This window comes from Gekko japonicus, unplaced genomic scaffold (genome assembly GCF_001447785.1).
Source record: "Gekko japonicus isolate JY-2015 unplaced genomic scaffold, Gekko_japonicus_V1.1 scaffold314, whole genome shotgun sequence".
NCBI lineage: Eukaryota > Metazoa > Chordata > Lepidosauria > Squamata > Gekkonidae > Gekko > Gekko japonicus.
This window is the reverse complement of record NW_015170284.1, coordinates 1090710-1234767: the sequence shown is the minus strand read 5'-3', so window position 1 is coordinate 1234767 and position 144058 is coordinate 1090710. Positions and strand designations below refer to the sequence as shown.

At 43.6% G+C, this 144058-nt stretch overlaps 4 protein-coding genes across 5 annotated transcripts in view; all 4 read right to left on the bottom strand.

Moving 5' to 3' along the window:
• Nucleotides 1-31964: 31964 nt before the first annotated feature.
• TUSC2 (tumor suppressor candidate 2) lies at nucleotides 31965-41650 on the bottom strand. The gene is made up of 3 exons (XM_015417858.1): nucleotides 41390-41650; nucleotides 38002-38122; nucleotides 31965-35190 (listed from the first exon to the last, which is right to left on the bottom strand). Exons 1-3 carry the CDS (start codon nucleotides 41533-41535, stop codon nucleotides 35125-35127), a joined length of 333 nt encoding a protein of 110 aa, XP_015273344.1. The 5' UTR covers nucleotides 41536-41650; the 3' UTR covers nucleotides 31965-35124.
• A 4382-nt stretch (nucleotides 41651-46032) lies between these two features.
• On the bottom strand, nucleotides 46033-84576 carry RASSF1 (Ras association (RalGDS/AF-6) domain family member 1). Of its 2 annotated transcripts, XM_015417856.1 has the most exons (6): nucleotides 84159-84576; nucleotides 72776-72900; nucleotides 50863-50967; nucleotides 50235-50532; nucleotides 48246-48361; nucleotides 46033-47817 (listed from the first exon to the last, which is right to left on the bottom strand). In XM_015417856.1, the coding sequence occupies exons 1-6, from the start codon at nucleotides 84487-84489 to the stop codon at nucleotides 47671-47673; spliced, it is 1122 nt and encodes a 373-aa protein (XP_015273342.1). In that variant the 5' UTR covers nucleotides 84490-84576; the 3' UTR covers nucleotides 46033-47670. The 2 variants fall into 2 exon arrangements, with proteins under 2 accessions (XP_015273342.1, XP_015273343.1); XM_015417857.1 differs by lacking the exons at nucleotides 72776-72900; nucleotides 84159-84576 and adding an exon at nucleotides 63170-63669.
• Nucleotides 84577-106085: 21509 nt separating this feature from the next.
• Nucleotides 106086-126587, bottom strand: ZMYND10 (zinc finger, MYND-type containing 10). The gene is made up of 12 exons (XM_015417859.1): nucleotides 126493-126587; nucleotides 122620-122728; nucleotides 121688-121804; nucleotides 120251-120304; nucleotides 119876-120028; nucleotides 118465-118553; nucleotides 117884-117984; nucleotides 117023-117195; nucleotides 114449-114574; nucleotides 109036-109157; nucleotides 108405-108530; nucleotides 106086-106251 (listed from the first exon to the last, which is right to left on the bottom strand). Exons 1-12 carry the CDS (start codon nucleotides 126585-126587, stop codon nucleotides 106140-106142), a joined length of 1377 nt encoding a protein of 458 aa, XP_015273345.1. The 3' UTR covers nucleotides 106086-106139.
• A 1580-nt stretch (nucleotides 126588-128167) lies between these two features.
• Nucleotides 128168-144058, bottom strand: part of NPRL2 (NPR2-like, GATOR1 complex subunit) — a 22538-nt gene continuing 6647 nt past the window's right edge. Inside the window, exons 3-12 of the mRNA XM_015417852.1 lie at nucleotides 143460-143551; nucleotides 142215-142383; nucleotides 141376-141484; nucleotides 140229-140365; nucleotides 138503-138600; nucleotides 136141-136177; nucleotides 133179-133272; nucleotides 131854-131971; nucleotides 130236-130378; nucleotides 128168-129413 (exon numbers count right to left, since the gene is read on the bottom strand). Coding sequence (XP_015273338.1) covers nucleotides 129346-129413; nucleotides 130236-130378; nucleotides 131854-131971; nucleotides 133179-133272; nucleotides 136141-136177; nucleotides 138503-138600; nucleotides 140229-140365; nucleotides 141376-141484; nucleotides 142215-142383; nucleotides 143460-143551 — 1065 coding nt within the window. The 3' untranslated portion in view covers nucleotides 128168-129345. The remainder of the gene's footprint in view (nucleotides 129414-130235; nucleotides 130379-131853; nucleotides 131972-133178; nucleotides 133273-136140; nucleotides 136178-138502; nucleotides 138601-140228; nucleotides 140366-141375; nucleotides 141485-142214; nucleotides 142384-143459; nucleotides 143552-144058) is intronic.

Here is a 144058-nt window from a genome sequence, read left to right as displayed (position 1 = left end):
AAGAGATGGAGGGAGGGAGGCTCTCCCACCCCCCCATCAAGCCTCCGCCACCCCCACCGCTTCAGCGCAGGCCCGGGGGACCCGGCTGCGGGGCTCTCCGGGCCTGCCCCCGGCCCCAGCACTCCAGTGTGGCCCCGGGAGACCTGACTGCAGGGCTCTCCAGGCTTCCCCCGACCCCACGCTTCAGCGCGGGGAGCTGGGGACAGGGCTTGCTGCGCGGCTCCTGGGCTGCCGGAGTGGTGCTCCAGCGCGCTCCGGCTCCAAAAGACCCCTGCTCCCTTCTCATTTGGTGGCCAAAGTATTTCAGCTTCAGTATCTGGCCTTCCAGGGAACAGTCAGGGTTGATTTCTTTTAGGATTGACTGATTTGATCTCCTTGCAGTCCAAGGTTCTTCTCCAGCACCATAATTCAAAAGAATCTATTCTTCTGCGCTCGGCCTTCCTTATAGTCCAACTCTCACAGTCTAAAGCCACTGAAATAAATGGGATTTAACTAGAATAACTCTGTTTAGGATTGCACTGTTAGAAACCGATCTCACTCATTGAGAAGGGTACAGTTCTCGTACTGATGTTGGTGGGAAGATCCTTTCTGATATTAGAAAAGTTAATAGAAAGGGGGGGGGCCTTGGATTAGAGGACCTTGACATTTCTTCTTAAAATCATGTCAAGGCTTGCAAATTTGGGGCTGGGAAATTCTAGGAGATTCCAGGAGTTAGGGGTGGACCCTGGGAAGGATGGGGTCTGAGGAGGGGATAGACATGGGGTATAATACGGAGGTGTCAAACTTAAGGCCCATGGGCCGGAAGCAGCCCGTCCATGGCTTTAATCAGGCCCACAGCTCTTTTCTTCCCCCCTCCTCCCCCTGTCCTCACCCTTTGAAGCTTGAGGCTGCCGAAGTTCCCAGCTCCCTCCATCTTGTCTTTGCCCCCTTGGCAGAAAGCTCTTCTGGGCTTGCAAAGTTACAAAGAAAATATGGAATGGTTTTTTCTATTAAGGTCTCTGCACCCAGACAGACTACTTTGAGATTGTTTCCAGTAATAGAAACAGTGCTCTGGGACTGGAATGACAGCCCCCAGAATAGAATGACAGACCCTAGCAATAGAATCTGTGTTCTGGGACTGGAATAACAGGGTGCAGAGTGGAATGACAGGCCCTGGGAGTAGCAGCAGCAGCATTCTGGGAATGGAATTCCACTCTGGGGGCCCTCAATCCAATCCTAGAACTCTTCTGCTACTCCCAGGGACTGTCGTGAAAGCCAGTGCTGGGAAGAGAAGGCGTTTGCCCTTCAGGGGTCCCCTCCGTTCTTTGATTTTGCCGCAAGGTAGGAGCACAGCCGTCCCCACTGGAATCGTTTCCTTCTTTGCAACTTTGTCTGTGCGGCAATGTATTTCAGTGGAGTGGAGCTGAAGAAGTTTCACTTTCCAGTGTTTGTATAGTTGAAGGTAGTGCTTGACTCATCTCCCTGCAAATACAGGGTTGATGTTTTGAGCCACCTTGTCTCTGCTGAATGGACCTGAGAACAGGTGCCTGAGTGAGTACGCTTAACATGGGAATCCATAGCCAAAGGCGGACATTACACTGGACAGCCACTGCCACTTTGAGTAGATCTGGGGGTGGGGGGAGAAGCTTGCAATGCCCAGCCATTTTATGTTCCTAGGCTCAGAGCATTTTATATTTTTGGTTTATGTTATAGTTTCTCCTGTGATCCTTGTGCTTTTTCTTGATGTTTTATTTCAAAAATTGCATTGTCAAACCCCAGTATTCCCCCACCTTTCCATTTTAGGCAAGCATCTTTTGGGGGTTCTTGGGAGGTGTCAGTTATCAAAGACTGTTAAGAAAACCAAATATTGCAAGAGTTTTAAGCATATTTGTATTTTAAGTTAAAAAATGTTTGACACCCCTGCTCTAGGAGGAGGTGGGCTGGAAGGGGAGGAAGAACTTTTGGGAGAGATTGCAGTATGATAGCAGAAATAAGGGGGGAAATGGCGGATGGGGAGCAGTGTGTCTCTGCTGGAGAAAGAGCATTTTAAAGTCAGGGGCATCTGCCCAATGCTTGGACCTTCTCAGTGCCAGAGCATCTGAATTATGAGATGGTTATGCGGGCCTGGAATGGTACTCAGGAAAGGAGGCAGTCAGTGAGTCACTCCTTCAGAAGGTCTAAGAAAGAACAGAAGGACCAGCTGTTCAAACTCAGATCACTGCCAACTCTGTGGGTAATGTAGAGAGAGAAAACTGGACAACATATACCAGGACCAGACACAAAGCCAAAGAGGAGGAAATTAGCAGTATCATAATAATACCAGCTTTGTTAGTTTTTAAACCAAACTTTTAATCAGGCCAGATTTAAAAAAAAAAATGAAGGAAATTTCTTCCCTAAGAGTACATGATGTTAATCCCTGACTTCAGCTTGTTCCATATTTAATATTACAATATTGTATTTATTTCCTGTCTTTCAATACAGATGTCCAAGGCCGCTCATTTTATATTGACAAGCAATGAGGGGGAGTTATTGCAGACTGACTGGACTAGAATGGTGCCATTGTGCAGAAGATCTCAGAGACACAGTGGAACACAAAATATAAAGGTAAAGGTAAAGGTCCCCTTGCTCAAAAGCCAGTTGAATCCGACTCTAGGGTTGCGGTGCTCATCTCCGTTTCAAAGCTGAAGAGCCAGCGCTGTTTGAAGATGTTTCCGTGGTCATGTGGCCGGCATGACTAAAAACCAAGGCGCACGGAACGCTGTTACCTTCCCACCGAAGTGGTACCTATTTATCTACTTGCAATTTCTTGCTTTCGAACTGCTAGGTTGGAAGGAGCTGGAACTAGAGATGGGAGCTCACTCTGTCATGCGGCACACTCGGGTCTCGAACTGCTGAACTACCAACCTTCCACAGCCTGCAGTTCAGCGTCTTAACCAATTGAGCCACCACAGCTCCTTACACAAAATATAGAACCCAGCAATCATCTACATTTGCCTTTAGCAGTAATTTGAATTCAGAGCTCCCAGCTATAAAGCAGAAATAAGGAAAACAGCAGAAGGAAAAATCCTTGTACTCTAAGCCCATGGCTGCAGGACTGCACTGTAACAGGATTGCACAGAGAGTCAGTTTGGTGTACTGGTTAGGAGTGTGGACTCTGATCTGGGAGAAACGGGTTTGATTCCCCACTCCTACACATGCGGCTGCTGATGTGACCCTGGGTCAGTCACAAGTTCTTTCAGAGCTGTTCTCTCGAGAGCAATCCGCGAAAGAGCTCTCTCAGCCTCACCTACCTCACAAGGTGTCTGTTGTGGGGAGGGGAAGGGAAAGGAGTTTGTAAGCCACTCTGAGACTCCTTTGGGCAGTGAAGGGCGGGGTATAAATCCAATCTCCTCCTTCCATCTCTTCTTACACTGAAGATGACAAATCATATATTTCCCACTACCAGCTTCAAAGTTAATATATTAGAACCTTCATGATAGTTCAAAAAAGCATGGAAGACAGGCCACGCAGTCCTTTCCATGGACTCTAAAGTCCTTCTTAATCAGGGTACCTGATTTGGAGGACACATGGTCAATACTGTATAAAACTCCAATGAATAAATTCAGATTTAAAGTCTCAATGAACGGGCCACACTTTCAATGTGTATTTTTGATACTTGGAAGTTAGAAAATCCAGAAATGACTGCTGGAAGCTGGAGAAAAATATATAAAGTTGCAAGACTGAATATTCGACATATAAACACCAGAACATGATGTGGTCTAGCTCCTGCAGAACAATTTAAGTTAATAATATTACAACGAACCATTATAGCAAGCTATACAATTGAATGAATTAACACAGTACAATAAGCATTAATAATTGTCACACAGAAAATATCTCTGCATGCAAATCTAGCACAGTGTCTTAGGGAGTTAGGGACTAAATTTGACTCTTGAAAAAAAATTGACACACTGCCCATCCATGCTCTCATCCAACAACAGATGCGTGAGACCACCAACTTATTTCCCTTTTTCCACCCTGTGATTGGTTGAAATGTTGTCATACTTCTTGCAACAGAGAACAAAATGCTTGGAACACACTGATGACATTCAGAGATTCAGATGTGGGAGTGGGCAAGCATCACATGAAGCATATCTGTCAGTGATGTTTCTTTTGTCCAAACGCAATGATTCCTCATACTGAGGTATGATAATTTTAGCTCTCTGCATGATGCAAAACAGTGCAGGTGCATGTTCTTATCATAATTTTAGGTATACATTCCAATGGTTCTTATCATTAGACGCTGAGCTCCAGAGGCTTCACACTTTTGATGATGTATCTGAATGCGTCATCGGAGCATTTGAACACAATTACAAGGTTCACTGTAGGTACAAGTCAGCTTGATAACACAGAAAACGTCCTTCCCTCTGGGAACCAAATAAACAGGTTTCCTTCTGCTTTAGCTTCCTATTCTCTGCCACTTTCCACTGATGAAAGGCAGAGGAAGTGACATAATCACCATCCTATTCCCAGAGGACAGGACAGCATGACACATAATGACAAGGAAACCTCTTCCAGCCCATCCCACAGGCCCCAACTCTTTCAAAATGGGTCAAAAGGAAATTTGCCATTGATGCTGCTTCCAAAAAGTCTCGCTGTTTTCAAACCAACCAACCAACCAAAGACAATGCTGAACTGCAAATAAAACAATAAAGAGTCTTATGGCACCTTTAATACTAACAAAGGTATTGTGGCATAACTGCTTGCAATACATTCGACTAGGGAGCCTTGAGTGACTCACAAAAGCTTATGCCACAATAAACTCATCATTAGTCTTTAAGGTACTACAAGGCTTTCTGTTATTTTGGCTGCAGAAGACTGGCTACTTCTTCTTGAATTTGACTTGCAAAAGGATTCTGTTTGAAAACAGTTATTCTTTCTACGATATGAAAATCCAAAAGATGTAGGTTTAGGCTGCTCCCGATCACATTCATCACAACCTGATACGTGCTGAAAATATACCCACGAAATCAGATCAGGTATTTTTAATAAGTGTATTTATTTTTTTCACAATTGTATGTTAAAAAGCATGCACATTAAGTATTGATGTGCGCATAAACAATCCCAGCCATTTTTGGTTTGTTTTAGTTGTGCTCTTCAAAAATCTTCTTGCACTGTTGCTCTTTTCTTTTATATTTACACTTGTTTTCTTCATCCTCTTATTTGTTTCCACTGGTTTGGGTGGAAAACTGCAACTTTCATCCCATTCATTTGGGATGAAATCATGAGATTATACTCCCTGTTATTAAAGAGGTCCTCCTTGCCACATTTAAGACAGAAAGGACAGCATGTCCCTGCTTTATAGATTAACACTCCCTTGCAGAGCTGGCACAGGGTGACATGATAATATTTAGTGGGAGAGTTTTTTCTTCCAGTCCCAGAGCTGGGCCAGGAGGAAAATGCTGAAATCCATCAACTGAGAAGAATGAGGTATGGCACAGCAGGGGGCCTGTACCACTTTTATTTAACAACAGACCCTTCCACCCTCTGACATTACCTTTCATTGAGTAGATGTGTTACAATATGCCTTTCTTGGAAAGGGGAGCATTTTTCTCCCTCCCACACTCCTTTGCCATAGGATACAAGCAAAACATTGGCCTCATCCCTCTGTAGGCCTTCACACAGGGTGAGGAGGGAGAATGTAGGTTGTATTTCTATCATCTCCTGAGACTGGAGAGCTTGCATTTCTAACAGGACAAGCAAAACATCTGTCTTGTCCACTATAGGTATACTGCTCGTTTTTTTGGGGGGGGGGAATGTAGCCTCTTGCCTTTATCCCTAGACTGCAGTGCCTGAATTTGGGGAATACAAGCCAAATATTTCCTACTGGGCTGCAGGCAGCCAGAGCAGTAGCTCAGAGAATGGAATAGGAAGCAAACAGAACTTACTTCTGCTTCTATGGAATCAAGAAAGCGCCTTAAATGCTCAACTCTGATTCCAGCATAAGCTTTCATGAGTCAGTTTATCAGATACAACACTTGTCAGCTTAGTGGTAATGTAGCCGTGGACATAGTGAAGGCATACGATACTTCCCTTCGATATTGCACTAAAACACACACACACATGAAAATTGATCAGGTAGGTAGCCGTGTTGGTCTGAAGCAACAGAACAACATTCAAGTCCAATGGGACCTTTAAGACCAACAAGGTTTAATTCTGGGTATAAGCTTTCATGTCCACACACATTTTTTCAGGTACAGTGAAATGGAAGTTACCAGTCCATACATATAGGTAGAGGGTGAGCAGCAAATTAGCATACGACATAATGAAGATGTTTAACAGCTACAAGGACCAAACAGGAGTAACAAGCTTAATTTATATGGTCACCATTTAATTCGGGGGGGGGGACATAGTGAAGCAAATAAATGCATCGAAATTGGAGATTGATGTGTAAATGTACTATTCTTAATTGTGAGATGCTGAGAGTAATTGACCGGGACCCTGTTGTTACACTCCATCTGTCTCCTCTCAAGCATGGAGGTAACTAACAGCATCTTTTTTATTTAAAGTGGGGTGACTGGTTGTGCAGTGTTATGTCTCCTCTGTTGCCAAACCAGAGGAATACATTCCAATCTACCATTCCAGATTACATTACATTCTGCTATCCATTACGTTACATTACAACCACTATTCCAATCTACTGTTCCAAATAAGAAATGCAATAACATAAAGAGGGTGTGCAGCCCTTCTTGGTGAGAATACAGATGTAAGAACTGAATGAGATTGGTATATGTAGTGAGATAAGAAACCAATATCCTGTTAAATCCTAGGGGGTTATTGTTCTGAGTGTTGTAATAACTTGTAATTCAGCAATCTCCCTTTCCATTCTGTTCCTGAAGTTCCTTTGCAATAAAACAGCTACTTTGAGGTCCCCCATTGAATGTCCTGGAAGGTTGAAGTGTTCTCCTGCAGGTTTCCCCCTTCACCTTGGAAGTGCCACACCCACTCTTACCCTCTCTCTCAGCTAGAGATGTAGTTAGGAACCTATCTTCCTCAGTCTTGCGATTCTTCATGTCAGATTTGTGTCCTTTTATCCTTTGGCATAGGGTTTGACCTGTTTGCCCCATGTAGAAAACGGAAGGGCATTGTTGGCATCTAACGGTATATACAATGTCAGAAGATGAGCAAGTGAATGAGCATGAGATGGTTTAGTTGATGTTGTTAGGTCCAGTGATCGTGTTGTCTGGGGGTGTGTGGCAGCAAAATTGGCATCTGGGTTTATTGCAAGCTCTGGTACCAGTTTCCATGTTTAAGTTAGATGTTGTGGGTGAGGAGTTGTTTTGTTGGAAAAGGCAATGTCTGGTGTACAAAGAGGAACAGAAGACCCTGCAGGTGGCAGCAAGAAGACAATTAGGATGGTGAGGTCATCACCTTCTCTCAGGTCGAGTTTCATTCCTTGTCTGTCTGCAGCTCAGCATCTTAACCTTTGAGCCACCGGGGCTCCTAAATTCAGTGAAAGCAAACTCCAAAGTGTGTATTGGATTATTTCTGAACTCTGCCAATAGTTTGTAGGATAAATAGATTATAGTGGGTTCTTAATTCTCAGTCCCTCTAGTATACTGTCCAGGTCTTTGCATTTTGTGAAAAAAAATGATGTAAAGGTTGTCAAAGAAAAGTAGACTTTCAAAGAGAAATCAAATGTACATTCTAGCCAAAGGTCATACATTCTCATTATATATCAATATAAGCTTCAAATATGACAAGAAATATTTTTAGTTTAATACATTTGTTAATGTAATCCAGGGAAAGTGTAATTTTCATCAAAGTAAAAAAAATTCTGTTTAAGTTGTACTTTACATTCAGTTATCAGAGCAATGACACTTGTATTTGGGCATCATCCTTTAAAAATAAAAATAAGTATTCGCCACCTATTCACAAACAACTGCGGGGCAGGAACTCTGCCTGCTGACATCATCTGAACATGTTTCTTTACATATTGTCTTTGCATGCCTGGCCCTTCCTCCCAGGCAATCAGAGCAGTACACAGCGTTTCCCCCGATTTTATTCTCACATCTACCCTGTCAGGTTGAGAGACAGAGGTGGGGTTAGGGAATGTTCCCTTCTTCTCATAAGGGAAACAGATTTTGCGTGTGCCAACAACTGCTGACGTAGGCATGATGCCATGGACATCCCGTCAGTGGACTTGGACAGTAAAAGACATTTTTTCCCCCATCCTTGGAGAGGAGATGGTGCGGGGGGGGGGGAGCTGGGGAAGGAAGGAAATGAGCAAGGGAGAGGTGAGGCAGGGGGATGAGGAACAAGCTAATCAAAGCGGATAGGGAACAGGAATGCTGCCAGGGGAATCCGGGAGGCCTGACTTCTATTGTTTAGAGTTCAAGATAGGTGGAATAATCCAGAACGGGGGGAAATAACATGATATGAAATGTTTGGAGATTGGTTCTGAAAACAGATCCCCACCCCAATCATGAAACACCCACTGCTCCCCCCCCACCCCCTTCCATTCCCCTGCTTTTACAGGGATCTGGGCTAGTTTCCCGGTGTTCGGCAGGGGCAGCACAGATCCACTATTTAGCGCAGATCTTAGTGATGGGGTTAGATGGAGCACTCCTAGTGATGTGTGTTTAGCCAGGCATGTTATACTTAATTTAGAAATGTATCTCCATTAGGCAACACAATTGACAATGCACAAGAACAGTCCTGCTTGCTGAACACATAACCCTCAGCAATGGCTTCCACAGTCTTAAAACACCCAGCATATAGTCCTCAAAGAACAAGCAAAGCTCACTTCTGCAAACTAATCTCTTGAGCCTCATCTGTACTTCTAAAGACACTTTCTGTTGTAACAATACAGTGTGATCAAGGAACAGACCCCAGACAAATACAGGGATGGGACTATGCAGTCAGGTAAATACTCTAGTTTTCAAATGGCCGTTACTGATTTATAAGGTACAAGAAGGGAACTCGCAATACTCGCGGGGGGGGGAGAAGCTCCACAGGAGAAGAAGGAAGCAGCCGCAGGTGAGCCTTCTCCCCTGACCCCCCATCCCCGGCACCCACAGAGAGGCCCGCACCCCTCCAAGCCTTCTCCCTCCCCCCCCAGCACCAGCGGGGAGGCCTGAGCTCGGCCCTCCAAACTTTCTCCCTCCCCCCCAGCGGCAGCGAGGGCTGAGCAGCTTATAGCCGCCGGCTGGTCAAGCCTTCTCCCGCCCCCGCCCCCTCTCCCTCCCTGGCGGTAACGGCGGTGAAGCCTGCGCAGGGAACGCTCTTTTACTTTTGGGGGGATTTAAATATGACCCGCATAGATTTTCAGATTTTTCTGCACATATGGGGATTGCCCCAAATGTGCAGGAAAACCTCCCTACGCCCAAGTGCCCCCGATGTGCTGATTTAGATATCCGCACGGAGGGGGCATGTTGGGAATTAGATATATAGATAAAAGTAGTCTGCAGTCTGGGACACAGTTGGGGATATGAAAGCTGCTCTTGTCCCAGACACGGAATCACTAGGGGCAGGAATCCAGTACAACTCCCACCTCAGCAACGTGCAAGGTTTTAGCTCCCAGAGCTCTGTCCCTAGTGAGGTTTCCCTTGTCTTGGCAGCAGCCTCGGTGGCCTTTTATGCTGCAATATATATTGGTGGGAGCTGCGGTGGCTCAAGTGGTTAAGACGCTGAACTGCAGGCTGTGGAAGGTCGGTAGTTCAGCAGTTCGAGACCCGAGTGTGCCGCATGATGGAGTGAACTCCCGTCTCTAGTTCCAGCTCCTGCCAACCTAGCAGTTCGAAAGCAAGAAATTCCCTGGCTTTCGAGCAAGGGAACCTTTACCTCCTGGGATTACCATTGATCAATTCACCTGCAGAAAATGGTGGCTTTGGAGGGTGGACTCTATGGCATTATGCCTCACTGAAGTCCCTGTCCCCCCAAACCCCACCCTCCCAGGCTTCACTCCCAAAATCTCTAGGTATTTCCCAACCCCGAGCTGCCAATCCCAGGTAGCAATGAAGCAATTTCCCCAGCCCATCCTTGAAAAAGCCAGGAGGAAAGCAAAGGGAAACAAGGGCTCAGGCCATCACAATGAGCAGGAATTCTCTAACTCCCACAAGAGCTTCTACTCTGAAAGATTGCAGGGAGAGTAAGGTATTCAGCTGTGGACACAGAAGCCAGAGATTTTGGACAGGTATCCAAGAAAAATGATCAGAAGTGCTCCGGGGCATGGAAGAGCTGACTGAAAAGGCAAGATGAAAAGAAGGGAACACACATAACATGTTTGAACAATAACTGCAGGGGTGGGGCTGGATAACTGGCTCCAAGCACCAGCTGAGTGTAAATACCACAAAGGCAGAGGAAGTGTTTTGGGGAGGGAACAAGAGCATTGAACTAGACCTAGTGTGGAGAGAAAAATAGATGTTCAATCTCAGGAAGACGTATTGGACAATAAGCTCAGAAAGCAGTGGCACCAACACCACCCCACAGGAAAGGGAGGGGGCACGCTCCCACATACAAGATGTAACCAACCATTGTATTGCAGTCCTTTCAAAACCCTCCACTAAGACCAAAGTCCCTGTATGCTGAATTTGCAGCAGACACAGAGGCTAATGGGGGAAACTGAAGCGCCAAGGCTGTTTCCCAGGTCAGCCCATTCAAGACCTCATTCAGTGCTCTAGACCAGTGGTGGCGAACCTATGGCATGGGTGCCAGAGGTGGCACTCAGAGCCCTCTCTGTGGGCACCCGTGCCATCACCCCAGCCAGGCCCAGACCATCATTAAAGTGTTGAATTCTCTGCCAAATAATTTTAAGTAAATGAAAGCATTTGGGATTGCTTTCCTTACTTTGTTTGGATCATCTTAAGTTAATGTATGAGTGGTTTTTTCTGAAGTAAAACCTCCGTATTCAGGTTAAATTGCCGTGTTGGCACTTTGCGATAAATAAGTGGGTTTTGGGTCGCAGTTTGGGCACTTGGTCTCTAAAAGGTTCGCCATCACTGCTCTAGACTATGCTCCAGGTTAAGGCTTCTCAGTATAAGGATGGAGACTGAAAACATAAAATAAATTACACTAGTACCTCTAGCATCCAGCTTATCCATACTCTAGCTTCATTTGTTTTCATGAATTTACAATTATGGGAACAGTTAAATTAAACACATAAAATAACTTAATTAAATAAATAAAAGTTTTGCAGATCTCTCCAAATTGTTTGGATGCATTAGGAACTGTAAAAGCAGAGTGGGGCAGGAGAAGAGAGAGTTGGTTCCGAGGCCCTGACAAGTTACTATGGTTTACAAACCAAGCAATGTATCTGATGACGGAAGCAATGTATCTGATGACCCCAAAATCTTGTTGGTCTCTAAGGTGCTACTGGACTTGAATCAAGCCAAGCAATAATTCATTTATTGGCATCTTTACTCTGTCTGCAGTACATCCCACTTCCTTCAGCCATTCTTGCTAGATGCCATGGTGGCATAATCTGCCCATTAGACACATGACTTTAAGAAACAGCCTTAAAGTGTGTGCATGGGAGTGGTGGTTAAAATGAAGAAGGAATGGAACGATGGCCCAAAACTTCTTCGCTCGTCACTTCTCCCCTTGTAGGACTTACTTCTGGTTTCAGAGTTTGGGTAGAGAAAAAGCAACTGGACGGCAGGGATTGGGGGGAAGAACAGGTGTGTGCTCCCCTTCCCCTCATAAAACCACTCTGTCTACCCTGCTTTATATTTGTTTGGTGGTGCTGAGTTATAAAATATGGTTTTGTCACTATAATGTTTACTAGACCCTTAGTGGTGCTTTGTCAATAGCCATTGCCTGTACCCAGAAGAGAACAGAATGACCCACTGTCATGATCTGGGCTGTGCCACCAGAGACCTACTAGGCCCAGGCTAGCAGTAGGTGAGGCTGGGCCTACAACTCCAAGAAGCCCCCGAGAGGTTTTGGAGCCAAAATTGACCAATAGGAAAAGAGGAGGGCTTGGAATAAAAGATCTGGAGCAGCAGGAAAAGCTGTTCTTTTTCCCAGGGGACAGAGCCAGGAAAGACTGAGGCGGCTGTAGGGAAGAGACCCTCATCCTGAGAGAAGGGTGAGTAGTCTAGTAGTGCCACTTAGAATAGTGAGCTAGGGACAGTATATATTTAGACGCATTAAGAGCATTTAATTTCTTTTCTTTTCACCCACTTACTGTTATTCTGCACCTTGTTTGTTTGACCTCTTATAAAATAAACTATTTTTATAGTTCACTTTGCCTGGTCCTCACACCTATTATTCGGCCAGGGTGCTCTGAGCCTTCTCAAAGGATCCTAAATCCAGAGTGGTGGCAGCATCAGGTGACACCCCACCTGAGCCATGACACCCACCATGAGACCCGTGACCAGGCTCTGAAATATGTTCACCCCCGTAAGATACAAACTGTCATTAACTCATACGACTCCACTTTTAATGGTCCTAGGTTACCACCTACCAAGTCTCTGAATTGCCTGACTACTAAAATCTAACCTAGCATCCATAGAAGCGGCTTGAATATGGAAAGAGCACAATACTCATGTGCTAGCAGTGCTGCGTCTACCAGGTTACTGCCCCAAACTGATACCAAGTCAGTGGCAAACCATTGCCATGCTGGGACAAAGAGCCTGGGCTGAAGCTGCATGTTCCTACAAACATGCCCAGTGCCATGATGGGGGGCAGAGCTGGGGATCCCCGGTGGTCATCAAGACCACATGATGCCCTCTGCCCTGATGATTGGTTTTGGACCAATTATTCATTAACACTACCTCCACCAGTGAAAATGCCTAGTCTGCTAATTGCAGTATGGTTGAGTGAACAGCTCACCAATATATAGCTAAAGGTAAAGGTTCCCTTGCTCAAAAGCCAGTCGAATCCGACTCTAGGGTTGCGGTGCTCATCTTCGTTTCCAAGCTGAAGAGCCAGCGCTGTCCGCAGACGTTTCCGTGGTCATGTGGCCAGCCTGACTAAACACCAAGGTGCACGGAACGCTGTTACCTTCCCACTGAAGTGGTACCTATTTATCTACTTGCAATTTCTTGCTTTCGAACTGCTAGGTTGGCAGGAGCTGGAACTAGAGACGGGAGCTCACTCCGTCATGCGGCACACTCGGGTCTCGAACTGCTGACCTACCGACCTTCCACAGCCTGCAGTTCAGCGTCTTAATCACTTAAGCCACCACAGCTCCCACCAATATATATTGCAGCATAGAAGGCCACCGAGGCTGCTGCCAAGACAAGGGAAACCTCACTAGGGACAGAGCTCTGGGAGCTAAAACCTTGCACTAGCAACCTTGTCAAATCAAGGGTACAGGGGCACCTGGCATCCTGCACTGCCAGGGCTTATTTGGAGCACCTCTCTAATATCCTCCCAAGTCTAAAATCAGATTGTTCTCTGCCAAACCCTTGGCCTTGGTTCTGAAAGTCAAGGCTGTCCAATGGGCCTGAATGGTTTTCACTGCAAAATAGTTCACCTGCGCATACACTAAACACTGTCTGATGTGATCCACTGGTAAATCCCTGCAGTGCCTTACACAAACCACTCGTGTGTTGGGTGCCAGCGATGCCATCACCACTCAAGTTACCGAGTGGCCACAGGACCTCCAGCATCAGCCACTAGTCCAGATCTGGTGTTAACTCTCAGAGTCTTTTCTCCTGAAACTGGGACAGGCTACCCCATTGTCTAAACCAGGCATATACCTGGCTTTAAACAAAATATTAAACTGAAGGCACTGAAGAACTAAATCGCTAACCGTACACATCATTCTGGCATTCCATGAAGACTGCCTTTTCACCACCGGTAGCTCTGCTACGTTGCCACACCATAATAAAACACTGAATTCCAAATGATTCCACCCAGATATGAATGACCACAACAGTAATGTAAGGTCCTTCAACAAACCCTCCTGTTCCCAACTATCAGGCCAATGCTGAACACACCAGTATCCCTGAAAATATACCCCCAAACCATGTCTACACCCAGCATCAGACTGCACCACCAACTGTTGCCTCCAAAGGATATGCCATTGAACTGTTCTAAAAATCACAGTCGCATCTGCCTGGATGTATCGGGTATCCCTGATTTGATGATGGGGCTCCTTAACTTTCTTTGAGGAATCACATGCCCACCTCAAAAATGTCCTGCCTGGGGCAAACACATGGCAGGCAAAATACAAATGGCCCGGCCATATCGGCACCTGCTTGAATGTGACCTTCGTGAAGGTACCTTGTTCAACAAGTCTCTTCACCTATCCAGTTTATCCTGAAGAAGGCAGGAAGCTTCTGCCAGGGTACCAGTCTCAATGTCCCTGGCCTAAAGGAAAGGTATTACATACGGCCTTCACTTTTCTGAGCTGACAGGGCACCCCCAGTGATGGAACCAGGTTGTCAGCTTTGATGGGCACCTTCCTACCATTTGCACCCAGGTTGGGAAATACCTGGAGATTTTGGGGGTGGAGCCTGAGGAGGGCGGGATTTGGGGAAGGGAGGGACTTCAGTGGGATATAATGCCATTGAGTCCACCTTCCAAAGCAGCCATTTTCTCCAGGTGAATTGATCTCTGTCACCTGGAGGCCAGTTGAAATAGCAGGAGATCTCCAGCCATAACCTGGAGGCTGGCAACTCTAAGTCAGCCCTAGCAACATTCTCCCAACAGTCAGGTGTGAGAGTGTTCTGTGTGAGTGTCAGAGAGTTAAGGTGAATTCACCAGCCATTAAGTGTGCAGACTCTAGTCTAGGAGAACCGGGTTTCATTCCCCACTCCTCCACTTGTAGCTGCTGGATGACCTTGGGCAAGCCCTAGATCTGACAAGAGCAGTCCTTGAATGGGCAGTTCTCTCAGAGCTCTCTCAGCCCCACCTACCTCACAGGGTGTCTGTTGTGGGGAGGGGAAGGGAAAGGAGTTTGTAAACCGCTCTGAGACTCTGAGTGAAGGGCGGGGTATAAATCCAATCTCCTCCTCCTCCTTGCTGAAGGCGTAACACCCTGGCCCATCACCCCTGCCTGCACAATAGCTGCTGCTGTCAGGAATGATACTTTAGAAAGAGGAACAGGATCCTTCATACTTGCCAGCTGTGACATTCAGGACTATACTTCCGGAGCAGGCTTTATCACCTTTGCTCCCCTTGATGTTGTTGCAACAGGAGGAGCTGCACCCTCCACTGAGAGGCCAACTGCCTTACCACCCTGGCTACCAAATTCCAAAACAAGGAAGCATTAGGCACAGGCCTGGCACAGCATTGTCAAATCAGAGAAATGCTGCTGCTGGGCATGGTGCTCTGGTGTACCAGTTCCAAAACATTAACCTCTTCCTCGTCATCGAAAGCTAACCAGATGGATTGCCATCTAGCCACACAACCCCATTTCTGCACTGCTTTTCTTTGTTCCATAATCCTGTCAGCAGAGACAAATGTGAAACATTAGCCCCCACAACACATGGAACTCCGCCTACCCACTGTGAATTTTTTACTAGAATAATGACTGGAGTTACTTGGCTGGAGTAAACTCTGGATCACTTTACTAGAATAAAAACCTGAGTATTGCCCAACTACTGACCATCGATTACGTATAGCAAAATGGATGAACTAGAACAAACTCTGGGCACTGATCAGTTAACTGGTGAGCGATACTCTAATTGATTAAATGGGAAAACTCTGAGAGTGATGAAAATCTAAAATTCGCTGCTGGAGGATATAGTGATGGCCAAAGGAATAAACAGCTTTAAAAGGGGATTTGATAGATTCGTGGAGGATAGGTCTATCAGTGGCTACTAGCCATGGTGACTGAGGGGAACCTCCACATTCAGAGGCACTAATCCTCTGAATCCCAGAGCCAGGAGGCAACATAAGGGGAAGGTCTCACCCTCTATGCCCTGTTGTCGGCCCTCCAGAGGAACTGGTTGGCCGCTGTGTGAGACAGGATGCTGGATTAGATGGACTATAGTCTATTGGTCTGATCCAGCAGGACTCTTATGTTCTTATGATTAACTATAGAGCTGATTGCAATAGGAAAAAAGACCCCTCTGATTTATAAAGTGGAAATTTCAAAATAAATAAATAAAACTCTGACTGAATGGGATAAAGCTAAACGATAACATATCTAATTGAATTTGAGAATAAATTCCCAAACTGGATCACTCTAATTAGCTAGAATACAATAGTCTGTCAATGGTATATAATTAAATTACAGCTAAACTGCTGCACACCAGGCTGTGCAAAAAACAAGCAAAAGAAAAACCAGTCCTGGCTCCGCTGCTCCTGAACAGGTGGGACTCAACAGATCTCTACAAGCCAAGGAGTGGGACTCAGAATGGCTAGTGCAGCACAGAAAAAGTGAAAGCAGGCATGGTGGCCCATAAGAAAAAAAGCCTGGTAAGGCAGTTGTTGTTGTTGTTGTTGTTCAGTCGCACAGTCGAGTTCGCGACCCCATGGACCAGCTCCCGCCAGGCCCTCCTGTCTTCCACCGTCCTCTGAAGTTGGCTCAAATTCATGTTCGTTGCAGAAATGCCCCCCTTTTAACATAGCGTCTAGCCAGCCATCCAGCCTAGACATGATGCAGCAAGCTGGCACCCATCTGCTTGGCTGGCCCTCCAGGCGCTTCCCTTCAAGAAGCAGGGGGAAACTAGGGATGCCAGCCTCCAGGTGGGACCTGGGGATCCCCCAGAATTACAGCTCATCTCCAGACCATGGAAATCAATTCCCCTGGAGAAAATGGATGCTTTGGAAGGTGGAATGTATAGCATTGTACCCCATCGAGGTCACTGTTCTCCCCAGGCTCCACCCCCTGTCAACAATCCCCAATCCGAGAGATTCTTGGTACAAATTAAAAAACCCTGGGGGGCGGGGTGTCCACACACTGTCAGCTATGCTGTTATATAGTTTATGGGCCCGGGTTCGCTTTCATGACCTGTGTGCCAGTTGCTGCTGCATTCCTTCCTTTTCGCTTCTCCCCCTCCTTATCACTGACCTTGTAGCCAGCCTGTGTATTGTCTTCGCATCAATTAACTGTGGGATTAGTTTAGTTTCCCAGCCTTGGTCTCTAACTGCCTTGGTCCTCTTTCCTGCCCGTGGGAGTCAGGCCGATTGGCCCATAGGGGCAAGCATCTAACTTTGGCCCATAGGTGGTGGGAGGGAAACGCTTTCGAATACCCTATATCTCTCTCAGCTTTCTATGATGAAGTTATTCCTAACAGTGACTGTGTCTATGCTACCATAGTGCTAACAATAAAGTAAAAGAAGAAGCGTGCGCTCTGTTGTTTGACCGTGGGTCCTGACACACACTCACTATTTCTGGTATCTGCCACCATTCCCTTGGACTAACCCAGGGGTCTTGTTGTAGAAAAAGAGCTGCCGGAGCTCATTAGCATAACTCATTAGCATAACTTATTTGCATATGCCACGCCCCCTGACATCACCGGAAGTGTGTCAGAAGGCCCGGCTACTTACCCTCCTGCTTCATCCTCATTCCCAAACGGAATGAGGATCGAAGCAGAGGGCGGGGTAAAGAAGGGGGCGGGGCTTCACCACGTGACCGCCCCGCCCCCTAGAGGTTCTCTTCCGGAGCTCCGTACCTGAGAGCTCCCCCCCGACTAGAGCCCTGGACTAACCATACAGTTAGAATCTAAGGGGCAAGCATCTAACTTTACTACAGGGCCGTAGCTAGCCAGGGGCTATTTGGGCAATGCCCCTCCTGATTTTGCCCTGCCCCTAAGGTGCTGGAAATAGGATTGAGGTATTTGAAGGACAGAACACCAAATATAATCAAAGGTGTTTATTAAAGTGTGCAAAAATATTTCAAAAGAACATTAGCAGTGAGAATTGAAACAACCCCCCTACAGTTAACATACTATCTAAACATTAGGTCATTAATCCATAGTCACCAGATGTCACCCTTCTGGGTTGAAGTCAGGCAGCAATCCATCTCTCTTTATCCAGACAGCAGCTTGCCATTAGAGCCTGGCCCATTCCAAGGTTAACTCATTGGCTACAATCAGATGTGCAGTTTGATCCATTGCCACTGCTGTTCCCTTACAGATTTAAAATGCACCACCAGGCAGCAACATCTGTCTGTCATGCCCCAGTTGTTTGCATCCTGTCCCCTGCCCCTTTACCATGTGTTTCTTTGATTCCTGTGAAAGTCTGGTCCTCTTGGGCAGAGCTGGTTTCAAAACAGATTTCTTTTTTTTTGTCATTAATATTTTTATCGAGTATATATTACATATTTCATACAGATACTTCATTCCTTATATATTATACTCCTTTTCAAACTAAAAAAAAAACCATTGAAGTTACATTCCATCTGTTTACAACTTAATCCCAATCTGATTTGTGTCCTGTTCTTTTTCTTATTTCCTTATACTACCCGCTTATAATCCCACCGTACAACTTCCTCTAAGTCATATTCTAACCTTTATACATCCTTAAATCATCAATACCATCTTGTTCTTTCTACTGACATTCCATTCTTATTCACTCAGTCTTTTCTATTCTTCTATCCTATCTTTTTCAGTACCTAGAAAAGACAGCTGGACGGGGTTGCCTCCGATACTGGGTGCTGGAGAGGAAACCCCTACAACAGGAGGAAACCCTCCTCCCTATTACCAGAGGTCTTGGGGGGGCACACCCTTCACCTCCTTGCCATGCCCTTAGCTATTATACTTCAACTCCTATATTATTTCCTACTTTATAATGATTACCACTTAAAATATCATCTAATTCTAACTACCCTGCTTATATACATTTATTTTAATTGCTCTCAACATAAATTATTCTCCTAATGCCAAAACCCACTGTCCCCTTTCAGACTCCTCCATCTGTTTCATAACTACATCCAGTAGCTTCTTGCCAGTGGTATCGTTATAAGCAGTGTAGGTTGTATTCTTTAAACTGACCACTAGATGATTTCTGATCACTCTGTTGTGCACCCAAGCCATCAGGCAGGTCTTACTTGTCTCTGGTTTTCCAGCCACCGATTTGTTAGTAGTTAGCGATGTGCTCATAACTGCATATTTGCACCTCTCTCTCTCTCCCCCCCCCCCACAGGGGCTTCTCAAAACTGTGTTTTCTTTATAAAAACTTTCAAAGAAAGATGCCTACGTATTTCAGCTTTTTCCTGTGCTTCGGGGAAGGGGTTAACTGAAAAGATTAGAGAAGGACAGCAGTGAACTACAGATCCCAGCAGGCTCATCGGTGCTTGTGCGCTTGCTCAAAGGACAAACAAACGACATGGCCGACAGCCTCACTCTCTGGCTGCTGCATCTGATCGCTCAAGGATGGGGTGAAAACACTTTGAAGAGTGCTAATGGGGTGAGTCTGATTAGAATTCTTCTGTTACAACCCCCCCTGGATCAATTAGAGGTGGGACCACAACAGATAAAACTGCACGTCTGACTGCAGCCATCATACCTCATGTTACCTGTGTCAAATACTACAAAGAACTGAAATACTGTTTTAAGACCTAAGATTTGAGTGGGCAGGTTGAAGTCCCTCCCCTCACCAAACCCTGCCCTCCTAAGGCTCCAATCCGAAAATCTCCAGGTATTTCCCAACCTGGAGCTGGCAAACCTACACCCCACTGAAAACAGGAGAGAAGGGAAGGTGAGGGAATACAAGCCCCACTAAGGAATACCCCTCAAATGTTCCCTTGAATCAGGCGTAACACAAATGTACACACACCCATACTACACTTATCAATGCACTTTCACAAACCAACACCCCACACAGAAACCGTATCACTCTATGGCAAAAAAACCCTCTGTGTGTGTGTGTATAAAGTGCTGTCAAGTCACAGCTGACTTATGGCGACCCATTAGGGTTTTCAAGGCAAGAGGCTTCAGAGATGGTTTACCTTTGTCTGCCTCTGCATAGCAACCCTGGACTTCGTTGGTGGTCTCTCATCCAGTACTAACCAGTGCCAATCCTGCTTACCTTCTGAGATCTGAATCGGCTGCATTGGAAGAGTACTGTTCACTTCAATAGCTTCCACAGCTATCTTCCAGTTGGCCGCTGGCCAATATGATGCCATGTGTCATTTTAAACTCAAGTGGCAGGGAAAACTTAAAAAAAAAAAACAGATTCTCCCCCTCTTATGCTCCAGGTGGTCTACTGACCCAACAAGGCACAATATCAGAAGGAACAGAAATCCATAACCGGGGGGGGGGGGGGGGTTAAATCAATTTATGCAGCTCCATTTATGCATCTCCACTCTGTTCATGTTGCATAGGATCTAGGCCCATACATTAAGCCCAGGGGGCATCTAGACACTGTGCTCTGGCTGTGCCTCTGCCCAAGCTAGCTGTAGTGATTTTATCTGTCCACATTTCTGCCTCTTACATTGTTTCCCTTGCCTATGTGCTCTTGTTCCTGGTGTTTGTTTTCGATCAGTAGTACTATCAGCCATGTAAAAAACATCTATGCTATCTGTAGCATTTGGTATCCTTTGACCAATGTGAATTCTTTCTGGCAAGGCCCAAAAAATCACATTCTGGCAAAAATTCAAGAGAGACGCTGCCTTGATTTACCTTTGCCAGGTCACATCCTGGGCTATTCCATCCTCTCTTGTGTGCTGTCAATATTGTTTCCATTGCAGATCCACATACATCAGACCCTCCTATCAACCTGGCAATACTGATAAAGCCCAGAAGTTAATAGAGGACACATCCCCTCCTGTCTTTAACAGCAAGAAGAACCTGCCCTAAACATGGCATTTTGCCAAGTAAAATCTATCACTACTTTTAGAGCTTATCTCTGAATAGCACATGTGTATCTGGCTTTAGTTAATTTTACAAGTGTCGGCAGGTAAAGGCAATCATTCAGAGGCTTTCTACATGTCTAGTTTCTTTACATATTGTACTATCCAAGCACTCAAAGTACAATTGTTTTGTAGCTAGGCAAATGTGATACTCCCTCCAGATAGCAAATTTGTTCATCTCGTTGTTGCCATGTAGAATGTGATTGCTAGAGCAATGCACTTAACATTTAGGAATGTTGATGCATTGATCAGTGTATCCCACTAGGATCTGAGAGATCCACATTCTTCACTCTTCAGTGAAACGTGACGGATGAGCTTTTAAAAAAGGTCCAGATTTGCTACTGCAAACTTTATAAGATTATGCACACAGATGAATGGGGTACAGGACAAAGAAATTCCACTCTTAACTGTGTAATCTGCCTCAGAAGCCAAATAAACTGAGACCACAAAATATTAATTAAGGGGTCTCCCAACAGTGCAACAATTCCGTGTAGTTTTCCTGTTGCCATTGCCAGTTCTGCACAGCAGCAACAGAAGTTCCAGATGATGGATCTCCCTGTATTTCCCCCGTCCTGTTCCTCCACGGCCACCATTCCTCCCCATGCTATCAGGGCCTTTTTAGTTTTTTTTAAAGTGGTAATAGCTAGACCCTTATAGCCTTATAACATTATAATGATCTATCTATTAGGTTCTCTGAATTCTCAGTTTTCATTTTTTTAATAGTTAGCCACTAGCCTCTTTCATTGTGAAGATCGAAGGGGAAAGGTGTATCCTGAAAGTGTAAAGTGTAATGTAATTAATCTTTTAAAATTAAAAGCTAGCAATTCAGGGGTCCTAACAGATAGATTATTATAATGTTATAATGCTATAGCAGCCCCTCTACTGATGATTAGAAGCCTCGTAGTGCCACAAGGGAAGAAATGGCAGCTGTAAAGGAATGCAACAGCAAACAAGACACTAAAGTGGGTGGCACCTTTAGAAGTGCAGCATATCTTCCACACAGAAGGCAAATATGCTTTGGCTGCATACCAGCAGGTAACCATCAGGTCAAAGGTGGTCTGAGAAAGCATGGAAAGGCAACAGATGTCAATGATGCTGTGCAGAAGCTTAGAAATAATCCACTGCAGTTGGGAGCACAGAAACCATGTGAAAGTCCCATACAACAAACCATATGAAGGTTTTTAAATGTTAAGAAAGATTCTTTTATTTCAGCCTGGCTCACTGGGGCCAGGAAGGTATTACAGCTCCCATCCTCACTGGGCATCATGAACTGCCACAACTATAGGCAAGATTAAAGGTAAAGGTAAAGGTTAAGGTTCCCTTGCTCGAAAGCCAGTCGAGTCCGACTCTAGGGTTGCGGTGCTCATCTCCGTTTCAAAACCAAAGAGCCAGCACTGTCCGAAGACGTTTCCGTGGTCATGTGGCCGGCATGACTAAACGCCAAGGCGCACGGAACGCTGTTACCTTCCCACCAAAGTGGTACCTATTTATCTACTTGCAATTTCTTGCTTTCAAACTGCTAGGTTGGCAGGAGCTGGAACTAGAGACGGGAGCTCACTCCATCATGCAGCACTCGGGTCTCGAACTGCTGAACTACCGACCTTCCACAGCCTGCAGTTCAGCGTCTTAACCACTTGAGCCACCGCAGCTCCTATAGGCAAGATTACTGCCCCCTAAATAGTTTCCCTTCGGAAGAGGCAGTGGCTGATACTGGTGTGTTTAGTTCAGGACTGCCCTATTTGGAGAGCCAAGAAAGAATTTTCCCCATGGACTGTATTGGAAACATTTGTGCTGGGCAATCACTTGCCCAAGAAATTTAGAGCTACTGTCCTAAGTTTGCACCATAACAAAGGGGGGGGGGGAGGACTGACACAAGACAGTCCTGCTTTACAGCGTATGATCAATTGAAAATGACCTTTTGATCCTTGTAAACTCTGTGCTTCTCGCTGGGCATTTTGAATTCAGAAAGCATCCAAACAATCTCCTTCTGATGCTGGTTCTCAAGTGATAGCTAGAACTACTGCATCATCTTCCAGCTGTAGCATGCCCATATTTAATACCCAAAGGCACAACCAGAGCTTTTTCCAGTAGCAGTTCCTGAAAAAAACAAAAAATAAATGAGAAGTAATATACTACTTGCAAGCCCATAAACAGGGAGAGATGAGTCTTGAATCAGATGACAGTGGGATCAGATAGGGGTCTCCAGCCTTTTTGATCCAGTGGGCACCTTTGGAATTCTGACACAGAGTGGTGGGCACAAGCACAAAATGGCTGCCGCAGAAGGCACTGCCAGCCATGAAGTGGCTGCCACAGGAGATGGAGCCAACCACAAAACTCTAGAGAGTGATGTTATACATAACTCTGACAGTAGCTCTTCAACAGTTCCAGCATAAGATCTGTTGAGCAGGGGAGAGGAATCCCAAGTGCAGGGGAGGTGGAGTAATTTTTTAAAAATACACTGAGTAAGTAAGAGGAGTAAGAGAAAACAAAACTAACACGGTGGTAGCAGCTGCCACTAAAACAACTTTTTAAAAACCTGCACAGCCAATCATGGCCAATCAGAAGCCCAGCTGGGCAAGAACCCCACCCACTCTCAAGAAGATGGCGACGACGAAGAAGAGGAGGAGGAGACTGGATTTATACCCTGCCCTTCACTCGGAGTCTCAGAGTGGCTTACAGTTTCCTTTCCCTTCCCCTCCCCACAACAGACACCCTGTGAGGTAGGTGGAGCTGAGAGAGCTCTCTTGAGAACTGCCCTTGAGAGAACAGCTCTGAAAGAACTTGTTACTGACCCAAGGTCACACCAGCAGCTGCATGTGGAGGAGTGGGAATCAAACCTGGTTCTCCCAGATTAGAGTCTGTGCACTTAACCACTATACCAAACCGGCTCAGAAAGCATTTAGCGAGCACCAGAACAGGTGTTCATGGGCATCATGGTGCCCACAGGTGCCAACCTGGGGACTCCTGGGATGAGGAATAATTTCACAGCAATTTTTTTTTCTCACCCCCAAATAATTAGCTTAGATTCCACAGAAAATCTCCACTGAGAGAAAGTTTATATTCTTTATTATTAATTTATTAACATAATCAATAGTCTGCCTTTCCCACTTGGACTCAAGGTGGATTACTCAGAGTGAGCCAATACGCTCGACAGGATGGGACGTTCCATAAACAACACAATAGGATTAGGGTTGTAGAACCAATCAGAAATCTGAAAACAGAATGGAAGCAAAACATGCTATATTAAGTGGGACAAAAATTACAAAGCAGGATCCTAGTTTCAGCACAGTAGTATAGCCCACAGCCCTTAATAATTTATCTAGGTAACTTTGGGAATCATTTACTCTACTGCCTGCATAGAAAAGCCCTGTTGAATAATTCAGTCTTGAATAGTTTGTGGAAAGCCAAGAGAGGAGAATGGAAGACCTTCCTGACCTCCTCAGGCAGGCCACTCCATACAGAAAAGGCACGTGTACAGGCAGTTGTCGGTTTTGCACATTTGCAGGTTGGCACCTGCAGAAGACCTTGCTCAGATGAGCGAAGCTGCTGTGGGGTTGCAAAGGGGGAGAGGTGGTCTCACAGATATCAGGGTCCAAGTCCATGAAGCACTTTGTATGCGGTAGCCAGTATCTTAAATTGGTCCTAGTAACTGATGGGCAGCCAGTGTAGTGACGAATAGAAGTAATACGTGCTCCATCTAGCTCCTGATAATAGCTGAGCCATGGCATTCTGTACCGACTAGAGTTTCCAAATGGATTTTCAGGGGAGTATATAGTGCATGACAGTAGTCTAGTCTGGTACTTCCTCGCCTCCCATCTCCAGGGCAGCTCAAAATGTCCCTTGAAATGCTGTTTCTGGAGGAACAGGGAAGCCCAAGATCAATATGTGGGGATAGTCAGAGGTCTGTAGCGAAGGGAGTGGACTGCAAAAATCCCTCCTCCTGTTAGAAGAAGATTTCTCCTGGATCCAGCCCACTGTTTCCAGTGTGCCTTCGGATAAGTTCTCACAAACAGCAGCAATCTGACCCAGTGCTGCTACAAAACAGGTCTGTGGCGCGGGGGGGGGGGGGGGGGAGATAAAGGCAACACCCCACCAAACATTTTCCATGCACCACCAATCAGCACTGTTCCTCTTCATACTGTCTTCTACTTTTCATAAGCATCCTGCACCCTATACACACTTACAAGGGAGCAAGTAGTCCTGAAGTCTCATATTTACTAAGAAGTATGCAAGTTTATTTCCCTGTACATTTGCTAGTATTTGAGGTGCCAACACTGCTTTGTTTGTTTCTACTTATGAGTGAAGGCTCAAGTCCTTACAACTATGTGATTTGTGTCAGAAGGACCAACTTTTAATTTACTGTGTGTGAACTTCTGAACAGTCATTGTAAACATACCTAACTGGGAAGCGAAGCCATGGGATTTATTTCTAAGTAGAGGTGCAATGCTTAATTGGCCTTGATTTTTATTAATTAGACTAACTAACTGAAAGCTTCTAGGTCAATTAAAGGATGCCCATGATTTATTTGGTAGCAGATTTTAAAAAGTGTGTGTGCGTGTGCACGCACAGGTGTACACACACTGATAAAAACACTGGTGGCAGGCACTATCGAAAAAGTATGTTCGTTTTTGCACGAGAGAGAGAATGCCTCTGACCCCAGGCAGCCTCTTCTCTGAAATGAACGTGAACCATGAGAAACTGTGAAAAGGTTAAGATTAGGTTTTGTGGTAGCAATAACTAGAAAAACGGGCCATTAAAGTACAAAAACCTGAAGGCTGAAAAATGACTTTGGCTCCTAGATCTGAAGAAAACTTGTCAAGGCCTGGCATGGGTAGTTTAAAATGAAACTATGCAAATTCATGGAGAACAGATCCATGAACAGCTATTAGCCATGATAGCCAAATGGAGCCTCCATCTTCAGGGGTAGTGTACCAGTGAGTCGCTGAAGGGAAGCAGTAGCAGAGAGGATTTGGCCTCTGCATTTGGGCTTTCCAAGGCAACTGAATGCCATAACAAACCAGAAGCTGGAGCAGATGGATCATTGGATCAAGCAGGTCTTCCATGTAATTAAAAAGATGTTTCAGGGTATGATAGAAAAGTCACAAGGCTGCAGTTTATAGTACTTTTAAAATGGAGACTAGCAGATGTTGCAGATATATGAAAAGACAGCCTGGTAGAAAAAAGATATTTTTCAAAAAGGGAACGGCATCTGATGCCTGCCCTGACCTTGTAAATTAAAAAAAACTGTGTTTGTTCAGTGTAGGGGGGGGGGAAGGAAAGATCTTTTGAATGTGCACAGATGTACTCTTTACTATTTTACTTTAATACTACAACAGGTTTGCCCTGCAAACTGGTTTGCAACTGTCCTAAACCAGACCTTCCACTATTCTCACACACACACACACACAGCCCGAAAAATTTTCTGGTTATGTGCCTCGTACTAAATCAGCTGATCTCAATTCCAGGGACAAACTTTCTAAAGCTCAAAAACACTTCCTTCCATTGCAGATGTAACATCCTCCGGAGCTCTCCTTTAGCAACTTCCTCTGGGTTTGCAACACAGCATGTGCCCTTTGGGAGTGAATAACCTTTTGTCATTCAGAAAGACCACAAGTGCATCACTACTGAAGCTGGGGAGGTCTTCAGTATTCATAGCAGGAAAATTGCCAAACCTTTTTCTTTCCAGTCTTTTTAAGCAAGGCGGGAGGGAGGGAGTGGGATTTTGAAATTTCTTTTAATGGTTCCTGGAAAGCCTTACCCTTTGACCTTGGTAAGCATTCTGCAGTCTTCCTTTCTCCATTTAACTGGTCTTGGGGGTAAAGACAGTTGCAAACTTCAAAATTTTAAAGCTAATAGATTTTTAGTTGTAAGCAAAAAATGGATTTGGGGATGAGAAGCAGGGCCAAGATTATCCCCCAAAGGGAGATGGCTACATCTCAGGATATTTGTGCTTGGCTAACCAGAGAAACACAGTAGATAAAAGCTGATTTTTGACAATTAAAGGAATAAAAGCATACAAATATCATGGATGTCACTAATAGTAGATGAACTGGTTTAATTATGAAAGAGATTTATTACAGAACAGCAGAGATCATTCCAAAGGAAAGACCCAAGTCAGCTTAATATTAGAATGGGTCTTATTTCTTTAAAACACACCAAAGCAGAAGGACCAGGACTGGTCCTGTATTACCAGTTTTTTGAACCAGGCATGATTCAAGCCTGGATGCGTACCAGGGTTCATTACCAGATGGAGACTTTTGAAATTAACACGGTTATCTCAAAATGAGGTAAGCTTTTAGAGAAAGTGGAATTGGAGGCAATAGGAAACAACAAGATACCTTGGTTTGAATATCTACAGGTATCACATCTGTTTAACTCTGTGAAGAACATTATTCCCTTTGATAGCCCATCCACCTTCTTTGAGAGAATTCTGTCATCCAAAATTTTTTTGAAGAAAGGTCTGACCTTCCTATTATATAAAACTATGCTAAAGGATACTCTCTCTGTGGAAGCTTACCAATTAGCATGCCATAAAGACCTCGGTAGATCACTTACAGAAAATCAATGGACCCAGATCTGGGGCTCGTCAACCTTAACTTCTAAATCAACGTTAATACAAATGCAATCTGTCAAGGTTCTTCTGCGGTGGTATCTTATACCAGTTAAGCTCTCTTACTCCTCTTCAGTACCCCCCACACATGTTGGAAAGGCTGTGGTCATTGGGGTACTTACTTCCATACTTGGTGGGAGTGTCCCGTTATTTCAGGTTTTTGGGATGCAATTTTAAGAGAGATTTAAAAACTCACGTGTATGCTTCCCAAAGACCCTGCCCTCATCCTTCTGAATCTGTGGCTCAAAACTCACATCCAAAAGTCGGTAAGAGAACGGATTTCGGTACTACTAACTGCAGCCAAGTGTATTATTGCAAGACTCTGGAAAACTCAAGCTGTTCCCACTATAGATCAATGGTACACTAAATTATGGGAATACCTAATCGACGATAAGATTTCTGATTGGATAGCCCAGTGTGGCTCAGCAGAAACTTCTACCAGTTCAATGGACAAGTGGAATATTTTATTAGACAAACAAAATAGGTTTATGATGCATAGGCCATGTAACCCATGGTTAAATGCCATGTCTTTATACATGTTTTATTAACCATCAGAATATGGGGCTAGAAACGAAGGTTACTGTTGTTATTGTTATAAATATAGTGTGAAAGTTGAGATAACTTTCTGATTGAGATAACTTAGGGTTTGTTATTGTTATTGTACTGTTTGTTAATGTGGTACTGCTCGAAAAGTTATGTGTTCCATTTAATTGTACTTCCCTCCAAGGTTAAACCTTGTATAACTTACTTCTTCTTGTAAATGTTTCATGATGTTTATTGTGTGTTTGTATACTAAATAAACTTATTTTAACAGAAAGAAAAAAAGAAGGATCAGTACCAACCTACTGAGGGGTATCCTGCTAACATGGGAGAGGGGGCACCCAGTGCAAGGATCACAGCTCTTCCTTCACCTCCCCCCCCAGCAGCTCTTCCCAACCCAGATAAAACTTTATTGCTAGGAGACAACACCAACCTCCCTGCCTCTTCCATCACCAGTGCTCCACTGACAGAGAAAGAAGGGAGTCATTTTTGCCCCTTTCCCGCTGTAGCTTCCAAACCCAGGTGGCTATTGCTCCACACACCTTCTGCAGATTTGGGAATAAACTTCCCCGGATTGGACAGGACTGCTGGGGGGAAATAGGGAAGATCTGCAACCATCAAATGAATATGCATATGACCATTTGATTGACAAAGGGGTATGGAACCCTCCTCAATAAGGTCATCTATTTAGTGTGCAGAACAAAAGCTTCTAATTGCAGTCACTCAGAAGAAGGCATTGTCTTTGTAAAATATGCCTCTGGCCATTATTGTGTTCTGCTCCTGAGACGTTAGCCCAGCAATTTGATTATAGAGCTTACTTGGCCACAGCAGCCAGAAACTGATGGCTTTGGTTAGCAGAAGCTGGTCATGTTTCACAATTCCAAGCAAACCTCTCAGCAGAGGGTGAAATACCACAGGACACAGCAAAGTTGGAACAAATCGCTCATTGTCTGGGGTGAATGGGCCAAACCACAACGCTTGCTCTTTACCATAATCCAGAAAGTAAACTGAAAATCAACTTGGGCTGTTTGACTAAGAAAGGTGCATGAGAAAAAGCTGGAGATTGCCCTCTTATGGACAGCAGTAGTAAAGACAACTGCACAGGGCACATTTCCTATCCCTCTTGCAACTCAGTCTCTATGTAAAGCCCTTAAGAGACATCATTCATAGTCTTGGAACTGGTTGACATCAATATGCTGGATGACACCCAGTTCTCTGTCTCTCTATCCAAATTTTCTGGCAATGTGGTGGTCCTGAGCCACTGCCTGACTGCTGTGGTCAAATGGCTGAGAAAACAAACTGAAACTGAATCCTGACAAGATGGAGATAATACTGGTTGGGAAAGGTGAGGTGTTGAAGGACAAACTATTTCCCACTTTTTATGGGGTTCAGTTGAGCCTTGCTGACTCAGTTAAGAGCCTAGAACTTATACCAGATCCAGCAATGCAGCTGCAAAAAATGCTTTCTTCTCACTGCGTCAAGCTGGGAAGACGGTTTCCTACCTTGACTCATTTCGTCCAGTCACCTGAATCAATGCCATGGACACTTGCACACTTCTCCCACACATCACCCTGCCCACCAGGCTTAAAGTATTAGCTGGGGTTCCTTCTCTCAAGATGAACCTATATGGAAATTACTTCCCTGCAGGGAAATTGATTAAATCATGCATTATTCAGCCTTTCAGAATTTAGTACTGCTAAATCTAAGTAAGGTAAAAGGTAAAGGTTCCCTTGCTCAAAAGCCAGTCGAGTCCGAATCTAGGGTTGCGGTGCTCATCTCAGTTTCAAAGCCGAAGAGCCAGCACTGTCCAAAGATGTTTCCGTGGTCATGTGGCTGGCATGACTAAACACCAAGGCGCACGGAACGCTGTTACCTTCCCACCGAAGTGGTACCTATTTATCTACTTGCAATTTCTTGCTTTCGAACTGCTAGGTTGGCAGGAGAAATCAAACTATGCAGTCCTAATTGATAGCATCAACTGGCTTGGTCAGGTTCATCTTATCCAGGTACAGGAACACAGAAATTAATTTCAAAGCAGGAGCTGTGTCAGTCTGCTACAGCAAAAACATACAGGACTGAAAGGCTAACTTTACTCCAAGATAAGCTATTGAGGACAGCATTTGAATATATAGTCCATGTAAGTTTATGGAGGAATAAAATTTTGTTCTCTAAAATGCCGCTAGTCTTTATTTTCACCACAGAGATTTTCCATAGTATTTCCAGCCAGAACAGTAGGATTGATCATAAGAGTTCACTATAAGAATTAAACAACACCCACCAGCAGTCTTCGTTACTGCAAAAGTGGAGTGAAAGGAGTCAGGAGTGTGTACTGCTGAAACTTATTTACAAAGAGCTAGGAAGCATAATTACATACATACAAGAATGCAGTATCTCCTGTCATTGATTTGCCCTACAGCTGAAGATAGGAAGGGATAGGAAGATTTCTGCAGATTTCTAACTTTCATTGCCTTAATATTATTTACTTCATTCAAACCCTGTGTGTGTCCCTCCTCCCCCTTGGGGACCCAAAGCATCTTACCTTGTTCTCATATCCTCCATTTTATTCTCACAACTGCCGTGTGAGATAAATGAGGCTGAATGTGTGTTACTGACTGAAAGTCACCAGCAAGCTTCCATACCTTACAATTCTGAGGTAACTCAACTACTTTCCTTTGTCTTCCCAGTTCATAAGCAACCTTTTCAAGTATAGAAGTGAGGCCCCTGCTTTGAGCCACAATGTCTTTGGATTGTCATCAATACTGATAAATCTCTATCAATTGCCAGCAGTTAATATATCATCACATATTTAATTACATCTCCAATGTTTAATGGAGAAGGTGAAGATTTCCTGTGTCTCAAAAATGACCAAACTAGCTGTTTAATTCTTATATAACAGTGAGTGATTAAAATGTGGAATTCACTGCCAGAGGATGTAATGATGGCCACATGAAAAAACAGCTTTAAAAGGGTATTAGATAGATTCATGAAGGATAAGTCTATCAATGGCTACTAGCCATGGTGACTGAAGGGAACCTCCAAATTCAGAGGCATTAATTGTCTGAATCCCAGAGCCAGGAGTCAACATCAAGGGAAGGCATCAGCCTCTATGCCCTGTTGTTGGCTGTCCAGAGGAACTGGTTGTTCACTGTGTGAGACAGGATGCTGGACTACATGGACGACTCGCCTGATTCAGCAGGGCTCTTCTTATGTTCTTATAACCTACATGCCTACTACTTCACTGTATAGACAAGTTTTGGTCAAGTGCCATATATCTATTTGGAAAGTATTTATAGAGTAAGAAGCTTCTTTAAAGTCAGTTCCTTTACAGAATACAAGAACTCAACGACAATGCAAATTTATCTCTGGCATTAAGACTCAAGGGAATTTGCTAAAATCTACTGAGAAAAGTTAAGACTGCATCAAATAACAAGCAATTAAACTTGAGAAGGGACTTCAACTTTAGTATGAGCAACTGTGCTACATCTAATCAATACATCAATAGAAAACAAACAAATGTTTTGAGATTGTTTTAAACTAACACTCCCTCCAATTCTATATGACACCAGAAATTAAGATTACCAAATTACGTCAGGAGGCATCTTGATATCTTTGGAAGACAAAAGAAAAAAGTGTACTTAGCTTTGCAGCTTTTCATACGCTGATGGCACAGATGGGTAGACTTTGATTAATAAGAGGATAAACTTAAATCTGCAGTAACACAGTAGGAAGTCTAAGATGGGAAAGCCACTCTATTTACAAATTATTTTGCAAGTGTAACTCAGTAGCTTGGACTTGACGTCTGTAACATTCAAACCAATGAATTTCCCCCATGAGAAATACTGTTTCAGATCCTCTGAAGTAGTCATATAGCTCTTACCCTAGATCCTACAATTCACAGAAGCTGGTTTTCAGAAAGAATAAGGTCGACCCTCTGGTGAGTTTACTTAGGTTCTTCCAGGCCGAGGTGGCTTGCTCGGCAGAATGGTACAAGGACAGCAGAGATTTAGTTCGGTTTCAACCCATCATTAGCCTACCAGTCTCTTATTTATCTGGCATGTAATAAAGCCCAGTACAGATCAGAGAGGCATCAATTAAACTTCTGGGACCTACAAATAAGTTTATTGAAATATAACAAAATTAGACAAATGCACTTCAAGGCAGAGGAAAAGGACCATAAATATTTTACACATTTGTCTCCAATCCATATGCTACAGGAGCAAAAAATGAAGTGCTAGTGGGTTCCGGTCTTCTACACAACCACACATTTGCACAGAAGTCATAAAAAAGGAAAACCTTTTGCTCGCTCCAACAATAGTGATAATATATATATTTACACCAAGTTTCACATTATAACTGTCCCTTACACAGTGGTCTCCGCAAGCCCTCTCCCTGCTCGACAGCTCCTACTCCCAAGAGGAGCAGGGCTGCTGGAAAGCACAATAAGGACAGCGTAGATGGGATTACAGAACCCAAGCAGTCTAATTGCACGGCTGCAGTCCCAATGGGCAAGCCAGCCTTTTAGAGAAATGGACTGAGAGCAGCCACCTGACGCTCCTAGGAATCTGCTGCCTCTTGGGCGGTTTCAAGCGATGCAGAAACTAAGCTTCTTTGGGGGTGGAGGCTCCATTTAGATTCCGGTGGGACTGGAGTGAAGTCCTCAGCAGGATGCATAATAAGCGCTAGAAGTGGGGAGGAAAACTGAAAACATTGTGCAACATTTTTCTGATCACAGGATAGTTGATTGCTCAAAAACAACGACCAACAGAAGGAAATGAATTAAGTACTTCAGGGGGGAAAATGATTATGGGGAGGGGTATTGCTACCAGGTTTTTCAGTCTCAAATTCTTTCAGGGCTCTTCATCCCCACCACAGTGGAGAGTAGAATACGCCAGTGGGGAGATGTGATGCACAGAGGGGAAGGTGCTTCTGCCAACTTTGCACAGAGCAAGTTTTAAACAGCAAGCTTCTTGGTGTGCAGTCTCCTGTAGTCTCAATAATTCTTCTTTAGAATAAGCAGTTCCCTCCAAGTTTCAGCCAGTGACACACTGTACACAATAATTCTGAGATGGAGTTCTACTGGCTAGAGAAGCATTGCCAACATCTCTATCCCAAGCACACTCATTTTCATGATTGTGGAAACTTCCTTCTACAATGAAGGGTAAGGATGACTTCAGAGCTTCCCAACCACATCTAGTTAGAAGGGAACAAAAAGATAAGCCACACTGGGGTGGGGGTGGATGGGGGGTAAGGGAGCGGGAAGAAAGTAAGAATATGTGGCACAGGCCCATTCGCGCATTATGCATTTTACATTTACTGTAAAGGTATCAGAACGGGTTCTGAATGGTGAAGCGGGTTCCAGTTGCAACTCAGGAAGCCATCAGGGAAAGCCCTTCATCCTGTGCTTTACAGATGAACTCCAGCATGCACACTAGGGTCAAACATGCAGCTGAGAGAGGCTGTGCAAGAGGCAAAAGGTGGCCACCAAACGAACAGCAATCTTTCTGTCAGCGCGACAACTGACACTCCACATCCTTACTAGTCTGGTTCATAATGCTTATAAAGATTTCCCTTGCAGCTGCAGACTTGGAGACAAATACAACACAGATGTACTGATGTCCCGGAGCAACTCTATACGAGTTGATTAAATTAAACCTTGAGGTAGAAAACTCCTGAAGAACTTAGGCAATGACATGTTCTGGGAAGGAAAATAAGGTGTGCAATGAGCCAACGGGTACAGCCAACCTATGTATGATCCAGTTTTAAAGCTTTATTAAAGTTCTGAGGGGTTGGTAGAAAAGGCAGGCAGACTCAGGTCTCCTAGCTGTACACTGCACATGGAACGCCCTTAAATGTTATAACTGCCTCCGACAGGATTATGCCTGTTCAGGTCTCAGCAGCTTTAAGTCTTGAAAGACAGACATCTGGGATTTGGAGGCAGGGGTCCCATTTCAGTGTCATGCTTGCCAGTGGAAGTAGCTTTCCTAATCAAACATTTCATTAGCACAATACCCTTCTGAAGGAGAAGATAACGCTTTCCTTTAAAGTGCACTGCATTTTCCCTCATTAGGTAAGTCTGGCTCAAATCCTATAAATCAAAGAAACTGGTAAAGGAAGATGACAGTACTTCATGATTACTTAGAGAAGGAACCAAAGGAACTAGGATTAAGTAGGTAACTACCTTAATCTGAGAAACAACCTTCCTTAGTGTTGACAGCATAATTTATGGGATCAAGTGACCTAGAATTATATTAGAAGGAAAAAAATAATAAGTATGCGGAACATGGCACATCCAACACTCCAACCGGATGCAAATTCAAAAGAATGCTCTGGAATGCCTGCTTAGACAAATTGCCTCCAAGGAGGTTTCCCCTTTGATAAACTTTAACAGAAAAGCTACGGGCATTTAGGAGATCAACACAATCGGATATTGCAGCTGCCAGCAGGCTCCATTAATGTGCTACAGCATAGGCACTAGTCCGTAGAATTTTCCAAGTGGCAATGTTGAAAAGACATTACCAGCAAAACAAGACAGTGTAGCGCACTAAGGAGCTACTACAGAAGGGCAAGGCCCGCACTGTCAGCCCATTACAATGAATGGGGACCTCAGAATTTAGTGCATCTCAGAAAGCTATCCTCCATGAACTGCAACATTTGATACTATCCCCCAAGGGTGCTGCATAGCCTTAGGTATTCAGCTGTTTTATGGAGGGAGGGGGGTGGCAGGGCAGGAAGAGACATAAGAATATGCTGCTCACCTGCTGACCTTTCCTCTCATACACTGCACATAAACTGAAATGCCATCATCAGCTTTTGTAGAAACTGACAGGGGTACTCAAAAAGCAGGACATCCGGACAGTAAGAGGTGCAGGTTGGTCCTCCACAGTTTCAAGACTCGGAATCTGTTGCCATCTAAACATCACTTAGTGGCTGATAAAAAGATTTCACTTTTGACTCAGCAGAGGGAAGTGTCGAGCAGGCTACTAAACAAGGCCACACATCTCATGTGACACAGGTCTGATTAACATGCTTGCCTAGCCAATCCTATTCCCGATAACTAGCCAGTTCTGAGACATCCCCGGTGCTGTTGCTGCCGCTGCCGCCTCCTCCAAGCAGAGGAGCTTAAAGGCAACCATGTGTCCATTCTCCAGATCCATCACTCTGCAGAGATGCGTGGCTGCCTAGTGTGGTTTACATGAGGTACAGTAAAACTGGGCAAATGAGGTGCAGTGACAGCACACAGAGACTGTTCACATTGCCCCGTGGCTCAGGCCTCACAGATGATAACAGGGAAGTCCACATGAATCCGAGGGTGCTCCAGTTTCACTATGCCCTGCAACGAGAAGGGGGTGACGAGGATGAGATAATGTCACATACAAAGCTTTCAAGAATTAGGCTACAAATGATCCATTTACTTCAAGGCATGCTGAATAGAGGCACATGATAGTTCCTCACTGTTGCGTGTCTAAAGGCCACTATGAATAACTGAACTATCAAAAGTAAGGTTACGAGAATGAACTCTAGATAGAAACTAGACATTGCTAAGGGTCAGAAGATGTTGGGTAGAGGACCTCTGCTACTAAGGCTGTCCATCTAACAGAATTTAAGTGTTTGTCTCCTGGGAAACATCAGTCAAGTGCCACTGAAGGTAAGGAGGCCACAGTTTTGGTACAAAAGATGAGTAAACTCTGACAAGTAAGTAAAGCAAGGCCAGTGAGTATATGAACTGAATCCCACCAAATGACAAGGCTCAGACAACATGTTATGAGGGTTCCAACAAGTAAACTTAAAGGCATAATCCCTGCAAGCGCTGCCCCAGAAAACTAACGTGCAACAGTAGCGCTACACAATCTTGGTTCAGCATTACAGTCTCATGGGATTTCAAGCAACTAACGATGAGCAAACAAAGCTGAAAACCAGAAAAATAGTATTTTGTGACTGCTTTTACCTGAAAAATGGCAGTATCACATCTCGCACTGCAAGGTTTGTAAGCTGGCAAGTCCAAAATATCAAAGCACTACAAAGATCAAGGGAATCTATTTTGCAATGCACATTTTGTGGCAACAATATCGAGGAAGCATTCATAGTTTCTGAGGAACAGCCACCACTTTGACAGGCATTTAACTACTATAAAGGTCACTGGATACAAGGCATCTTCTGATAATCCATGCCTTGCTAGCAACAGTATGCATTTATTTCCTGGTGTGCCAGCTGCAGAGAGGTATCAACCTTCAATATTTGCCTGCAACTACTGCAGAAAGTATTGTCGTCAGGGCAAAACCACCTCTGCAACATGATCAAGGAGAGCCCTAGGTTGCACACAGACATACTATGTTTAGGCAGATCTGAATCAACTGTAAGAAAGCAGCTTCTATTCTGAATATGTTAGTACTTATAAAAAGTTAGCAGAAAGCTCTGAGAGGAAGAAAGAGCCTTCTTCTCTATGTAAAGGCGCATATGAAAAATCATTCATAGTTTTGGAATTAGGTATCATCAATATGCTGATAACACCCAGCTCTCTCTCTATCCAAATGCCACAGGACACAGCGATCTAATGGACTCAAAACTAAAGTACTACCCAAGATTTTAAACACAGTATTTACAGGGGCTCTACCAAGTAAAGCATTTATATTTAGCAGAAGTGTTAAAGCATTTAAACATTTTTAGCCACAAAGATGTGAGTGTAATTTTTCCTTACAACAATTACTCTCAGGCTATGAGATACCCTCCCTGAAGTCTGGAGTTGATCTTCCTTGTCCTGATTTTGTAGGGGGTACATTCTCCTATTTTAGAAGGCATTTTTTAATTTATGTTATTTTACTACTAATAGGATGGTCTTAATAGGCTCCCCCTTCTCCTCAAGTTATTGTTTTTAATGTTTCTTCTCTACTGCCATGAGTTGAGGCAGAGTGGACACCAATTGGTTGGCCTCCCTGCACAGAAGTTGCCCTGACCAGGGGTCGTTTCATAGAAAAAGAGCTAGGGGAACTCATTAGCATAACACATTAGCATATGCCACACCCCCTGACATCAGGGGCCCGGCGGCAGGAGTGTGAGGAAGCCCCGCCAAGGCCCTCCCTGGCCCCAGGCAAGCAGGGCTGGGGAGAGGCAGGGAGGAAGAAACTTACCCTCCCTCTTCTCCTGCCTCCTCCTAGCTGAATGAGGGGCGGAAGCAGGGCGGCCGGAAGCAGGGGGCGGGGCTTCATCGTGTGCCCCGCCCCCTGCACCTCACCCAGGGGAACTGCGATCCCCCCCCCCGAATCGACCTCTGGCCCTGACTATTTGCCCTGTGTGGAGTCCTGGTATCATATGAGCTTGGTGTGACTCCAGTTACCATCAGTCCAACTTATAGGGGATCTGAACTGTTGTATTTAATTTGCCATCTTTTAACTGTCTAATGGTTTTAGCTGTTGAGGGCGGGGTAAAAATCTCGATAAATAAATAAATTATATTACCTGGTTTTAATTGTTCATGCACTTAGTTGTTACCTGCCCTGAGCCCATTTTGGAAAGGGCGGGATATAAATCTAACTAATAAAAATAAATAAATAAACATGAGAAAGGTAGGATAAAAATATTCTCTACTGTTCTTTTAATTCATTAGGTAAACCTTTAAAAACCAGCACAGACTGTTACGAAACCAAGATTGATTTTCATACTTGCCGCTAATTATCTACCTAAGTTCCAGAAATGAGGCATCTGAAGCTTCTGTGGCTATTTTGAGGGATAGGTTATTACTGAAACCATTAAACGGCCCTAATTCCTGTTTGGGTGTCATGATATAAACTGGAGGTTATCTTGAAACAAGCATTTTAGGACTTCAGTCACTGCCAAGAGTACCTTACAAGAAAGTTGATATAGATTCGCTCTTACATTTCAAGTGATTGCAATACAAACACACACACACACACATATGCACACACACACATACAGATGGCCACTGCAAGTGTACCCACTTCTGTATCAGATGGACCACATGTTCCCCCAAACAACAAAGTTCTCCAGCATACTCTATATACAGAGTATACAGTTTGCCAGGCATGAAACAATTTCTTTTTTAAAAAGATATAAATTCTTGCTTGCTCAAAATGTGAGTGTTGAAAACCATGCTATATTCTCCCCCATTTTCCTTCTGATTGTGTTACCTGAGGTATCAGGTTCTTGTGGATTCTTTTCAGCTTGGCACGCTTTCTCCCATTCTTGGTGACTATTGTCTCCTCATAAAACTCATGAGCAAGATCACCATCTTCATCATAATACATAGAACTACAAGGAATGAAGAATAACCATAAAAGTATCAAACATGAACATAAGAATATAAGTAAAGCCTGCTGGATCAGACCACTGGTCCACCTAATCCAACAGAGTTTCACACAGTGGTCAACAAGTTGCCCTGGAAGGCCAAATAAAGAGGACACAGAAGCTAAGGCCTTCCCCTGCCATTGCCTTTTGGCACTGGTACTCAGTCCCTACAACAAAGAATAAATGGACATAAGTCTGACATTAGAAGCCACAACATTCAAAAACCCATGGGGGAACATTTTAACCTTCCAGGACATTCAGTTGCTGCCCTGAGAGTAGCAGTTCTCTTACAAAGGAATTTCAAAGGGAAATTAGAAAAAGAGACTGCTGAACTGCAACTGATAATGAAGCTCAAGACAATGCATCCTCCTGGACTGAATCAAGACCCAGGTTTTTTGTCTCATTACCAATGCTGATTTCTTCACATCTACTACCCCTCTGCACATCACACCGAATCCAATCAGGCCTGCTATTGTCATTTACCTGCTATTGTCCTTTGCCTGCTAATGTCATTTGGCATCTGAAATCACTCCACTCTCCAAGAATCCAGATGGATTCACATTCTACCTGTACCTGAAGAAGTGAGCAGTGACTCATGAAAGCTGCCACAAATTTTATTAGTCTTTAAGGTGCTACTGGACTCCTGCTCTTTTCTACTGCTACAGACAGACTAACATGACTACCCATCTTTGAAGAACAATTACTGAATTATTAAACTTATTCCTGATCTAACTGCTAGCAAGAGAATTATGGCATCCACATGAGTACTATGAATATCTGCATGTTAGGAGACAACAAGACCAATAAGAATCTCATTTACCAGGTGATGAATTTGAGTGACTAGCAGTTTGTGTACAGCAGATGGATATTTTGACAAATTATATATGGTGAAAAAACCAGAACTCAGTACTATCAAAAGCCCTGACCTGGATAGCCCAGGCTAGCCTGATCTCATCAGATCTCAGAAGCTAAGCAGGGTCAGCCCAGGCAAGTATTTGGATGAGATACCTCCAAGGAATACCAGGGATATAAGGCGGAGGCAGGCAATGGCAAACCACCTCTGAACATCTCTTGCCTAGAAAACCCTACAGGGTTGCAAAAAGTCAGCTGTAACACTGGCACTTTCTACCACTATCAAAAGATGTTCAGTTCTGCGGAATCTACAATCTGTCACAGTACTATTCCAGGACGCCTCTGTGTAAAGAGATTCCAGTGTAATCTCCAAGCTCCATCTAATTTACAGCTGCAGCTTTTTATTTTTTTTTGGGGGGGGGAGAACTTGGCTAAATTAATACAAGGCAATTTAAATTTTTACATGCCTTCTGTTAATAACTGGAATGTACATAACAAATCTAATTTACAGAAGAATGTATGACTGTTAAAGTTGAATGAACATTAAAAACAGCTCTAATTATGTATTGTAATTCCTTGATACATCTTGAAGATGAAATCTTGGCAGAATTGGGTCATCACTTCTATGTAAAAAAAGTATGTTTAAAGTAGGTATGTTTTCCACTTTTATGCAGCTGCCACAGGACTACAGAAGAGATTTCTGCCAAGCAGATGAGTCATTCACCATTCATCTTAGTACAGAAACAACTGAAGACTTCAGCATTTCTGTTGTTTCCAATTCATGTCAAATCATAAACTTCTGCAGAAATGCTCGGTATACATGTTTCAAGACAGACTAAGAGATGTAATTTTGCACTTTGCTTCTATTATTCTTAATGCTGAACAAGCATGGGGGGGCAGTGAAGGTATTCATTATTTGACCTTCACTTATATCCATATGTAGGTGTAGAAACATTGTAGCCAGTCTGCCAACAATCCATTTGATTCAGCAATACCAGGCCATGTGCCTAACACAAAATGAGCTACAAATGCTAATCATTACTTTGGAAGAATCTAGTAAACAAGCCACAGCCAAGCACGTGTGATAGTTTTTATGTCATTTAAGAACTGGCAAAGAAACAGCAGTGCAGAAACAGACTTTATTGGTAGAGGGGGAAATTAGCTCCCAAGTGCATTTCAGAAAGTTAACAAGATGTCCAAGTTCTTCTGTTAGTATATTTTCCAATCTATATAACTAGTGCAGAAACTGACAGCATTCCTGACAAATCATAACAAACCTTATATTATGATTGTACGCTCTCAAAGGTCACACACTGTGGACTGTTGTAGCTAAACATTTTAGATACGGAGTTCACACTAGCATAAAACAAAAAAACTAGCATCAACAAGAATTGTGAAGAAGAGATGCTATAAACCAGGGCAGTCTAGTTTCATTCAATGAGGCATCAGTGACCACAACAGATAAACTGGTCCACTGACTGACCAAATATGGTCAGCTGACTGCATGTTATTTGACTATGGGACTATGAAGCCAAGAATGCCACAGTTCAAGCAAAAGCTAAAGAGAAAAACTGTCCAGTGAATCACTCACATTAATAGAAATTAATCCTTGTAAATATTCACTCATTACATTTTAAAAGCGTTAATTCTATTCTTAGCTATTTACTTTTGGGGATTTACAGTACATATTGCTGATACTACCTTCCACATTGAGAAAAAAGCGAGCTAGGCACTGCACAGAAAAGAAACAAGATAGGTCTTGGCTGCCGGATAAACCCTTCAAGCCATGACAGTCCGCTTAGCTGAAGACCAGCAGTGCCTGGACTGACATGAATTCGCTTCCAGGAGACTTTTTTTAAAAAAGAGAAAAGAAATGAACGCCACTAGAGGGAGCTACTCTTTCATTAAACTGTCAGGAAACTAAGAGCAACGCCGAAGAACGGGTAGGTGAACCACCGGCTACCAGCACCCAAGCCTACAAAAAGTGGTCACTTCGGAGAGGTGTGCAGCAGAATAACCACCTCGCTCGGTGCGGAACCAGCGGGGACGGTCCCCGCAGAAAACCAAGCCCACTGCCAACTTCTGCATCAACCCAAAGACAGCCCAGGCTACAACGCTAACGGAGCATCTCGGAGAGATGAGGAAAGCTTTGGGTCAAGGGCCCGATAAGAAGGAAGCAAGCAGCGGCGTCGCTCCTGAGGCACAACGGCGTCTTCGCCCCCACCCCACCCCGAGAGCGCAGGGAGTACACTGCGAGAGGGCCAAAATGCCTGGGGGGACACGACCAGGCCAACCTCTCGCTCCCAAAGAGGAGCCCCCAGGCCACCTTTGCGACCCTCCCCCGAGGCAGGAGGGCCCAGCCCTGAGCGCCGCTCTTACCCACGGCGGGTGAAGACGAAGGGGGTAGCCGAGCAGAGCCCTCGCGCCCGGGCCAGAGCCTGCTCCCCGCCCGGACACTCCGAGCCGCCCGGTCCGCCCGAGCTGAAAGGCCAGAGGCCCCGGGACTTGGAGCCGCTGGCGCCCATCGCTCAAAGCGACGGCATGACAGGGGAGAAAGGCAGGGGGGGGCAGGAGGGAGGGAGTGGCGAGGCGGAGGGAGGAGCCACCCGGTGCCTCCGGGGAACCCAACGACGGCGCCCGCTCCCCACCCAAGACGCGCCACCTCTTCCCGGTCACGCAATTTCCGGCTCCAAGACCTCCGGAGATCCGCTCTGCGAAGAGGAGACGCGGGCAGCTGATCTTGAATGGGGGGTAAACCGAATGCGTCTGCCACGACACTTCCGGTCCCCAGTTGTCTTTGAGGGCATTTTGCGTGGTGCGGACTAAGATCGGCGGAATGCCTAGGCGTGAATGTAACAAGAAGCCGTAAAGCAGGTGGCGCGACAGGCCCCGTTTGCCGGCTGGGTCTTGAACTAAAACTTACCAAGAAGGCACAACAGAGCCATGAGTTCTTTCCCCCGTGTGGTTTCTGCGCTTTTCAGTGAGACAGGCAGAAATTCGACCGGTCATGATGGCGATATAGGTTTCGCCTCTATTTAACATCCCCTCAGTATCCGTCTTTATCCTTCACTTTCTCTAAGAGATCAGGATGGTGTATTGGTTCCCTCCCCACCAATGCTCCCTCTAAGCTGTGGAGTCTTGTGAGCAGAAATTCTACTTTGTGTGCTCCTGGCATTAAAGTTGTGAGCGAGCGATTTGGCTACTGCATAAATTAGCTTGCTCTTGAAGCCCTCCTTCCTGAGCGGAGACAAAAATGTGTGAGCCGGAGGCTAAAAAACTGTGCGCTAGCTCACACTAACAGCTTAGAGGGAACACTGCTCCCCACATATTTTATCTGCACAACAACCCTGTGAGGTCTGAGAGAGGACACAAGAGGTTTCTTTTTGCTGCAGTATTTGGAAAACGTATTTTCTGTTTCCCCTCCCCAGAGGAAAATAATAGGATTAAAGTATTTTTGAGGGGAAAGCCTCCTGAGTCTTGTCTCTAGTCTTGAAAGACTGTGTGATCTGCAAAAATTCTATTAGCACAGCCTTCCGGTGTGAAAATACAGTGAAGGAGTGCAACACTTTGTTACTGTCTGCCTGTTTTATACTTATTGCCCAGTTGAAGCCCAGCACTACGATGAAACTCTAGTTTCTTGTAGCCATTTTTAGAGCTTCCCAGTTTTCCACTTTCTTCCTATTTTTCCTCCCATACACAGCATTTCCTTTTAAATACCGGGCCCCGTTACAGCAGCGAAAATCATTAAATATACATCATTATTGTAATGCACAGCAGTGCAAGAGACTGGAGTTGGTTCCTGGTTCCCAGTCTTCCTTTAGGTTTGCATTAGTTCTTGAGCATTCCCGTTATTCTCGCCTCGCATATGGAGGAAAGCCAGTTTGTTTCCTTGTATTTTTCTTAGAGCGGATTTGGAAGATTCCTACCTCTATGGGTGCCTGGCTCACGAGACAGTGATCTCGCCAATGGGAGGAGTTTTCCGGGAAAGTGGGCCGTCTTTCTGAACACGTTTCTTTTGTCTCGGTATGGAAAGGAAGTTGCGGACATGAACAGTCGTACTAAAATTTTCTACAGGTCGCCTGTACATCACGCTTGTCTGCTATAACGCTAATCCTCCAGACTATATGTACATTTCATTCGGGATAAGCACTAATGAACGCAGTGGGGTCTGCGTCCCTCACTGGAATCTTAAACAGCTTCTAAATCCATTGGTTTGGAAGGGTTTAACGGTTCTTGAAATTGCACTGCAATTAAACCAGCGTACGTTGATTCTTTCAATTGTTTTTACGAGGGAAAGAAAAAAAATACTTCATGTATAAATTTACACACCCACCCACCTGTAGTAGTAAGCCATTTAGCCCTCATGTGGAAGGCAACCAGAGAATGAGTGCACAACAGAGATTTGAACCCAGCTTTTCCACAACCAAGTACACAGGATCAGGCCAACTATTTCCATGTAAATGAGTTTAAACCTGAGGCAAAGATCAGGACAACTTTTCCCCACCCTTCTTCAGTAGAGACCCACCAAGAGTTCACTCTGATTTTCAGGACAACACTGATAGTTTCAGGGAGTAAATATTTTCCCAACCCTCCTCAGTTGTGCCTGGTTACTCCTACTGTTTTGGACCTTTTTCATCTTTTCCATTACTGGGCCATCACCAGATTCCTGTGAATAATTTCAAGGCCATCCCAGCCTAGCAGGAAATCACACAGAATGGGATGCCGTTATATATCTAATTAGATTGTGTATCATGATGACATCACTAAGGCTAAATACAGTTGAAGACAATGCTTCTTGAAATGGCAAGTATTAGAGCCCCTTTTCCAGCAATCACTGAAAAACAGATGAAGAGTGCTTCTTGCTGTTGGATTCACTGGTACGGCAGTCAGGAATCTCTTGCCACAGCTGAAAATAATAAAAGCACTCCATTCTCCTTCAGCTGTCTTATATTGCAGAGCAAGTCTAAAGGTTTCCCTTCCTTGAAAGCTAGTCGAATCCGACTCTAGGGGGTGGTGCTAATCTATTTCCAAGCTGAAGAGCCAGTGCTGTCTGTAGACGTTTCTGTGGACATGTGTCCAGCGTGACTAAACACTGAAGTGCACAGAATGCTGTTACCTTCCCATCGAAGCTGTACATATTTATCTACTTGCAATTTCTTGCTTTCAAACTGCTAGGTTGGCACTAGCTGGGGCCAGAGATGGGAGCTCACTCCATCACACAGCACCAGGGTCTCAAACTGCCAAGCTATAGACCTTCTGGTCTGCAGCTCAGAGCAAGCCTAGCATAGGTAATGTTATGCCCAGCAGATGGTGCACAAATCTGACCAAGTCAATAGCCTTGAAAAACTTTATGTGATTCCAAGACAAGTAGTATTGCAAGGAAGCACTCCTGTCAGTATGCACATGACTGGCATTCATACATCTAGTCCTGGTCTCTGTGATATGTTAGAGATCATGTGCAGTCTAGTACAGCTCCATACAAGGAAGCACTCCTGTCAGCATGCACATGACCGGCATTCATACATCTAGTCCTGGTCTCTATGAGATCATGTGCAGTCTAGTACAGCTCCAGCAGCCACAAAATTAGACTCCTCCTGGAGGTTGACATGTCTGGCTAGTAGAATCATGCCTTTCCTGCCAGGACCTGCACTGCGAGGCATGACCAAAGGGCTTTGGTAGCACCCACCTGTGCTAGAGGGCATTTGTGTGTAGAAGCTGCTGCTAAGGACATAACAGGGATTCATACAGACTTATACTAGGAATAAGGCCCACTGTGGAAATATACGAGCTCTAGAAAGAAGCTCTAGGTGGGTGCCCTGGCCTTGGGCATCCAGCATCAATTTGCTGTGATGACCTCAACAGGGTATGACACAGAGCTTAGTTTTCTCTGCGAGAACTGATCTCTGCCATATGAAGAGTTGTAATTCTGTGGTCTCCTGCCCTCCCCTGGAGATTGGCAACAATGGTTCCCCAGGAGGAACTGGCTGGTTTGCAGGGTGGAGTCTGACACTGCACCTGAGGACAGAGTATTCCGGTGATTTGTTTGCACAACCGTATTAACTGTATTTCCATTTTTGTATAGTTGCTCACCTGGAGATTGGCAGCAATGGTTCTCCAGGAGAAAATAACTGCTTTGGAGGATGGACTCTATATGGCATTCTATTCAGCTGAGGCCTCCCCTCCCCAAACTCTGGCTTCTGTAGACTCCACCACAAAATCTCCAGGAATTTCCCAACCTGGAGCTGGCAACCCAATGAGTTCCCCATAAAGGCCAAGGGAGGGCCTGGAAAGGGACCCCTATCTTTGCCTTTTTACTGACAGAACCAAGCTTGGTTGCCTAGCAACAGCCACTGAGGGGGAAGTTAGCCCCACGTCAGGAAGAGAATGGTTTGAGGGCTGGTAGCTCACCTCAGTAGCCAGCCAGAGGAGCCAAGCAGGAGACGCGTCTTTGTCAGGAGAGACAGCCGTTTTGGCAGTTTATTTGGTCAGGGAAGTGGACAAGTCAGCAGTGGGCAGGGGAGAGGAGCAGACCCAGCACCCAGCCAATGGGAGAGCTGGAAAGTGCCAACGCGTTAGGGCTTTTATATATATCAGATATTTAGACATTGCAATGACCATTGTACAGTTGGGTTTTCATTCTATATAGCAATGAAATGCAATTACAGCATTCACTCTCAACAGACTCTCCCTCTTTAAAGATCCCCTATTATTTCCCAATTCTGAGTACGTCAAGGATTTCTTCTGTTCTGGGCTCACCTAAGGTATCCCAGCAGGAGATGGGGCATTCATTTATGTACTTTTATTATTAAAAACCATTGCTCCTTAAATGAAAAGCTGCATTTTGGGAAATCAGGAGAGCATTTGCTAGCACCAAAAGCATTTTTGAAAACAGAATGGATGGTCACTCTTTTAGTCATCTTCAATTTGGTGTGGCTAGCCAGGACGAATCTATGCAAACAATTTTCCAAAGGTATGGACACTGCTGTTATTCATCAACCCCATGGCTTCCTTTAGTACCGTTTCCTTGTTGGAATATTAGAAAGAGATGGGTGGCCAAGATTAGAAAACACAATGAGTAGGCCACCATGGGAGAAGTGAATTTGGCCCTAGGCTCAGGGTGACTGGGCTTCATCTGCATACTGTCAAAGCGAGAAACTGGTTCCAGAGGAACATATACACCAGACACATCTCACCCCTGAATCTTTTATTGATTGGTATACAAACAGCACCATTGACACCTTGAGTAGCTGAACTTTTCATCTTCTGGGTACTCAAGGCAATCTTTATTTTAAACTGTACTCTTCAATAGGACCTGCCACTGCTAATAAGCACAGTTTTCTCTAAGTGCCTGCTCTGAACAGCGTACTTCGCTTTTCACAGGACGTACAAATAGATTTGCTCAAGCTTTGTAAATATAAGCAGTGTAACTTGCTTCAGGGTACAGATGCCACCCACCCACCCCCACAAGAAGGAAGTACAACTACTCCCCAGGTATAGGAAGGGATTCCCTGCTAGGTCTTGCTGAAGTCAGATATATGCCAATGTCTGTCAAAGGCATGCAGGTGGCTGTGTGCGTGCACAAATTAGACAGTCAAAGCAAGAGCTGTCCTCACCAGATCATAAATCTAAATCCTGGGATTTGTCATGTCCCCCATCTCCACATTTTTCATATACAGGGCAACATAAGGGATAGCTGGATCAGAAAAGCAATCAGTCTATTTCCTCCTCCGTTTCATGGATCTGTGGTTTTGGAAGATCACTCTATACTCTATTTTCTTTTACTGTCCTTGCTTTTGGGGTGAGGCAGGACATCAACCTTAATCTAAACAGCAATTCTAAATTAAGTACTGGAGTTAGAGCAACAGTGGGAGAAACGCTCTTGCTTTTTTTCTATGGATAATTATTCCTTTGGCATTTTGATACCTACCACATACTACCAAAGGCTATCCAGCTGTGCTTATGTCCCATTTCTATTTCACCTGAGTGGGGGGGACAGACTTTACTACCCCTTGTTTTGTATGGCTACAGCCCAACCAATATCTTTAGCTGATAAGCACCTTGGGGCTCAGTTCTTCTAGCAGTCCTTCTGTTATTTGAACCAAAGAAAAAGTAGGTAAGATTGACTAGTCTATTCAATCCAGTTCATGAGCCTTCACAATCAGATTCCCAACAGAAATACAAAAGAAGTCTTGGGGGGAAAGTGCTTGCTAGGGTGACTTCTTGGGGATACATCCAAATTTGTGGTCATTTTGGTTGACTCTGCTCTTATTAAAAACCTCAAGACTGGCTGAACTCACCATCAAGCCAGTCTGTAATACAAAAATGGCATCACATTCCTGATTGCCACAAACGTACTAATTTTTTGCATCTCTACACTCATTCTTCAGGTAATTCCTACCTGATCCCACTGTGCCTTCCACTCAACACCACTATTAACCATTCACTCCATAAGGAGCAGACACACATGCACCCATTCATTGGCTCACCAAGGGAATCAGACATCCTTGTAGCCCCTTTCCCATCCCCCTGCCCCTCCAAAGAATTACATTCAGTCCACAGACACTCCTAGGATTGCTTCATTCGTAGTTCCACTTGGCTTCACCACTTCTTTGTATTTGGCATCTTATCCTTGCTGGAGTGCTGGGTCTGGAATGGGCACCTCAACCCGGGGTCCGGGTGGTCAGAGCCTCCTGAATCTTTTGGCGGCAGTGGGTATATTTTTGCAGGATCTGCCTGACATGCTCCTCTTCTTCACGTTGAAGGATACGCAGGAAGTTCTGCAGCTCAGGCATACTAAAAGCATCCCACTACAGAAGAGTGAGAGAGGAAGCAGTGACAGAATTGATATTAGTTTAGAAAGAAGACACTATGCTTTAATATTACATAGAAAGGCCAGATTTGTAGAAGAGGGGTTCATGTGCTAAAAACTGCATGCATGCATCAGTGAAGATACACAAAGTAAATAATCTGCAACAATCAAGGATCATGAACTCTATAATGAAAAATGTACACATAAGCCTAGTGTTTTGAGCTTCTAGAGAAAATTTATGCTAGTGTGTGCAGTTATGAGTGCCCACATGTTGCCCTCTTTCTGGCCAGGCAGAGAAAAGATGAGCCAGGTGTTCACTGTCAATCAATAGGTATTTGGCCTTGCCTGCTACAAAAGATATGTAGGTAGCCAGGCCTATATAATGGAGCGAAGGTCTTAGATGTACTAGTTAATACACATACTCACATTGACTTCTCCAGTCTCATTCTCTTTTAGAACAAAACTAAGTGCTTTTTCATTAGGGCCAGCCAGCAGTCGGAGACGCAGAGGTTGTTCCTCATCAGAAAGTTTGCGGAGATACACTGATACATAAGAACATCAGAAAGAATTAAATTAGCAACTCAGTTAACAGTCACTCAGTCAAGAAGATATTGGGGTTTTTTTTTGCTTTACACAGTTCTACAAGAATGCGTTTCTCATTTCTCTTGCTAGGATGTGCTACAAGGAACAGATCATAACCAAAGGATGTGAGGCAGGTTTAGCTACTTTTTCTTCCTGCCCATTCCTGTTAAAGGTCAATATTGAGCACAAATTTTTGCTGCATTTCCGGCAATATTGAGCATGATATTAATGTGCACCTGTAATTAATAGTGGGCTGGATCCAGTGATCAAAGGTGTTATTGAGCACAAATTTTTGCTGCATTTCCTGCGGCCACTAGTCCCTTCTGATTCTAAAAAAATTGGTTCCCAGCCTGGAGTCACATGACCCATGTGGACTAATAACTACTGGGAGGGGGCTGCTGCAGTGGGGGCAATTTGACCCTCCTCTTGTTAGTGGAGCCTGTGAAAGGAGGAGGAGGGGGTGATTTTGTTCTCTTCCTCATCTCAGTGCAGTCCCCCAACACTTGAGCCATGGAAAGGTGGGCTATATTTTAATTAATAAATAAAATAAATATGGTGATTAGCTCACGTGCGTCCTGCAACCCCATGAATCACCTTTTCCAGGGTTGTAAGGAACTTCTTTGGGGGAAGGGAACACAGCAAAGATTCATATCCCTTGCTCCAACATATCATTCAGCCCAAAGGGAATAAACTCTTGTACAGAGTTGCTCTTCTACATCTGCAAGAACTTTACAGATGAGACCAGGACCTTGGGCAAGCTGTAGCTCTGATAAGAGCTGTCCTTGAAAAAGAGCAGTTTCTGTCAGATCTCTCTCAGCCCCACCCACCTCACAGCATGTCTGTTGTGGGGAGGGGAAGGGAAAGGAGTTTGTAAGCCGCTCTGAGACACCTTTGGGTAGTAAAGGGCGGAGTATAAATCCAATCTCTCCTCCTCTCTTCTTCAAGACAAAATGAACAAGCTTGCTCTACACCATCTATGGATAGTTGTTTCCATTCTCTTCTTAACTGTAATTATCAGATTGTATCACTTGGTTGCTGCTACTATAGGAATAAGTTTGCCAAAGCTACTGACCCACATAAACTTTTTAAAAAGAGTCACAGGCCCACATAATTGCATCATCTGTGGCACACTGAAAACTAAAATGAAGAATAACCTGTTACTTACTGCTGACTACCAGAAAATGAATCTATATATCTAATTCCCAACATGGCCCCCTGCATGCGGATACTTATTTCCACAGATCAGGAGCACATGGAGGGAAAAGAGATTATCCTGCACATTTGGGGCACCCCCCAGCTGTGCAGAAAAATCTAAAAACTTTTTTAAAGGATACGGGGGATATTTAAATCCCTCCAAAAGTACAACAGCTTTTTCTGCTCATGCGCAGAGAAAGGACTTACCAACGACGAGGAGCTTTCTCTCCCCCTCCCTCTCTCTCCTTGGAAAGTTTTGAGCATGTGACTGCCCTTAGCAACGGCTTTCCTAGCGACGAGGCCTTCGCAGGCTTTTCCGCTTTTGGGAAGCCAGGAGCAAAGAGGGACGGAAAGCGGCGGGTGGCTTTATGGCTGAGCCGTACTGGCACTGGGGAAGGACGGAGGGGGGTCGGGGGGGGGGGGGGGGGAGAGATCGACTTGGTGAAGGGTTGTAAAGAAAAAGGAGGTATTGGCTTGGGGAGAGAAAGAAAGCGGGAGGGGGAGAGGGAAGGAAGCAAAGGTGGGGGAATGCCTCCTCTGTGCAAGTTTCTTGTGGGTCCACCCTTGTAAATTTATAAAGCCTGGAATAGCAGCAACCTATATTCTCTGAAAGATGGGGAGGGGGAAGAAGTGTAGTACCTTGGTCATCTTTTTCTGTTCTCTCAAAGAGGGCAAACTTGCGGGGGTTGTCAACGACCATGAATTTCTTGAGCAGGGCCTCTATGACCTCACTGGCACATGTACGAGAAATTATATGCAAGTGCTTGACTGTGTCCTTGGGTAGGTAGAATGAGGTGCGGCGCTTTACTGCTTGGCTGCGTGAGGAGCTCTTTCTTGTGTCTTGGATAGAGGGTGCCTTTTTATTAGCAGGCACTGAGACAGGACGAATCAGCTTTAACTGCACCTTGATGAAGCCGGTGTAGGAACCATCTTTGTTCTGTAGGAACAGAGATACAGTGAGCTATGTATGGAGGCAGGTTCATGGTAACCAAGGTTAGGCCACAGCCTCTTGAAAGGCAATGAATTAATAAACTCAAAGTGCAACATCCGTAAAACAGATTATTTAGGCTGGACTTTTACATCCAGTGAAATGACTGCAGAATAATACAAAGCTAGGGATGGCTACTGTACATTTGGAATGGTCACGATATAGTAGCTTCTGATTTAAGGATTCAGCAGTCAGGTTTGGGAAGGCAGATGCGAGCATCTGAATCTCAGTTTACCGGGTTGTCACTTGGCCCTGAGTTATGACTCTCCCTGGACTTACCAAACTCATGAAGAGGTTGCTGTTGATCTGGCCATTGTATTCCTTTATCTTCTGCTCAATCTCAGTTTGGGACAAAATAGGCTTCTCCCAGTCAATCTGCTCATCCTGTAGAAGAATTGGTAGTCTGTGATTAACATGAAGAATTGGTAGTCTGTGATTAACCTACACTTCATAGAAGGCTAAAATCTCACAAATTCTTCTATATCTGAATTACCTCTAATCTCTTCCTCCAATTCCTGAGACGCAGAAGAGGATATACCAGGTTTAGCAATCCTCATATCCTGCTTATGACCACTTGGATCCCTTTTACTAACACGATGGGGCTTCGTTTTCCATGCCAAGTACCCAGGGCTCCATAAATTCTCTTATCTGCTTGTCAATAATGAATTCTCTTGCACTTCCAATGAATGCCCAATGCAAGGGAGAAAGAACTCAACCTTCTTTTTTCCACCACCCACAAGTTTTCCAGTGACAAAGGCAATATGATTTTTCTCTTCTGAGCAGGGCTTTTGTAGGAGGAACCAGCAGTGCCTTGCTGTTTCTGCTGCCCTGCATGAGGGAGAGACACAATCACATCTTCCATAAAGCACAGAAAAGGAGTTGTTCCTTTTCCTCACACTGGGCTTCTACATCAGGAAAGCAGCAGCAAAGCACCATCATTTACAAAACCTAGCACAAGATCAAATACTCGTCTATCTCCCCAAAATTCCATGTGTATACCACATGACCTTGGGAAAGGAGAACACAGAGGTGAACCACAGATTTGCAGATCCTTTTATATATACACAATCTATGAAACTGCTACTGATAACTATACTGTAATCCAAGGACTAAAGCCCTCTATCCAGAGCTCTCCTTGCTGCCATCAATCAGAAGCTTGGACTTTATGACACCCCCACCACCACCGCTTGCTCTGTCAGCCGCAGCTCCCCTACTGGATCCAGATTACAATTATGCTTGCAAACTAAATGTGCACTCTTGACACACATGCAACTCAATTTCTCAGAAGATACCCTTTCAGAATCCAAAAGCTCTTCTTCAAACTTCCAAAAACAAACAAACACACACCTGTTTGAAAGATAATTAGCATATTCCCATCAGAAGTGTTTCCTTTTTAGGAAGTTCTCACACTAAATCTCATAACTACTTCCTTGATTTAAGAGAATTTAACAGCTGGAGGTGTTAACAGTGATAATTTCTATAAGGTTAACACCAAGATATTTTTATGCATGCCCTTAGATGGTATTCTTAGGAGATAAAACTGATCAACTGCAATGGTATGAGCTGGAAGAACAGCATAACCAACAAATGAAGTGAATTCACTGTACTAAACTGCAATTACTGGCCCACTTCCCAATTTTTTTCCTCAGCCGTGCTCAGCTGATAAAATCTCTGGGTTTAGACACCATATGTGTGGGTGTAGCAAGAGAAACTGAGATAATCATACTACACCCTTGTTTAGTGTTTCGCCAACCCAGGAACATGGCAGTGTCCTGGCCTCATCATTAATATACAGCATCAGACTGAGAATGAGAATCATTATCAGAAAGGCTGCAAGGTATACTTATGCTACACCTGCAAACTGCAGCACTTAACCACCACCTGGATTCCCTGAAGCTGCAGAACAGGGGTTAATATCATCCTCTGTGGACTCCAGCCTTCCCAGCTCATGTGTGTTCAGTTGTTGGTACACAGAGAAACAATGCTGGCAAGAACATGCTTTAGAGTATCAAGTATTTTTAGAGTATCAAGTTTTATCTAAGGACGCTTTAGGATCCTAGTTTGATAAGAAAACATTTTTAGAGTATCAAGTTTTATCTAAGGACTTCCATAGCTTTGCAAACACATTTTTTAAAACAAGAACAGGGGAAATGGTGCTTTACAGACATTACTAACTGGGAGACCACTGCTCTAAGTATGGAACTAACTCTTCTCCAGTGTATCTATTTTAAAATGTGCCACCTTTTAGCAGTAAAGTGTACATTTCAGGTGGCTACCAATATACAGAAAATGTGGTCACCTTTCTTGCGACGCAGTTACAGGTTTTAATGTTAGATGTTAGAGAGTTCTCTGTTCAGGGCCACAAGTTCCACCTTACAAAGCATGTAGAAATTACACTATAAGCTCTCTTGTCAGAACTTTTACAAGGGTTCCACCAGTGCTCCAGCAACAACCTGTGTTGGTATGCTGGTATGACTGTTTCATGAAGACCTTACTTTGTAATTCCACATGATTACATCTCAAACTAAGCTACGATGTTGATAACTCTAAGGATCATGAGGTAGTTCAAAGAGATATTCGGTCACCATGCACAGCACCAGTGTTTAAAAATAATTATTTTTATTGTTCTATACAGTTTTCTGGAGATGTGGCTAGGAAAGAGTCCTAATGAGCATGAACAATCTAATGATACATGAGCAATCTTAATCATGTGTGGTCCATTTTGTTAAAACAAGCAGAGAAAACATTTCACCTTAATGTTCTTAAATGACAAAGGTTTGCAGAAAACTAATCATGAACAAATCAACATCTTTCAAGCCATTAATGCAAGGATTTAACAACTGTGTTTACACCCTCAGCTGAGAGCCAAGAATGTGTAGCACAAATTGTCACCAGAACGGATACCCTGCAGCTCCTGTATGAACATGTAAAACACACTTAGAGAATTAGGAACAGTCTCCCACATGCATACCAACTGGTTTCTCTTCCACTGATTTTTCAGCAGAAGTTAGTTGCTTCCCTCTTGCATCAGCCTGCTTTCCTGTTGACATCACCCTTTGGTGGGGGAAGGGAGGTTGTGGGGAAATCCAGATGAGATCACCACAAACCAATAAGAAGTCTCCAGGGATTACTGGGAACCACTTCCTTTCCCACCGCATGAGTAAATAGAAGAAGCAGCTCACATTTCCCCACACAGTTGTTCAGAGAGTAACATGCAATAATGCTGTACCGTATATATATATTGAAGCTGCATATCATGCAAATTTAACAAAATAAAGATTTCTGTCATATATTTGAATTAATACAATCCAATGATTTAAGTACTGGGTTTGTATACAATAATCCTAGATTCAAATCCCTGGCGAGTTATGAACATTAATTAGGTAGCCTTGGGAAAACCGCTTCTCTTTCTTTATGCTGGATTGCTGAGAGACAAAAGTGCTCTGAGTTTCTGGGAGGTATGATGGATGTGGACCTAGCAAATCAACATTTATTTAGCAGAAGTCATGGGAGCCACACTGCTGTCATGTGTTAGAAAGGCACAGGCAGTCATTATGCCACAGCAGAGAATGTAGACAATTCCCCCAAAGTGGGAATAATTTTAGTTCCCAAGGGGTGCAGCTGACATTTCACCTGGATGTATCTCCCACCTCACCAAGTGCCAACTCTAGCAATACGGCACTATCATCTTTGAAAACGAAGCAGCAGAGAGGCAATATTCTACTTGTGCTGCTCATGTTTGCTTGGGACACATAATGAATACTCATGTAAGAAAACAAATACTTAAATGAAAGGTGATTTATTTACCTCATTTATACCCCACCTTTCTCCCCAATGGGAACCTAACATGGCTTACATTGTTTCTATCCTCACAACAATCCTGTCAAGTAGATTAGATTGACAGTATGTGACTGGCCCTATGAAACCCAGCAAGCTTTCACAGCAGTGTGAGGATTCAAACCTAAGTCTTCAAAATATTAATATAGCACTCTAACTGCTTAAAGCACATTGGTTCATATTGCCTTATGTAGTACATAAGTCTGGACCCAAACCAGTAGGTTGGATCCAAAGATGACTTTTCTTGCACATGAATCCTTCTTCCATGGGCAGACAAACACCTTTCCATTTCACAAATGCTTTATGATACACAGCCTGTGCCCACAGCTGCTCTGCTATTACTCCCATTTCATAGCTGGATAACAGTCATTTGTCCAAGGACACTGCATAATGCCACTACTAAACTACCTTCAACAGCAACAAGGACTGCTCCATAGACAGGGAAATATTTTCAGAAACCATATCAGTTAAAGGGAAGTACTACTACTTCACCCTATCAATATGCTCACATTTCATATCAGAGCCTAAGAGCCTAAGTAGCTTCTATTCTAGGTTTTGGGGAAAACAAGGAGGCAAAAGATTATACAGTTGTGATGTTTTAATCAATCTGCTACTCCAAAACCTTGACAGTTTTATTGCAGTCTGTTAACCAGCTCCATCACTATCTCAAATTAACCAACCCACAGCTGGAGGAAAAAGACATTCATGTTGTGCACAGAATCCCAAGGAATACAATTTGGCTTTTATGGGCCCAGTGTATGGGAGAAAGCTGGCATTTGCCCTTCTCTCCTTCCCCTTGGAACACACATCCTTGGGAGCTGTTGTGGACAACCATTCCCACTACTTGTTGCCCATCAGTTAACCAGATAAAAGTCTCTGTAGCAGGCAATTCTGCTGGAGAGTAATTTGCCTATTAATAGATCTGTCATGTGAGACTTGACAGACAGATTCTGACAAATCCAGTGAAACCTGGACTGTGGCTGGATTCTGGGAAGTTGAGTGTAACAGGGTGGGGAGGATTTCCCATGCACAAAGATCTGATCCAGGGAATAAAATGGGAAGTGGCTGTATCCTGTGGAAAAACAGCAAGAGGAAGACTGCAAGGGTGGGACAAGCATAAAGGGCAAGATGGCTCTGGCTAGCCTAGAAAGAACTCTCCTTCTAGCTAGGCGAATGAAGTTAAGGACACTAGCATCCTGTTTACAAGACATCAGAAATCTAGACTCAGTCCCATTATATAACAAACTCAGAGGACCCTAATCAAGATGGTAGCCGTCTTAGTCTGTCTGTAACAGTAGAAAAGCGCAAGAGTCCAGTAGCACCTTAAAGACTAACAAAATTTGTGGCAGGGCATGAGTTTTCATGAGTATCTGAAGAACTGAGCGCTGTCAGAGGACACTGTTGTCTGTCAAGATACCTATGGCCTCTGTTTCAACAACCATTAAGCACCTTACAGCAGCTTTAGAATACCATATTTTACATACAGAAACCAGAAAAATAAATGGGGCTCTTCATAGTCTAGTTCAATACCTGGGGAAGGGCCATGGCTCAGTGGCAGAGCATCTGCTTGACATGTAGAAGGTCCCTGGTTCAATCCCTGGTATCTCTAACAGGACCAGGCAGTTAGCGATGTGAAAGACCTCCATCTGAGATCCTGGAGAAGTGCTACCAATCCAGGTAGACACTACTGGCCTTGCAGTGGTCTGATGCAGTATAAGGCAGCTTCTTATGTAATACACGCTGACTTCAAAAACAGTTCAACTATTATGTCCTAATTTCAATAAGCTCTTCTCATATTTTCCTCATACAAGTATGAGAACAGCAACAGTTGATTAGTAAATCCCAAATTATATCCAACTCTGGCTGTATTTTCAGATCTGCAACTACCGTAATTCCCCCAACTAATCCTAAACCAACTATATGTTATATTCCTAGAAACCTATGAAATCAGATACCTTTTATAGTTCACTGGATTACCTGGACCAATTTCTTTAAAAAGTATGTAGAGATCTTGCACTCCTGAAGTTTTGTAGTAGTGACATTACTGACATTTGTGATTTCCCGGTTTGGAATATGAACAATGGTAATTTGTAGCATTTACTTCCAATCCTAGGCAAGCCAGTATGGATCTGAGAACTCTGTGGCCTGACCTGTAATCCAAACAAGAGAACTTCTCCTTCTTACCAAGTTTGTTGGTGGCAAGAAAGGAAGATGTGCCCTACCAACAGTACTACAGGCATTTTGGGAAGCTCCTTTTCCCCAGGGTACCTGGAATGCTGCTGCAGCAGACTTTATGTATGTGTGTGTCAGAGAAAAAGCTCCCTCCTTGCCACTACCACCAGTGTCAGGTGAGGTGGTCTGCAAACTTACATGGATGTCAGAAAATTCTGTTGAACTTCCAGTGATGGCATTAGGAGGGCTGTAGGATTTCTTAATGGGGCTTGAGAGGGAGATATTTTCTATTTGTTTCAATAGCTCAATTTCTTGAGCCCAATTCCATACTGAGTCGTAAACAGTTAACTCATCAGTACTCTTCAGTCAAATGAATGACTCAGGCGCTGTTTCAAGCATTTCAACAAGGTCCAGAGAGAAGAAATTATTAAACATAACCTGAGCAGCTGAGGTGAAAGCCAGATCAGAAACATACTATCAATTTTCAGAAGTTAAATATCAATTTTCAGAAGTTAAATAAAAGTTCGACCCAATTCAAGTTTTAATCATACTATCAATTTTCAGAAGTTAAATAAAAGTTTCAACTCAAATGGAACCAAGTCTACAATTGGTTCTACAACTTCCCTTTAAACTTTGGCCAAACTTACTATTTAAAAAGCTTTGGACCCCCCACATTAAAAAACTGAGCTCAAGCCCTAGTTAAAACAATTGTTATTCAGCAGGTTAACTGACAACAACATTCCCACCTCTACTGCTAATTCCTTCCCTCTCCCAAACCAGAGTCTTAGCAGAATGAGACATAGAAATAAATATATAAACTCTGCAAGATCAGCACTGATCACAAGTTTGGCTTTCTGTGCAAAACAGTTGTAGAACAAAAATATGATTTTAAATCAGTTTTCTAGGCTTCACAATCTGAAAGGCCAACAGAATTTTTCACATGCAGAAATCACAAGATATTAGGTCATCCAAGTGCCAGCACTACTACTAAATATGTGTCACTTACTCCAAACCCACCCACACACAAACCCTCACACATTCTGAACATTATCAATTAGGTACCCCACCCTCACCCCAGTTCACACTATTCACATTGGTAGTACAGTTGTTTCAAATATTATAGAAATAGTGTATCTCTCTTTGGCCATCACAGCTTTCCAACACAGTCATGTTCACTTATAAACTAACTACCGCCCACTCTCCAACAAGAAATGTCTCTCTTTACAGCCGTTAACATGCACTATTTCTGTATTAAAATCCTTAGTCATTTCTTTGCCTTGTTATTCCTTTTATGTTCCAATGTGAACCTTTAACCCTTCGCACTATAAGATCTCATTTTTCTTGCCGAGAAGCCAGCACTGGAACTGTGCCAAAAATAAAACTTCTGACCATATACAGGTATGCATGCCAGATGCAATAAGGCCAAGCCATGCATTTTCATGACACTGGAACAGCTGGGAGGTGGAAGACAAAGAACTAAACATTTTATGAAGACTGAGACAAAAAGCAAGCTACAGTCAATATGCCATTTGCTACTGCATAGCCTCTACCCACAAACACACACACCCTGTACCCCAGAAGTGTACAGACAAATGTGGTATATTGTCACTGACTGGGAATGTTTCAGTGTACTCCTCTACCAAATTACAGAGGGGTGGGGACCTGTTTACATAACTGAAAAGTCTAAGATTTCTGGATCTTAGCAAAAATGTAATTCTGTATTGGCCACGTGTTTCTGCTAAAAAACAGGGACAAAAGCATTCATGAAACCCTAGCCTTTCTGCCTTTTTTCTAGTAATGTATTTCTTGCCTCTTGTCAAGCCACGCATGTGGAGTTCATTGCAAGAATTCCAGATTTCAGACAAGTGACACATATCCTTTCTGGAACCAAATTTAACACATCAGTGGAATTTTGCAACACACTAAGGACAATTTAGCTGACCACTTTCAAGCCACTATGCTGAATGCATAACCAATACAATTTTACTAGGTTCACAAGTGCAGACTGTGCTTCCCAGGTGTGAATGCTCTTAGATCTGAAAATTAACAGATGTTTCTCTGATCCTCTGCCAACTTTCCCCCCTTCTCCATTCTCTTCCTCCCAATAGTCTCTGCCTTCTGATGCAGACAAACTGTATTACAACCCTGCTCCATCATGCTTAGTCACAGACAACTAACATCTCTCCCCATCAATCATCCAAAGAGCCTGCTGATTCTACATCCGCTTTCATCCACTAGTCACACACATGGGGTTCAGATGGGCCTCATGGGGGAAAGACCATTTAGGTGTTGGTCACACCCCCACCCGGAGGCATATAAATAAAAAACAAAGAGGTAGAATTAAATGGCATCTCATCTCCAGATCAAAGCATTATATTTGGGCTCTTGTACTCCCTCTAGGGAAGGCTCCAAACAGTTGTCATCCCACAGACAAGCCCAGACTGATGCTGAATGTATCTTGCACCTGGGTGCCCACACCCTATAAACCCTCAGGCTGGCTCAGCTGTTTCTACTTTCATAATAATCACCAGGCTACTTTCTATCTTGGCAAACAAGGAGCATCCTGCAACATGGAGGGGGGAGCACGAAGAAACTGCCCAAAACTGCCCATTCTGCCATATCCCTCCCAGCTGCCTAGAAGGTGATATGCCAGCTTTGAAGAAACTGCCCTAAACTGCCCATTCTGCACTATCCATCCCAGCTGCCTAGAAGGTGATATGCCAGCCTTTGCCTTCATACTGTGTAATGTTCCTAAAACCAATTGAATACTCACTCTTTTGTTTAGGCAGGCATATCGTATTATACAAGAGCTGACTAAGATTCCCCAAATGTACTGTGAACAATCCCTTGCCCTTATCTATACATAAAAACAGTTTTTAAACTTTCCTTCAAAACATTTTCAGTGCAGTACCATCATGGACAGGCTCAATAACATATGGACGAGCAGCTGCTACTACTTGGAATAAGAGGCAAGTTTTCCATTCCACACAGTGTATGTCTTTCAGGCATGCCTAAGCTCATACTGCTCCTTTCCTTAAGCACAGATTCCAAGCATTTGTCCAGCATAGGAAGATACTATATACTACTGTTCTTTTCAGGACAGAAAAGGAAACCATGGCTACTTCCGCATCAGGATGACTTTCTGTGGCTGCTGATGCGATTCTATGTGAAACCACCCTTGCAATAGAAATTCCAGACAGCCTGATGTGATCTGTTTTCTCTTAATTTGTAGTGAAGGCTTTCCTTTCACACCTGATTTCCACTGAAGCCCCTCACACATTGTGTTCTCACATGACACTCAAGATTTTCCATCTACCCTGTTTTAATTTTTTTAAACTTTGAGGAGCATGGGTAATGCAGCACTGCATAGAAATAGATGTCTTTAAAATTCCATCTATTTGCAGATGATCCCCCTCCCCAAAAGGCAGGCTGAGCTGTGGGTGATTCTATCTCTTTTAAAGAGTGTGAGTAATGCTGGATAGGAATAATGCAATACTTTCAGCAACCTTTTAAAAAATCCTCATATTTGCAGAGCCTCCAACAATCCCCTCACTGCTGTGTAGAAGACAGGCAATTCTGAAAATAGTAAGTGACCAGGTCCTGCAATTGTGCTGTTTCACCTTCAGACACAAGAAACTGCTTTTGCCAGTAATCTTTGCCCAGAAAATACTGATTTTTTTACAGATTTAAAATAAAGCAGGTGCCTTTGCCTTCATACTGTGTAATGTTCCTAAAACCAATTGAATACTCACTCTTTTGTTTAGGCAGGCATACCGTATTATACAAGAGCTGACTAAGATTCCCCAAATGTACTGTGAACAATCCCTTGCCCTTATCTATACATAAAAACAGTTTTTAAACTTTCCTTCAAAACATTTTCAGTGCAGTACCATCATGGACAGGCTCAATAACATATGGACGAGCAGCTGCTACTACTTGGAATAAGAGGCAAGTTTTCCATTCCACACAGTGTATGTCTTTCAGGCATGCCTAAGCTCATACTGCTCCTTTCCTTAAGCACAGATTCCAAGCATTTGTCCAGCATAGGAAGATACTATATACTACTGTTTTTTTTCAGGACAGAAAAGGAAACCATGGCTACTTCCGCATCAGGATGACTTTCTGTGGCTGCTGATGCGATTCTATGTGAAACCACCCTTGCAATAGAAATTCCAGACAGCCTGATGTGATCTGTTTTCTCTTAATTTGTAGTGAAGGCTTTCCTTTCACACCTGATTTCCACTGAAGCCCCTCACACATTGTGTTCTCACATGACACTCAAGATTTTCCATCTACCCTGTTTTAATTTTTTTAAACTTTGAGGAGCATGGGTAATGCAGCACTGCATAGAAATAGATGTCTTTAAAATTCCATCTATTTGCAGATGATCCCCCTCCCCAAAAGGCAGGCTGAGCTGTGGGTGATTCTATCTCTTTTAAAGAGTGCGAGTAATGCTGGATCGGCAGGAGAAGTGGGGGGGGGGGCGGGGGGGGGGGGGGGGGGGCGGGGAGAACACATCAGTTACATGGCTGGTGTACAGGGCTGGAAAATGCTTGGTGTAAAAGCAGCCCATGATGCATATAGATGAAAGCACTGATATTTTAAGTAACTGTAACAAACACCAATAACTGTCACATTCCACAGATCCCATAGCTCCCCCACCCACGCCATTTAAATGGCAGACATCTGAGGTACCAAGAGGTGAAGTGACTAAGTAAACCTCAAAATCTGAGTCACTGACAAAGGAAGAAAACTTTGTTCCAAAGTTAGAGTGTGAGACATTCGTCTTTCCTGCCAATTAATTTAAACAGGTTCATGTTCCTGAGATTGCCTTGATCCAAGCTGTCAGAACAGGAAAGTTCAAGACCTACCTAGAGGAACAATTTGGGAAGTCACTTGGTAGATATTCAGAGTACCTTTGTCCTCAAACTAATTTAACACACTTAAAATCACAGGAAGAAACATTTCACAACCAACTAGCTGAATCGACCTTTCCATTCACATAGATACTGCGACTCAGCCCAGCTAAAAATGAATGAGGATAATGAGGACATGAGCAGTCTCATCACATTCTGGCACCATGTAATCCCATCATGTCCCCAAGTGACCATTCATTCATTTTCTTGAATGAAGCTTGTTAAACTACTGTACTGGCATATGGCCTTATACATGTAGACCCTCTTCAAGCCATAATCCCACACCTGCCATTACTGCTAGCTTGCTCCTCAAAGTAATGTGTATTTCGTTTTTTCCATAGTTATTAGTGGGGGGTGGTGCAGCAGCCACCAACTCAATGTGGAACAGAGCAGTAACTAGCAAAACCAAACTGTTTGCCCCCTACCAAGTCTGTCATATACGTTCAGCATGGAGGAAAAAAGATAATAAATTCATGCACCTGAAAATATGGGACATAGTGCCAGCAAACTCTGTAGTAACCTACATCTCCCTATTTTGTTCTATCCATTTTGTCCCACCCTATGTGCATAAAAAACAGCCACTACTCTTCAGCAAAGCTATGCTGACACCTTTCACTCTACATACATTCCTGTATACATGCCCACCATTCCTTTGTCATATCATCTCTGATGCTTGTTCATATTATTTCTAATTTTATAATCCTAGTCCTGTTGCACTGTTTATTAGATGTCTTGTGCTATTTTATTGCATTGCATCACACTGTGCACTCCACCTTGAGGCTCCATGAGAAAGGTGGGCTATAATAAATGAAATGAAACTGTGTCTCCAAATCTGAGCCTCCATCATAATCTCTTCTGTATCTTGCTACCCACAGCTTTGCCATATTCACTATCAGCAGGGCTTTTCTAGTGACTGTACTCACTGGCACTGAATGCCCGCACCTTTTTTCAGGGCACTCCCAAGCCCTGATCAGGGAGTTGTTGGAAATAAGTACAGCTTTATATAGTAGTACTGGAAGCTTTTTTATACACTGAAAACGTACTGTCCCTGCAGCAGGAAAGTATCAATCCACCACCAATGTACGTGCTTCAGCTCATTTTCCAGTAAGTCACAAGTCACTCCCTCCTCCAAATATACCGTCCTTTTACACAGCAGTACTGGCATCCGAAATCGTGGACCGGCAAAACTGTCCCGTTTTCGAGCCAACCGTAAGAGGGAAAAATAAGGAAAAGCATCCCCTCCCATTCCACCATTCCTCTAAACTGTCGGTCATGCCCCCCCCCCCCCCCGCCCCCCCCGTCTGCCCTCCACAGAAGTTTGACCCTTTCGCAGCAGCAGCCCAAGCACTCTATTCATGGCTACTAGGGTTTAAAACCTGGAATCCCTCCCTTGAGCCAACCAAACTTATTGCTGGAGCTTTAATCATGAGGAAGGCCGAAACTGAAAGGGTTAGGCTGGTGGGGAAATCCTGCGCCTCCCTCCCATCATCAAGGGCAAGGAAAGAGCTCGAAGACCCGCGCGGGATTCAGTCCAGTTCACAGGAAGGTGCTGGGGGGGTGGGGAAGGGTATTCGCAGCCCCCAGTGGCCACCTATGGGGGTGAAGTGGCGTGGCATCTGAATTTCGGGAAGGGGTGGCGGCGGCAGAGGCGAGTTCCTCACCTTTTCCTTGTGGGGCTTGCGGATGAAGGAGGTTCGGGCTGTGAAGTACTGCTCCAGCTCCGAGTCGGAGTCTTCCTGGCTGCAGTAGCCGCTACTGGTGGTGCTGCTCCAGGTCATCTCGAAAGAAGGGGTGGCAGCCGCGTCACACTCGCTCATATCCAGCAAGCTCGAATTGGGGGGGGGGGCGCTTCTCTCTCACCTACGTGTGGAGTGTTAAGACCTCCAGCTACAGACCCGGGTTTCTTTTGCCGGGGAAACAGCTCCGAGCTCAAGCGACCGCGGAAAGTTCACGCCACGCCGGCTCCCTCCCACCCACTAACTACCTAGTTCTACTTTCTGCTTCTTCTGGCTCCGCCGAAGCCTGAGACTCAGCTCGCTTTTAAATATGGGGAATCCCCTCGGTAAAGGATCAAGGGCAACCCTGTTTGCCCGAGTTTCCGACTGCGCTAGTCCTCCTGGCAGCTACAGTAGACCCCAGCAGTCGAGAGACACCCAATTACCGCGCGCCCTACCCGGCCGGCGCTCTTCGAATGGCAAGTCAGGGCGGAGAGACACTCACCGCCCCCCTTGGCAGCCGTTGGGATTGAAACGTATACACTCCCCGCACGCGCCTGCCTGATTGGGCAAAGGGCGGGGCCACTGGATACGCGGCCCGGCGAAGATCTCCCGCCCTAGGCAAGCACGCCCTTTCTCTGATGGAGGGAGAGGCTGCAGTGATTTCATCCCCAAACTAGCCGTGCTGGGGTGGAGTGACGCTGAGTGAGTCGCTTGCCTGCTTTCTCTTCTGCGTGGCTTTCAAGTCCTCCCAGAATTGCAGGCCCACCTCCGCCCCACTCTACCAGTAAAACTTACAAGAGACGCCGGCAGCATTAAACATCCCAGGCAATTAACCAGCGAGTATTTCAGCTTTAGGTTCGGGCTGTTTGGCCGCATTCTTATGACTTAGTTGGAAGTAGGTGCTGTTGAAACACATTTCACCCTTGTTTACTTACACTGCCATCCTAAACTGAGTTACACCCCTGTAAATCAATTTAAATCAATGGGACTAGCAGGGTATAAAACTGATTAGGGCGGCACTGTAAAATACTTCTCTGCACTAGCCTTTCCACCTTATTGTTTCTGATGGAGCAGTCCAAGAAAGCGTATGTTAGAGAATAAACACATTAGTCTTTAAAATGTCACAAGACTCCTGGTAATTTCCATTATTATTCTCTTTGCCTTTAGCAATTTTGTAATGTTCAACAGATTAGGCTTTCCCCATTACTGGATCTCCAATTGGTAAGTTTCTGCAAATGGTGGCATCTCTCTTTGAAAACAACCTACTAACCATGAAAGACATTTTGGCCTGGTTATATGGGACTAAATATCACTGGTGACAATTTATCCAGCCATGCTTTCCTTTGCTTCTTGGTAACATTGCTTCTTAACATGCAGGCTGTATTTCCATATGCCTCTGAGTACATCTTGTTTTAAATAAATAAAATAAATCTGGGAGAGCTACACTAACTCTGAACATGGACATAATATAGTTATAATTGTTACAGTCATTGAGACATCTATTTGTGTCCTGACCTAGTGGCTATCATCTCATCCTGTGACAATTAATTCTATAACCTAATAATTTGCTGTTTCCTCTGCTATTGAATTATTCTGAGTTCTAGTATTACAGCAGAAAAATATTTCTCTTCACAAAGTAACAGTTCATAATTTTATAAAAATCTACCATTGTCACTCTTTATTCATCTTTTAATTTTTTTAAATAGCATTTTCCCTACTCTAGACTATTGCAATTATCACTAAGGAAAATCAGATGCATCAATATTATCACTTCAGAAAGGGATATGTGGCATACCTATTTGTTTACCTTTAGAAGTATGACACTTTCACAGTAACTGTAACTGATATATTTTACTAAATGGTTAATCTGATCCTACTGTTGTTTACTATTTCCATTGTTTTTGCTGAAAATATGTATCTTTAAATTCCATAAAACAAAATCTCTTTTCACCTTGTGATGTTCTAGATTGTTCCTTCTCTGGTCTGAACCTAATAGGAATAGTATTCAGAAAATATGTCTTAAGATATTTCAGCTCACATCAGGAAGTAGAAACAGAACCTTACAGAAAAACCTGTTTTTTTAGAAATATGTGGACCAGAAGCCAGTGGTGTTAGAGATGCCTGAGAAATACCATCTATAAATATATTTTGTGATACATCAGCAATTTTTTGTGGTTGTTCAGTCGCACAGTCGAGTCCGACTCTTCGCGACCCCATGGACCAGCTCCCGCCAGGCCCTCCTGTCTTCCGCCGTCCTCTGAAGTTGGCTCAATTTCATGTTCGTTGCATCGATGACAATGTCTAACCATCTCATCCTTTGCCGTCCCCGTCTTCTTTCACCTTCAATCTTTCCCAGCATCAGGGTCTTCTCCAGTGAGTGTTCCCTTCTCATTTGGTGGCCAAAGTATTTGAGCTTCAGTTTCATTATCTGGCCTTCCAGGGAACAGTCAGGGTTGATTTCTTTTAGGATTGACTGATTTGATCTTCTTGCAGTCCAAGGGACTCTCAAGAGTCTTCTCCAGCACCACAATTCAAAAGAATCTATTCTTCGGCACTCGGCCTTCCTTATAGTCCAACTCTCGCAGCCATACATGACTACTGGGAATACCATTGCTTTGACCATGCGGACTTTTGTTGGCAGGGTGATGTCTCTACTTTTTATCATGCTGTTTAGGTTCGCCATCGCTTTCCTCCCAAGGAGCAGGCATCTTTTAATTTCATGGCTGCTGTCACAGTCTGCGGTGATCTGGGATCCCAGGAACGTGAAGACTGTCACTACTTCCACGACTTCCCCTTCTATTTGCCAAGGAGTGATGGGGCCGGATGCCATGATCTTAGTTTTTTTTATGTTGAGCTTCAAGCCCACTTTTGCGCTCTCCTCTTTCATTCTGAGCAAGAGACTCTTGAGGTCCTCTTCACTTTCTGCCATTAGAGTGGTATCGTCTGCATATCTGAGGTTGATCTTTTCCCCAGCAATCTTAATTCCCGCTTGTGATTCATCCAGGCCAGAATTTTGCATGATGTACTCTGCATATATATTAAATAAGCAAGGTGACAATATACATCCTTGTCGTACTCCTTTTCCTATGCTGAACCAATCAGTTGTTCCATATCCGGTTCTAACTGTTGCTTCTTGACCCTTATACAGGTTTCTCAAGAGACATGTGAGGTGGTCTGGTACGCCCATGGGGAACAGGGACTCATGTGATAGGAACGGCCATTTGGCTAAATAACTCTCATCAAAGCTATTGTGCAACTATCTTTAAAGCTATCTTGCAGCTCCCTCTGTTTCAGAAATTAAACTACTTGTAGTAGGAACTGTTCCAGAGAGAACCCTATGTTAGTCTGTTAGCAAAAATGAACAAAGTCTTGTGGCATCTTGACTAACAGATTTTATTTCAGCATAAGTTTTTGTGGGCTATAGCCCACTTAGAGCCCAGTCAAGACTAAGATCTATTTTTACTTATAATAGGGAACGCTCACCAGCAGACCGCCAATTGGAATTCTTTTAAACCAATTAACCACCACATCTTCTGATACATTATATTTTTGCTCCGTCGATCCAAGATCTAGACATGCGAGGAAAGGATGAGTGTCATACTGCCCCTTTCTTCCTTCACCTATCTTCATTCATTTAGGTACAACTGACTCAGTCAATGACAATCAGATGAGATGCATCCAGCCTCTATAAACAAGAAAATATCAGGATAATGGCCAGATGCACAAAATTTAATCTTCCAAATGTGGTTCGTGTTTCTAAGTAAGGAAAGTCATAGAAGTAGTGCAGGGCGAGTGCCGAGTAGTAGCCTGTGGAGGGAAGGAGGCATGGTATAGCTCAATCTCATCAGATCTCAGACACTAAGCAGGGTCTGTACTTGGAAGGGAGACCACCAAGGAAGACTCTGCAGAGGAAGGCACTGGCAAACTACCTCTGCTTCTCACCTGCCTTGAAAGCTGCTTGCTGGGATTGCCATACGTCACCTGAAACCTGACAGCACTTTACACACACAAACTAATAGTCTATCTTTATAAAATGCAACATGGATTTAGATCTTCCCTCTAAGTGCATAAAACAGGCTCTAAATGGTCATGTAGCTACAGTGAAGAGGAAGCTATGGCTGTCTGGAAGGTTAGAGCCTTGTCAATCTGCCACATACCTTCAGACAGCCAACTAGTTCTACCAGGGCTCTTTTTGTAGAAAAAGCCCAGCAGGAACTCATTAGCATAATAGGCCACACCCAACAGCAGGAACCCATTAGCATAATGGGCCACACCCCTGACAGCACAGCTCATTAGCACATTAGGCCGCACCCACATGTTACCAGAAGTGTGGTTATCCAGCCACACCCACCTTTTGCTTATTATTCTGTTTACCTTGTTTGTTGTCAAAACCCAGGGGCTTTTTTTGTAGCAGGAACTCCTTTGCATGTTAGGCCACACACCCCTACTGTAGCCAATCCTAATGAGTTTCTGCTGTTGGGTGTGGCCTATTATGCTAATGAGTTCCTGCTGGGTGTGGCCAACTTGGGAGCCACTCAGAATTCGTTCCTGTGCGTTCCTGCCCAAAAATAGCCCTGAGCTGCTCTACCTTCCACTGACCTGTGGCACAGTGGTGTATAGGGCATGGAGCCAGGACCTCATGGAATCCTCTTTCTTCCTCCAGAAGAATTCATTGAAAGCAGCTAGAGAGCAGTTACTTTGTTCTGTTAAAAGTATTCAACATATAAATGCTATGTAGCATTCTAACAAACTGCTTTGCTTCCCTTCCATCCTTTCTAGTACATGGACTAGTCCATTATTTCTAGCATATACAGTAAAAATGAAAGCACTGTGAAAATAAGCAGTTTTTCCAAGGTCACACAGGTCTGGTGCAGCAGGATGAGATAACAGAATCTGGAAGTGAGTGACAGACAGAGAAGGCAATACCATTTAGGATTTCTAGTAAGAGTCACCATTTTTGGATACTCCCCATGTAAATTTTCTGCAAGAAGAAAACGTATTTATCAGGCTATAGCTCAGAGGTGTGGAACTCATTTGTTACGAGGTCTGGATCTGACATTAAATGTCACTTTGCTGGGCCGGATGATGTGTGCCATAAAATGCAACATGAGGTACCAGAGATATAACCTTTATAAAGATGATTTCAGATGCCAAATGGCAATAGGTTTAATTGGATTAGGTGTGATATGCAGAAGGGTAGTAGGCATGGAGATATCATCACTGGTAAGGAGACAGGAAACCTAGGTCCAGTTTGGTTCAGGAAGATTCAGTCCATGAGGATGCAAAGAATAAATGGACATAAGTCTGAAGAAGTGAGCAGTGACTCACGAAAGCTCATACCTTGCCATAAATTTTGCTACTGAACTCTTACTCTTTCTACGGCTATAAGAAACAATGACATTCAAAAACTAGTAGGGGGACATTTTAACCTTCCAGGGCATTCAGTTGCTGACTTAAGAGTAGTAGTGCTCTTACAAAGGAATTTCAGAGGAAGATTAGAGAGACTGATGAATTGCAACTGATGAATTGCTCAATGCATACTCCTGGGGTGAATTGAGACCTAGCTTTCTTCTCTCATTACCAATGGCTGCTATTGTTATTTGGCATCTGAAATCACTTCACTCTCCAAGATATAAGGACAAATGGACTTACATTCTAGCTGTATCTGAAGAAGTGAGCAGTTATTCCCGAAAGCTCATGCCCTGCCACAAAATTTGTTAGTCATTAAGGTGCTACTGGACTCTTGCTCCACTAATAAAGATTGCAAGCTGTGATATTAGGTTTCTTTTGTTGTTATTTTTTTCATCAGAACTGGAAAGGGGATCACTCCAAGTGAAATAATGTGTTGCTTTCAGACTGTACAAGATCTACTCACTGCTAGTGATGATAATAAAAAGTTTAAAAAGCAGGGGAGGGGGTTTAATGTGAATAAAGACAGCCAGTGAGGTGGAAGGGGAGAGAGGGAGACCATGTGTTGAACTAGAATATATGGAACTATAAATGTATTTTTAAATACTTAGCCATCTACTTCCATGGAATCCAATCCAAGTGTTGTAATTCCTAACCAGGGTCTTTTTTAAAGGAAATCCCAGATAGGCAAAGAGAAACATAGGTCCCAATCACACATGTGAGATAATGTGCAGGGGAAGCGAGGCTATTTACCCCGGAGGAAATTGACCCGCTGTCGTGGGTCCTAGATCTGCTGAGGCTGACTACTCCTCAGATGAGGAAGAGGCAGGAAGCAGCCCAGCCTCCTCTGGAGTCAGCCCAGAAGAAGAACCCTCAACTATACCTGAGGAGGAAGAGTCCCCAGCAGCTGCAAAGGAGGTGCAGCCAGAAGGAGAGGCCGATCCTGAGCCTGGCCCAGCACCCCCAGTTGCAGACACCCCGAGGCCAGACTCCTTGCCTAGTTCTCCTGAGTGCCCCAGACATAGGGCACGTCAGAGGCTGACTATGCAGGAGCGAAGAAGGAGTGCCAGACTCCAGCTCCTGCAGAGGCAGAGGGAAGAGCTATAAGCCTTTGCAGACTTCAACCCCAGGGAAGGAAGGACCTGCTCAAAAGCACTCAGTGCAACTGGTTCAACGCAGCAGCAACTTTGCTCACTCAGACCTGCTCCTGTGTGTGTGTAGCAGCCACTCCTTGTCCTTGCAACCTTGAATTGACCTTCTGGCTCTTTGACTTTTAGCTCTCTGACCTTGATTCTGGACTGTGTTTACAAGCTTCCAGTGTGTGGTTTCTGTGGCAGCCAGCCAAGACAGCACACCTGCAGTTGCGTGATCACACACTTCTTTGAAGCTGCGGGCATAGCCCGCCATTGCGTGATCAGACGCAATCGTGGGTGAGTTGGGTTTTTTTTTCTGCTGTTTGTTTTCGATTCGCTTATACAGAGGAACAATGAATCACATCTCTACACTGAGGGCTTCCTATGGCAGTATGTGATGATGCGCATATTGAGAAGGGGAAAAAACAATGGCACGGAGTTGGGATGGCCTGATCAGACCATCCCGATGCCATGAGAGCACGCTGGAGCCATCACACAGGAAAGTCCATCTGTGGCCCGTAGCAACCCGTTTGCTACTGGACTTTCCCCAGTGTCTTTTTACTCCGCTTCTTCGGCAGAGCGAAACGGGTTGCCGACGGATGCGGGATGCTTGCCAGATGTTCCTGTGTGATCGCGCCCTTAAAATCCGCCCTACATTCATGCCTATCGCACGGCTAATTCTGCATGTGATCGGGACCATAATCTTTTTTTTTCAAGAAACCTTTTCAGAATACGCCAAAATAATTTCCCTTCAATTCCCATTATTCCAAATGCATTTCTTTTCTGCCCCCCTTCCTTTTCTAACACGTGTGTGGGAGAGGGAGAGGGAGAGAGATCAGGTCTCACGGTAAACGGCAGAGCAGGCTTGTCAGAAGAATCTCTCCCTCTCCCCCCCACCCCTCTCTCCCCTCCTCCATCCCTCTCTCTCCCCCTCGCCCTTTCAGTATTCATGTACAGGAAAGCCACCCTGAGCTTGCCTTGGCAGGGAGAGCGGGGTATAAACTGAATGAATGAATGAATGAATGAATGAATGAATAAATAAATAAATAAACCTGGAATAAAACTTTGTTGGTCTTGAAGGTGCCATGGGACTCCCTCTCCAAACAAGGGAAGAGAGGCTAGGCAACGCAGCAGCAGCCCCAGAGGAGGAAGCAGGAGGGAGCTTTTCTCTGCTGCGTGCCTGTGCACTCTCTTTTTCCTTCCCCCTCACTTCCCTAAAGGAGGAAGAGAGGCTAGGCATCGCAGCAGCCCCTCAGAGGAAGCAGGAGGGAGCTTTTTTAGTACTGCACGCATGTACTCTTTTTCCTCCTCCCTCGCTTCCCTAAGGAGGAAGAGAGGCTTTGGCGATGCAGCAGCAGTAATGGCTAGGAAATGCAAGCACTTCCTTGTGGGCCATATACCAGCCCTGCAGGAGCCAGATATGGCCCACGGGCCACATGATTGACACCCCTGTTGTAGCTCATCTATCACTTTTCTATGGCACTTTTCTACTAACTGGGAAATTTTACATAGGGAAAGGTTCAAAAATATGGTTTTTTTACCTGCAGCTTTATTCTATTGCATAATTAGATCGAACAGTAAATATTTGTTGTGAAACAGAATTAAATACACACTGCCATATTTCTAGAATTGCATTGTGACCACTTTACCATCCTTCATGTATCCTAAAGCAGGATTCTTTAAGCTCATGGAAACATCAACAGTGAATGGAAACAGGCAAGAGGGCTTTTGAAGGAATTAAGTGGTTTAAATTAAATGACCAATTGAAAGAGATGGAAGAACACAGAAGATATGATTTTTACAATTGCCTAGGTGCCTTTGGGGGCGACAATAAAGAATCCTCCCCTCCCCCGAATGTGTGTGTCTGTGCATTTCTGTTCACCTTAGAAATATTTTATAAGTGCTGTTGCTAAGCAGTGTATTTCAATGACAGAAGCGTTTAGTCCAGCACATGGCAAAGTGTAAATTAGTAGTGAGCAATCCCAGCTGGGCTGATGGGGTGCCTATATTTAAGCCCCTGCCCTTTTTGCACTCCTCTCCTCTGGGGAGACATTAATATGCAGTCCCAGCTGCAGAGAGCAGTACCAACATAACAGGATGGAATTGGATCTGCCATGACCACAATTAAGATTACGATAATCTCTTCTGTTAAATCTTGAATTGTATGGAAAATGCAAATAAGTTGCTGTGTACGTTGAGGGTAGGGCAGAGTACCCCAGTAGAAGGATTCCCTCAAGGAGGCAGCAATAAGACCATCATCCATAACATGCCTATTGCTACACTACGAGAAACTATAATCATTGCGGTATAGATTTCACAAGGGAACCACAGAGCTCACAGAAGAAAGTTCGTCCATATCTAAGGAATTATGTGTACTCTTTGATAGTGTGTCAAAAGTACACAGGTTTTGCATGTTTGGTTCTATATGCATGGCCTACGTCCGTTGACAGCATCATGTCTTTGGGCCAATACAAACTTGTAACCTGCCCCACCCTCCAGATCTGCTCCTATAAAGGCATTTTGACAACTTACGAAAGAAAAAGATCCATTTTATTTTTAAAAAGGATATAAATAGATCATATAATGGTAATGTGATTATGATTTAGGCTGGGCCTCTGAATCCATTTTCTGTCACACCACATTTTTATCCTGCCCTCCCTCCAAGGAGCTCAGGGAAGCATATGCATTACTCTTCCTTCATCCATTGTGTCTTCACAACAAGCTGGTGAAGTAAATTAGGCTGAGAGAGAGCTGTTGGTCTAAGGTCACCCAGAGAGTTTCATAGCCGAGTAAAGGGTTTCATCTGGTTTCCCCCAGTTCTAGTGTGACACCAAAACCACTATACCACTATGCTTAGGCTCTGATTTATCCTGGAAACTTTTACATGTTTCTAGCTTCTTGTCACGTGGGTTCTTAGAGAGCTTTTTGCTATTCCTGACATATTTTCTTCAGATGTGAAGATATGTCTATTTTACAGCCTGCACAGGAGTGAGAACCATTTTCTTACCACATTGGTGTCTTTTTCCACCGTCTGCTCATTACATTCATTCTGATCACTGTCTTGATATCTGGGACCGCTGCAGTCAAGTCGGATCAGAACACGACATCGGTAGTGACAGATGAACTTGCAGTCTAGAGAAAAGTAAAATGAAGACAGACCATAAGGCAAGGGGACAAAGATCAGACTGAAAGGGAACTCATGAGAATTAGACTGAAAGCAATTGAATTTCCTGGATTCACTATGTGCCAGATGATCATCTCTGGTGTAGAGAAAAGAAAGGGCAGATCAGATGTCACTGCATATTACATGGTCTTTGAAGCTTAAAGTAGGCAGCAGTGGGCTTGGGGGAAAAGGGGTAAGGATGGCACTTGAATCACAATAGCAGTTTGGGTCTCTACAAGGCCAGCTCTGGGTTTTAGAGGTGCTGAGTAAAATACCCTCTGGCAGACCACCCAGTGAGTGAACTACCATTAACTTGTCTTGCTCCATCCCATTCCTCCTCATTCAAACAAAAAATAGGTGGTGATGCCTTTTGCTTCATGGTGTCACGTTCTGGCTTTCTAAGTGTCCTCTTCCTTTGACAAAGGCTTAATGGGATGTTATTTATCAGGTGATGTTATATACCTCCATGCCATGAAATCCTTCAGCAGCCCATTTCCATACATTAAGCCTCCTCTAAATGGACAGGACATTTTTCTTCAAGTCTGTTGGCAACCTTACTGCTTTCCAGGGCTTTTTTTGTAGAAAAAGCCCAGCAGGAACTCATTAGCATAAAAGGCCACACCCAATAGCAGAAACTCATTAGCACACTAGGCCACACCCATGACAGCACCACTCATTAGCATATTAGGCCACACCCCCATGTTACCAGAAGTGTGGTCATCCAGCCACACCAACCTTTTGCTTCTTATTCTGTTTACCTTGTTTGTTGTCAAAACCCAGAGCTTTTTTTTAGCGGGAACTTCTTTGCATGTTAGGCCACACACGCCTAATGTAGCCAATCCTAATGAGTTTCTGCTGTTGGGTGTGGCCTATTATGCTAATGAGTTCCTGAAGGGTGTGGCCAACTCAGGAGCCAGCCGGAATTCTGTTCCTGTGCGTTCCTGCCCAAAAATAGCCCTGCTGCTTTCCAACCCACAAAGATTGTGTATGTGAGCAAATGCTGTCAGCTGCAGTTCTAGGGTTGCCAAATCGACTTACCTCTGCCGGCGGGGGACTTTGTGCTGGCTCCTAGCGTGCGCGCCGCATGCACGTCACAGGGAAGTGACATCATGACGCCGGGCACGCTGGGGGCGGGGCACAGCCATTTGAGGGGAAAATATAGAGTTTCCCCCTCAAATGGCTATGCCCTGCCCCCAGCGTGCCCAGCGTCATGACATCACTTCCCTGTGACGTGCACGCGGGGGTGGGGTTTCCCCCGGGGCCCGATTCCGAGGGGGTGGAAATTGGGCCTCCAAAGCGGGGGGAAATCTGCCCCCCAGGGGGATTTGGCAGCCCTATGCAATTCCTAGCCGCTATCATCACTTGCCTCCCTGGGAAAGGCCCAGCCAGCCTAGTGGGCTTTATCCTGCCACCATCGCTCAGCCCAAGAGGGCAATTACTGGTAGCCAATGCTGTGCCACGTCAAATTAGAGGTCATCAATGGGCCTTCCCAACTGAAGGTCCTGGCAGATTCACATGCATATTTGTTGCTTCTATTCATATATTTTATATGTTTGGTCTGAGTTGTCTAAAAACACATTTATACATGAAGCAAACTTTCAACATACAAGTGACTTTAAGATAAAACAAAACTGGAAACCACGTTCAAATCTAGACTTTGTCCTGAAACTTGCTGGGTAAGCTTGAGCCAGTCACTCTCACCTATGCTATCCTGAGCTTCTTGGAGGAATGATGGGGTTGTAATGTAGTGGTCATGGTATTCATGAGCACTACTCTCCTTCAGGTCCTTAGATTATCCTCTTCCCCCTCCCCCAAGCTGTGCTGGCAACGACTCACCTACTCTCCCATTGGCCACTGGGGAAGCTGCCTTGGTGTCCTATTGACCCATCCTGCCAGCTCCTCCATTCTTACACCCCCACTTTTGATGCATTGCACCTTGGGAGTTGTAGTTCTCAGCTGACCTTACTGCAACCATAGCACAGGGATTAAAACTACAATTCCCAAGCTGGGAGTCCCAAGAGGCCATGGGGCATTAGCAGGGAGTCAGTTAAACTGTTAATCAGTTAAAGTGTTAAACAGGAAGCAGCTTTGGAACTGAAAGGGGTCAGGGGGAAAGGGTAGGCTTTCTCGCTGAATTACAATTGATCTTCAGACAACAGGGATCAGTCCCCATGGAGAAAATGGTTGCTTTGGAGGGTAAGCTCTATAGCATTATACCTCACTAAAGTCCTTCAACAAATCTGGCCCTTCCCTTTGTATTGCCAACCTCCAGGCAGCACCTGGAGGTAGGGCTGCCAAGCCGCAGCGGGGGATCCACGCGTCTTCACAGGATCCCTGCCGCGGGAGACAGCGATACGCATTGCACCTCCGTCACCAGGATGTGACGCTACACGTCGCTCTGGCTCGTTGCCAGACCGACGCGTAGTGTCACTTCCTGGTGACGGCGGTGCAACGCGTATCGCTGTCCCCGTGGCAGGGATCCTGTGAAGACGTGCGGATCCCCCGCCGCGGCTTGGCAGCCCTACCTGGAGGTCTCCAAGATCAGTTCTGGAGAAAATGGCTGCTTTGGGCAGTGGACTCTATGGCATTATGCCCTGCTGAGGTCCCTCCCCACCCCAAAAATGTGCCCTCCCCAGGCTCTACCCCTCATATCTACAGGTATTTCCCAACCCAGAGTTGGCAACTCTGTAACTGGCTACAGAACCGCTTTCCAGACCCTTGGAAACCAGAAAACATGGCATGCAGCTCTCCTGCCATACTACCCACTTGGGGCAGCAAAATGACTCGAGATAGCCCTGCCTTATAGCTAAGCAGAATGAAATAAACATGGCTTGTCTCCCTCTATTTTCCCCTTACCTCTGCTGCCCCACCAGCCACAGCTGGGACACTCACCTGGAGCCTCTTTCTAGAGCTTGTTGTATTTCTACCCACAACAGGCCTTACTCCTAGTAATCTGAATAAATATCCAACCAACTACCGCCATTATTTTCAGCTTTCCCCAGACTGCTGGATGAACAAAGATGGTGCCATTTTTCTGCAATGACACTAACTTGCTCACATGAAACTTTCTGTGTCCAGTGTGGACAAACTGAGATTATCCCTCATTTACCAGATGCCTTACAGTAAGAATTCTCATGCACTGTAACTCAGCCAAACCCCCCCCCCCATTTTGTTTCATTACCACCTAGGGATGCCAGCCTCCAGGTGGGACCTGGGGATCCCCTGGAATTACAGCTCATTTCCATACTAGAGAGAACAGTTCCCTTGGAGAGAACGGATGTTTTGGAGGGTAGACTCCTATGGCATTGTACCCCAAAGAGGTTCCTGTCCTCTCCAGGCTCCATCCTCAAATCTCCAGGAGTTTCCCAACCTGGATCTGGTCACCTTAGCTCCCCATCCCCTACTGGTGGCTGAGGACCTGGCAACCCTACACCATCTCTCTTTGAACGTTCTTCTTTCTCAGCCTCTCCCTTTCAATAGATTGGTATACAAATTAGCAGGCTGGCTGCTTAGCAAGGCCTAGCACTTTATGTGCATTATATGAATAAGCAGTGCAATATCTCATAATCTGAGTTAATATTTATTCCATCTTGCCTTCCCTATGTACCCTATAGATTTGTGCCTCTGCCATCTGTTCTTGGAACCATGTGATCTCTGCAATATTAGCTATCATTTTATTTCTACAGTCCTTAGAAAGTAAAGAATTCCCATTTTAAACTTATCTGCTCTTTAGCTAAATGTGGCATAAACTCCTGGGCATTGCTTTAATAAGGCTGTGCCTTGCATTACTGACATAGCCTCTTGACAGAAAGACATAATGGATCAGATAGCAATCCCCCATATACACAGTCTTCAAAGGAAGAGGCATGAAAGGCCTCTCTGTCCTCAGGCATCACCTTTCCTTGGCAGCTACTCTGCTGCCTGCCAGGACAAAGGCCTCATTCTAAGGCTTCATTTTAAGGGACAGCCTGCATTGATTATTCTCCGCTTGGATGGTTTGGAACTGCTGTACAGGATATATGCTCATGTGGGAGGAATGTCTAATGTCAGTCACACGCTGTTTGGCACAGTGTCACCCTCAGCAGAGGGAGTGCCATGTTAGGTTAGGCCTCTAGTCCATTACAGTCTGAGCTTATAACTTGAACTGCCAGAATGGCATCTATAAACACAGTGACAGAAAAAGTATCAAGTACTACTAGGTTAAAGTATAAAAGTAATGTGTTAAGAATAAGAATATAACTTAAAACATCACGTGGCAAGACAAACATGACAATAAACAATTGTACAATATCTAATACCTATAAAAAAGAATGAACATAGCACCAAGTGTCAATAATACGTGTTATCAGGTGTCACTAGTTAAGCTATATGAATACAATGGACAAGAGCAAACATCCCTTTAAGGATTAACCCACTAGTTCCATTTGTACATTGTATATCTAAAAACTATATATTAGCCTTTAGCAATATAATCATTTCTCTAAACTCATTAATGTCTTATTGTTCAATTTTTATTTTCTTTATCTGCCTTCTGTGTTCAACAGTAAAATGTGTATATAAGGGACAAAAGCAGGATATGTCTCAGATATATGTCCACTTTTTCAGTTCTTTTGTTTCTGTTACAATATGAAAGCTTTGGATTTGCTGGCATGTAAGGGATGCAATCCTGAAAGCCGTTTCTGGAATATCCCTGAAAGTGGGAGAGAATACTATCAGAGTATTAAAGGACATTCCATTTGAAGTAAGACAACGGAGAAAGAAGTATAAAGAACTTGTGCTTTTTCTTCAGACAAATTCAATTGGATATAAATGGTTATTTCCAGAAGACGTTACTTTCAAGATTAAGGATAAAAAAGAAAAGATTGACTCTGTTCTGAAAGCTCAAGAATTTTTAAGGATCCAGTTGGGAAGGCCAGAGGACGGTAAAAAAAGAAGAGGACAGCAAGTCCAGTGGTGAGCTAGACTCGGGTTCTTCTGGAGAGGACTCTCTCTCAGAGCAAAAAGCAGCAGCCCCAAAAAGTCCTTATAAGTTACGGAAGAGAAGGGGAAAGGATAAGGAAAGGCTGAAGGGCTCTGAATTGTGCCTTTGAGAACTTTGAAATGGGATGATTGGGGGTACTGTTTTTAGACAGTTAAATTTAAGCTTTAAAGGAAAAGTATTATAAATGTTTGACTCAGTTTATAATATGATTAATGTTGGGAAGACTTGATGTAACTAAGCTAGTGGGAGGATCTCCTCTCTTGGGTTTTTAGTCAGTAGTGGGTTCTTTGCTTTATCCCATAAATGTAGTTTCCCCTCCTTTTTCTTCTGTTGTAGTTTTTGTAGTGATATAAAAAATAATAAAAAATCCCCTCCGGGGGCTCAAAAAAAAAGTATATTTAGTTCAACCCATTTCCATCCCTGACAACTTGAACAGAAAGGATCAGGTGATGTGAAAAACCTTTGCTCTGGAGAGCAGCTGTCAGTCTGAGAAGACAATATTGAGCTTGATGGACCAAAGTCTCATTCTGTATAAGGCAGCTTCATGTGTTCATTGCCATTGACTAATTGGATAGTTCAACCTCAGTTCATATCCATAAACCAAACAATAATAAAATATTGCATTTGCTTACTTTAGTTGTCTCAAGTTATCTTTATTACCAAAATGGGCTTTTTTTGAAGCTGTCTGCTCTCTCCTGCGCTCCCATTAAAGCATAATTTATGTTTTGGCCAGTAGGATTTCAGAGAAAAGCACACAAAGTGACTGCAATATGTACCCTCAAACCAGAAGACAATGACTCTAGACCAAGTGTGATTTTTGAGATTTTACTTGATTTGTGACTATCAAACAGTAGGCCTCTCAGCAGCCACATGCTCCATAGGTAGGGGTGCCAGCTCTGGGTTGGGAAATACCTGGAGATTTGGGGAGGGGGGTGGAACCTGAGGAGGGCAGGGTTTGGGAAGGGGAGAGACTTCTATGGGATATAATGCCATAGAGTCCACCTTCCAAAGCGGTGAACTAATACGCTGCCTGGAGATCAGTTTTAATCCCAGGAGATCTCCAGCCACCACCTGGAGGTTGGCAATCCTATCCATAGCAAAGAACAGGAGGAACCACATTGAACAACAGACCAGACTATATCTCAGGATGCCTAAGGGAAATATAATGGAAACTTGCACCAGTGTAGCATAATTTCCAAGGGGATTTTTGAAACCAGCTTCTCAGATACAGAATCCAGTAAATTTTCAGCAACAAAGCCCAGTTCTACACTGCAATGTGTAGTTTATGCTTGCTCAGCTTCACCAGTATGAGAGTGAAACAACCACCACTGAGAATTACACCTGCTGTATGATACCAGGTCTCTCTGATCAATTCTTATGCCTTTCTCCTTTCCCTTCTGTAGGATAAATGAGGAAAATTACTTTCTTTCCATTGTATCTGAAGTAGTGAGCTCTGACTCACAAAAACTCATGCTGTAATAAAAGTCCGTTAGTCCTTAAGGTGCTACCCAAGGGACTTTTGTTATCTACGACAAACGAACAGACTTCCTGCAATATTCAGCTTATTCTTTGCCCCTTTATTCTAGAAAGGACTTTAAACACTCTGACACCCTCTAGTGACAAAAGCAGCAATCTGTTCTAAATTACAGGCACATGGAGAATGAAGCCTATGTTGGTATTCTCAAGCCACTCACTAAGATCTACAAAAATGGAACACGTTTATTCTAGGTTAGTTCATCTGGAACTATTACCACCCTCTTGATCATTATTCATGACCATTCACAATTTTTAGTGAATTAGAATTAAACCATTTGCACCATAAGTGGTCGAGGGAAGGTGCCTTGGTTTAGTGACTTGTTTATAATAGTCATCATGGGCTCATTTATGTAGTACTTACGTGATTTTAGCAGACAGGGTGGGTAAGGGCCCAGTTGTGTATCCTCTAGAAGCAGTGTTGCATTGATTTCAAGACTATCTCATACAAGCCATTCGATAATTTAACATGCTTAAGGAAACAATCCTGAGCAGCTGTATTTAGAAGAAAGCTCTATTCCATTCAATCTGCACTGTGTGAATTTGGTTTTATCTACTGCTTCAGTTAAGCAAACTCAGGAGCACGATGGAAGACAGGAGGGCCTGGCGTGAGTGATGTGGACCATGGGGTCGCAAAGAATCGGACTCGACTGTCCGACTGAACAACAACACTGCTTCAGTTATCCCTTTCTGGATCCCAAATTTTTTTTTGAAAACCTCAGCAATAAAAATTACAAACAGTTCCATTCCTTACAATCTAGCTTGTTTGTCTTATCTGTACAATGAGGCTGGCTGTTTAACTCTTACTCTGATAAGCCCATACAATAGAGATAGGAAAAAGCCCTAGAGCATCACAGTATCACCACTTCCTGGTTCCAGGCAGAAGTGATATTGTGGCATTGAGTGACATGGTTTCCTCCTCCTGCTCCACTGAGTGCCAGCATAGGACTGGCTATCCATCTGTTTCCAGGCACAGTTCAAAGTGCTGGTTCTTACCCTTAAGGCCCTAAATGGTGTGGGGCACTGTCTTCTCCAGTACCATCCAACTTGCCAGTTATTCCTGCCTCTCAAGCCTTGCTTTCTGGGGCCCCACCTTAGGCTTACCAGTCCCCAGGTCAGGGCGGGGTTCTCTTGCTTTTTGGGGCTTCAGCCCACCGTTGGCCAGCTGGCTGGCATGAGAAACCCCGCCCCAAAACAGGGGCTCCCAGCGCAACATCCCTGATGTTATGATGTCACCTGGAAGTGACATCATCACATTGGGGATGTGGGCAAAACTCTATGGTAAATCTGCCTACAAACCATAGAGTTTTCCCTCAAACTAGAGCATTGCCAGCGCGATGAAATCACTTCTGGGTGATATCATAGCATTGGGGATGTCCCAGAACGCCCTCAAATCCCCCCACCAGAGTGACGAGGGGGACTTGGCAACTTTACTCCACCTTCAGAGGGAGGAGGCTGATGGCTAGAGATGGCATTTTCTGTGGTGGCACCTCACCTTTGGAATGCCATCCCTCTTCAAGCTTGCATATTTTACTGTCTTTTAGATAACCAGGTCAAAACACATCTTTTTACTCCAGATTTTAATTAGGGGTTTCATCTTTCCAGCTTTTGTAATGGTCTGAGGTCTGTTTTATGGATAGTCCTATGCTGTTTATGTCCTCTGGCTTGTTGTTTTTATATCGATAGCTTATTATTTTATTTTAATTGTAAGCCACCTTGAGCAGGACTAGGGTTGCCAGGTCCTACCTGCGATCTGGCAGGGGGCTCCCTCATCTGGACCATGATCTTCAGCCACGTGTGCAAAACACGCGGGGTGTGATGACATCACCCAGAATTGACATCATCACATTGCTGCCGTGGGGGTGACACTCTAGTTTTTGGGCAAAACTCTATAGTTTTTTGCCTTCAAAACCATAGATTTTGCCCAAAAACTAGAGTGCCACCCCCCTGATGTCAGTGATGCGATGATGTCACTTCTGGGTGACGTCATTGTGTCAAGGACGTCGCCCAATGATGTCCCTGTTTGGGAGTGGGGCTTCCCCTGCCAGCAGATCGAAGCTCTGAAAATTGGCGGAACCCCCACCCGGACTGGGGGTCTGGCAACCCTAAGAAGAACTCTGATGAGGCGGCATTGAAATCTCCTAAATAAGACAATAATAAATCCTTGGGGCTGCCCTTGAAAATGACTCAAAAGCTTCAGCTGGTGAATAATTTGACAAAGCATTTGCTTTGGGGTTCAGTTCAAGCAACTGGTTATTATCTTTAAAGCCCTTCATGACCTGAGGCCCATATGCTTTCAGGACCACCTCCTGGTATAGACCTCTGCAGACATCAAGGTCAACCCAGAAATCCCTACTGAATCATTCCTCCTTTCTGGACAGCTTGTTTAGTCTCAACCAGAAAGTAGGCATTTCTGTTGCTGTTGCCTATTGTAGAATACCCTCTCTGACACTGTGCAACAGATCCCCGTCCCCTTGGATTTTTAAAAAGCCTGTAAGATATGGCTTCTTCAGAAAATATTTGCTGATGGCTTGGGGTTACTGATAAAGTGGATGTGGGTGTAATTTTTTTTGTAGTAAATGTTCCTTTTATAACTTGTGTATTGTAAAAAAAAATGGTGAGCCACCCTGAGCTTTTGAAAAAGCAGGATTTAAATATTCCTAATAAATAAACAAGCAATAAATATGTAATGCCCCCTCAAAAAACATAGGACCACTGTCCCTCTACATTCACAGCATACATTGGGTGAGAATTATTGACAGTCTCTTCTCTGGAAATATTTGCAGCTGCATACACTGTCCATCACACAAGATAACGGCAATATTAGCCAAGGAGATGACTTGTTTACATCTAACAGCCTTCACAGATCAGTAATTTTAATTCACATCCACACAGGTAATAGTTTTTACTATGGCAGTTCAGATTTTCAGGTGTCATCAAATGGTGCAATACTAGAGGTATGACATTTCTGAAAAATTTTAAGGTATGGGGGAAAAATGCGCTCTCCCTCTAAATTCTCCTGGTTCTCCCCCCCAGGCCTTCACATCTCTTCATACCAAGTGATGTGCAAGTGCATCAGTCAGCCCCAAGGCTGGGTATAAAAGAGTTTCAAAAAGCCAAGGCACACAATACAGCAGTTTTGCTGAAATTAAGTGGGTCTTGTTACCTACATGGGAAATCCTCTTGGGAACCCTATTTATGCTGCCTTGGATTCCACAATGGAAGAAAGGTGATATATGAATGTAACCAATAAAAACCAAATAAGTGGTAAGAGAATTGTGGCAGCTGTTTATATGGATGTAAAAATTCGACTTTGGGATTTGTCAGTCATGATGCCACACACATTTTATATGAGTGCTTCCACATGCATTAAAAAGTCAAACTAGAAAAATAGAAACTCTTTTATTTTTATAAGCTTATGACTCGGCCAAAGCCTCAGTCTTATGCACACTTACTTAGAAACAAGTCCCACTTACATTACTTAGACTGACTCCTGAGTAAATAGTTTTTGAGTGGTTTTTGCCGGTCAAGTCACAGCTGACTTATGGCGATCCTGTAGGGTTTTCAGAGGTGGTTTGCCATTACCTGCCTCTGTGTCTCGACCCTGGTATTCCTCGGTGGCCTCCCATCAAAATACTAACCAGGGCCAACCCACCCTATTTAGCTTCTAAAATCTGATGAGATTGGGCTAGCCTGGGCTATGACAAGGTAACTTATAACTGGAGAAACATGATTGTATGATTTTGACATTTATCAGGGTGTTCTTCAGGCATAGTAATTCACCCAGCATTCAAATAAGTTAACAGAAGCTGTAATAGACATTTCATCAGTTACTTTGTCATTTACTTTGTCATTTGAAGAACTTCAAAAGGTCTTGAAGCATGAAGCTTCCAGTCAACTGTTGAGCCAACGGAGATACTACTTTAACATATCCTGTCTGGTTCAGGTGGGTAGCCATGTTGGTATGAAGCAACAGAACAAAGTTTGAATCCAGTGGCACCTTTAAGACCAACAAAGTTTAATTCTGGGTATAAGCTTTTGTGTGCATGCATACTTCTTCGTTTACTACCTTTTTTGTGGCAGGGCCCTAAGATTCTGTAATGACTGGATAATTTTAAAGTGATGCAACAGATGTAGTCCCCCCCCCCAAGCAATAAGTGATAAGGAAGCTTCCCCCCACTGAGTTCTGCACGTCATGTAGAGGTTAAACCAGCCAGAGAAAAGGTAGCCCAACACAGTCTGCAAAACCAGCTGACAGGATTACATAGGGTTGCCACCGGTGGAGGATGAGGGGGAAGGGTTGCCACTTGCCAGATCTAGGCAGGGAAACTCCTGGAGATTTTGGGATGGAGCTTGGAGAGAACAGGGACCTCAGTGGGATATAATGACATAGAGTCCACCCTCCAGAGCAATTATTTTCTCCAGGAGACTGGATCGCTGTATTCTGGAGATGAACTGTAATTCCAGGGAATCCCCAGGTCGTACATGGAGGCTGGCATCCCTAGGACTACAACACCTTGAGCTGCTTTTCTATTTAATATTATTATTATTATTATCATCCTTATTATTATCATTAATTATTATCATTATTATTACCAGCCTGACATTTAACACAACCAAAGCTGGGCCCCGAGAATATTCATCCTGTGTTTCTTCCAGAACCCCCTGCAAGAGCTAACTTGGCAAACTCTACCACGTGCTGCTGGTACTTACGGACACACTGCAGACGCTTCTTGTACATGCCCCAGATAAACTCCCCGCACAAGTCGCACCAGGTCGGCTGATTCTGGGTGCAAGGCTTGAAGATGTGCCCCTCGCCCAGCTCCTCGGTCAGTTTGGGGTCGCTCTGGCCGCCCAGGAGCCGAATCTGTCTCACGCGGCTCAAGATCTCGGGCACCTTCCCGGGGGCGATCCTCAAGGCGTTGGCCCTCTCCAGCCGGACCGGGCGCTCGGATGTGCCTCGCAAGCCTCGAGTCAGATCCAGCTGCTTCTCCAAGTTGAGGTTCTTCAGCTCGATCATCTCCTGGCTCGTGGACCGGTTCATGGCTGTCAGCGAGAAGAGGGCCTGGAAACCGGCTCAGTGTCCCCATCAGAGTCTAAGGAACATCGCCGACCCGTCGGCGCTTTTCGGACTTTGCTGCCCCGGGCAAAAGAGCTCAAGCCCTTGTTCCATGTTTCTGTCTCAAAATTTCCCCCTTCTCTTGTCTTCGCCTCTCTCCCCCTCAGAAGAGTCGCAGGCGATATTTGGTGGGAAGATTAGAGTTCAGTGGCGCTTCCCCCGCCCCACCCCCGTCCTTCTTGGAACAAGCCGGCAGCTTTCTTGACTTTTCAGCTTCGGCCTTCTTGACGCGAATCACGCGCTGTCAGAAAGGAAGGTAGTGGGGGTCACATTCCTCCGAGGTGCGCCTGAAAAGTGCTGCTCTCACTGCTTTTTTGGCGCACAAACAAGCAAAGGAAAAGTCCCAGCTTCCCTCCTCTTCATTCATGTTTCTTCCCTCACGGGGTGTGGGGGGGAGACAGCCAAGGCGGTGCCTCGCCTTGTACGCTTGGGGGCTGTCGCCTCCACCCCTCCCCACACTTCCCGCCTTAAGGCACCTTCAGAGCAACAGAGGAACCGCGGGTACATCCCCCTCCTCCGCGCAAGTTTAAAGAAAGTGATGGCGCTCAGCGCAGCGCCTCCGGGACAACTGTGTGGTATTGTTAGGAAGACATGCCGACGAACTGAAAGGGCGGGCGCGGAGATATGGGGCGGCACTTTTACTGCTTTGAAAGATGCCAGAAAGAAAGGCAGTTCCCCAGGAAAAGCGCGCTGTCTGAAGCTTTCCATTACCCCATAAAGGGTGATTGGCCAGGGGTCGTACCGCGCCAGGGTTTTTGCTTCAGGCCTCCTACGGGTGGGGCCGAGCGAACATGCACAGCGCCCCTGGCCGCCTATCCCGTCTGTCCTTCTGCTCGCACAGCGAGGCTCTTTGGCTCACCCTTTATAGCCGTTTCTATAGCAATGCAAGCAACCGCAGCGCTTCAAGAGGCCAGAGTCTTACGTCAAGTTTAGGGGAGAAGGAGTGTGCAGAGTGAGCCCGCAGCACCGCCCTGAGATGCAACTTGGGGGAGGCGATAGGCAGTTGCCAGGCTGGGCAGGGAGACGCAGTATATTAATTTAAACCGTTGTTTGTCTTTTTAAGATCCAGGAGGGCAGCCGTGTTGGTCTGAAGCAGTAGAACAGTTTTCTTAATCTGAGGAAGTGTGCATGCACACAAAAACTCATACCTTGAATAAAACTTTGTTGCTCTTAAAGGTGCCAGTGGACTCTGTCTTATTAAAGTTTACCATTACCTTCTCTTGGGAGCGCTCATGCCTATAAGCACTGCATGACAGGTTTTTGGGGAAACTTGGTTGAATTGCTCCATTTCCAGCAGCTCCAAAAGGACAGTTTCCTTGGTAGAAAAACATGGTGCCCTTACTTCTGGTACAACTGAAGCAGGTTAGAAAGCCTTATAGATACAGATACAGTTGCCAACTGCATAGATAAATAAAACCTTGTTTCTTGTTGTTCAGTCGCACAGTCGAGTCCAACTCTTCGCGACCCCATGGAGGCTTAACGGAAGGTTATATACCTAGCAGTGTTCCCTCTAAGCTAAGTTAATGTGAGCTAGCTCACAGTTTTTTAGGCTCTGGCTCACACATTTTTGTCGTAGCTCAGGAAGGATGGCTCCAGAGCAAACCGACTGATGCAGCAGGCAAATGGCTCACTCACAACTTTAATGCCAGTAGCTCACAAAGTAGAATTTTTCCTCACCAGACTCCACAGCGTAGAGGGAGCATTGATACCAAGTGATATTATTTACTTCCTTGTGCCATTAAATGCTTCACTTTCTAATTTCCACACATCAAGCCTCTGTTAAAGGGACAGGATATCTTCAGGCTTGTGGGCAACCTTCATTGTAAATCCTAACCATTACACCACATTGGGTTTTGTGAGGTGGCTGCTGTTGAACACTAGCAAGTATCCAGTCCTTGGTAAGTCATGCAAGTCAGGGGGTAGAAAGTTGCTTAGTGGTTGTTGCCTGGCCTTTTTCTGATGAGTCCTCCATCAAAGTCTAAAATATCCCTGAAAAGGATCCTACCCTCCTCCTGCCTTTTACTGAAAGATACCAAACCATAAAGGCTGGCAAGACAGTTGTGGTTGCCTAGTGACGACCACTTGAAGGCATTAGTTTCTTAAAGCTACAGGCTTCTACCATGGAGGTGTTAACCCCCCCAGGTTTTGTTTTTAATTTCAGATTTTTCTGCAAACCTGGGGCTTTTTTCAAGTTTGGCTTGAATTGACTCCCAGGTGAATGTGTATAGGGTTGTGAACCAGTCTGCTTTAGCATAAGTTAATGGGAGTTTTGCGGCATCTTAAAGACTGACAAGAGATCAAATTGCCAACATTCGCTGGATTATAGAGAAAGCAAGAGAGTACCAGAAAAATATCTACTTCTGCTTCATTGACTATGCTAAAGCTTTTGACTGTGTGGATCACAACAAACTATGGCAGGTCCTTAAAGAGATGGGAGTACCAGACCACCTCACATGTCTCTTGAGAAACCTGTATAAGGGCCAAGAAGCAACAGTTAGAACCGGATATGGAACAACTGATTGGTTCAGCATAGGAAAAGGAGTACGACAAGGATGTATATTGTCACCTTGCTTATTTAATATATATGCAGAGTACATCATGCGAAATGCTGGCCTGGATGAATCACAAGCGGGAATTAAGATTGCTGGGGAAAAGATCAACAACCTCAGATATGCAGACGATACCACTCTAATGACAGAAAGTGAAGAGGACCTAAAGAGCCTCCTGCTCAGGGTAAAAGAGGAGAGCGCAAAAGTGGGCTTGAAGCTCAACATAAAAAAAACTAAGATCATGGCATCCAGCCCCATCACTCCTTGGCAAATAGAAGGGGAAGTCGTGGAAGTAGTGACAGACTTCACGTTCCTGGGATCCCAGATCACCGCAGACTGTGACAGCAGCAATGAAATTAAAAGACGCCTGCTCCTTGGGAGGAAAGCGATGGCGAACCTAAACAGCATGATAAAAAGTAGAGACATCACCCTGCCAACAAAAGTCCGCATGGTCAAAGCAATGGTATTCTCAGTAGTCATGTATGGCTGCGAGAGTTGGACTATAAGGAAGGCCGAGCGCCGAAGAATAGATTCTTTTGAACTATGGTGCTGGAGAAGACTCTTGAGAGTCCCTTGGACTGCAAGAAGATCAAATCAGTCAATCCTAAAAGAAATCAACCCTGACTGTTCCCTGGAAGGCCAGATAATGAAACTGAAGCTCAAATACTTTGGCCACCAAATGAGAAGGGAGCACTCACTGGAGAAGACCATGATGCTGGGAAAGATTAAAGGTCAAAGAAGACGGGGATGGCAAAGGATGAGATGGTTAGGCATTGTCATCGATGCAACGAACATGAAATTGAGCCAACTTCAGAGGACGGGGGAAGACAGGAGGGCCTGGCGGGAGCTGGTCCATGGGGTCGCGAAGAGTCGGACTCGACTGTGCGACTGAACAATAAAAAAGACTGACTTTTCCACCAGCATAAATTTTTGTGGATTATAGCACATTCCTGGCTGTAGTCCACAAATGTTTTATGCTAGAATAAAATTTTGTTAGTGGTTAAACTCCTGATAAGGAGCTGCGGTGGCTCAAGTGGTTAAGACACTGAACTGCAGGCTGTGGAAGGTCAGTAGTTCAGCAGTTCAAGACCCGGGTGCCGCAAGATGGGGTGAGCTCCTGTCTCTAGTTCCAGCTCCTGCCAACCTAGCAGTTCGAAAGCAAGAAATTGCAAGTAAATAAATAGGTACCACGTCAGTGGGAAGGTAACAGCGTTCCGTGCGCCTTGGTGTTTAGTCATGCCGGCCACATGACCACAGAAACGTGTTCGGACAGCGCTGGCTCTTCGGCTTTGAAATGGAGATGAGCACTGCAACCCTAGAGTCGGATTTGACTGGCTTTCGAGCAAGGGAACCTTTACCTTTACTTTAAACTCCTGATAATTTTTAATTGGGAAGACAGTTTTAACATATGACAAAGGCAGCTTTAAGCCTCCAATCTCTCTAACATAACATAGTACATCCTCTCTAGTTTGAATCTCTCTAACACAGTATAGCATATCCTCTCCTATTATTCTTAGTTAAATAGATCAATACTAAAGACCTCTAGGTCAGATGAGTGGAGAAAGAAAGAAATCTCTTTTATTCCTGCAGTGTGTGAATGTTGTGATGCCTGAAGTGCATTACATTAAAAATTACTGCATTAAAAATTACTCAGAAAATCACAATAATCTGAATTATCTTTGTGGCTCTTTTTAAATTATCTTCTTAAATTAAATCTCTTATATTGGGAAGAGTAGTTTTTTACTTACTTGTACTTCTGAATGTCTTCACATTAGATATACAGTTTTTCTGATATCTAATAGCTTTGAACACTGCTAAATGATTAAAGTTTACATACTCACCCTGCAATGCTATGGGGAGTTACTCCAGTTTAAACCTATTGATAATGCAGCCACATACAAGAACCACTTACAAGGGTCACATTTTCTGTATTCAGTATATACAAGGGGGGACCCGCGATACTCGCGGGGGGCCAGTCTCTCTCTTTCCCCCATTCTCTCTCTTCCCCCCAGTCTCTGTCTCTCTCTCTCCCCCGTTCTCTCTCTCCCCCCTTCTCTCTCTCCCCCCCCTTCTCTCTCTTCCGCTCTCTCTCTCCCTCTCTCTCTCTATCTGGCACCATACATCTAATACCTTGGGAGCAATCAGACCGACGTACTGACTTAGTTGCCAGTTACCCCTCTCCGGTTCAGGGGAGGGAGTTGATTATCGAAGACTACAATTCCCAGAAGCTTCTGCTCCCCCCTTCCCTTCCCTTGGCCGCCGACCCCCTTCTCTCCCGGCCTCGCGCACGCGCCAAGCCGCCAAAACAGCCGCCGCCTCTGCATGATGCCCTGCCGGCCAAGCGCTTTCGACTCCAAAGCGGCGACGGCGAGGCCGGCAGCAGAGCGTTCTGTGCGCGTGCGCATGGAACGCTCTTGCACTTTTGGGGGGATTTAAACATCCCCCCGAAATTTTTTTCAACTTTTTTTATTTTTGTGCACACGTGGGGACTGGCCCACGTGTGCACAAACCTCCCCCGGCCCCCCAGCTGCCCCTGGAGCGCTGATTTAGCGATCCGCACTCCGGGGGCAACTTCGCTATTAGATATATAGATGATAGATTTACATACGATTTTTCTAGTAGTATTTATATTCATGAATTATTTGTGAAATAGTCTTCCTGTCTAGTCGCTCATTGAGTCTGACTAGTCTTCCTGACTAGTCTCTCATGCAGTTGGCAGCAGACACACTAGTGTCAGGCTTTTTGTGGCTTTTTAAATTTTTTGCATATATCCATCTTGTAATTTGTCACAGGATAAATGTTAACAATGGATATTTACATTGTATTTTTCAGAGGTCTTGTTATGCTCCATTTGCTTCTATATTTGCAATATTATTATTTGTATACAATCACAATCTTCCTTGTGTAATAGACTTGATTGACTGTTGTCTATGGTCACTAGTAATTTAGTGGGTGTTCTTGGTGCTTGTTTGTAAACACTACTTTTTCTTCTTTCTTGCTGTTTTTCCTGGAAGAAGTATAAACAGGGGTCATTTCCTGCAGGAGCGCACAGGAGCGGAGCTCTGGCAGTAAAGAGCCCAGGGGGCGGACACATGCAACAAGCCCCACCCCCTGCCCCCAGCAGCCCTCAGTCAGAGCAAGAAGCAGCCAGGTAAGTTGCAGAGCCCCCTTCCCCAGTCCAAAACAGTCAAGTGGCACCTTTAAGACCAAGTTTTATTCAGGTACAAGCTCTCCCTCCTCTGCGAGGACAGATCTGCAGATTCCCCCCACCCCCTGATAGCTAGCAATCCAAAACAGTCCAACAGAGCCTGAGCAGTGGGTGTTGCCTTCTGACACACTTCCGGTGATGTCAGGGGGTGTGGCATATGCAAATAAGTTATACTAATGAGTTATGATAATGAGCTCCTGCGCCTCTTTTTCTACGAAATGTCCCCTGAGTATAAACAATGGGTTCTTTGGGTTTGGTGTCTATCTAGTTACTTCAATTACTTCCCATCTTTCTTCCAAATGGGGACCCAAAATGGCTTACATCATTGTCGTCATCCTCTCCTCAGTTTTATCCTTACAACAACCCTGTGAGGTGTGTTAGGCTGGCCCAACATCATCCAGGAGTCTTCCATGGCACAGTAGGGATTTGAATCCGGATGCTCCCCATCCTAGTGCAACACTCTAATGCTGGCTCTTTGCCCAGAATCCAAAGGCAGTTTATTTTTCAGGTGCTGAGACAAGATTCATAGTGTTTGCTGAACAGGACCCTAGACAATGTCCACTACAGTGATGTTTCTTGAGAGATTAGTTTTAGTTTATATTCTGAGAGACATCACATTCTGAAGTCACTGCTGAGATTCAGGACCACACGCACTGCATGGAGATCTGAATCAACATCTGCATTTCCACACCCTCCCCACACTTCCTGCCTGTAAATAGAGCCCCATCCTCTGTCTTCTGTAAATCATTGTCTCAAAAGTAATATCCTTTTATGGAGTCATAACACTCTGGCGTCCTCTGTGGTTCTTAGAGAATCTTTGTAATCCTCTCCTATTAAACTGATAAGAACAGATGACTTAGCAGAGAATGCTTTCCCAGCCAAAAGGCTGGGAAACAAAGTAAATTCCTCTCCTATTGACTTCCCAAAGGCTGTACTGCAGCCTCATCACCCTGTGCTGGGAGCATCCAATATCCCAAAGTACTATCCTAAGGGTATTCTGGATATAGGATTTTGTGGGTGTTAATTGATCCTGTTGTCATAATTATTGGTTTGTCATCCCTCCTTTTTGAATTAATGAGATCTCCTTTGTTTTTCTTTCAATGGAATAAAGTTAACTGTAGCCTTTGTTGTCTCAAATGATTGCACAGTTTGGACTGAGTAAGTCCTTTGTGGATGGCAGCTGATCTTTATCAGGAACCACGGCAAGCCCCTATTACTGAAGGGGGCCACTGCATCTCAGGCCTGAAACCAATGATTGCCAGTGAGTGGTTACTATGGAATCATATTTTGGGTTTGCTCCTTTTCCTAAAACCATCTCTCTTTTAGAAATGGGGAAAAAATAAAAGCACAAGGAACATTAAAGGTCTTTTCCACTTGCTCTAAGGCATCTGCACTCTGCCAAGAAATTAAATCTACATAAATCAACCCAAAAATACTTCTCAAAAGAAGCTAGAAATTAGTCTATTTTTGCCATTTCCTGGGTGTAAGCATCTGCCAAGGGAATTCTAAATTTGGAGGTATTCAAAAAGTCAGAAGTAGACTTTGGAGAAATTTTGTTGCTTTTCATGGTCAAATGATTCAGAGTTCAAAACTCCAGATGTTATATTTATGTGAGTGCTTGGTTGAAAAAAAGTGTCTATGAGGAAAATGTGAATATGGATAGAGTTGTAAGATTTATCAAAAGAGCAAATAAAAAGAAGCTAACATTTACTGTTTGGTGTAGCAGTTTAGTGCATGGACTCTAATCTGGGAGAACCAGGTTTGATTCCCCACTCCTCTACTTGCAGCTGCTGGATGACCTTGAGCAAGCCATAGTTCTGTCAAAGCTGTTCTTGAAAGAGCAGTTTCTGTCAGAGTTCTCTCAGCCCCACCTACCCCGACGTCCTCTGCACCCCTGCTCAAAACTCGCTCCATGGTATATAGAGGACCTGAGGTTGATGAAGCGGGAGCTTAGACGGCTAGAGAGACGGTGGCAACACACTCGGGATGGAGCGTCAAGAGCATCCTATGGGACATTTATGAGATCCTATGAGATGGCAGTCAAGGCTTCGAAAAAAGGTCATTATGCGGCCACGATTGCATCTGCGAGCTCTCGCCCAGCCCAGCCCAATTATTAGAACAATTTGGTTTCTTACTACTCTGCCACAGGGCAGACTAAATTATAAGGAATTGGAAATTGGCTGTGAGGCTTTTGCGAGCTATTTCACAGATAAAGTCTTGTTGCTCTGCCATGACCTCCCCGCCACAGTTGAGACAGTAATGGAACTCAAGGCTCCATGTGCGTCTTCTGGTCAAGTTCTGGATTATTTCAATCCACTCAGCCTAGAGGAGGTTGACAAATTACTCTCATTGGTTTGCCCAACCACTTGTAGCCTCAATCCATACACATCATGGCTAATTAAAGCTGGCCATGATGGGTTGCGAGGTGCACTAAGGGAGATCATCAACAAGTCCCTCTGAAAAAGCTGGCTAATGATAGCTTAAGCTGAAATAAATATTTGGTCTTTAGGGTGCTACTTGATTCCTGTGTTATTTTCTTATAATGGGCTGTCACTTTGGAATTACATTGTGAGAGAATAACTATTGGTGGTGAAAAGTGACATCAAGTCATAGCCAACTTATAGTGACCCCCCCCCTCGGGTTTTCAAGTCAAGAGATGAACAACGGTGGTTTGTCATTGTCTGCCTCTGTATAGCAACTGTGGACTGTGGTCTCCTATCCAAATACAAAGTAGGGCCAACCCTTCGTAGTGTCTGAGATCTGAGGAGATCAGAGTAGCCTGGTCCACCCAGGTCAGGTGAATAACAATTACTACAGTTAAATTATATTCCAGTCTCGCACCACTGCAGGGTGGTTTCAACTAGGATTTCCAGCTGCCCAGAGATAAAAAATGTCATGTCCTTTGAATAGAAACTTAATGTGTGGAAATGGGCAGGTGAAGCTTTCCATGGCATGGAGGTAAAAAACATTCCATCAATCCTCTGTTATAGGGGCAGGATATTTTTAACTCCAGGCAATAGGTGACTGTGACAGACAGATTCAGGTGAGTAGCCGTGTTGGTCTGAAGCAGCAGAACAATGTCTGAGTCCAATGGCAACTTTAAGACCAACAGAATTTTATTCAAGATATAAGCTTCGTGCATGCACATGAAAGCTTATACCTTGAATAAAACTTCATTGGTCTTAAAGTTGCCACTGGACTCAGACCTTGTTCTGTGACAGACAGGTTACATTCTTCCTCTCCCTAAGAGTGACCAGTGGGAGTTGACTGAATGTTAGTGAGAGAAGTTGGAAAAGAGCTGTTAAGAAGAGTTGGAAAGAAAAGTGAATTTGTAACAAAAGATTCCAAATGGTGGAATAGGGAAACAGTTCAAAAGTTCAATGGAAAATAAACTTTGTAACTGTGTACCTTATGATCTTCAGTATTATGTTCAAGCCATAAATAAAATTTAACTTCTTGTTTGTTTAACCTTGTGGGCTGGTTGTTTCAGGGAAAGAAACCCACATGCACAGGCTAAGATCTCAGTCTATATATATACTTGGGTATGAATAAAGTAGAGACATCACCCTGCCAACAAAAGTCCGTATGGTCAAAGCAATGGTATCCCCCATAGTAATGTACGGCTGCGAGAGTTTTATTTATTTATTTTTATTTATTATGGGATTTCTATCCCGCCCTACCCAGTGGCTCAGTTGGACCATAAGGAAGGCCGAGCACCGAAGAATAGATTCTTTTGAATTATAGTGCTGGAGAAGACTCTTGAGAGTCCCCTGGACTGCAAGGAGATCAAATTAATCCTAAAAGAAATCAACCTTGACTGTTCCCTGGAAGGCCAGATGCTGAAGCTCAAATACTTTGGCCACCAAATGAGAAGGGAGCATTCACTGGAGAAGACCCTGATGCTGGGAAAGACTGAAGGTAAAATAAGAAGGGGACAGCAAAGGATGAGATGGTTAGACAGTGTTATCAAGGCAATGAACATGAAATTAAGCAAACTCTGGAGCATGACGGAAGACAGGAGAGCCTGGCGTGATGTGGTCCATGGGGTTGCGAAGAGTCGGACTCGACTGTGCAACTAAACAACAACAGCAACAATGAATAAATAGTGGCAGCACATGAGTGGAACTGTGTTGGAGTCCCCAACCCCAATAACTCTGTCTGAGTGAGGGGCAATCATCAAAGTGGGCTGGGTTACCCTGTCTGCTGAGGTCTCTGTAACTGAGAGAGAAGACCTGAAAGGTGAAATGGTCATCATGGCTTTCTATAGATTTTAAAAGAGGCAAGAATGGTAGCCATGTGTGACCTACTTGTAACTCTGATCCTGTGAGAGAGAGGTTTAGAGGATGGTAGGCAGTCTGTGTGAGTGACAAAAAGGTGTGCCACAGCGATCCTAGCATTTCTGATTTAATAGAGGCTTACTGGGATGTTATTTACTTCCTTGGCAAGAAAAGCTTCACCCGAGAGCCAGTTTGGTGTAATGGTTAGGAGCACGGACTCTAATCTGGGATAACTGGGTTTGATTCCCCAGTCCTCCACATGCAGCTGCTGGGTGACCTTAGACAAGCCACAGTTCTCTCAGAGCTGTTCTCTCAAGAGCAGTTCTCTCAGAGCTCTCTCAGCCCCACCTACCTCACAGGGGTTCTGTTGTGGGGAGACAAAGGGAAAGGAGATTGTAAACCGCTCTGAGACTCCGAGTGAAGGGCGGAGTATATATCCAATCTTTTATTCTTCTGCCCATTTCCACACATTAAGCCTCCATTCAAGGGACAGATCATTTTCCCCCAGGCCTGTTGGCAGCCCTGCTTCCACACCAGCAAGATCTCGTAAACTAACAATAAGCATACATTCTCAATTAGACCACCAAAATATTGTGTTGTTTTGAGATTGTGGGTATGGATAGACAGTATATTTTTAAAAGCCACTGTCTCATCACCATGTTCAGCTCTTGAACTCTGGCTCTGAAATGCATATCTGAATTCAGTAGCTCAGGAAAGAATCTGATAGTAGTGTTTATATAACACAATTGTGAAGGTTATCCTGTCCCTGCAAGATGCAGTCTCAAGCTTCATTTTTGTCTTGACAAGAGACAACAGATGATACAGCTGCTGCCGGGAATTCCAGTAAACAAGATAGCAGTAGATACTTCATAAATCTATAGGATTACACCAGGGTAAGGGATCTCTAATACTCATCAGCATAAGATTGTAGTCTTCAATGCGACATTGCAAGTTCAAAATAATAGCAGAAGGCCAAATAAAATATCAAGGAAGCATTCTGAGATGTACAAGCTTTAATTTGAGTGGAAGGAGGAGTTCACACTAAAATGGATCAATGCATGTGTGAACATAGGTTGAGAAAGGGAACGCTATTGTTATGAAGTAACTATAATCAACCACCTTCCCCTCTCAGTTATATATGGAAAGAGACACTTCCATGTTAAAAGGCATAACTTCCATACTTCATTTTTTGTTTTAGAAATTAAATCCTGAAGATGGGGATGGAGTAATACTTGCATTACATATCTAAAGATTACTGCTATAGTTATTAGTATTGTGGCCAGGTGGTATATTATGGACATTCAAGTATGTTTAAAAAGATGCTTTGTTCCCTTCAACTGCATTAAGAGTACAAATTGACTACTACTACAATTTAGAAAAACACCCTGAACTTTTGCATCAATAGAGAGGCAATAAATTCAGTTTTATTAAGTGCCACTGAGAACTCTGTTGACATATATACCCCCTTGGGTATACGCTTTTGTTAGACTTGCCCTACTTCTTGATGTGGTGAGACGCACCACAGGTTACTCTTACTCTTGATTCCCTTGGAGGAGAAAACACTAGAGTTAATAGTGTCTTTTGTCATTTATGCTTTACAGATATACAGGTAGAACACAGAGGTATACAGGGCAACAGATCCACTACCCTACATCAATTCCCCAAAGAGGGATCCTGCACCCAGCCCCCAAGTCCTCAGCACACTCATCTGCCATAGTTCTCTCTCTCCTTCATCCTTATTCCACATCCAGTGTCGCCTTTTCCCACAGAACCACACATAGGGATTTTTCCTGCATAGAGTTCTTGGAGCTTTGTCCTTGAAGCTGTATTAAAAAAATAAATCTGTTTCAATCCTGCTGCTCAAAAGTGAATCTTTTAGTCCTTTAAAGGTTTCCCCCCCTTCTTCCTGCCAAGTTTATTTATTTGCTTACTGTTTATTTTTATCCCAATTTCCTCCCCAATGAGGGACCCAAGGCAGCATTTCATATCCTTCCCCCCCTCTACTGCTTAATCCTCACAACAACGGCCTTGTGAGAGTAGGTTAGGTTTAGAGATTGTGACAGGCCCAAGGTCACCTGGAGGGCTTCCATGGCATCTCCTAGTGTGATACTCTAACCACTACACTGCACCAACTACACTGTAGCATTATAGCATGGCTTGGTAGGGGGTTTATGAATCTGGGCTGAGGGGGAAGCCATGGAAATCACCCTTTCTGCTGCACTTTTGCAGAGGTGCAATGGGAAAAAAGGAGGAAAGGTGGAGGCACAGATTGTGTGTGTGTCTGTGAACACAATTCCTGCTCTATTTGCTGCTGCTGGCCTAACTCATATTTGTGTGCTCCTGATATGGACGCAGCCACACTTCCTCTAGCCCTCAGCTAGAAGGGAGGGGGAATAATCTCTTCCAGTCCTGATGGCTGCTGGCCAGGGCCATTAATGTGTGTTGGAGAGGGAAATCCCACAGCCATCAAGAAGCATTAACAAGCATTACCATTGCCTTTCCCATGTAAGATAGACTGGGTCATAGATAGCAGAGGCCAAGCATATGGGACACAGCCATTCTCAAAAGTCGAAACAAACCCCAAGCTCATTAAACTATTTTCTGAGCCGCAGAACAAGGATACTGCAATAGAAATGCTCTTATGCTGGCTGTGTAGCAATTGTCTTCTGTATAACTTAACTGCTAAAGAATTACCTGTGATGGCCAGTTGATGTTTTGTTAATGAATGTAGGCAGTTAGTGTCTTTTAGTTAAAACCATAACATGCTTGGGAAAAACAGTTGCAGGTTGTATTGTAGTGGGCCAAGGAAACAGAATCCCGACTTTTCCAAGTGGCTAGAAGAGTGAGGGGAGTGGGAAGGCTCCAGGTGTGTACTGCTTTACTGTGGGGGAAACTGATGGCAGCTCAAACACACCATCTGTCTGGGTGCTTGCCTGTTCACCTTATATTTGTTCACCTCACCTTAGATTTGTTTCAAGTTGTTATTTGTATGGCAGTCAACTCTTATAATTTAACAAAAGCAGAAAAAGGAAGCTTGCAGTTACAGCAGACAAAACTCCTAGCAATCTGACCAATATGTAGGTTTGCAAACAAGCACATACCACAAAAACCTTTTGCTGTGAAAAGAAACTGTACAAATAGACCACACTAGCACCAGTGGCCGTGGTATCTGCAGAGGAAGGGTAGGCACTGTGCAGACCACATCAGTGGTGATGTTATGGGAACAGTGACACATTGAAATTTCCATTCCAATATCAACCAAACCAGCCTACTCCCATGTCTCAGCTAGGAAAGACTGAGACTTTTAACATGAATGCAAATTTTGGAACATCCCCCACTTGTAACTTTTACTTTGGTTGTCCTCTTCCTTCCTCCCCATGTGGCTAATCTGTTAATACGTGTTTACAGGACAATTACTTTGAAGTTGCTATTCTGTACCTTTAAGAAATGTTTGCAGGATATGCTATGAGGAAACAGAGGGGAAATTGATACGGGAAGAGATTCATGTTGTACAGTATTATGTATTTATCTACCAGAAAACAATGCTCCTTGCTCAAGCACATAATATCCTCTGAAGAGCTAAACTTGCTTTATGGTATAACAATGGAGTGTTACCTTAGTAGCTTTAATGTTCCAAAATATATTAGCAGCTCAGAGCAAAGCAACAGCAGTTGTTCAAGGATGCGTGTGTGTTTTTACTACTTCTTTTCCTATGTTACTTTATGAATTATAAAGGCCAATGGCTATTCTGCTACAGAGTGGAGACAGGGATGATAGGCAAACTACGGTACATAGACTCCCTAGAGAAAGTACAAATCTGGCATGTTTAGATCAATCTTTCCCATTGTGGGTGGTGGTGAGTGAACCCTTTCAAAATCAAGGCTTCTAGTTGAGAGGGCATGTTACAAAATCAGAATGGCAGAATGAAATTAAGTTTGTAAAATGCTGAAATAAGCTTGTCATATAATGAAGTTTGTTTTCTAAAACCTTCTCTGGAACAATGCTGCAGAAGCAGCTGCATATCTCAGTGGGGGAATGGTTTCCCATTGTGTGAGAACGTAGTTAGTAAATCACCTTGGGAATTACAGAAGTTGTGTAATAATTAGAGAGCTTCTTTTTGACGAAATGTTTGCTCAATTAACAGTAAGCACCTGGATTACTCAGTCACGTCATGGTTGAATCAACTGCTTCAGAAGCAGATTTGGCACCAGTTTAATAGTCATCTGGGTCCTTTGCTTGACAGTATAACTTCATCAACATACAATAGGGAATTTCTAACTTACATTGAAACCTTTACATAGGTCCCTGCACAATCTATCCTCACCCTGAGGGAGAAAAAAATGGAAAGGCATTGAAGGAAGCCAGGATATTGACAGAGAGCAGACTGGCAATGAGCAAATAGTATTAGAAATACAAAAGGTTCACGGAGTCTGCCTTAAATAAGTCCTTGTGAAAACAGGTCTTTTTTGTGTCTGAATCACATTTGGCTCCTGGTTATTCTTATCACTGGAAGACATCAAAAATGCTGAAATAAGAAAAAATAATTATAGTTTGGTCATCAGCTTTATTCTTTTAGTGCTGCTGGCTTCTTAGAACAACAAATATCAGTTTCTCTAATGTCTGGTCTAAAAGAAGTAACTTCAAAGAGGTGATGACAGGAGTTCAAACTTAACTATTGTTGTAAGAATTTTAATTATTTCCAGCAGGGAAAAATTAAAGAAAAACAGGCCAGAGCCATTATAGCACCCCGATTCTGAGAGGAGCAACTATTTTGTGTAACTCCAGAGGGATAGCTGCGTTAGTGTCTGTTGCCGCCAAACAGCAGAGTCCTGTGCCACTAACAAATATATTGTGATATAAGCTTTCAAGGAGCCAGAACCATCTTCACTGGATGCATAAAGGTGGCTTATTTTATGTCAGCTGCCTTGAGGATCTTTATGGATTGAAAGGTGAGTTTGAAACCAAGTAAACAAACCAGCTTTAATCCTCATGTGAGCTTGGTTTTTTTCTTAAGACACAAACTGCCAAGGGAGTTAACAATGTCCAGAACTCAATAGCCCCAAATCTGGACAAATTTCAGAAGCGGGTTTAAACATATGTTCTAACGATACTATATTGAACCAAATCAGTCACTCATATTTAGTTAAGCTTTATTTGAAGGCTCTGATTTGTCATTAAATGCCAGAACAAAGCTTCATAAAATTATTTCATTTACAGAAAGTATTATGTAACCAGGATAATCAATAAATCATAAAAAACAGACAAAATAGCCACAGAAAGGACACCATGAAAAGGTGCTCTGAACGCTAATTAGCCTTGTGTACAGTAGCATGAGCCTAGTTTCTCTTTACATGGCACGAGTTCAATTCAAAAACAAATCAGGACCATGGTGTATAAGACAGTAAAAATGGAAAAAACACCGTGCTTGAGGTCAAACACTCAATATACAAAATAAACAGAATTTACCAACTAATACTATATTTGACTCATTTGCCTGTTAACACAATTCAACTTATTAGCATACACATGGTACATATAGTAGGATAATCCCCACACTGAAAAACGTGCTTCACGTTTATATATATGGATTTATAAACTGCAAAGTTGTGTGCCACATGGTCCGAGTCAGAGTTTGGATTTTTCTGGTTATATGTAAATATGAAGAAATATTCTGAAAAATAGAAAGATTTGTGGTAATTCAGTATTCAAACACTGTACCTTTAAATGGTTTAAGAGGACATGTGCAGTTGCAAGAAGTTAACTGTATAGAAAGTATTTAAGGATGGATTGAATTTTTAATGTATGGAGAACCTTTTTTCCAACAACACTAAAGAAGGGCTGTTGTTCTCATTGAAAGATTCCAAATTGGCTTTCCCACATAAAATTTGATTGTGGATATAGGGTAAGTTGTATTATAGGACCTTTGTAGAGGAGTATCAGTGGGAGAAATTGGGATTCTTGCAGCATTCTGACCCTATTGCAATATAATTTTATTATTAGTTCCAAACTACAATAGAAATAGAAATTACAAGAGAAAAGACCCGCGAAACTCGCAGGGGGGGGGCGGGGGAGGAACTCAGCAGGCAGAGGAGGAACCAGCAGGAGCAGGTAAGCTCTACCTCCGTCTCCCCCACCCCCCCACTTGATTCCCCCCGGGTGCGAGCAGCTTGCAGCCGCCGGGCCTCGTCGGTCCTTCCCCCCGCTGCAAAGTGAGGTCCAGGCGGCTTGTAGCTGCTGGGCCTCACTGCTTTCCCCTCCCCGCCCGGCTCCGAGGTGGCGGTGGCGGCAGCGAGGCCGGCTGCAGAGCGTTTCCTGCGCATGCGCAGGGGACGCTCTGTCACTTTTGGGGGGATTTAAGTATCCCCCCAATATTTTTTTTAACTTTTCAGATTTTTGCGCACACCTGGGGACCGTCCCAAGTGTGCACAAAAATCTCCCTCCCCCCCAGGTGCCCCCGATGTGCGGAAATAAGTATCCGCACACCAGGGGGCGACTTCAGAATTAGATATATAGATGGAAGACATCTATGAATTCTTTGACTTTTGAAGACGACGACGTATGAAACAGGCTTAACCAGGTTGTTCGTCAAGTCAAGTCATTGTTTGCTATCTTTTGACAATTTACATGAATTAGTTTCTGGTCTGCTTTGCTTTTGAGTCTTTTATTTGGGTGAAAATGATACTGATCAGAAAATTCTCAGTGTCGCACAATTCCATTTTGAATACAGTCCTTTCATTCCATGTTAAATGGTGATGTATTTATGGCTTTGTTATCAACACTTTTATCCATGTTGTTGGGTATATGCAAATTCAATTCAAGCTGCTGGTTATGAGCTTCAAAGCCCTTCACAGCCTGGAACTCACACATCTGAAGCTCACCAGCTATGATCTTCAGACTGCCACCTGCTGGCTACTCCCCCACTTAAGCTGGCCTGCCTGGCATTGACCAGACTAGTGTAGACCTTTTCTATTGCAGTGGAATGAGCTCTCTGAAGTAGTGAGTACCCTCACTGGAGAACTTTAGGAGGTACAGCAAGCCTTGTTTTTTGACCAGGGTTTTTGATGGGGTCTGATCAGCATTCAGCAGGCACCTTCTGGGAGGAAAGGGGGTATTTGGGGTTTTATTTTATCTGGTTTTAATTTGAGCAAAGAGGAAAGGTATGGTACAAATATTTTAATAAACACACCAGTGTGTTGAATCAAAGCTAACAAAGCCCCGAAGTCATTTACTCCAACCACCAATCCAGGCCTCTAATTTACCAGTCCCTCCTCCCCACCACATTGATTCTTGGACAGGTGAGACTTACCACCTGCGTTCTCAACCCTTGACCTTCCTGGATGATAAAAGCTGCCAGAGGGGTACTGGCCCAGTGGGTAAAAGGAGTGGTAAATGCTTCTTTGAGAGCAGGAGTTGTGCTGCCCGTGCCCAAGGAGGCACTGACACTGTTGTGAAAAACAGAACAAAGCAAAACTCTCCCTGAGCTCTACTATGTTGGAAAACTACCAGCCAGTCTCCAATCTTCCATTCTTGGCCAAGGTGCTAGGGTAGGTGGTGCTTCTCAGCTCGAGACTCTTGGAAGAGACTGAATTTCTGAACTCATTTCAATCTGGCTTCAGGCCAGGATTTGGAACAGAGAACTCAGATCTAGCCACATGCCTTAGTCACATCTAGACTGGACTATTACAATGTGCTCTACTTCAGGTTACCCTTGAAGAGTGTTCAGAAGCTGCAGCTAGTGCAGAATGCTGTGGCTAGACTGGTGGTTGGGGCCAGATACTGGGAGCATGTGATCCCCAAAGCTACAGCAATTACACTGGCTACCTCAGGGACCATCTTCTCCCATATGTTCCTACCTGGATCACATGGAGGGGCCCTCCTGACTCTCCCACCAATCATAGAAACTCATCCAGTGGGCACATGAGAGATGGTCTTTACAGTGGCAGCCCCACTATTATGGAAAAACCTCCCCAGGGAAGTGCATTGTGCACCTGGCCCCTCCATTGTCAATCTTCAGGAGGCAGCTGAAGACCTGAGTCAGACAGAGGTGACAACAGAGGAGGTCCTATGACTGACAGACAACTTAAAAACTGATAAATCATCAGGCCCGGCTGACATACATCCAAGAGTTCTGAAAGTATTCAAAAGTAAACTTGTGGATCTGCTGACAAACATATGTAATATTTCCTTAAAATTTGCCTCCATTTCTGAGGACTGGAAGGTATCTAATGTCACTCCCATCTTTAAAAAGAGTTCCAGAGGAGATCCGGGAAATTACAGGCCAGTCAGTCTGATGTCAATACCGGGTAAGTTGGTGGAAACTGTTATTAAGGAAAAAATTAGTAGGCACACTGATGAACAAAAACTATTGAGGCAGACTCAGCATGGGTTCTGTAAGGGAAGATCTTGTCTCACTAACCTGTTAGTGTTCTTTGAGGGAATGAACAAACATGTGGACAAGGGGGACCCAATAGATGTTGTTTACCTTGACTTCCAGAAAGCTTGTGATAAAGTTCCTCATCAAAAGCTCCTAAGTAAGCTCAATAGTCACAGGATAAAAGTATAAGTCCTCTTGTGGATCAAAACCTGGCTACGTTTGGTGTAGTGGTTAAGTGTGCGGACTCTAATCTGGGAGAACCGGGTTTGATTCCCCACTCCTCCACTTGCACCTGCTGATGTGACCTTGGGTCAGTCTCTCGCACAGCTGTCCTTGAAAAAGAGCAGTTTGTGTCAGAGTTCTCTCAGCCCCACCCACCTCACAGGGTGTCTGTTGTGGGGAGGGGAAGGGAAAGGAGTTTATAAGCCACTCTGAGACTCCAAGTGAAGGGCGAGGTATAAATCCAATCTCTTCTTCTTCTTTTAATAGGAAACAGAGAGTGAGTATAAATGGGCAATTTTCTCAGTGGAGGGTGGTAAGCAGTGGGGTACCGCAGGGACCAGTACTGGGTCCGATGCTTTTTAACTTGTTCATTAATTATTTGGAGATTGAGGTTTATAAGATTATGCATGGGATACAGCAGGTAGAGAAAGAAGTAGTTTTCTCCCTTTCTCACAATACAAGAACTCGTGGGCACTCCATAAAATTGCTAAGCAGTCCGGTTAGAACAGATAAAAGGAAGTACTTCTTCACCCAAAGAGTGATTAACACATGGAATTCATTGCCACAGGAAGTTGGTGGCGGCTACAACCATGGATGGCTTCAAGAGGGAATTGGATAAACATATGGAACAGAGGTCCATCAGTGGCTGTTAGCCACAAGGTATAGATGGGAACTCTCAGTCTGGGGCAAGTGATGCTCTGTATTCTTGGTGCTGGAGGGGGGGCAACAGTGGGAGGGCTTCTAGTGTCCTGGCCCCACTGCTGGACCTCCTGATGGCACCTGGTATTTTTGGCCACTGTGTGACAGAGTGTTGGACAGGATGGGCCATTGGCCGGATCCAACATTGGTTTCTTTTATGTTCTTAAGACAGTTTTATTTAGGACTGCATTTGACCTATTTAGTTGTTATCTGTTGGTAGTTCTGAGACTTTAAATTGTGGTCTTGTATGTGTTTTTTATAATTATAATTTTACTTATATTGTAAGCCTTCTTGAATTCTGTATGGTAGAAAGGTGGCTAAACAAATGTTTTAAGTAAATAAATCCATCTGTATTAACTACATTTCCAGTATGCTATAATCGAAGGAAGACGTTTGAGGTAGGACTCACATAACTGAACCAAGCCCCCAGTTGATGGAATCAATCTGTGGAGGAAAACTTTTTTCTCTTCCCATTGATCCAATGCAAAGGTGCACACAAGACTGGTCCACTGAGGTTTCCCAAGGGAAACGGAGCAGAGAGAGGATAGGATTTGTTAGCATGAGCAATCAAGAAATTAAGGAACACTTAATTAAGGACATTATATAATTATATATATACTTAAATACAGCAACATGCTACCTGAAACTTATTTATTGTTTTTGTTTTAATTAACACCAAAAAAGGAGAAAACAAGGTCGTTTTTCTCAATAGCAATGGATATGTCATGTGTTATATTCTCTACTGTGAAACTATACAGCTCAGTAAACTGAAATTCTTTAATCAACCACATCCTTTTCCCTTCTCTTTCCCCTGCGTAACACTCAAAGCTTCTGAAATAACAGTACAACTCAGACACTAGATGAGATGGTTTGTAACAGAGCTTCTGTCTGGCCTATGTGTGTTAGGTACTTTACCACAGCAAACAATTTGCAAGCTGACAATTGCTCTTAAGTTCTGGTGACATCAGTGCATAAATCAGGGCCAAAATATATGATCCATAATAACACATGCAATTGTTTTTACATCTGTGGAGTAGGAAACAGAAAGGAAGGGTTCAGTACCTCCTCTCAACGTGATACTTCTCTGCTTCAAGTTACTCACTCTTGGAAGAGGCTTTTCCTTTTTAAGAAAAAAAGTCATCAAGCTATAGTTTCACAACATGTTAATTTGTGCACGTAATGCACAGCTTGACTCTTAGTTTCAGTAAAGGCAAGCAGATTTGAACCAGAATTGGGCATACGTGTCTCTGGACTGAAAGTCCAACATGCAGGATATACCTGAAACGCCAAAATGACATTCTGTTTCCTCAGATATGATAGGAAATTTGCAAAAAAACCAGGAAGGTTAAACTTTTGAGAAACTCTACAATATGGAGAAGCAACATTCAGTCTGAACTGAAATTTAATACTGACAGCGTCTGACAGTGTAAACTGGTGTGTGAAAAAAGCCCTGGGTGTGTGCGTGTGTGTGTGTGGGGGGGTGGATTGAGCCTTTTAGTTCCTGGTGACAGCTCTCCAGAAAGCTTGTTTATAAAACTGAGGCTCAGGTGATTGTTCCCCAAGCAGGAGAATTCTGTCTTGTTGTACTATGGGCAGCAGTCAGAGCCGCTGTTCGTATGAAGAAAAAACTTGTAGGTCAACTTCATCACCTCTGTTGTTCCTTTACTGGTGTAGATACTACAGCTAATCTCAGGGTCAAACTAGACATTTTGAAATCATTTAAAAATGCCACAAGAGCCTGATCCTGATTGGGCCCACACTGCAGCGCTCCCCCCCCTTTTCAAGTGCCAAAATAGCTGCTGGGGGGCATTTTGGCACTTGATAAGGCAGGGGGGAGGGGGGGCAAGAGTGCCTCGGCTCACTGTGCTGTGATCCTTGAGGCATTCTAAAATGACTTTGAAATGGCGTCATCATCCTTGTGGAAGCCATGGGGGCACCATCAGATCTACTTTTGCCCTCAGTTCCATGGGGCTAGAGAAGCCACTTGGTATAAAGCAGTATACAAGATGGCATACAGATTCAATAAGACTATACCCAGGGAGTATCTTCAGCATTAGTTAGTACTTGTGGTGTAACTGAAAATAAAGATAGTTTGCAGTTTCAATCCCCAGTCTGAAGTCTGGAGCAGTCCATAACCCTCCGAAATTCAGGAGAAATAAGGCAGCAGAGATGTCCCAAGATCCAACCCTGAATCTTTCCTATCCGTTCAAAGGAAGAACATGAGAAAGTTCACTGGCCCAAAGAAACTACTCAGTAGGCTTTGCCTGCATTTTTACATCATCTTCTATTTTCTTCAGGGCATCAGCCATCAAGTTGCAAGCTTTCTTGTGCTTCTGCCAGTGCTGGACTTGACACTCTCTGCAAAGGGGAAAGCGAGAAACACAAAGGGTTAGAAAAATACATAAACGTATTACTTGGGATTCAGAATAGAAGACGGAAGGACAAATCAGGAAGATGAAGACTCCCTGACCACTTAACAGCCCACTATTCCACATGGGGCTGCTGAATATGCTGAATTTACGGCAGGAGGGCTCCTTGGGTCTTTTCTTCATAGACAGTTCACAGACTGTTTGGCAGATTGTTTCACTTTCGAGGAGTTCTGCTAAATGCAAAAGTTGTTGTTAATGCTTGTGTTTTTATATTGGCTTGGAACCAGTGCAGCGTTTTCATGGGCAGAAGGATTTCCACATGCAAAGCAGAGTTTCTCCCCTTTCCCCTCCTATTGTAGCCTGAAATGCTCCCCACAGGCAACAACAGGAGGGTGTGGTGAAGGGGAGAAAATTACGACTCATGGAAGGAAATCCTTCTGTTCATGGAAACGCTGTGCTCTACAGAAGTGGAGTGTTGTACCAAAGAGTGATATTAAAGACAAGAGCGTAGGAAAAGTAGTATACTAATATTTGAATCAACTAACCAAATTAATTAATTATCCTGCAGAGTGCTAATACCACTAATATCAACCTCAGTGAAGAACTTAAAGATCCAGAAAAGTTTTTGAGCTCCCTTAGGGTGATTCCATATGCATGTTCATTTATGAATGGGGCCACGTGAGAAATTCTGTGCTTCTGCCAATGTTCTTGTGTCCATGTATAGCTAAGCAGAAAGTATGTCATCCCTCATGTACCATTTCTCAGGCAGTGCAATATTTATTGGAACTTTCTATTTTTATAAAATTACAATGTACTGGTTAAAAATACAGCTATAATGAATGTGGAGTCTCCGGCTACTTTTGTACTAACCGTTTAGTCTGGAATTGCCATAACTTATTCACTCAGTTTTAATGGTGAATCCAGATGGTGGTATTGGCAATATCATGTCATTGGCATATTTATTGCATTTGTTGACCACCCATCTTTTTTCCAGATCTGATCTGTGAAATTTTTACACTTAAAATGCAGTTTTGGTCCCAGGATGTCCACTATGGACAATCAAAGTGATATTGAGGTTTCGTAGGGATACCATCTGTTTATATGTTTACATCTGCTTCCAATTTAATTGCTTCCTGTTCTCTCACAGCTGGTTGCAGCTTTCCTCTAAGTCAATCATTCATTAGCAGTTCTTGTGCTGATGTGTGTGTTAAATACTTTTTTCACTTTGAAGCCAAAGTCGCTATTCATTTAAAAATTGTGATTTTGTGATAAGAAATAAATCAAAGATTTAAAAAATAATGCGAAATGACTTTGGCTGCAAAATGAGAAGCAGTGCTTAAGTCCCACCCTAGGAATGACGATCATTATTGATGTATGAGTGACTGAGATAATAGGAAGTAAATAATTAAGCTGGAAAACAAAGGGGAAAAGGGGGAAATCGTAGGGAAAAACAGAACCTTTGCTGAACAGAATTTATTGCAGATTAAACATATGGTAAGATCTTGCCAGTGGTGATGAGCAGTGCTGGATTTGTAAAGGGAAAACAGTACTATATTAAGTGCTATATAAAACATCCTTTTCAGTTTCACTTACAGTGGATTGCAAAGTATGGCAATACGAAGTGTAGTAGTGTAGACATAACCTCAGATTCAAATCTTCTCTCACTCCCAAACATAGTGAGTCTTAGACAAACCATTATCTTTGTCCCCCATTATGCAGTAATTACTAGGATGACTACAGGGATGACTGACATAATGGGTGTGAAGTGATATGAACTCTTAGGAAGAAAAACTACATGAATGCCAAGTATTACTATTAATATAGAATGCTTCTATTCTGATGTGTTGACAAAACTCCCAGAGGAAATGAATTCCAAAACAAATACATGAAGAATTGTTTGGTGCATCTGAGCAGCAGTAATATTAGTTATAGGTCTGTACGAAGCAATATTTGTATCCAGTTAGCCTGACCAGCAGGAGTCTGCATCAGCTGAAAACCAGTAAAGTGTCCTATAGAGCTTATGACAAAGGCTTCAAACAAATGGCTTTCACAGGACAACAGTCACACATTGTTACCAACAACTTGATGTTCTACAGAGTGTACAAGATAATATCAGAGGTTTGCTGTGCTAGGTGCACTTACCTTCTGCAGTACCATTCATTCTGGCAACGGGAGCAACGTTTTGCTGCCTCAGACCCACACACTACACACTTGGGTTTATCTGGAACGAGGGCTTCAATCACATCCAGGTTGTATGTTTGTGCCCATCTGATTTAAGACAAAGCAGGCTTCAAAAAGAGCCACAATAATAGGCAATTATATTAACTACTCAATTTTTACCCTTTGCTACATGATAGATGGAACTTTTAAAAGTTTTACATCACATACTAAGATCACTAGTGTACTTTAAAGAAATTGATAGCTGGTTAAGAAAAACATACTGAGTTAAAATAACACCATATACACTATACCCTGGGTCCCCAGTGTGGTCCCCATGATGCTCACTGACACCTTTCTGGGTGCCCACCAAGTGTTTTTAGAAAGCAGGCAGGGCCAAGGATCTTTATTGTGTGACTGTAGGTAATCTGCAGTGGCCATTTTGTGGCTGGTTCTGCTTCCTGTGACAGCCATTTTATGGCAGGCATTTTGTGGCTGTAGGTTGTATACGAAAGGCATCACGTCACACAAAAAAAGTATGTTCTGTGCTTTAAGTAGCCTATAGCATTGTCCCACAATAAAAACCTTGGCAGCAGAAACTCTAGTGAAGTCTTACCTGCAAGCCTGGCTTCTCAGCTCCTCCTCTGAAGGGCTAAACATATTGTTTACCTGATGCTTGGCAATTGCCTGCCATTTTCCAGAGTTCTCTCTGACAACGCGATCCCAGATTACAGGAACCTGTCAGGACAGCAAAGAATGAAAATTGTATCTCTCCCATGCCACAGATCCCAGTGTAGTAGTAATTCCTAGTGTAGCACAAGCACATCTGGAGATGATAACTATCAATTTATATCAGATGAAAAGCCAGTCACTCACTCTCAGCCTAATCTACCCCACAAGGTTATTGTGAGGATAAAATGGAGGACACGAAGATGATGTAAGCTGCTTTGTGTCTCCAAGGGGCAGAAAAATGGGGTATAAATGAATAAATAAATAAATGCCAAGCAGGCTGAACTGGTGTGCCTGGCATCAAAAAAATCCTCCATCGGGATGCACCAAAGTGACAACTCAGTAACTGTAAGATTAAGATAGACGTCAAGACATTTAGGCTTGATAAATGTAAAAAAACTGCCACATGGTTTAGAGTTTACTTAAAATAGAACTTTCCTGATTTCTCTGAAAAGAAACACCCAGGCGTGGGCTTCCAAATATGAGAGAAAATTCTGGCCAAGAGCAGCTGTGATCAGGCTCCAAAGGGAAAGCTGCTGTTTCAAAAGAGCTGTCACCCCTTCTGAGTAAAAATAGCAGCCCACAGACTGAGAGCAAGCTTTGCTCTGTGGAGAGTAAGAGGTGGAATAAGCCTTTTCATCATCGCTTGGCATGGAGACAGTGGATGAGTTCATAGCTTGCTGGGAAGCTTTCTTTGCCAGTGCATGTATGAGACAACTGTAGCTTGTTTTTCATTTCAGGATGCTAAATTTCAGTCAGTTACCAGTGTAAACTAATATGGGAATGACAAGACTAGAACTGACATTTCAGACTTCACACAAACACACACAAAGCTGGTTCAATTATTTTTAGTGCACTCTGCCAGCCTTTACATATATTTTTTTTCATTTTACATATCACTGCCACATTGCTGGAGCTTTCACTGTCTTTCCACCCAATTAGTGTGCCTCCTTGCTCTATGGCTTCCTATAAATTTGCCTGCCTTAACCTGCATTGCCCAAGCTAGCCCAATCTGGTCAGATCTCAGAAGCTAAGCAGGGTCGGCCCTGGTCAGTCTTTGGATGGGAGACCACTAAGGAAGTCCAGGAGCCCTATGCAGGGGCAGGATATGACAAACCATCTCTGAATGCCTCCTGCCTTGAAAACCCCCATGGGGTCACCAAAGTCAGCTGTGACTTGATAGCATCTTCCACCACCATATATTTGGGAGAGAATAATGCTCATATCTGCTGAGAAATATAAAGATCTTCACCTTCAGAACCCGTCAAATCCTGTAATCCTGATTCTGAATACTAAGAATCTAATCTAGTTGCATATTTTAAACTAATTTTTTTATTTACACAGACTGAGCGTCCATTGGTTATTATCAGCGTCATTAGAGTAGTGGAATTTTTAGCTGTAAGCTACAGCACGCAGCTGTGGAATATGCAAGAACCCTTAGCAGGACATTCATTAATAAAGATTATGCATGGAGGAAGTCAGGGTACAAACAACAATGTTACTTTCTGTTCCTACTTTAGGCAAAGAAACTGGAATCCCTGTTTAGGCCTTGGTTGACACAGTAAAATTTCTGAATAAATTCCTGATATGCCACCAGGTTCTATACATCCTCCGAAATATAGGAATTTGAGGATTGAGGTCTCTGATGGAATGACCGGGGAGGTTAACACGCGGACTGCTGGTGAATTTATTCAGAAATTTGTGTCAATCAAGGGTTAAACAGAGATTCCAGTTTCTTCTCACATAATAAGAGCTGAAAGAAGCATTGTTTTTGTACCCTGACTTCCACATGTATAATTCTTATTAGTGAATGCCCTTTAAGAGTTCTTGCATAAACATCCCACCAAGTGACTTCTGTAGCTTTTAACTAACAATTCCCCTAGCATCTGATGAAATAATAAGAGATGAAGGTTCAAGATCTGAACATAAAGTTAGTCTAAAAGGAGCAGCTGGATTTTAAAAAAAATTTCCTACAAATATTTACACACCTAGGTAAAGGTAAAGGTTCCCTTGCTCGAAAGCCAGTCGAATCCGACTCTAGGGTTGCGGTGCTCATCTCCGTTTCCAAGCCAAAGAGCCAGCGCTGTCCAAAGACGTTTCCGTGGTCATGTGGCCGGCATGACTAAACACCAAGGCGCACGGAACGCTGTTACCTTCCCACCGAAGCGGTACCTATTTATCTACTTGCAATTTCTTGCTTTCGAACTGCTAGGTTGGCAGGAGCTGGAACTAGAGACGGGAGCTCACGCCGTCATGCGGCACCCGGGTCTCGAACTGCTGAACTACCGACCTTCCATAGCTTGCAGTTCAGCGTCTTAACCACTTGAGCCACCACAGCTCCTATTACACACCTACCCATGAATAATTACTAGGATTTAATTCATAGCTGCCTTTGATACCTGATTGCTGTCAAGTTGTCATTAGACAAAAATGTAATTTTAAATCATTAGACTACAGGGTTCCCTAAATATGTCAACCAGGGGTCATTTCCTGCAGGAGTGCACAGGAGCGGAGCTCCGGCAGTAAAGAGCCCAGGGGACGGGCACATGCAACAAGCCCCACCCCCTGCTCCCAGCAGCCCTCAGTCAGAGCAAGAAGCAGCCAGGTAAATTGCAGAGCCCCCCCCCGGCCCAAAACAGTCCAGTGGCACCTTTAAGACCAAGTTTTATTCAGGTACAAGCTCTCTCTCCTCTGTGAGGACAGATCTGCACGTCCCCCCCCCCCGCAATAGCTAGCAATCCAAAACAGTCCAGTGGAGCCTGAGTGGTGGGTGTTGCCTTCTGACACACTTCCGGTGATGTCAGGGGTTGTGGCATATGCAAATAAGTTATGCTAATGAGTTATGCTAATGAGCTCCTGCACCTCTTTTTCTACGAAATGACCCCTGATGTCAACTATTTGTGTTTCTGCCTGAAAATGTCTTCCGTATGCTACAAAACTATGACCATGTCCAGTACTCGATCACCTCAATTCTATTATGAATGCACTAAAATCAACTAACGTTTGCTTGTTGCATTCCCCCTCTCAATGCAGGAACTCCAAGCCAACCACAACATGTGGTAGCATAGTATGTTACTAACTCATTATATTCTTCTATTGGATAGACATCCTTAGTTCTACATATACATGCTTGGTTCTAAATATCTACAGCTGACAATTTCATAAGCCATACAGATGCTGCTTTATACAGGATGCTGATTAAAGAGCACAGTAAAAAGCTTCAGGTTTCTGATCTGGCAGTTGAGAAGTGTTTATAATCACATTGTCTGTTACACAGGTCTTATGATAAATGACGTTATACCAGTTTGGAAGCTTGACTATGCTGTGGTTGTTGCAAACAAAACCAGAATTCTGCAGCTGGAGAGGAAAGGCTTCCAAAAAAACAAAGGAGGGTGGGATGGAACTGTAGTATTAGCTAGCTAGAATCTGAATCTTGTGTCATTAGGATAGAATGACTGAAGTCTTGCAAGATTTATTTTTCTTTTTTAAAAACTAGAGTTCCTGTAGTCTACCAGTGTGACTTAAATTTATAAAGCAAGAGTGCATACTTAGGATCTCTAAACAATTAATGCACAGCTAAGCTGGTTAAGTCACCCTGAACCCTCAACTCTTGCTTATACAAGGTTGCCTAGTTCAGCATCCTCTGGAAAACACAAACAAAAAACACAAAGTAAGACTTGGGTGATTCACCAGAAATTGGCCTTCTGCTGACCTCTATTGTATGACATTTTGAATCAATTATGTAGATATCTAGTTATCCCAGCCACCCTATCATGGTTTGGATACTGGAAGGCCAGACACCAAGCTAGTTATCAAGCACTTTTAACCCAGGTGGGAGTGGGGAATATCAGAGCAGAAGTCGCATATCAATACAAGTATGTACCAGAGTTCCACAATCAAGTTCTATGCTATTTTAATGCATACATTTTCTAACTATTTTACCCCAATGCTGGATGTACTCTTTCCAGAAACTCTGGTGCGAATGGCTATTGTGGAACTATTGTGTCCTCAGAGAGATAAACAGAGCTGATCATTATGCTGAATCATTGAGCTTTTGTGCAAAGAACCCACTACACAACAATGGCGATGAAGGTGGGATCCTGTTGAGCAAGCCGGGCTCCCGGAGCAACTGAGGAGGCAGCCGACCTCTGCCGCTCCCCCGTGGATGCACACTGACGGCGACCCGGCTGCCTCCACGTCCTCCGCGCTTCTGCTGCGTAGCACGATGGCTCTGGCTCCGGGATTGGGAATAGTTCCCATGTTCGATCCAACTCGCCCGCAGCCATGGGGAGCCTGGGTCACCGGACTCAAGTCCATCCTGATCTTCTACCAGGTCACCGAAGAGAAGAGGAAGAAAGGCCTCCTGATCGGCTCCTACGGTCCCACTACCGTCAACCTGGCCCAGAACCTCCTCTCTCCCACCTCGCTGGACGATGCAACATTTGACCAGATCGTCAAAGCCCTGCAAGACCACTTTGTCCCTAGCCCACCGGAGATGTCGCGCCACATGGCTTTCCATTACAGGAACCAACAACCACGGGAGTCGGCCACCGAGTTTCTGGTTGAGCTCCGCCGCCTCGCGGCCGACTGCAAATTTGGAACCCATCTTGATATTGCCCTCCGAGACCGGTTTGTTTGTGGCCTCTGGGAAGAGAAGACGGATCACCGAAGACAAGAAGCGCACCCTAGCTTCCGCCCTCTCAACGGCCACCGCATGGGAGCGTTCTCACCTGGTGCCATCACCAGGAAACCGCAGCGCACCAGGCCACAATCGATTCCAGGGACTCTGAAGCAGAAAGGGTCCACAAAAACCATTTGTCACACGCAAGAAGGCTCCAGGAGGACCATCGCGTTCCACTCGGGTCCTGAACTCGACTGCCTCTTTGGAGTGCGCCAGTTGCGGTGAGGCGTGTGAATGGAGGACATGCTGGTTCAGGGACGCCATGTGCAGGAGCTGTGGATGCTCCAGTCACATTGCCCACGTCTGCTGCTCGTGGAGGGCTCACCACCCGAACCAAGGATCCTAGTAACACCGATAGGATCCCTAGGTGGACATTCAAACCCACCAGTAGGAAGAGGTGAGCTCACTAGGGATTGGTTAGGGACCAAATAAATACAGGACATCGCAGGCTTGTTTTGTTGTTGTGTGTACGTGTGCTAATAAACAGAGCTGATCACTATGCTGAATCACTGAGCTTTCCTGCAAATAACCCACTACACAACAGGAACTCTATACAATTTAGGGAAGTGGAATTGAGAAAAACATAAGAACAAACTGGTTTAGGTCATGTTGGATGTACCTGCTCTAGTATGAGATCCTTCTTGGGTGGAACAGGGTCTGTCACTGCTAGATGGCTCAAAAATCTCTGCATCTCCAGAAGACTGGGGAACTGGTCAATGACGACATCAGTCAGGAAGGCACGGAGCTAAATCCAGAGATTATGTTAAATATGGAGCCTATAATGATCAAAAGTACAAACAGCTCTACAGTATGACTCTAAGATTTTGCTGCTTAAGCAAAAAAGAAGAAAGAATTTGGCATTAGCCAATATCTACTGTTCAATAAACAACAAATAAAAGTAAAAGTTTACCACATTTGGAATCACAAGGACACTATCAGCTGAGAGTGCTGTGGGAAGCGCATAACCATTATCATTCCATGCACAAATGGTCAAACATATATTAACAAATAGCTCTTTTGCTTTCAGATAAACTGAGAAACTGGCAATCAGGTAGTTGCTGGTCCTGCTTTTCTACAGCTCTAGGCTTGGGGTGTGTGTGTGGATTGGGAAACTTGGAAGCTGCTGACACAGGTGGGACCCCTCCCAGTTCTTTCTTCCAACTGCATAAGTAGGCAGAGCCAGGATGGAGTAGTGGTTAAAGAGTTGAGCTAGGATCTAGGAGACTCAGATTCAAATCTTCACTCCGCCATGGAAGCCTTCTGGGTGACCTTGGGCCAGTGACACACTCTCAGCCTAATCTTCTTTACAGGGATGTTGCAAGTATAAAACACAACAGTGGGGATGTGATCCGCCACTCTGAATCTCTACTGGGCAGAAGAGTGGTATATAAATGAAGTAAATAAACAAGTGGGCCTGCAGTGATGGCTGCTAAAAGCTTGTTCACCTGCCTCTCTCTCTGGGCAACGGCAGCATGTAAAGGTTTTGGTGGTGGCGGCAGCCACTGCCTTGAGAATTTGGATAAGAGAGAACAGCAGCAATGGCTACTCTTACCTGATGCTGCCTCTCTGTTGTTGCTCACCCACTTGGGTAAACTAGCCATGGGCAACAGCACCCAGAAACAAGTATCACCACTACTTACTTGTCCACTCATTTATCTGGGGGCAGTGGTTGTTGTCACTAATCTCTTTAGGGAGATCACTTTCACCTTGCCCAGAGGGAGAGAGGCAAGTGAGCAACTGGCAACAGCTCCTCCCAGGTGCTACTGTCATTCATTCAGGTGACTCTTTAAGTGGTGCTGGAACCTACAAACAGCTGCTGTCACTTCACACCAACCTACTTGCTTACATGCTTGCCTTCATCAGGGCAGTGAATGCCTCTCACACCAACAGCTGCAAGCAGCTGCCACTTGCTCTTTACTAGCAGAGGAAGGAAAAGGAGTAACCACATGACACTGCCACCACCACCACTGGCAGTTACTCATATATCAAGAGAGGGAGGAGGGGGAAATTTGCTGTTATACGCTCACTCTTTTGGTCAGTCTTAATCCTGACTCAAGTGGGAAAAGCAGAAAAGCAGTTTTGCAGTTCACTGTATACACAGTCGTTCAGTCTGAGATCTTTGTGTATAATCAATTTCCTCCCAAATAAAATGTCAATAAAATTAGTGCTGTTTCTCATTGTGCACAATGTGTATTTTTTCTCCCAAGGTAATATCCTTTGTTGTTGTTGTTGTTGAAAAACAGTTTTGAAGCACTCACAGTGCAGTGTTTTGTACCTATGTTTCTCTCAGATACACATTCATCACTATTGTGATTTTTGTGTAAAATGTGGCTGTACTTGTTTGTGTTGTGACACTAATCTTTTCTCCATGTATGGGCATTTTCTTTAATCATCTGTTTTACAATTTAAAAATCCCTCTTTGGAATCTGCATACCCCCTGTATTAATGTTTCTACACAGCAGTAGATGTTTAACTAGATTAAAAACAATTAAACAGCAGCAAAACTATTTCCCTACAGCATACTGCTTTTTTCTGCAACAAGGCAATTCATCTCATCTTTCACAGATGGAGTGATTATTGTACTATTATCACTGAGAAGACAGTTGTAGGGATATTGTGCAGTGACCACATTGTGCTATGGAAGAATTCAAGTCTAGGATAATCCAGTGCCCACTTACCTGGGACTAGGTCCCATGGAGTTTAATTAATCACATTACAGAGTTGACAACTGGTTAATCACCTAATTTTGCACTGATGCTTCAGTCACGTGTTTGCATATTACCAAATTGTCAACATGGGTATCTTTCAGATATCAAAGGAAGTATAAACTATCTTAACATGTTATAAACTATGTTAACATTGCTAGAAAAAGCCATCTTCAACATTTTCCTTTACATTGCTTTCTATTAGGCAACACACCAGACCCAAGGAGCCAACACTCCCCCAAGAGTGCCCTTAACTCATAATCTCTCCAATTAATGTTGGCCCCACCGACTAAATAATTAACATTTTAGCTGATCAATCTAATAATTATCCCAGATAGGGCTGTAATTTGGACTCAGGTGTGATAGCAGACTATCTGATCAAACATTGCTCATTCCTAAACCTGGTTCCTACTATATATCAAAGTATTCAAATGTAAACGTAGCAAACAAAATGCATATCCAGTCTGCATACTCTTCAGTCCTTTTACCTTCAGCAGCTGGCTTTTATTGAAGTTATCAAAGTTGTACTTGCGCTGGCATTCTGTGCTCAGGAGGAGGTTGTAGAGAGCAATCCACACTTGTCCATCCAACTTAGTAATCTTTATATGGTCTTCATGAGGCACCACATACCATGCCCCGTTCTCATACTTCTTCATCTTCCCTGAGGAAAGCAACACACACACACAGAATCTTAGATCCCTGTTCACAAGGCACACTTATAAACAAACACTCCAGTTTGTTGCTTCTGGTCACATTTGTCACATATGCTGCATTATCTTTGCATGAGTGTTCTTTAAAGGCATAAAGAGCAGCAGAGGGAAAAGCAAGAGGCAATAGGAAGTAGCAAGGGACAAATCAACATGAAATAAAGTAACATGAAAAATGGACCTGTGGTAAAGACAGGCACTGAATTTTTAATAAGACTAACAAGGAACAATAAGGAATAAGACTAATAAGGAATAATAAGGAACATTAATAAGGAACAACTGGTAACAGGATGTGGAGTGAGGTACAGATTGTACATGTTGAGGCATATGCCTTGGAAGGGGAGGGAAGATCAGCTAAAAAGGCACATATTGGACATGATGTCAGGCATTTAATATGTGCTGACAGTCCAGAGATATAAAAAGGAAAAAATGTGGTTAGTCAGTCCTGATATTCCAAGCTCAGTCCACAAGCAACAGAGAATCCAACATCTTTACAGCAAAGATGTCACGAGGAACATCAGTTCCTTTAAATCCATCTCCTTCTGACAGCTAAACAAAGAAACTGGAACCATGGCAGTGTTCACTGGTTGGAAACACTGATTCTCTTTTGATTGGGGTAGTCTCTTCACCCATCATACACACCTTCCTCATAGCAGCTCCATGGACAATGTTCTACCAATTGCACCAAGAGACATGGAAAGTTGTGGGTATTCAGCATTCTTGTCACTGCACTCACTGGCAAACTAACAAAGAACATTGCAAAAAAAGAAGATACATTGAAGATACCATTTTTATGCAGTACAGTCTTCAAGACTTCCAATACTTTATGCAAAATGGAAGTGACAAAAATTAAGACCTCAGTTACAGCTGTGTGTCACCAAAAAGGGAAGAATCCTTCCCATTGCTATTATTGTAAAACAACCATAATTTCTTATCAAGTGTATCAGGACTGGTACAATCAATTGCTTTAGTGGGTCTGACCAAAAAACAAAATAAACCATTACATCCACCCTTCTTCAGATTATGGTACATTCAAGGTTTTTTTTAGTAATGATGTTCATACCAATGTAAAGATTCACATCTTCAGTTCCTAGTGATATACTAGCTCACTAAGTCAGAAATGCTGCCTCAGAAACCCTTGAAAGGATGAGACTAGGAATTTAAGAGGAAATAATCTCTTCTCCAACTGCTTACCTCATCCTCTATGAACATACTCAACATACCTCTCTACCTGATCTGTGATGAAACGCAGCACAGACAAGGCTTTCAATGAGATATCAAACTCCATTATCTCTGCTTGCTTCTTTAACTCCTGAAAGGAGAAATGGTCAAACAACACTAGATTTGATTTTTCAGAAGAACCGCTAAGGCATAAGCATCACTTTTGTCAAGTGCTTGTGATGAGATCTCAGTCTTTTAAAGTAGGTTTTCTCAAGGTCAAAGTAAATAACACATATAGCTATGTGAACATGTTTTATATCTAATAATCAGAAGGTGAAAGATTTGAAGGGAGATTGCATAAGGAGAAGTGAGTAGGTTGGAAATACTGTCTCGATCCTGTTCTCAAATGGCCCAGTCACTCATTACAATTAGTACTCAATTATATATCTCTTTAGAGATGATAGCTACAAAAAAACCTGGTGGAATGACTGTATATTTTGCTATCCAGAACCTAAATCATGCAAAAGTCCTGGTAAGTGGTTCTCCAAGTGAAAGAGAAAGTAAAACAGATAATATAAATTCTTTTCCCAAGCTCACTGCAATGATAAGGTGTTAGATACGAATGATCAGGCTACGCCTAGCCCAGAATGAATGAGTATTAATGTATTTATTTTTATTTACATCATTTATATAGCATCTTTCTCTACAATGGGACTCAAAGTAGCATATATGATTATTCTCTCCTCCATTTTCCCCCTTACAACAACCCTGTGAGGAAGATTAGGCTGAAAGTGTGTGACTGGCCCAAGGTCACCCAGCAAGCTTTCATGGCATGAGTGAGGATTTAACTTCGGTTTCCAAGATCCTAATCTGACACTCTGACCTTTACATTCCATTGGCTCTGCAAATTATAAACTCTGAACTATAGCAATGGAAAGATAGCTGTGGATAAAGTAGTCAGTTGGAGGTTAACCTGAAGCTGACCAAATTGCATTGCTTCAAGGAAGAGAGTCTGTCAGATAGGAAATATGGTTACAACAGTTTGCTCAACTGGAAAAAGATACAAGGTTAACAAGAGATGCCCAGTGGAGATGAAACTCTTCCTGAAAAAATATCTGCATCTCTCCAAGGACTTTTTTCTCTTCTGGCTATTAAAAATTAGTACAAATTTGGACAAAAGCACAAAAGGCACATGCATTCTGGAGGCTGTGAATTATTTGGATCTTTGCAGATAGGTTTTCCAGGGCCCCTCCACCCCACCCCTCCTCATGCAGTATTTCATGAGGCTCAGTAGGCTGTAGTGGGGGGGGGGTTCTGCTTTGCACAGTACTTTGGATTTAATCAAATATTTCTGTGTGAAGGAGCACCATTCAGATTTCCCACCTAGGGTGTTTAAAAATCTTGGGCCAGGCCAGAGTTTGATTTTTTTTTTTTAATCAGAAGAGGCCAGCTGGAAGTGGGAACCCATGCCACCTGCATTGATGAAGCATTTTGAAGATCCTCAGGCTGAAGCTTCTTCTCATGCAGAATCTTTCCACAGGCACTCTGAGCTGCTAGAAGGGTCAACTTCCGATGGCTGTAATCTATCAAGTCCAGAATGGTATCCTCTGCTGATTCACAGATTTCCTGCACAAGAAAAAAAAAATGCTGGATTCTGTGGAAGAAATATAAATCATCTTTCAAAAGGGAGGGAGGGAGGCACATCACAACTTAAAGCACTTTTTTGGTCACTCCTCAGAAAATCTGTCAGGCTCCCCTAATATATTGTCACCATTAAAACCCCATAGTTCACCTGCAGTGATCTAAGCTATTGTTTTAGGTCATGTACATAGTCTAAGGTGCACTTACTTTGTGAAAAAATACTGTCTCCAAAAGATTAATAATTGAAGCTTCATGATGCAACTGAGAAAGAAAGAATAAAGCATACATTATACAAATGGAGCTTAGTAGAGTCACTGCCACTGCCAGAACACAGAATGGGATACAGAAAGATATTAAATAGCATTCTGTTGTAGAGTCATGTTTCTGATGTAAACTAACAGGTGAGATATGAATGAAACCATGAGTTTGTTATGATCAGAGCAGACAATTATGAGCTGGAATCTAAAGCATAAATGAATCTTTTGTATTCAGAATAAGATATAGTATTTCACTTGCACCCAAATGAGGGGCAGCCCTCTGGATACAGACCCCTTGACCAGACAGTATGGAAGCTTAACAAAACAAATGAACTCACTGAAATCCACTCCCCCAGCAAAGGAAAAAAAGACTATAGTATCAGTATTATAAGTTCCCTTCATAAAGTTCCCTTACAAGTGTATAAGCAACTAGCCCCCCTTCCCGTCCCACCCTGACTTAGCCATAGTAATCCATGCAACAGTCACCTCCAGGCTAGACTACTGTAACAATCTCTACACAGGGCTGCCCTTGAGAATGATCCAGAAATCACAGCTTGTCCAGAATGCAGCAGCATGGCTCCTTACTGGGACCCCACTGACAGCGCATATTCGTCCAGTGCTTCACCAGCTGCACTGGCTCCCAGTCAAGTACCAGATCAGGTTCAAGGTTTTGGTACTGACCTTCAAGGCCCTGAATGGTCTGGGACCTGTGCATCTATGGGACCATCTCTCCCTATATATCCCCCAAAGGGCATTACACTCTGGAAATAGGAGCCTCCTGATGATCCCTGGCCTGAAAGATATCTCAACCAGAGTATTTGGCCATGGCGCCGGCCTGGTGGAACTCTCTGCCTAATGACATCTGGGTCCTGTGGGACCTAATGCAGATCTGCAGGGCCTGTAAGACAGAGATGTTCCACCAGCCTATGTTTGAGGACAGCAATGGTTTGACAAGAAGACTGGCCTCCCCGTCTCCTCCCCTCTAGAAAGGGATATGGAATATTCATTGCCATCTGACTAGTTAATTATTTTTGTTTTATTGTTTTTAAATTTTATTGTGTGTGTGTGTGTATATATATACACATCATATTTATTAGAATTGTATTTATGAGTTGTTGTTAACCGCTTTGAGCCCTTAGGGGGAGGCCGGTATCTAAACTGAAATAACAACAACAAAAAATAATAATAATAATTCAAGAACATACACGACAAAACCAGGTCAAGCTAGGCTGCTGAAGTAGAAGCATCATTTCTCAACACTACCTTACCGGGAATTTCTTATGATTCATCAAGCTTGGCTCTGACCTAACTCCAAATCAGTGCTGAAGGAGGTGGGGCTTGTTTGCTCAATCCTCCCCCCCCCCATTGCACCCTTTTCCATTCTTACCACCAAGTATATGGGAATGGTGCTTTTTGGTTTGAAATCCTTCAGTCTGCATAGTACAGGGAAGATCTTCTGTTTCCAGATCTCCACAGTGATTAATTCCTCAACAAGGGTTGGTATCTAGACAGAAAAAGTATTAATATCTTTCAGGCTTAAGTGTTTGGACTGTGAGATCTAGGTCAGAGTTAAATTCTGGAAAAAATGAGGACTTGGGAGAGAGTTCCCTATAACAGTTACATACACACAGATACATCTTTCCAGGCTGGAGGGCAAAACATATTTGCTTAGAAACATGTGCTTGTCTGTAAGGAGCATGATGCATCCCTATTTCTCTTGCACCATGATCCTAAACATATTTAGTTGGAAATAAATCCTATTGACTGCAATGGGATTTTCTTCCAAGGATGGATACATAGGAGGATTGTAGCTTGAGTATGGAAATTCAAAATTATTAACAAAGACTAAATTGTAGCTTAAGGAAATTCAAAATTATTAACAAAGACTAATCAGCTCCTTACCCCCCAACTATCTATAACAGTATACACTTTCATAGATTTCATAGATTATCATTTTAAGGCCAAACTACATATTACCGGTGACATGAGTCTGTATCATTTTTGAAGACAGATGTGACCTTGCAGTACTACTGTTTGTAAGAATGGTGGGGCCCAATTTGGCTCAGGAGCATGACATGAAGGGGAGGAGGGATTTCAAGCCTTCTCTCCTGTGCCATTTTCTCAAGCAAAAATAGCTGTTAGGGAGTCATATACACAAGTGTATAAACAAGTGCATTTCTGAGCATATAAACAGTATAAGAGGAAGATGTGTTCTTGCGCAAGAATATGAAATACGGTAAAACATTGTTCAATGGAACACAATATTTGCCATGTTCCAAATAAGTTACATGCTGGACGATACGCAAGTACAATCATTACCTTGGCATAGTTCACCAAAAGCTCAGTAAGGAGCTGTTCATGTCCAGCAGAAGCACTCAGCAGGGCCTGCATGTTCAGCTTCTCAATATATTCATGCTGACGAAACCACCTAGGAAGTATGGTGAGAGAAGTTAGTACCCAGATCCTACCTAGTGTCCCCTTTCTTCTCCAAGCCATGGAATGTATACATTTACCATTTCAGCCTGCCACAACTTCTTCTCCCTAGCTATTCCTTTTATGTTCTACTGAATAGAACTATAGTTTTCAAAGCTGCTAGAATGTGAGCAATATACCTAATCTGAAAACTGAGTTAACTGCTGCCAAGTAACTATTCTTTGTGAAGCAGAATGCATTCAGGAACGACTGAATGAGATCTAAAGACTAGAAATCTTGCTCCCCTAACCTTGGAAGGCAACACCCTTAAAGGTAAAGGTTCCCTTGCTTGAAAGCCAGTCAAATCCGACCCTAGGGTTGCAGTGCTCATCTCTGTTTCAAAGCCGAAGAGCCAGTGCCGTCCGAAGACATTTCTGTGGTCATGTGGCCGGCATGACTAAACGCCAAGGTGCACGGAATGCTGTTACCTTCCCACTGAACTGGTACCTATTTATCTACTTGCAATTTCTTGCTTTCGAACTGCTAGGTTGGCAGGAGCTGGAACTAGAGACGGGAGCTCACTCCGTCATGTGGCACTTGGGTCTCGAACTGCTGAACTACCGACCTTCCACAGCCTGCTGTTCAGCGTCTTAACCACTTGAGCCACCACAGCTCCATGCAACACCCTTACCTGGGGAGTTTATTAATTTTAGAACATTTATATCCTATTTTTCAAGTTGGTGTTGTATTTTCAGACTTTAATATTCAAGGTGGTGTTGTACTTGTAAACTGGAACTGTGAGTTTAGCCGCACTGGAAGTAATTGGGGATCCACACAGGTGCTCTCTTTCGGTAATCTGTTCCAGTATAAGTGATTGTGCTGCCTGCTGCTGGAGTCCACTGCTTTTAAAATGCTCTCTTTGTAAATAAACAGATATTACAAAGATGATATAAGTCTCTCATCTAACTAAACTAACTAAACTAAACATCCATTAGAAACTAAACATCTTCGACGTGGTCTCTGTGCTTCACACCCATGGGATACAGTGCACCTGCGCTGGATTTATCAGTATTGTAGCAAGCTCTTAACGGATTTTCGCGCCCAGACCTCAGGCATGTGCAGGAACCCCACCACGCTACAACTGCACTGCCACAATTGTGGAAATTGCAGCAACAGAGTTTACCTGTGTAATGGCAATTCATCATTGTTTATATTTCCCTAATTCGACTGGCTTTTGAGCAAGGGAAACCTTTGCCTTTTAAACAACCTGGTACCTTGAGACTAGAAGTGATCCAGTATCTTCTGTCTAAAAACCACTGGTAAACTCGTGTGAATACTTTCAACATCAAAAGATTTCAAAGTCTTTTCACAGGTTGTGCATGATTATCAGGAGTTGTATTTTATTTCAAAACATTCCATAGAAAACACATTTCTGGCCTCCTTAAACCTACACAAAACAGATGTTTTACTGCTATAAATACCCAATTTTTCCAACGCTGATATTTATATGAAGAGGCACACATCTGTAGTATTGCCTTATTTGATGAACATAAAATCTGATGCCTCAGTTTATCTATTTATCTTATTTGGAATACTTTGGATCTCACCTTTCTGATAAGACTCAAGGCCAACCTATTTTAGAGATTAATTCGGTCATTTAAAAATGCCACAAGGGCCTGATCCAGATTGGGTGCAATGTGGGAGCAGGTAATCTTGTCCCACCTCTGAATGCTTGTTTCGACACTTGAAAGGGGCCGGAGGGGGAACACTGCAATCAGAATCCAGCTCTTGTAGAATTTTTAAACGGCCAAAGTAATCTCTAAAATGGTATTGGTGTCCCTTGGTCAGAGCCATGGACTCCATAATGTCTAGTTTGGTCCTCAGGGACCAAACAACAAGGTATCACCAATGAATCAAACAGATTAAAAAAGATGAGAAACTCACAAGAACTTGCATTTCTCCCTGTTTCCTCCTCCTCATACTAGTTCTTTCTGTCCTCCAGGGAGTCCCCTATCCTTTCGCACACCCACCCAGCACACCCACACTCCCATTGGAGGGTTTGAATTTCCCGCCAAAGTAGCTATTGGTGAATGCTGGGGGAACTAGGATCCTAGGTTCCTATTGTTTAGAGGAGCTAAGCTCCTAACTGTAGCTGCAGACCCCTGGTGGCGGTCCGTGTACATAATAACCACTATACTCCACTGGCTCTTCCCTTCTTCCCTCCCCGGGCAGCCTACCTGTTATCTGTTCCCAATCTTCAGCTATATGTATTGTTTAATTTTCTTGATTTATACCTCACTTTCTCCACAATGGAGACCCAAAGCTGCTTAGATCACTCTGTCCTCCTCCATTTCATCCTCACTACAACAAATCTGAGAATGTATAACTAGCTCAGAGTCACCCAGTGAGTTTCCATGGCAAAGTAGTAATTTAAACTTGGGTCTCCCAGATCCTAGTCTGAAACTCTAACCACTATACCACATTGGCTTTCGTGTAGTGGCTACTGTTGAATAGTACCAAGCAGCTGAGCTTGCCAGTGGTTGCTACCAGGCCTGGCCCCATGAGTTCTCCCTCAAAGGCCAAAACAGGCCTGGAAACCCTCCCCCAGTTTTACTGACAGAAACCTAGCCTTGAAGGCTGGCAGTACAGTAGTTGCTGCTGCGTAGCAACAGCCAGTGAGGGCTTTCATTCCTTAAAGCTACAGATTATGTTTCCATTATGGGGTGAGGTTTGCAGAAAAAACTGTTGTGTGTGCATATATATAACTGTTTTGTCTGTTCAGGACTCCAATCTCTGACGGTACAGCAACTGAAAGGACCCAATTCTAACAGACTTATTGGACTAGCTACAAAGAAGGCATAGCCAGCAGTGACTTGGGAACAGGTATTTGTGTTCATACCAGTCCCCCCCCCCCCATAATTTAAATCTGTCCACTCAAACAGTAATTTTCAAATTATTGCTCTTCAGATGTTTCTGCTCCTGGTTTTAACATTCAGCTGTTTACAGGAATGAGCAGGGCTCTTCCCCCACTCTCAAGACACAAATATCAAACATTCTCTCCTTAACACCCTTTAGCCACCCACTCATATCCATTCTGGTACAAAAGTAGACTTGTCTCCCTTTTCAATGCATATTGCTTCTAGGGAAAGTGTGGCTCTGTTCTAAATTCCTTTCCTGGCAGGGCTGCTAGGCCTTTTATCCACTCTCGCCTGGGTGCCTGGACAAGAGAGAGGAAGATTTAATGCACTTCCAAAATAAATAACGTGCAGTCAGATAGAAATCCAACAGGCGAAGCACAGCGCAGTCAGTCTGAACTGTTGAATTTCTATCTGTCACGCAGACGGAAACCCTATTGTCTCTTTCTGTCCAAGGCCAAGCAGCCCTGCCAGAAAGAGAACCACAGCACCCATAAGGGCCGACAGAGGCGAGCTGCTCTAGATTAACAACGCATGCAAAAGCTCTCTGCCGCAGGCCCTTTTTAACTCCTGCACCACCAATGTTCCCTCTAAGCTGTGGAGTCTTCTGAGCAAATATTCTACTTTGTGAGCTGCTGGCATTAAAGTTGTGAGCGAGCGATTTGGCTACTGCATAAATTAGCTTGCTCTTGACGCCCTCCTTCCTGAGCGGAGACAAAAATCTGTGAGCTGGAGGCTAAAAATCTGTGAGCTAGCTCACACTAACTCATCTTAGAGGGAACACTGTGCACCACCACTATGGAATGGCTTCCCAGAGACTCTGTGCCAGGCCCTTTCACCCGGTACTCCTTGGCTCTCCTCCTACCCGTCATCTCCGATTGCTCGCAACGGGAAGTTTTTTAAGTCCCGGACCAAAAGTTCAGCTTCGCCCGGCAGCAAGACGGCGAGCGGCTCCTCCATCGTGGCTTCGAGAGCGACCGACGCTGTCGCCATGGAGACGAGATCCGGCTGTTGAAGCTGCATCCTCTCCTACGCCCTCCAGCGACAGAGGACTGCAATGCAGCCCCACCGGGAAGAGCGAACGTCCTCGCTCCTCCCAGCTTGGGTAGCAAAGGAGGGGGCACGGTCGCCCCAGCATGAAAGGAGGGCGGCAGATGCAGCAGAAGAAATGCATAAACCGGGCACAGATTTAATCCAGTCAGGAGCCAGGTGGAAGCCGACACTGAAGGTCGCACTAATGCCGGGTGGAAGGACGGCTGCAGTTACTTAAAGTAGTGGAGAGCACTTTCGGTTCTTTGCAGGGTTAGTGTCGCTTTCAGCCCTGGATTAGTTATACCCTACTAAACCCACTAACGTCAATGGATTTCGAAGGGTGTGTTGTTTCTGTTTATGATTGCCCTGCTAATCTACCAGAATAATTACCTCTACTTACTCCCAAACATTTGTCTGAGTTTTAAAAACAATTTCCTACAAGACTTCTGTACAGTACAGAAAATCCAAATTGCCACACCCTTTCTAGATTATAGCTGTACATAGCATTTTTGAAGCCACAAGTAAGGTTCTGGCTGAGATACTGCTTAGGTTCAAGGCATTACACCCTTTATGTAGTCTTGTAAAGCAGCAGAAGTAAATGTTTTTGAGCATATGCAGACTACTACTTTAATAACGACAAGTACTTCAGAAGTTGTAAGTCCAAAATGAAATTCAAACACAAAAGCTGGTCACACCATTTATTAAGACCAATTAAAATGGTGAAACTGTGTGCAAGCTTTTGAATTCTCCAGAATCTTTTTGGACTGATGAAGACCTCTGGAGAACTTGGAAGCTTGCACACTGATTTGTTATTTTGGCTGGTCTTAATAAATGCTACTGTATGCTTTGTTTTACAAACAGTTCAGACACATTGGCAGATACTACCTGGTTAAAAAAAAAGAGGATGTAAAAGGATAATGAGAACAACAATCTCATCTCCCCTACTAAGAAGAAGAGATTGGATTTATACCCCGCCCTTCACTCGGAGTCTCAGAGCAGCTTACAAACTCCTTTCCCTTCGCCTCCCCACAACAGACACTCTGTGAGGTAGGTGGGGCTGGGAGAGCTCTTTCTCGAATTGTTCACCCAGTAAATTCTCAGGTTCTGGACTAAATGCCAGCTTAGATTCATTTATAAAGGACATAACCAACTCTAAATTTAGAGAATCCACATGGTCACACTGACACCAACACCATATTGAATTTCAGTACCAGTCTTAACGTTTGGTTACTCTACCCCAGAAGTGTTTAACTCATTTGTTACGATCTGACATATATGTCACTTTGTCAGGCCAGGCCATGCGTACCATAAAACGTAATGCCAGGTCCTGGAGACAAACTGTATAAAGGCCAGCAGCTGGTAAGCTCCAAGTTGATGTATCCTCACTGCAAGGCCCCATGGGCTGGGAGGGGGGTGCAAAGGAGAGCCAGTGGTACAGCACTGGGCAGATGCTCCCACGCTGCCTGACTGCTGCAGATGAGGTTGTTCTGCCATGTTGAAACCACAATCAGAGTGACTCCACCCACTCCACCCTCCCGAGAAGTCTCCTGTTCCCTCCCTTGCACTAGTTGCTTGTGGGCCACATAAGAGCCTTGGACAGACTGGTTCCGACCCCTGGGCCTTATGTCTGACACCCCTGCTGTATCCCATCCTGTTGTATTTAAATGGCTAATTGTACAGGAGATTATTATTTATATTGACCTAATAAAATAATAAAAATGTCTGTAATTTCTCTTCCCCAATTATAATTCATAGGGTGCACTCAAAATAAATGGCTACAATAGAATATTCAGTTATCACTACAGTTCCTGCTTCATTGGTGTAATTTTACTACAGTATATTTTCAATTTGGTGCTTTAGTCCAGGGATGAACATAGTACTACTGCTAGATTCATAACAGCAGATATTTGAACTGAATCCTTTTGCTAGAAACAAGGGCGAGAATGGACTGTGAACACTGTGAAAAGTTTCAGAGAAACGGGGCCATCCTGATTTTTCACATTAAATGGAATAGTTTCCAGAAGTCAGTTCCATAGATAGCAAATGAACAGAGGGTGGAGGCACAGAGGGTGGAGGCAGCAACAGATTAATATTTTCAGACTATTGGGAACAAACTACAATTATGTGAAATGAAGCCCCCCAAAGATTTTTTAACTGAAAAGCATCATTGAGAAGGCAGTTTGGAAGGATGGGTGTGTGGATGAGTGCCTAGCCTCTTCTACACCAGCCATTCTTCTGGTCCAAATCTCCTACCATGGGGTTCCAGATACATATCTGTTCTCAAATACATACTTGGAACCCCATGGGGAATGTAATAGGGTGGGGAACGTTGGAAAACAAGGAATGCATTAAGCACCCATCCATTCCACAATTGCTTGCTTAACATTAGGCCTCCAGTAGATTCTGTTTCAAAAACAAACAGCTGTTGGGATATCATTACATGCAATTAAGTGTAACATGCAGTTTTCCTCTCAGAGAAACAGGATCCATACTTCGTCTTCAGTTAGCAACACAAGCCCACTTAACTAATTCTTTCCAAGCAACACTGGCTTGAAAAGCTGCACAGTCTCATACAACAAGAGCAACGCTGCTCTCCAAGAGATCCTGGTGCCACCTCTGAGTTCCAGGCAGCTCGAGCAATCGTTTACAGGGCATGATGAAGAAATGTCTGCTTCCTTGGACAGACTCATTTCCAGCAAACAATTATATTGGGATCATTTTCCAGCCTCTCGTCCAACTCCCGGTAGCTCATGCCTAAAGGAGGAAACACAACACAATGGCTATTTAGGATTCACAGAGCACAAACATAACTACACCTGTAAAATACAGCAGTTGTCAGCAATGACTGATCCCTGCTCCAAAGGAGGAGGCTGAATCAACTGAAGCTGTCAGCTCAAGGAAATAACAATTTGCATCTCCACTGTAGCGATACACTAATTTAACTTAATGAAGGGCAGCCACTTATCCTCACAGTTTATTTTCATTGTTCCTCTCTTCTTCCAGAGACTGCCACCGCTTCCCTCCCAGTTAAAGAATGTTTTCCTGTATCTTATATTTTACTTACTAGAGATTCAACAACATGACATTTAAGGATGATCAAAGGTAGATAATCCTTCATTCTGTGCTAAGCATCACTCCATGGCACCTCTGCTGTTCTCATCCCTAACTGAAAGGAAGCCCAAGTGCACACACCTGGATTGGGTCACCTTTAGCCATGCTTCTCCCACAGTTGCCTTTACTGTCTCTGGTGCCCTTGTCAAAATGTAGATTTGTGAGCCCCTGAAGGCAAGGACCTGTTACCTCCAGAGTAACATAAGCAACAATTACTCTGTAAAGCACCACTGGCTTATCAGGAGTTTGGAATACAAGCCTGATCCTGCAGGTTTATATGCTGTTTTACATTCTGGGTGCTAGGAAGTTCCTGGTGGATTTTAGTGGATTTTGTTTCACTGTTTTATTGCTGTGTTTAATGTTATGATGATTCCCCCCCCCCCCCCCAATATTGTTGCTTGCTGCTCCCCTGATTATACACCAGTTTGTGCACTTCAGTGGCCGGATCCATACCTAATTGCATACCTGTTTTACAGCAGATTTCATCATAGCTGTGACAGCCTGTGTAGAGCCGTGCTGGATGACTTCTTTCATCCCGGGCGACTTTCACGGGATACTTCTGAAGCCTCCGAATAAGACCTTTCATCAAACCAAACTGAATGAGCTTCCTGAACCGGAGAAGGATAAAGTGTTTACGGAACAGCTGGGCAACAAAAATAATTAAGACACTTTTTGAAACAAAACAAAAAAAACCAATTTTCTGTAGCAGTTTAAAACCAGTGACAATGGTGTTCTCATAGCATTCCTGCATGGTACTTTTTCTGGGGACTGGAAGCAAGCATACAGTAGGTCTGATCCTTCCAATCCCAGCCAGAGGGATGATACAGATCATTGTGAAAAGAACATGGGGTGTACAGTGTGCATAGCTGGCAGACACCTGCCTTTGGAAGACATGATCCTGTACTTCTGTGTGAAATAGCGGTGGGGGATGCAGTGGCTATTTAACAGAGACTGTATCCTAATCATACACAGCCCAGTCTCCTCTTCAACTTAGGCTCTCTAGAAATGTTAGAATTCTAAGGTCAAAATCAGGCAAGAGTGCTGGAAGCACTCCTTCTATATTCTTCCATAACCAAATGATAGCAGGACAGACAATGAGCCTGTCTACATGACAAACTTTATGCCTGGTTAACTGTCATCAAAAACAAGACAGGCTTCGGTATGAATACAATTGGGAAAAATGAACTCACCGAAGAAAGCCACTATTCTATAACTTTTACACACTTGGTTATACTTTTTATAATGTTTATAATGCAAATTTCTTGTTCTAAACAACATTCATCCTTATATAAAATACATTTCATAAGCAAAGACCATAGAGAATGGTATGAATGCAACACAAAAACTTGACACTGTTTTGACTATGCTCCTAGAATGTTTTCTCTTTAAAGTGTCTTGAAAGAGATGCTTTAAACCCTGTGCCAGAGGATAAATGGACACAGATCTGACATCAGGAATCACAAGAATGAGAAACCTGTAGGAGAACACTTCAACCTTCCAGGACATTCAATGGGTGACCTCAAAATAGGGTCACCTATTGAATGGAAACAGAATGGAAAGGGAGATTGCTGAATTACAAGTTATTACAACACTTGGATCAAAACCTCCCCAGGACTCAACAGGGATATTGGTTTCTCATAGCTTCTCAAGAGTATCAGCTAGGGTACAATTCTAAAACCAATACATGTGAAGTATGGAACCATTCTGCCCCCCAAAACTTTCCCTACCAGTGAAGCCTGATCATGTTTTTATTGCAACTTAATTACAAATTTGGTGGAGCCATTGGACATTAGATAATTTGCTTTGTGAGCTTTGAAAGAAGGGCCACCAATTAACCATTAAGTCATCAGATCTTTTTTTTTTGTTCCTGATTGCCCTATTGTCTGGGGGTTCTTGGCTAACTGATTACCCATATATAAAACTGAAATAACAAAGGGGCCAGCTCAGTTTAAATTTGGAATTAAGGTGATTTGTAAGATTAAGCCTTATGTTTCACCTTTTGCAGCAGAAGAATTTTATTTACAAATACTTATTACTTAAAAAAACAAAACAAAACTAACAAGAATCCCCTCAGGCTTCTAACCTTTCATCTATTCTCTGGAGTTGAACTGTATAGCGACAAATGAGGTCTCGAACAGTTGTGCCAGGGGTCAGTCCACAGTACAGCTGGAAAACATCTCTCAGACTCGCTCGTTTGTGACCTGGACAAGAAAGAAAAATCGATGACACCTCAAGAAGTTCCAGTACTTTGGAAACCTCAGAATTGGAGAAAGGGGCTGCTGCAGTGAAAATACCTAAAGCTAATCTGAAGTATAAGAAGAAGAAACGTAAAAAATAAGCAGATAGTTTAACAGAATAGGGATTATTAATTACCTGAGATCAGTATTAAGCTTCAAACTAGCTTTATTTAGAATTCAACCTTTTGATACAACACTTCTTGTTATTGTAGTAGGATTGATATATAACTTGGAATATGATCCTTATCTTATTTTTTGTTAGTATTAGTTTTCCCCTTTCCCCCTCCCTGTGGGTTGTAATATATAAAATGCAATTAAAAAGTTATAAAAAAGAAAGAAAGAAAAATCGAAACATTATAATCAAGAAACAATTCTGGCTTATCCTGCAGTTATCACTACTAAAGTATCCATATGTATATTATATACAGTATTTGTCACAGGCAAAACAACATTTGCAGCTGGCCAACAGTCAAAATGATCAAATGTGTTAAACAGCCAATGAATGTCCTACGTAAGTAAAATATCCTACAGAGTATCAAAAGTACCAATTATATCACCAGGTACTAACTGCAAATCAAAAGTACCAAAAACTAATTGCGTAACAATAAGAATTACACAGTGTCATACATACAAACAATACAGTAGTTCATAAAAATATACATGAACTCACGAGAGCGGTAAACTACAATCCATAAAACTACTACTGATAGCAATGGCAGTAAATTTTATAATTATTAAAACACTTATAGATTGCCATCGACTAATCATGCCTGAGGTAGTGTACAGTTACTGAAAATATAAACAACTAATAAGTGAATGAGTACCAGTAAAACAAAACAGCAAACAAGAACCAAGTTAACCATAAACCAGCATCAATAAAACAATGAACAGAACAGTAAATTAAACCAAATTAGTGTACAAGCAGCAAATGAATGACAACTAAACAGGGTAACAATTAACGAAAAACTATGTACAACAGAAGAGTTTTTACCTGGTGCCGAAAAGTATTCAAGCAAAGAGAAAGAAATTGATCTATTTAAATGTATTTGCTTGGACCCTGGATGTCAGCCAGTTGCTAATGTTACTTCACATCGGATATAGTATATACATGTTGATTATTTTATTATCAGAATCCTTATTAATTTCAGATTAGTCACTTATCCCCCAGTACCTGGCTTTGTGATGTAGGACAGGCATTCTTCTTGGAGAGATTTATCATCTACCAGATCCTGAACTCTGGGAGTAGTACAATACACGTTTGAATACTGGGAGAGAAAATGAAGGAACTGTTAGTCCACAATGGCAGGTGCAGCATTTCAGCTCCTACTGGGATTCATTTTGATTGCTAAACAGAACCATTCTAACATAAGGATATTATAACCAGCCAGGAGCTGAAGATGACATGGCACAGCTGCACCTAAGAACATGTGACTGTGTCTAAACAGGCTGTTCTAGAATTTTATTCTAGCATTTGTTGTTTTCCAGAATCTAATGCCAGATTTTGTTTTAAGTTTTCAAATGTTACTTGGTGGCCTCACTTTTATAGACCACATTCATTCTGGAAAAGAAAAAAAAAATTAAAGACATATGGAAACAAAAACAGGGCCACACACTCCCATAAGGCACATTCATCAGCATTTTTAAATTTCACACAATTCTAAACATTTACACACTGTGGCCTTTAGTAGTGCCATTCCCTCTACACCCTTCCTGACAAACAGCTAAAATCTCGGCTTATAGCCAAACAAGAAAGCATCTGTTCTCACAAAAGGATCCTCCTCTGTGCAACATGGATGTCAACAATTTCTGTGCACAGCTAACTTCTCCCAATGGAACTGAGACCCTGCCAAAAGACCATGGAGAAAATGAGTATATTCTAGGCTTGTGTACTTAAGTGGCCAGTGCATTCCAAGAACACAGGAGTATAGCAGATTAGCTGCAAGAGCTTTGCAGACAGCAGTACTTTTTAAAGCTCTAAAACTTCTCATCTGTGTGACGGCTGGGGCCACAGTTTAGCCTTTTGTAGGTTGTAATCATATCACAGTACTGCGATTGAACTGCTACCTACATACAGTAAACTTAAGTATAACTGCAGAAGTGAAGGTTTATTCTGTTTGCTTTGAGCAAAGTGTCTGCCATTTTATTCCACCTTGATCTGTACAGTGATAGGCCCTGAGGAACATGCATTCACCTTCCTTTTATCTGGGGCCGAATCACTAATGACACTTGAAATCTATGAATGGAGGTCAGTACTATTTTCTTTTTTTACAGGAATTAGACGGTTGTAAATTTGATGAGAGCAGTGGCACAGAGGAATAATAGGTATTTCTTTTCCTCTCTGGTTCCAGGATCTAAACCACCCCTCCCACAGCTACCATTATCCCCTCCCCCTCAAAACTAGGGAGGGATTCAAGTATGCCATCCATATCTGTACTCACCTTGTTTTGGGGGGAGCTGTTTATATCAAGGGAATGGCAGCAGAAAAAAAATAAACACTCCTAGCACCACTACTACAACCACATTCAGGCAACCCACCCCTTCTCTATTTTAGTTCTGCAGTAAAAAAAAACCCACACAACTATCATGTCTGATCCCTTGGGATATCACTTGTCTGAGGATTTTGACATCTATCTGTACAATGTAAATGAATTTATTGCAGTGAACACTCACTAACAATATATTTTGAGTTCGCCTTGACAACAACACACTGAGTTTTACCTCTTGAGGAAATTAATTTTATTATCCACCAGACCACAGGAATTAGGTTAGTACTGGCTAATGAAATCACATGGTTTGTGAGGGCATCTCGAGCAACAGGGTAGGATCGGGGGGAGAGAAAGCTGAAGGCAAGAATAAGAAGTGCATATAGAGAACAGCTAACACCCAATGTGTAACAGAATGACAGAACTCAATAAAGTGTCAGGAGCGCATGCACCTATTTGTATGTACACCTTGTACACAAACAACAGCTTTTCTTGTAAAGACCCATTTCAAATAGGTCCTTCATCAGGTATTGCTGAATGTCTCAGTGCCGTGTGTTCATACTTCTTCATAAGTGTGTGGATGCTTTAACAACTAATTTAATTGTTGAAAATTAGAAATTATTGCTAATTAGAATAGTGTTGAACAGAAGAATCCAAAGTGTCCAGAGGTAGGAAGGAACAGCTGCCTTTCATCATCATCCTGCAGCCATCCCACTAGAACACAGCTGGCCTGTGTAAGGCTTTGAGTACAACTAACAGGCTCCTGAAAGCACCTTCACTGCTATCTTTTCTCATACTCACTCTGCCACATATGAATGCCTAGACACAAGAAAAGTTACAGCAAGGAGTACAAATGCCTGACTATCCAGTGCTTCACTGTAACCCTGCTGGCAGATGTGATGCTATAATTCCAACAGTATTACAATGGGAGTGGAAGGTTGGTGCTTGCTCTAGGAACTATCATTCCGGCTGCCTCTACTGAAAATAAAGGCTCTTTGCTTCACGATGTAGAATTTGGCTCACACTGCTGTTACTTTATGGCCTACAACCTGGAACTTTGGTAACTAAGGGTGCTGCTTTTGATGAAGGCCAAAGAAAACAGTGAGATCATGTATTTACGCTCTCTTTCTAGATTTTCAAAAATAATTCCCTCCAAATGTGAGCTTAGTTCTTTATTAAAAATGAGAAGTTTACTATCTGTGAAAATACACTTGGCTGTATATATTAAATGGTCTTTAATTTGTCTTATAGAACTAGGCATTAAAACAGCATTAGACACACTACTAAGATGTGCTGCTTTTCAAACTAAGCTTTCTTCCTGGTTTAAATTAAATTAAATTAAATTTCTACCAAAAGTGTGTATTGATATCCTCAGGTTTGCTAAATTAAACGCTTTATTAATAAAGGTGTTGCACATGAAAGGAGACAAACAACAAAGATCAGCATTCTTTCCTTCAGATGAATGTGTGATCCAATTCCATAGAGAAATAACTGTTTGATGATGAACTAGGAAATTCCTACCTGCTTGGATCAGTGATGGCTGATTCATATAGCCAAACCACTACTTGCTGCAGTCATCAAGTGATGAAAATGCATCATGAGTGACCCAGAAACCCACTGCTTACAGTCCCAGTTCCCCAAACTACTTACCTGAAGTATGGAAACGAGAGTCACTACTCCATAGTATCTGGAAAACATGAAGCCCATGAGAAACTAACCCCCACACTAAAAATTTATACTTAGGATGTGTTTTAAAAGAAGATACACAATGCTGGTGGGCAATCATTATCTGACATGGATATGACTTTTGCGGAAATCTTGCAGCAATTTTGTTATGAGTATTTGGAAGACATGGCATTAAGATAAGAGATGCTTATAGCGAGTATATTGGCTGACGCACTGTAGAAGGCTGGTCATTCTCAAAATGATCACATCTTAATTTCTAAAAGAAATGGCAGGGCTCAAGCCTATAATTTACCACATCTTCCCCCTTCCTTATCTCAGATAAGAATGGGCTTCCTCTGGCAAAGTAGTAGGAGGTATATCTGTGCATGTGTAACCTCAGTTTGTGGGTTCTGTAGGACAGAACTTGGAATGAATCATGCAATTATTTAAAGGGAATAAAACATCATATCATGTAACAAAAACACAGATCTTAGTAACACAATGGAGCAGTGATCTTTTAAAGTCCGACTCCAAACAGTTAACTTTTCCCTCCTTCACAGCTTGTCACCCCCACAGTTCATCTCTTTCCTCTTGCTGGTGGCCCAAGAAGTCTTTAGCTGAACACTCTGTGTGCCAGCTTCTGAGCTGAAGGTCCCAAATGAACTCCCATTAGATAACACAGTCCTTAAACAAGGTGTTGAGAGCCCATGATTAAGGTTCAAGCTCCCCAGCAGGGCAGTGTTGCTTCCCTCCTTTGCCTTCCACAGTCTGCACCCTTCTGCATCTAGAGGCTCCAACCCTTCCTGGTTCATCCCATTCCTGGCTAGGGGCTACACATGCTCAGAGGTACTTTTTCTTTATTACTTCTTTACATATTTCACTGCTGAGCTGTAACACTGAGAATCAGTTCTGGGGCTGAACTTTTAACACAAATTATGCTCTAAATGCCCTAATCTGGATGGCCCATCCAAACCTGATCTCGTCAGATTTTGGAAGCTAAGCAGGGCTGACATTGGTTAGTAATTGGATGGGAGACCTCCAAAGAAATCCAGAGTTGCGATACAGGGGCAGGCAACAGAAAACCACCTTTGTTTGTCTCTTGCCCTGAAAGCCTTATGGGATTACCATAAATCAGCTGTGACTTGATAGCACTTTCCACCACCACCACCACTTGCTCTGAAGAGAAATGAGGTTGGCATGGAAAAGCTCAGTGCTACAACACATTTCAAGGGGTTTCCATGTTTTTTCATTAAGACAGACATTGTTATGATATTATCAAACAAAGAAACACTGTGATAAAATTGACAATATTTAATGATTCTTATGAACATCAGTTTGTGTGTCTATTAAGACTTTTACAATATTGCTTAGGAAATTCTGACATTTTCAAGGGAAACTCCAACATCATCATATCCTCAATGAGCGCCCGGTTGATTACAGCTTAATTATTGTAGCTTAACTTCTTTTTCATATTATCCTGAAACAAACATGGTTATTTAGAATAGAAAGAGACATGAAGCTGAAAGGAATATAGTTTTGTTATAATTTTGTTTAAATATCAATAATTTTTAACTTGAATGATTTTAAACTTACTTCCAGTTCCATTGTAGTTTGTTTCAGGATAATATGAAAAAGAAGTTAGGCTGCAATAATTTGAAGAAAGTAAAAAAGAGGTTAAACTGTATCACAAAGAAGTTAAGTTGTATCAAGAGGCTGACACCTTCCAACCTTATAGGTTTACTCCTGAGGTCAACCGGGCACTCATTGAGGATATGATGATGTTGGACTTTCCTTTGAAAATGTCAGATGTTCATAAGAATCATTAAATATTGTAAATTTTATCACAGTGTTTCTTTGTTTGATAGTATGAACCTGTAACTGTGATCCCTTCTTTGGTTTACTCAGTTGTTATGATAATGGCACACAGTATTTGCATGTTATAGGTTTTGAAAAAAGAAAAGAAAACAACTTACCCCATAGCCCAGTTACATGAATGATCTATTCTTCAACATAACAAATACCTTTGTTGTCTTCACTGTGCTTATTTGATATTTAGTTGGTACTAACAGTAGACAAAGCACTAGTCACAATGTGAAAGAACCATGATCTGAACGCTCAAAGTGAACAAACTTCGATGGGCAAGAGCCAGTTTTTCAGATACATTAAAAAATATCTCTTGTACTGAAAATGTAGGTTATTTTGCTTCTATGTGACAGCTGCTAAGGAGAAGACGAAGCTAAAAAGAGTCTGTGGGTGGAAATGCCAGCTCTGATCAATGAAGGATTCTAATTCGAAAGTAGGGCTCAAAACTTTTCCAACTTTTATATTCCTATGATTTGGCACTTACAACAGATTCTGGATGGCAATTCGAACCAAATTGAGCTCCACATCTGCTTCAGCTGAGATTTTCTGAATGTGCCGAAACCCATCAATGTATGGCAGGATCTAGGAAGAGAGGGTGCATATGATGCCAGGCAAAGCCAAGAGTCTTACAAACAAGCGTAAAGCATTTTTCACTAGCTAAGCAAGGAAGAGAAAGCAAGGTCTGGAAGACTGGCAGGCCACACAGAAGGCGTGAGCAAAATTTAAGCTCACACAGGATGACTTCTTGAAGGACTTTATCAATATAAGCCACCCTGAGCCTGTTTTGGCGGGGAGGGCGGGACATAAATTGAATAAATAAATAAATATATGAAAGTTCTAGTGCAACAATGGGAATGTCAGACCCAGCAAGAGAAATTAAGCAATTAAAACATTATGAAAAACATGGTGGATGAGAGAATGTTTAAGATGATTTGCATGCAATGGCTTGGAGGATCGCATTACACCTTTTATCTGAGATGAATTGGAGGAATGCTCTTCCCAGGCTGTACTGTCTGCAAAAGAATTTATGCACTCTTGCTTATATCCCATACCATGTGAAAAGGTAGTGCAAATACTTAAGAAAATATAGCACCAAAAAACTGTGTAACATTAGATTTCAGCAATTACGGAAGTAAAGAAATCCACAAAGTTTTGTTATCAGAGGCTCTTTTCATAGCTCAAATTCTGAGGAATAGTCTTCCTATAAAGTACCAATCAGTGCTCTTTCACTAAATGACAGAGTTATAAAGGGCAGCATATCCTTTAAGAAGAAGAAGAGATTGGATTTATACCCTGCCTTTCACTACCCAAAGGTGTCTCAGAGCGGCTTACAAACTCCTTTCCCTTTTCCTCCCCACAACAGACACCCTGTGAGGTAGGTGGGGCTGAGAGAGCTCTGACAGAAAGTGCTCTTTGTTAAGAACAGCTCTAGTCAAAACTACGGCTTGCCCAAGGTCATCCAGCCAGGTGCAAGTGGAGGAGTGGGGAATCAAACCCAGTTCTCCCAGATTAGAGTCCACGCACTTAACCACTACACCAAACTGGCTTTAAGAAAAAAATGTATCCACACATCTTTCCCAATTGAACCCTAGGAACAAGGCTGCAGTTCCATGCCTACTTACTTATAAGTGCCATTTAATTCATGAGGACTTACTGCTAAACAAACATGTATCAGAGCTAACTGCCGAAACTGCATCTTTGCAGTAGTAGACTGTCTCACAAAAATCTGAGCCAGGTGGGATTACTTTCTAGGGTTGTGGTTTCTTTTTTGGAAACTAAGTCATCTATAAAGGTAAAGGTTCCCTTGCTCGAAAGCCAGTCGAATTCGACTCTAGGGTTGCGGTGCTCATCTCCATTTCAAAGCCGAAGAGCCAGCGCTGTCCGAAGACGTTTCCGTGGTCATGTGGCCGGCATGACTAAACACCAAGGCGTACGGAACGCTGTTACCTTCCCACCGAAGTGGTACCTATTTATCTACTTGCAATTCCTTGCTTTCGAACTGCTAGGTTGGCAGGAGCTGGAACTAGAGATGGGAGCTCACTCCATTATACGACACCCGGGTCTCGAACTGCTGAACTACTGACCTTCCACAGCCTGCAGTTCAGCGTCTTAACCACTTGAGCCACCGCATCTATACTGCCCCCCAGACTCTGCATTCCAGTGTGCAATGAGTTTGCAGCCCCAATGTCCTCCCCGTTGTATGAACAAACCTGCTGAGTGGTGAGGTCCCACTGGGAATTGAAGAAGTCATCCTTATCTTGGGTGAAAACAGGAACATCATATTCCTGCACAATGGGGGGATCTGGGCGTTGCTCAATCACTTTCAGGTGAATGGTGTTTGATTCATCTAACAAAAGGAAGAGATCAGGTTTGAACTTAAATGTTATTTGATGCTAGGAGGACAAGCAGCTCTGCTGGGCTGGGGACGCTTGGCTCTTTGGCTGGGGCTTTGCATCTCTGACCTCCCTTATTTAGACCAGGTCTACGACGGGAGTATCCAATCATCAAAACATTCCATCAACCCTTCCTTCACAGAGCTAATCAAGGGGGTGTACATATTTCTCCAGCATTTTCCCACTACAAACTGGTGAGGTAGGTCAGGTTGAGAGAGCGTAACTGGCCCGGGATTACCCAGTGAATTTTATGGTGGAATGGAGGTTTGAATCCAGGTCTCCCCAGCTGTAGTTTCAGCATGCTAGTCACCAAGACACACTGTCTCCCTTACTGATTATTACTACATCCCCCTCCCCAACACAGCTGAATTATTTGGGGCTTAAATTTAACAGAACTGTTTGTTCATCAGTCCGAGACCAGCCAGCTGTATGGCCAACCGCAGGTGGTGGGAGCAAGAGACTGCCCAGTGACCCCAGATGCAGCCAGGGCATGGAGAAGAGTGGCAAGGGGCTAAAAGCCTACGTGTTTTCTTATTATCTGAAGCACTGGATAATATACACTCAGTTTACACAACCAGGAGAAACAGCAGTGCCTCACCTCTGCTGAGAATACTAATCACGATAGCCACAGTACTGTTGGTGAGGAAGGAACTTGTTTCCTATCATAAGAACTTGCTTAAGGCACCTTGTCCATCTTTTCATGTAGGGCTGCAATGTTCTTTTTCTAACCAAATCACAGGAGGAGTTAGGCCAATGGTATCCACTGTTAAGTAGCTACCCCCTCCCAATTCCTGAGGAGCGTCATATTCCAGGGTGGCAACCACCACTGCCTCCTTATACCCTTGATAAGAAGAGGAGGGAGTCATAAAACACAAGAAATGCTCTCTCCTGCACTGAATGTGCCACAGTCCCATCCTCCAAAACCACATGTATCTAAAAAGGAGCATGTGACCGTTGATGATACCTATTGGCAGAGTGCATTTGCCAGTGGCATTCAATTCCTCAAGCAGGATGGTCATTATCGGTATCAACTTTTGCTTGCTCTCATCATTGGAGATGAAGCCACTCTCAAGCTAGGAAAGGACAGAGACGATGATCAGTTCTGAGCAATGTGCAGAAAAGTGTCATTCAATGCAGCTGCAGAACAGGCTGAGTGAATTACACACCAAATAAAAAAAAACACCTGCCCAGTACTTCTGAACAACAAATTATACTGATTATTGCAGTGAAAATACACGGAAACATATTAAACATTATTTTCAGAGCAGTGGAAGCAAACTCTCCTTAAAAGTTACCATGGCATTAATGCCAGACTGGCAGAAGTTGTGTGATATGGGTACACATGTAATAAGGATGGGGGGAGAAGAGATCCTTGCTGTTTTGGGAAGAGCCCTGTTTGTCTTTCCAAGCATTGCTGCTGGGAACAACCATGCATTTCCCCCCTTTTAACAGGAATACTGATGAAGTAAAGCAAGTAAGAGCTTACATTTTCCAAGCTTAAAAAAATCCTTTTAAAAACAATTCCAAAAATGCATGGGGAGTGCTGTGTCTGGTCACCAATGATGTCTCTGGCACTACCAAATAGTTGATGGCAGCAGACACTCCACCCCATTGTGATACCTCTGCAAAGTTTGCATTGCAAGTTTCAGAGTTTAGCATGTTTCACTTGAGGCCCTACAAATTCTGCCCCCCCCCCCAAGGGCAACAGAAGAAATAAACAAAAGATAAGGTTTCTGAAAATGTATATTGGTACATGCCTAAGCACAGAAAAGTGAAAAAAAACACATTCACTTAATGTCTAACCTCCAGAGTTGTGAGATAACCTGCCAATTTCTTCACAATGGGTTCCAGGGCACAGGTTTTAGCTCTAGCATCACAAACAAAACCGAGGTTAAAGAGCAGAGCGTTCCGGCTATACTTCTTATGCTCAATACAAACTGGGCAGCCAATTAGTTTTTTGTCCATGGCTGTACTGTTAGAGAGAAAGAATTTCAATATTATTAAGCATAAATTTATGACACTTAGCAGTGTACAGAATACTGTGCAGCTGTATTTCATTTACAGTCATTCATTATTGCTATACATTAACCAACCATTTTTGGCCCATGTGTGCTAAAAAAAAAAAGGAACCATCTACCTGTGAAAATGTTAGCTGGCTGGCAAACAAAAAGAAGAAGAAGAGGAAGAGATTGGATTTATACCCCGCCCTTCACTACCCAAAGGTGTCTCAGAGCAGTTTACAAACTCCTTTCCCTTCCCCTCCCCACAACAGGCACCCTGTGAGGTGGGTGGGGCTGAGAGAGCTCTTGACAGAAACTGCTCTTTTTCAAGGACAGCTGTCTCAGAGCTTGTGACTGACCCAAGGTCACATCAGCAGGTGCAGGTGCAAGTGGAAGAGTGGGGAATCAAACCCGGTTCTCCCAGATTAGAGTCCGCACACCTTAACCACTACACCAAACTGGTAGTGGCAGGGGAAACCAAGGGTCGTTCTTGAGCAGACCGCTGGGAGCAAGCCAAGTCCCAGTAGCTCTGCCAACTCACCGGAGGCCTACGTGACAGCGGCATGGGTACATGGAGGGATAATGGACATTAGCCACACTCATCAACTTCTCCCAAGCTACTGGCCCTAACAGAACTGCCAGTGCCTCAAGGGCACACCTTGGTTACTTGGACTGAGAATCATCCCTAAACACTCTTGAGTGCCACTGTTTGGAACTCATGCTGGGGGCGCTGCCTATCCCTGCTTTAGTCCCCTCTACAACCCAACTGCATTTACACAGAAAGAACAGCATGGCTAGCTGCTTTGCATATTCTGATTGAGTCCAAACTGTTCTCTGATCAAGCTATGGTGCAGGAAAAGCTCTTTGTACATTCTCAGAGACAGCTCTTCGGTTACTTCACTTCTCTCAAAGAAGGGCGGTAACCTCAGCTGAGAGAAGTGCTGCTAAATGGGAGTGGTTAAACGAGACAGGGTCATCTACAGAATCCACACTAATAGCACCCACCAGTGATTTTTTTTTTACTTAACGAACACCAAGTAGTACTTACACTGTAATGAGCTTGTTCTGTAGTTCGGGCTTAGTGATGATGTATACCTGAACTGTATCAAAGAGCTCCCGGGAAATAAAATCTTCTGGTACCTGCCAGGGTCAAACAAGACAACCGCAGATCGATTCAGAATCAGGATACAGACACCAGTTTCCAAGCTGAGCAGCAGAGAGGCAAAACCTCTTAATGCATTTAGAAAAATCAGTTTCTGGTCTGTCATCAACAAAGCCCTAATTGAATTTTAAGATACTATATTGGTGCTAGTCTCAATAGTTAATACCCACTTTCATTACATGGATAGAAGGAGAGGTTTTGCTGCTCAGAGGAAAGGTATAGAAGGAATCTACTCAAATGTATTTGTTTGTGTGAAGGGGATTTTTTTGTTCTGCCTTTTTTTAGAGGATAGGATGTGTTCCAGTATTAAAGAAGTGGAATGTACAGTCCAAACCAATAGAAGGGGGAGAAACCCTCTTAAAATGGTGAGGGGTGATGCAGAAAATAAGGTAGCATCAATGCAATTAGGCAAGGGTTTTTTCCCCCCTCTTATAAGATTCTTACATTGGAATGGTACATGAGGGAATACTTCCCTTTTTTCAAAG

Coding starts and splice junctions, on each gene's coding strand:
- RASSF1 (XM_015417856.1), bottom strand. CDS start 84,489: ATGAACCGGTCCACGAGCCAGGAGATGATCGAGCTGAAGAACCTCAAC. Junction 50,968..72,775: donor TGGAAAAAGACACCAATGTG/GTAAGAAAATGG, acceptor ATTCTTCTACAG/GATGAGCAGATTGACTGGGA. Junction 50,533..50,862: donor GCAACCTCTTCATGAGTTTG/GTAAGTCCAGGG, acceptor CTGTTCCTACAG/AACAAAGATGGTTCCTACAC.
- ZMYND10 (XM_015417859.1), bottom strand. CDS start 126,587: ATGGAGGAGCCGCTCGCCGTCTTGCTGCCGGGCGAAGCTGAACTTTTG. Junction 121,805..122,619: donor TTTTGGTGAACTATGCCAAG/GTAATGATTGTA, acceptor TTTTCTGTCTAG/ATACCAACCCTTGTTGAGGA. Junction 120,029..120,250: donor AGACAGTATTTTTTCACAAA/GTAAGTGCACCT, acceptor TTTCTTGTGCAG/GAAATCTGTGAATCAGCAGA.
- TUSC2 (XM_015417858.1), bottom strand. CDS start 41,535: ATGGGCGCCAGCGGCTCCAAGTCCCGGGGCCTCTGGCCTTTCAGCTCG. Junction 38,123..41,389: donor TTCGTCTTCACCCGCCGTGG/GTAAGAGCGGCG, acceptor CATTCCTTGTAG/TTCTATGTATTATGATGAAG. Junction 35,191..38,001: donor ACAAGAACCTGATACCTCAG/GTAACACAATCA, acceptor TTCTCGTTGCAG/GGCATAGTGAAACTGGAGCA.